The sequence below is a fragment of the Macrotis lagotis genome, chromosome 4 (genome assembly GCF_037893015.1).
Source record: "Macrotis lagotis isolate mMagLag1 chromosome 4, bilby.v1.9.chrom.fasta, whole genome shotgun sequence".
Lineage (NCBI taxonomy): Eukaryota > Metazoa > Chordata > Mammalia > Peramelemorphia > Peramelidae > Macrotis > Macrotis lagotis.
This window is the reverse complement of record NC_133661.1, coordinates 4,819,479-4,963,657: the sequence shown is the minus strand read 5'-3', so window position 1 is coordinate 4,963,657 and position 144,179 is coordinate 4,819,479. Positions and strand designations below refer to the sequence as shown.

General features: G+C 43.0%; 2 protein-coding genes across 2 annotated transcripts; one reads left to right on the top strand and one right to left on the bottom strand.

Moving 5' to 3' along the window:
• Positions 1 to 40,381: 40,381 nt before the first annotated feature.
• C4H10orf143 (chromosome 4 C10orf143 homolog) lies at positions 40,382 to 71,145 on the bottom strand. Its single transcript, XM_074232153.1, has 4 exons — positions 71,065 to 71,145; positions 50,867 to 51,031; positions 50,696 to 50,758; positions 40,382 to 42,035 (listed from the first exon to the last, which is right to left on the bottom strand). Exons 1-4 carry the CDS (start codon positions 71,134 to 71,136, stop codon positions 42,006 to 42,008), a joined length of 330 nt encoding a protein of 109 aa, XP_074088254.1. The 5' UTR covers positions 71,137 to 71,145; the 3' UTR covers positions 40,382 to 42,005.
• Positions 71,146 to 92,380: 21,235 nt separating this feature from the next.
• GLRX3 (glutaredoxin 3) lies at positions 92,381 to 126,114 on the top strand. The gene is made up of 11 exons (XM_074232152.1): positions 92,381 to 92,834; positions 95,752 to 95,860; positions 112,200 to 112,274; positions 112,964 to 113,165; positions 117,419 to 117,591; positions 117,945 to 118,006; positions 119,796 to 119,853; positions 121,010 to 121,062; positions 122,862 to 122,901; positions 122,993 to 123,085; positions 125,820 to 126,114. Exons 1-11 carry the CDS (start codon positions 92,704 to 92,706, stop codon positions 125,868 to 125,870), a joined length of 1,047 nt encoding a protein of 348 aa, XP_074088253.1. The 5' UTR covers positions 92,381 to 92,703; the 3' UTR covers positions 125,871 to 126,114.
• The last annotated feature ends 18,065 nt before the right edge of the window (positions 126,115 to 144,179 follow it).

Here is a 144,179-nt window from a genome sequence, read left to right as displayed (position 1 = left end):
GGCTTGTATTCTAGCAGAAGCTGTCTTGTTACTCATCCAAACAGAAGATATTGGATTTCCATCAACCATTGGACAGGGACTCTTGGTGTTCATATGACAATGTACAAGCTCTCCAATGGGAAGCCCATCTACTGCCCTCTCAAATGGGTAAGAGTCATACACTTAGATTGGGGTGGGATGTATTTTGTGTAACATCCCTTAGGACCACTGCTTGACAGAATCTGCCTGGGGTACAAGAAAGAGGGTACCATTGTAGTGGGGCCTTAGATGGAAGGGAGATGGCATGGGTCTGGATTACATCATAGGTCTGGATTACATAGGATGAGCATTACATCTCAGAATGGAAATGGGAAAAAACAGATGTTTTCCCTTTGTTGGCACAGTGATACAGAGCCCCATTCACCTCATCCTAGTTAGAGCTTCATACAGAATAAGTACCTTTATACAGAATTCTTCATTCAATGGAGATACAGAATGCAAGTGATGGAAGGGGCCTTAGATGTCATCCAATTCAAACTGATCATCATGTAGATGAAGAAACTGTGAGAGGAGGAGACCTTCAAGGTCCCACAGCTAGTTAATGGCAGAATTGGGCTGGAATATATTCCTAGGAAATCCTTCTTCTATATTCCACCACATTGCTTTTCTAGAATTTGTGGATAGCTGGTGCAGTGGAAAGAGCACTGGGCTTTGAATAGGAAGAATTCATCTTCATGAGTTCAAATCCAGCCTCAGATATTTCCTAACTATGTGATCCTGGGAAAGTCATTTAACCTTATTTGCCTCAGTTCTTCCTCCATAAAAAATGAATTGGAAAAGAAAATGGCAAACCACTCCAGTATCTTTGTCAAGAAAACCCCAAAATGGGGTCAGGAAGAGTTGACACAACAGAAATCACTCAGCAACAAGAAGAAAAAGCAGAACACATCTTGGTGGTCCTGGAAAAAAAATCATCATGCAGAACAGTGACATTCTTCTGGGGCTTTCAGGATTCTAAAATTAGTTTGCCTTTAACTGATAGGAAGTCTTGGCTGGTAGCTATGCTGGGAAGCTTCCTGTGGGCTCAAAGTGACTTTGGAGGGCAGAAAGATGAATCTTATGACAAAGTAAGTAATCACTGGGCATTCTGAGAATATCTTCCTATGGCAGGACCAGGAACCTCACTATGATTATCTGGGTGCCACAATTTGGGAAGACTATTGATGGAGGCTGTCCAGAGGAGGGACATCACAAAAGTGAACTTGGAGCTTTATCAGGATCAACTGAGGCAACTGAATGAAGGAGAAAAGACTTAAGGAGACTGGTGAACACAATAGCTCTCTCCAAGTAACGTAAGGGCCTTCTCATGGAAGAGCCTTGTCCTGGTGGACCCCAAAGAGAGTGAATAGAAGATATGAAAAAACAAATTTAGGCTTGAAAGAAAAACTTCCTAATGGATAGAGTTCCTCCAAAGTGAAATGGATTTTCATTGCCATAGAGGGCAGAGTTGGGGACAGACAGTGGGTTCTTTTTAGTGGAGACTTCCAAGCAAAGACTGGCTGATCCCTCACAGAATGCATCACAGGAAGGGGATCCTTGGTCAGGTGTGAATTGGATAAGACATTGACCCACCCTTCAATTTGAAGACTCTGCAGTTCCAGAAGGAGTGATGGAGCCCAATGTTCCACATCATTCCCGCATCATCTACCTCAAAGAAATGTTCCCTTAAAACGGGCAGGACTGCTCTAAGACATTGTGGGGTGTGCTCTACTCACTGCAATATTATAGCAGGATTATTCTCTTTTTCCCAATTCATGCCCCAGGAAACCTCCCTGAAAGGGGGGGGGGGGGGGCTCAACTGCCTTGTGCTGGCAGTGGAAAATGTCATCAGGACCATGACACAAGATGCCAGAAACCCATTGTTGTGTATACATCCCCATCTAACTCTAGTCATGGTCTGAAGGTGCAAATGTATCATTCACTGCTTTGTCTTAAAGATCTGCCTAAAATCTGATTGTGTAATTCGAAGCAACCTTCCTAAGAGGGTTCATTTGGCAGCTCTTGGAAGACCTAGCTTTTTCATTCAGAGGAAGGAGGCTGCCTGGCCTGCTCTTTGAGAGTTAACATTGAAGCATTCCTACCAGGGAAGGGGAGCAGCTTGGATTTGAGACCATCCTATCAGAAATCAAGCTCATTTTCCTGGGTTCTAGATTATTGATCATCCAAATTCCCTCATTTTTAACATAGTTTTCAAAGGGTTTTTCAAATATTATTGACATTTATTTTCATAACAAGTCTGACAGGTGCTGTTATTATCCCCATTTTACAGACATGAAAACTGAGACAGAGATTAAGTGACATTTCTAGGATCACATAGCTGGTAAGTATCTAAGGTCAGACTTGACCTAGGGTCTTCTTGACTCAAATTTTGGAGTCACCTAACTGTCTCTAATTACTAATTTGTAATTGAATGCAGTGAGTGTTCTTACACAGTTACAAGGTCAAAGTTAGAAATGTCCTCAGAAATGGAGGGGCTCTTTCAGGTGTTAATTATATTCTTTGACCTTTATATTGACTCCATCATTAACTGCTGAAATATCAGTAAGTTATAAGATATTTCACTGGGCCTGAAAAACATTCAGAGATAATAAAAGACCCAGGAGCTATCATTTAGAAAACACTAGAAACTCTCTAAAAAGTGAATTACCTTCCATGGAGACATTCTGTGGGGCCTTTAGAGCATGCCCAGATCACTTGGCATGGAGGTGCTCTGTGGACTCTGCCATGTGGCTGAGACCATCCTCCTTTGATGGGCTGTGAATCAAAAATAGTTTTGTCTTTAAAACTGGCCAGATTGAGACAGTCAGCCTCTTTTTCTCTCTATCTCTGTTGATCTCTGTCTCTGTGTCCCTGTCTCTGTCTCCCTCCCTCTCTCTCTCTTTCCCTTCTATTTCACCCAGAGGGTCAAGACCCCAGGCCACTCACAGCATGGGTGCCATGAACTGAGCCAATGAGAGGGGAAGGATTTCCCTTGCTTGCTCTGAGAAATGGGCATGTTTGCTTCTGTCCTGTAGCAAACTCCATTTCAAGTGCCAGCATTGATCCCTGCAGGCCCTGTTAGTTGATGCCTTGGGACCTGGGGGACAGGTTTGCAGGTCTATAGTACAGCTGGGCAGCCCACCAGGAAATCTGGGAGAAGCTAGGTTGCCTGGGATTGGAACCTGAAGAGAGTTTGGGGGCTCTGTTCTATAGAAAGAGAGATAAGCTAGTTACTCCAAATCTCTTTTCCTGCCTAGAACCTGAGGTAGTGCAAAGGAGAAGATGATTAAGCCCCAAACTTGAGGGCCTAAGTTTATCTATTTGTGCTTTTATCTTTGGAAGTGAAGATTTCTCTGGAAAGGCTTAACTCAAAGGTTAAAAGAGACCTGGGATGTAGGGATTCCACTGCCAGCTAGATCCAGTGACCCAGAGGTTATAAAACTCCAAGCTGGGCTGTGGGAGGGTGGGCACAAGGGAGGAGTGAGGTATAACTAGCCTCTCCAGTGAGGTGCCTTCCAGCCTCACTCCAGATATTCCTGGAAATAAGATGAGGAAAGAGATGAGGCTGAGAGCACTTGTCATGATCACAGAGCTCCAGCGGGATTTGAACCCAAGTCAAGCTGACTGCCTTCTCTCAGCAAATGACTTCTGAGCCTCCATCTCTTTTGGACAAATCCAAAGCTGCCCTCCCTTCATCTCTCTATCCTTTTAGATGGTCAGTGACTGAATTATGCTCCACTTAGCACTTTCCTTTACCATCCACATCCAACCAGGGGTGTAGAGGTTTGAATATTGGATAGAGGAAGGAAGACTTGAGTTTGAAGTCAACTTCAGACGCTTACTAGCTGTGCAAACCCGGACAACACATTTCACCTCTTTCAACCTCAGTTTCCTCATCTGTAAAGTAGGAATGATAAAGCACTTACCTCACATCAAAAGAGCAAGATGTAAAGGGCAAAGCTTAGAGCACCACAGAAATGCTGGCAATGAGGATGACAAGGAAACCTTTTTTGATTACATCCCATATGAGTGTACCTGGTATATTTATCATACTCATTTATTTGCCTATTTGTCTATGTAGTTGACTTACTCTGGTCTATGTTTATGTCCTCGGTAGGCTGGAAGCTCGTTGAATATATAATTGTTGCTTGATAAATGCCAGAACTAGAGTGGATTACCTTGTCTCCCCACTCCTATCTATCTCCTGATGCTCATGACATGAACAGAGTCTGCTGTCCATGACTGGTGTCCCACCTTCCTCCATGTTGGATGTGTTGTAAAAAGTGGAGCCTCCCAGTCCAAGAATGCCTCAGAATCTCTCCCCACCAAAATGCATAATGTGTTTGCTGTTTCAACTTGTTCTCTGTGCGGTAATTTCCAGTACAACAGTAAGACCCATAAGTAGAGAACACTTTTCCCCCTTTCTTTGAAATGCAATTAGAAATGATTATGTTTGTAAGGCTACTGGGATTCCAAGTTCTTCCAATTACCAAGGAGTTTTCCCTAATTTGAAATTTGTCCCCCCTTGTGGGCCCCAGAGAATCTTTACAAACTGTCCCAGTGTTTAAATGAGAATTAGAACCCCGGAAATGTCTCCAAGCAGGGAGATGCCAAGCAGGGATTTGAGGTGTAATATTAAGGCAATAAAAACATTTTGGGCCATATCAAAATAAATAAAAGGGAGAAAAGAGCCAGTATCAAACAGCATGCTAAACAGGCTTCTATTGTTGCTACCCAGGGAGAAGAGAGTATCTCTGATGACACCACGAAGGGATTGGGTAGAAATGGATGAAAAGGTATGGAAGGGGCTGCAGTGCTCCAAGTCACGCTACTGGGCTTCAGGCATTTCTCCAGTTTTATTTGTTATCACATTCGGGAATGTTCCCACCAACTCTTCAATGGAAAGCCTTCCGTTATTGTCCATATTCCATGGCTCATTGACCTTCTAACAGTCAGACTGTTGAAGTAGCCATCTATTTATCTGAAAAGCTACCACATGGCCAGAACCTGGGAGAGAGGCAGTTTGGATGTGGGTCTGCTTTGTCGAGCTTCTGGGTGGGACTGGACTGGACCACACACAGCTTTTTGTCATTGCCTATTCCTGGGATGACGAAAGAGAAGAGAGTAACCTAGAAAAAATGAACCATTGCTTTTAGTTTATTAACCATGGTCATTTCCTGATAGCCACTTAACTCTCTTGCAATAAAGTAAATTCAATAAGCAAAATGCCTACATATGACAGCACAGGGAACATGCTTCACCTTCTGGTCTCCAGCTTCTGGCCAAGTAAAGAGAGTTTTGTTTCAATTAATCAGAGTCTGGTTCCCTTTTTTTTAGTACTGTTTTCACTGACACTATTGAAGTCATTTTGTAAATTGTTTTCTTGGTTCTGCTGGCTTCTTTTTATTTGTTCATCTAAATCTTCCCGTTTTCTTTGATATGATCATAGTTACCGTTTATTCAACCATAATCATTTTCCATTATGTTTCCATCTGTAAATGACAATTTTTGACCCTTTGCTTAATAATGGCAGTCTCTCTTTTGGGGGAGGGGGCAAGGGAGGTGGGCTTAGTTATTATAACAAGTGTTGTTCTGAATGGTATATATGAAATTTTCTATTCTCTCTTTGGCTTCTTTAGTGTATATGATTATTCATTTTGTCCCTGCCACTTACAAGCAGAAATAAAAATTTAAAAGCACTGAACAATAAGAAAATGTTGTAAAAGAAATCTCAAGCAGGCTGAAATGTATTTGAAAAGAATATAAATATCAAAGGAGGTGCTTTGATTATCAAAAATTCAACATGCTCAGCAAATCTGAAAAGCAAACACAACCAGGTTCAACCAAATACATCAACACCTAGGGAGCCTGAAATGTTGGCTGCCTCTTTAGCATTTCCAGAAGCCTAGACTGACTGCCAATGGGGACCCCGGGAATACAGGGCTTAAGAGGCTGGGAAAACCCTCAACATCTCACCCTGGAGACCTCCTCGGACTCCCTCTCAGGAACAGCAAAAGGCATAGGCTGATTATGGGGTCATTTTGCAAATTCTATTCCAAGCCTGAGTAGTTCCCTGAATCCCCAGTGTTAATCCAAGAGGGAGAGCATTTTTTCAGGAGATTCTTATGGGACATTTTGTTTTAGACACTAACATATGAAAGAAAGATCATTTTAGCTGAAGGAATCAAGTAGCTTTTCAGCTCCACCCTCGCCTCTCTCATTTAGTTAAATGGAATTATAAGGTAGTCCATATGATTAAATTTGGCCATCATAGGGCATGATGGGAATTAAGAGAATTTATATCCCCAAACTCAAATAGTAGGTGGGCATAGGAAATTGGTTGCTAAGGTGAAAAAGCAACTTGAAAGACAGGTTTTTTTCTTAAGAGCTTCTTGCCATGCTTACTAGATACTACTATTGTAAGTCTGACTCCTAAAAAAAGTTAAACTATCTTTCAGGCCATGGGCTAGCTCACAAAAGGATTATGATGACTATCCGTTTAAGAATAGTCTGATAGCAACTCAACAGATAGTAATGGTGCATTAAAGAACCAGCAAATATCAATATATCTGGGCAGATGACCTCAGCAAATTGTAGTTCTATAGAGAAAGCAGTCCTATATATGAACTGGTAACACTGGGGGAGATCAGCAAACAGCAGCTTCAGAGGCAGGGAGGTGTTCAAGGCTGGGCCGTAGTCTGAGGGGTGTGAATTGTAGAAGCACTGTGTCTGCCATATGCATCTTCTCTCTCACTGGAGGCAAGAGAAGCTGTAAGAAAATGTGTCCCTTATGTATTTGGTTTGAGGTGTGTTATGGATCTTCATTGCTATTCACACTGCTTTTCATTCAGTTAAAATACTTTGTTTTAACTTGATGTATATTGGTTTCTTCTCATCAAAATTTAAAAAAAAAAGATATATCAGTGGGGACTTGTGAGCTATGGTTTTGGAGAACTGTTAACCTGAGAGATATTAACCCAAGAGATGCTGTTTACTTCAGTACTATTTCCACACCTATATAAAATAACTGGTAGGTGATCTTAGATTCCAAGTGTGATGACTTCATTGTATTTCATTTGAAAAGAATGTATTCTTTTCCATCTTTTACTTGTGTTTTTTATCTTTTCCAGATCTTTTCCATCTTTTGTTTGTGTTTTATAGCCCTTCCAGTTTTATTTTTAAGTGCTCTCAGGACAAATATTGAAACACATTATCCACACCTGATAGATAATTAATGAATTCAAGGTACAGAATGAGAGATATATTTTCAAACACAGTCAACAAAAGAATTATTTTTGCTACAAGTTTTTTTTTTTTAACTTGGAAGGAGAGGTGGGCTAGCAGTAAGGTCAAAAAAAAGAAAATTAGAAAATGAAAAGACTCATCAAAGCATTTTTGAGTGTACTTTAAAAAGGGAGGCCAAATGAAACACAGACAAAACTGTTTCAAAGGTGATATGTTGAATTTATGATGTCCTTAAAAGGAAAAATGAATGGAGATGCTGTTTCTTGCACAATTCTCTTTTTCTGTCTTACATTATTTATGGAAATTCTCATTTTATTTGGTGTTTGTTAAGTTCAGAATAAAAATAAAGTACATTTAAACAAGGAAATGCCATTAGGATATCTTTGTTTAATCAGGTCTCTTGCCAAACAGAATTTTCGCATTCACGGCTTCTTATTCTTTTATGAGGCATTGGTGATAATAATCTTCCACCTTCTTTCTCTGCTGTATCTTACCAATGCGTTTTTATTCTAAACTGTTACTTTCCACCATCATATTTTTCGACTTGGATGGTTAGTCAAATATTTGTGGATTAAGCTGTTGGCTAGAGACTTCTGGTCTCTTCATCATGGTGATTGATTTATATCAATTTAACTTCTCCATGTGATTTCCTTTTCAATGTCAGTGTTCATTTTTCCATTCAAAAAGTTTTGGCATTAATAACTTGCTTAAATAGGTCAAGTTAAAAATGGTTTTAATTACCTGGATGCCTTGTTTATTTATGCATTTTTTACCGTTTCTCTAGCTTGGTATTAATTTTGACTTTTGCTTTACAAGTTGATGATCTGACTGTACAAAAACAACTGGTTCATTAATAGCTCCCACCTCGTTAATGAATTGTTTCCTGCCTGTTAATAGCTTATTCATTTCACATCTTGTGATATAATTTGGTTCTTGCCATGTCTTGTGCCTTCCCATTTTTTCCTACATAAAATTTCTATAAGGTATAGGAGTGAGGCTTCTGTGCAGTCCACAAGGTTTTAGTCATTCAAATATCTTTCTCCTGAAGCATATTTTCTAAAAGACCTTTCTCTATTTCCATCTCTTCCCAGCTTTTCATTGAAGTCACCAAATGACATCTGTGGTCTCACTGGGGCTGGAGTCCCCTCCAATGATTATAGCTATCAGAACTCACTCAAGCCTACCCATCCTGTCCATCCATGCAAGTCCCATGTCAAGTCTTCCCAGAAGTCATCTACAGAAGCTCCAATTAAAACACTGTAGGACTTCTTCATTCTTCCCTGACCTTGTGAAGTTTCTAAAATATCTCAAAACATATCAAAGTAGACATTGATTTACTCTATCTGATAAATGGATCTTTGAGATGCATGTACATGATATGTGAGTTGACATGCACCACATCTCTTGGAACCGCCTACCTGTCCTGTCCTCTCCACCTTTAGAGCTTCTTAGTCCAGATTAGAATCTTCTTGTCCTTGTAGAATATCATAATAGTCTCCTAATTGGCTTCCTACCTGTAATCCTACTCTTCTCCAGTTTCTCTTTCCCATAGCTAACTCTTGGTATTCCTAAAATGCAGACCTGACCATGTTAGTAGAGTGATGTCAGAGGCAAATAGAAAGGGGTCATTAAACCCTACCCAGACTTCTGTGGGCAGCATATTGTCTAAAAAACAATCAAATGCTTTTGAAGGACCACTCATGAATTTTATAAAATTAAGATTTGATAGATCTCTGAAAATTACAGAATGGGAAGAGAAGGAAACACATATTTATTACCTTTCATTGCACCTTTATGAAAATTGATCACATATTAAAGCATAAAAACATGACAGAAAAATGAATGGAAGGAAGGAAGGAAGAAAGGAAGGAAGGGAGGGAGGAAGGAAGGGAGGAAGGGAGGGAGGGAGGGAGTGAGGAAGGAAGGAAGGAAGGAAGGAAGGAAGGGAGGGAGGGAGGAAGGAAGGAAGGAAGGAAGGGAGGAAGGAAAGAAGGAAGGAAGGAAGGAAGGAAGGAAGGAAGGAAGGAAGGAAGGAAGGAAGGAAGGGAGGGAGGAAGGAAAGAAGGAAGGAAGGAAGGAAGGGAGGGAGGAGGGAAGGGAGGAGGGAAAGGAGGAAGGAAGGAAGGAAGGAAGGAAGGAAGGAAGGGAGGAAGGGAGGGAGGAAGGGAGGGAGGAAGGGAGGAAGGAGGGGAGGGAGAAAGGAAGGAAGGAAAAAACCACATGTAAGTATTAACTATGTTCTATTGTGTTTTTATTTATTTCGTCAAATACTTCACAATTACATTTTGAACTGAATCAGATTAGCTCTTGGTGTTCTTGAAATCTCTATTGTAGTGATCCTCCATTGCTGCTAGAATAAAATATAAACATCTATCACTGTTCTCCCTCCAGAGTCTGGCTCCAACTACCTTTCTAGTTTCATTTCCTATTACTCCTGCTCCTAATCCTTTGGTCAAATGGATTGCTAGCTATTCCCTGTACCCATCATCTCATCTCCCACTTCTGTGATTTTACAAGTGGTCTCCCATTTCTGAAGGCTCTACTTTATCACATCTGCCTTGAAGAATTTCTAGATCCTTCAGACCATAGCATCTAGGCTCCCTCCTCTTGGTGGTCCTTTTGGGTTGCCCCAGCTATTAGCCCTCCTTGTCTACTGATATTATTTTTAGTATTTTTGTATTTCCTCTGTACTTATTTGGGGGCCAAATTTCATCCCCCAAGAGAATGTAAACTTCATGAGGATAGAGTTTGATTCTTTTGTCTTGGTATTCCCCTTGCCTAGTACTGGGCCTGGGTCATTGTAGTTAACTGCATAAATCTTTATTGAAATGAAATGATTTGACAGAACTGGAGTGAATTGAGGGGGGCGTTATTAATGACAGAGGAATTAAGTAAGACTTCTTGGGGGTGGGGTGAAAAGTTGAACTTTATAGTAGAGATAGGATTCAACAAATAAAAAGTAAGGAGAATATCAGGAGGCTGCCTAGCAGACTAAATATTGAGAGGTACAGAAGAACTTCATTCTTTAATTGTTAAATCAAATAATTTCCCAGGCCTCAATCTTCTTAACCTGCCTAAGCCTAATCCCAGTGTTTTTGATGCTCCAGGAGATTTGGAACATTTTTCTCTCTTGTTCTCCTGTCTCTCTGACCCGCTCATTTAATAATTTCCTTTGTTTACTCATCATCCACATTCTGTCACTTAAACACTGTTGTTCTTCTATTAAGCTAGTTATTAAAGCAATTCACAGAGGTGTGAAACAATACCATTCTTTTCACTAAATAGTTTTAGTTTTGTGAAATAGGTATTTTTCATATATGTAAACATGCATTCTATTTATTATTGTTATTTTCAAATGAATTAATAAATAATTATTATTTTAATTTCATTATTATCAATATTCATTATTTTAATATCCAATATAGTAAATGTTGATAGAAATAACCCATATAATTCAAAGTTTGGGGGATCCTCAATTTTAAGTGTGTAAAAGGAATCTTGAGACCAAGGAATTTGAGAATGATTTTCCCATGATACAAGCAGCTTGCAAAGAGAGACATCAAGAAAATGGATATAGAATCCAGAGAAAAGCAGTTTATTCCTGTCCTTATGGAGCACATGATGCCTACCACCTGGGTGATTTCCAGATCTTTGCTAGAAGATCTCGAGTCCAGGTCTGAGTGTTGATCTCCTCTCTCCTTGTGAAGTTATTCTGCTGTGATGTGTTGATCAGGACTGCTTATGGTCAGGAAAGTGTTGGATAGAAAAACTCAATGGGAAAGTTAAGACTTCTGAAAAGGGTTCATGTCCGTCAGTCACTTAACAAGAACCTGCTATGTTCTAATCCCCAGGCTAAGTGCTGGAAATACAGAGACAAGCAGAAAGACCATCCCTGACTTCAAGGGCAGGCCAATGGGGAAGATGCACTCTGCATCCAGAACTAAGAAAGAGAAGTGTGTATAGAATAATTTTATATAAAAATGTATAGGGGCAGCTAGGTGGCGTAGTGGATAAAGCACCAGCCCTGGAGTCAAGAGTACCTGGGTTCAAATCCATTCTCAAACACTTAATAATTCCCTAGCTGTGTGGCCTTGGGCAAGCCACTTAACCCCATTTGTCTTGCAAAAACCTAAAAAAATAAAAATGTATATAAATACTTGGAGGTATATTTATATATGCATATAGAGATCTAGTTATGTGTATATGCCTAAATAGATTTGTACCTTACCTACATGTCTGTCTATGTATGTATGTAGGGACATATATATATATATATATATATATATATATGTATATATATGCCCCTATTTGTGTCTAATGGTGGCCATAAGGGGAGAAAAAAAGGAGAAAAAAAAGAAATTTACATTATAATTTTGTTGTATATTTGAAAGGAAGAGCAAGTTATAGATAGTAGATTTGCAGTTTTATGTACAATCATCTTTTTATTGTTATATTATGGAAATGCTTGCTTTATTCTATAAATATATATTAATGTAATAAAAACAGGGAGGGAAATAAAAATTTTTTAAAAGATAACCATAAAGGGCAGCCAGGAGTTACAAGTTGCTGGCTTGGATTCATGATGAGGAAAGTCTTGTGGTCATGAGTCAGTGATAAGGAGTAAGGGTAATGTATGCCCACTACATGGGCTTGAGGGAGTTGTGAAAATTAGCCAGATTCTGATATCCTTGTATAGAAGAGCTCAAGTACAGTCATATCACACACACACACACACACACACACACCACTCTCCTGTTAAATGCCTGCATTTTTTTTGGTTTTTGTTTGTTTGGTTTTTTGCAAGGCAATGGGGTTAAGTGACATGCCCAAGGCCACAACAGCTAGGGAATTATTAAGTGTCTGAGACTGGATTTGAACTCAGGTACTCCTTACTCCAAGGACAGTGCTCTATCCACTGTGCAACCTAGCCACCCCCAAATGCCTGCATTTTGGGGAGGGCCTCACCATACCAGGTCTTCCTACGCTGCTGCAATGTGTGGACGTGAGAGATGATAGATACCCAAATAATAGATACCCTAACCCTACTTTCCATACCCACATAACCAGTAGAGGAGACTGTGGCCCTGACCAAGCTCTCCTTCATCTCTTCCACTACCTGTATGGCCACTCAAGGTCCAGAGGTACCCATGAAGGTGCCCATCAGAGTCTGAAACCATCCAAATAGAGTCATGGGAGATGGGTACAATTCAAATACAGAATCCTAGATAGAGTAGGCTGGTTGTGGCCATGTCAACATTTTGAATTACTAAGCCAAGGAGAAACTGAGGCCCCAGAAGCTTCTGGTTGTGGGCATGTGTTTGTCATTTGCTTTTTTTTCCCTCTGCTACCCAAATTTCCAAGATGGGAGGGTATGGTCAGGATAGATGAAAGCGGGGGCTGGAGGTCCCCTCCCCCAAGAGACTGCATGAGCCAAGAGATCCCCTCCAGAGCTACTCTCTTCAAGCTTCCTTGGCTGCAAGGAGCAGGTGAGCACATGCCAAAGCAAGGCTTGGCAAGCTGACAAGCACCTGCTGGGTGCCAGCTCTGTCCCAAATACTGGACCTTGCCCTGAAGGCCCTCAGAGTCTAAGGGGGGAGACAACATAAGGAGAACAACTAGAAGCAAGCTGCAGAAAAGATCAAGTGGTGAGAATCTCAGAGGGAAGGCTCAAGCATTAAGTTACTGGGGAAGGCTTCTTTAAAAGATGGAACATTAGCAGAGATTCAAAGGAAACCAGGGAAACTGGGAAATAGAAGTGAGGAGGGACAGAGATCCGGGCATGAGGGACAACCAGGGAAAAGGCCCGGAGTCTGGAGATGAACAGTCTTGTGAGAGAAACAGCCAGGAGACCAGTGCTGAAGGGAGCAAGATGTAAGAAGGCTGTTCCAGGAGGCAGGGACTAGGTTATGAAGGGCTTTAAAAGCCAAACAGAGGATTTGAGACTTGATCCTGGAGGTAATAGGGAGCCACTGGAGTTTATTGAATGGGGGAGGGGAAGAGCGGCTGGTGCAAGGAGCAGGACCAGCAGCTATTGCCATTGCCGAGAAGGGAGCCAGGATGTTGGCAGTGTCTGAGAAGAGGGGAGCATGGCAGAGTTCTTACAAAGGCAGAATTGACCAGGCAGGCTACAGTCACAAAAATGGAAAAATACAATAAAATGAAACCCAAGACTATGTAATTAGAATATCCCAGCTTGGCCAAGGAGAATAGGTGAGAACATGCATCTCCATCTCTGTAATGCTGGCAATGAGAGACCATGGAGATGGGATGCTGCTTTTATTCTCAAAGATGGCTGTGGAGTTGGCTGGTTTTACTACCTTTTTCTCTTTCCTTTCAAATCTTTGTTACTAGAAAAAGCTCACTAGGTTGGGAGGGGCATTTTATAGATACAAAATCCAACAATTAGCAAACTACTTTTAAAATAAATAAAGTCCTATTTAGGTGGAACAGACATAGTGTCCGTTCTAGAGGGAGGACTGTAGAATAGGGGCCACCATTTTTCCCTGCCCTTTTCAAAGCTGCTAAATTCTTCCTTGAGGCTCATCAGAATTTTAAGGTAACCTGCAAGCCCCTGGCACCAGATACCAGTGTATGGTGGGTATTAAAGGGACTTCACTTGAGCTCGCCTGTCAGAGAAGCCTAGAGGAGTTCCCTAAGAGAGGAGTAAATGAGGTAAAGAACAAAAGAAAACAAACAAAAACAAAAAACAAGAATAACATAATTATGGTCTTGACAATGAAATGGTGTTGATGACCTCTTTGAGGGGTCTTATTGTGTGCTCTTGGCTTTTGCCATAGGAAAGAGCTGAAAAATATATAGACCAGCCCAGGCCGTTTCATAAAAGAGCAGTAATACACCTTTTTAGGAGCAGGTAGATGGCGTAATGCTCGGCTTGGAATCAGGAACACTCATTCTCCTGAGTTCAAATCCAGCCTCAAATACTTAGTTTTGTGTCATTCTGGGCAAGTCACTTAACCCTGTTTGCCCCAATTCCTCAACTGTAAAATGAGCTGAAGAAGAAAATGGCAAACCACTCCAGAATTTTCATCAATAAATGAAGAGTCAGAGTAAAATGAAATGACACCACCACCACAACCCTGCCTTTTAGAGAGAAGACCCACCAGCAGATGGAAACCCTATTCAATCAGCCTCTTGGTATTCCTTACATGTGGGAGCTGATGAACAAGCAATGTCCTTCCCATCTAACCTATACTACTTGAATAATTACTGGAAATGGTTAAGATTAGCAGTTCCTTGGCTTTCCCCAGGTACTTTGCTGTTCCTCCAATCTAGTGGTGGGTTGGAGGCAGCCTCAAACCAGCTTTTGAGGACCATTATTAAATGTTCAATATGAGCATTTATATCTCAGAAATCAGCAAACACTATAAGGCACAGTTTGAATGATGATTTTATTGCTCTTTAGACTAGAGAAAATGTGGATAATGCAGCTTAAACTTCAAAAGGTGTATTGTGTCAATTTTTTGAAGAGGCAGTTATTAAACACGCACCAGAACACTCCTATTCTGAGCACAAAGATCCATGTTGAGGGGGTTCTCAGGAATTTTTCTCTTTGGAATCTAGATGCTTGAACTGCCTCTCGGGAGGATTCTTCTTGAGGGAACCCCCAGGGCTGGTGGGATACAAGAAATCTCCTTTGTCTGCTAGAAAACAGGTCGGACCTGGATAAAAACCCCAGTTTTTTCCTCCCTTCCAGCAAAGGCTGGGGTTCAGGACCATGGTGCACTATATTCTCCCTTACACTGAGTGACCTTCTATAAATGTGTCTACTTCTGTGTTGCCCTGACTCCTCTATCCCTAAGGTCCCATCAAACCTTGGATTTACAGGCAGAGGATCTGGGTTCTAAACTGCTCTGCCATTTAATTTGTGATGCCTCAGCCACATTCTCAGAGCCCTGATTGATGTCTCTAGGAAACAGGGTCCTGGACTAGACTCAATCCAAGAAACATTATTTAGCACCTATGTGATATGTAGCACTATGTTAAGGGGATGTAATTAAAAAATGAGAGTCCCTACCTTTAAGGAGTTACAAAGTAAAAGAGGAGATAGGAATGGGAGTGGGGTGAGCCTACAGGGACCCAGTATGGTGGCATCTTATTCCTTGGAAATGAAATCTGGCAGAAGAACAGATCCAAAGTAGAGGAAGACTTCAGGTTCTGCCCTCTGTAAAGGAAGGCATTGGGAAGAGTTTGTCCCACCTCTAGTCAGAGGTTGCAAAAGGTGGAATCCATTAAGGCTGGAGCATGGTGATGAGATGAGAAGGAATAAGCTTCTGCTGGAAGGGGCATCTTGTCAAAACAAGGAAGATTAAATGACACATGAGATTCTTTCCAGTTGATTCTATGGAAAAGATCCATTGAGTGATTTCCATTGGTTAAACATTTCAACAATTCTGTACTTAGAGATAGGTACTGATTATGAATTATCAGTAATAGAAGTTGGATAATCCTAGATTCAAGAAATCTCATCTTCCTGAGTTCAAATCTGATCTCAGAGACTTACAAGTTGTGTGTCCCTAGGCAAGTCGCCTCATTTTCCTCATCTGTAAAATGAGTTGGAAGAGGAAATGGCAAACCACTCCAGTATCTTTGCCAAGAAAACTCCAAACACAGTCAAGAAAAATAGTGACTGAAAAATGACTTAATGACAATAGAGGTTCACATTTCTATAATAGTTTAAGTTTTCCAAAGTGCCTTATTTAATTGGAACCTAATGATTCAGTAGAGAAGCATTGAAATAGTGGATACAGAGCCAGTCTCAGGTTTAGGAACGTCTAAGGTCAAATCCACTTTTTGACACTTCCTGACTGTGTGACCAGGACAAATTACTTAAACTCTCACTGGTTTGGGCAACTCTTTCAGACAATTAATGGCAGAGTTGTTTTTTATCTGTATTGATGAAGGAGTTTTATCACCTAGAGTTCTCTTGATGAAATGACAGGTACTCTCCAAAACAAACAGAGAATTCAGAAGAATGGAAGAATGGATGCTATTATTAACCCCCAATTTTCAGAGAAGGAAACTGAGGCTTGGACAGTTGAAATGGCCTGCGCAGGCAACTGAGGGTGTGGAATCTCCAGGTCTTCCTGACTGGTTTTCTATCCACTACCCCAGAAGTATCACAGAAACAGCCTACAGGCCATCAGTCCTTCCAAGGGCAGCCTGAACCAGATGAAAATGTCATTCTTATCTGATTTTTAAGGTATTGATGTATAAATGAATTAAAAAAAAGAAAAATTTATAATCATAGATGATTTTCTAAATCAATATGCAGCCCCCTGAGAACTTTATGTGTATTTCAATGGCCCTCATTTCTCCTAGAGTTTGACACCATGTTTCTATATCAGGCTCCCTCTTAAAAAAATTGTAAAGAGAAATGTGATTATCACACTAGAAGCAATTATTGGCATCTGGATTTGAGTCTCTGAAACATGCTCTCTGGGTGACCCTGGATAAGTCCATTTAAAATCTCAGTGCCCAAATATTTCTCTAAGATTATAATGTATAGAACATTTGCTCATCTACACTGATAAGAGTGAGTTTCCTCACTGGAGAGGTCTTTGCCCTAATGAAATCATAGGTTTGGATCAAACAAAAAATGTCCAACGGACTCCCATTTCTTTCCCACTCCCCACTTTCCTATTTCCTGGAGAATTGGCTTCTAGTTCCTCAATCTGTGTCCTTAGAAGAAAGTACCCTTAAATGAAAGTCTTTGTGACCAAATGTCCCATTATGGACACTTCTATACTGAAGATGGATGACAAGAAGATCTGAAGAAGTGGGATTAGAATCTATCTGAAAACTTGGTCTTAGATTTTGTTTTCATGGGATTCAAAATTTTATAGTGATGTTTCCTTGTGTGATAAAGACAAAAAAAAAATTTCCCTGTATTTTGAGAAGGGCCTCACAGTTCTAGGAATTGCAGATGATCTGGTGCTTGCATGATGATAATAAGAACAGGTCATTGTAAATTTTTCAAGAATGAATTGAGAATGGTCACAGTGGAATTTTCACATCTTAAAAAATGTTCTAGGTAGTCCACTTCATTTACTTTATACTGATTTCATCTCTTATCATGAGGAAGAAGTTACTATTTAGAAACCACTCATAGACTAATACATAATGAGGTGAGAAATTAGTCCCAAGAATAAAAATATAAGGATTGCTGATAGGCAGATTTGATCATGTTCTGTCCATGATGGAAAAGGAAAGAGTGCTTGCCTGTAAATGGAAGCACCTCTGGTTTTTCCCTTTGCCCCAAGATCATGCCCTCCCTGTTCTCCATTGACCCTTTGGCTCCCCAAGCCACCGAGGGAGGCGAAATTTGCAACGTGTGGATGCCACTTAAAGACTCAATGGTATACATGCATCGTGTTATTGGAATAATATTAGATCAACACGCAGCCAAGTGCAGTGTCACAACAAGCAGATGTGCAATTACGAGGACAAAAATACCCCAAGGAAATCACCACAAGTCTTATTAATATCCAGCCCTGCTGAAGACAACTGTCAGACAATTGGTCAACAAGCTACCTTGTATCGGCTCGATACGGACTAACCCATTATGATCTTTATGAAGTGTCCTTTTGGGGGGTCTAGATCCTCAAATACGAGTTGGAAGACCCTTTCCTTTTATTAGTTGCTAAGCTCTTTATACTTTTACCATATTGCGGCAGGTTAGAAGTCTAAGCTTTATTGTCTTATGTTATTGAAAATCCAGATTCCTGCAGCCTTCTCCCTCAGGTCAAGATTTGTCTGCGAATACATTCTCATTTTTCCTTGTACAAAGGCTGTCTGGAGAGAGGCAGAAAAAGATTATGACTGTAATATACTTAAATCCAATTTATTTGCCTGACCAGAAACTTCCACACTTCACAATTGCTTCCTACCAAAGATTTTGTATTTAATTCTTCTCTAACAATAAGAAGCAAGAGTTAATCTAGTTAGCCAACAGGTGACATGTATATATATATATATATACACACATATATATAAAATATACATATTCTATATTATATGGATATAATAAATTATATATATGTATATATATATATGTGTGTGTGTATATATATATATATACTGCCATGTGTTTTGTATGTATCCAATTACCTGAGAGCAAAAGGGGTCTTGATAGAAACATCCCTTTTGGAGCTCTTTCTTCACCATTCACTTTTTTCCCCCCCTTTCTAAATGACTAATCTGTTGTTTAGAAATGTGTTCAAGTCCCAGTCTAAATATGAATATTTGTATATCACTAGAGAATATAAAATTGTTTCAGTTGTCATTCTGAGCCAGCTCCCTTCACTTTAGTGTGATTCTGGCTCTGAGTGTCTTTGTCATGGTCCCCATCAGCAGTGACGAGCTTTGGGGGCTGGCTCCCTCCTAGGCTTCAGCTAAGGACTTTATTAGTTTGAGTTAATATTTCCCTCCTGGCTTTAACTCAGTATATAAGATTTCAGCCTGGGAGAGAAATGATTCTGGAGGGGGAAGAATTATTTTCTTAATTAGTGTTTACTCATTTTAAGTGAATAGAATGCAAATAGAAATCCAATAGTCCAGACTGCATCCTTCACCTTTCAGAAGAGGTTGCCCTTTCCAGCTAAAGAAGGCAATTTGTCAGCCCAGTCCAAAAGGGTCCACATTGAACTTCAGCCTCACCCCTTTTGAAGGGGATCCACAATGGCTTCAGCTACTGGCTGTCACTAGGCCTAGGAGTAAATGACTGCCAAAGCTCTTAGTGTGCATTTTTCTTATCCTCAGTACAAATGTTCCCTTATAAAAACAAGATACTGAAACAAATTGTGCTGAAACAATATGCTTAGCCTGGGTATTAGAGTACAGGCGATAAAGAATACTTCCCTCCTCTTGGTAAAGAGTTGGGAGACTGGGGGTGGCTAGGTTGCACAGTGGATAGAGCACCGGCCCTGGAATCAGGAGGAACTGAGTTCAAATCTGACCTCAGACACTTAATAATTACCTAGCTGTGTGGTCTTGGGCAAGCCACTTAACCCCATTGCCTTGCAAAAACTAAAAAAAAAAAAAAAAAAAAAAAAGTTGAGAGGCTGGAGGTGGAGAATGGTGCATGGGCCATGACCACTGGGTCAGTCAGGTTGGATATTTTTTTTTTGTCATAGAATTAGATTCTTTAGAAAAAGGTGGACTGGAGGGATAATATCAGGAATAATCATGATGCCCCCCAAAATCCAATAAATTCTTTTTTAGGAGGCTAGGTTGAAATTTTAGAAAATTTCTTCTTTGTGTCTATTGACCACTTATTATGAAGAAATGGCCACTGTCTTATATATTTATGTTAATTATATATATATATATTTTAGATATCAAATTTTTGTCTATAATATTTGATACTTTTTCCCACAAGTATTCCTTTTCTTATTTTATCTGTATTGACTATGTTTATGCAAAAACTGAAAAAAGTAATTAAAATTTCCTATTTTGTCTCATGATCAACTATATCCCTTTTTTGCTCAAGAATCTGAAGTCTAGAGCAATTTGGAACAATACTCCAATAGTTATAAAACTGTGCATATCCTTGGACCCAGTGATACCACTACAAAGTCTGTATAGCATATTAATTTATTTTACAAAGTAGAAAAGGATCCATGTGTCCAAAATCCTTCCTTGCAGCTCTTTTGGTGGAGGCAAAAACTGGAAATGGAGAGGTTACCTACCAATTGGGGAGTGGTTGAATAAGTTGTAGCATGTGATGCAATTCTATTGTGCTGTAAAAATAATAGACAGGATGCTTTCAGAAAAACCTGGAAAAACTTAAATGAACAGATGCAAAGTGAAGTGAGCAGAATAAAGAGAATATTGTACATGGTAACAGCAATATTGTATGCTGATGAATGGTGAATGACAACTATTCTCAATGTCTTTTTTTTTCCACAGAATATGCTATCCTTCTCCAGAGAAATGATGAATTCTGAATGTAGATTAAAGCATACTATTTTTTAAACTTTATTTTTGCAACTTTTTTGTCTTTTTTTCCACAGAATAACTCATATGGAAATATGTTTTGAATGATTATGACTTCTTGTATTTAGATTCCATATCCATTTGCAACTACTGTGGTATGTGGTGCAAGATACTAATCTCAATCTAACAAACTACTTTCCAGTTTTCCCACAATTCCCATAAAAATGTTGAATTAATTTATGTTCTTGTACTTATCAAATACTAAACTGTAATTTTTGATTATTCTTTAATCTTGCTTTATCTTGTCTGTTCTACTTACTTGCCTTTCTATTTTTTAATGAATATCAAATAGTTCTGATGATTGACAGTTTGAATTATTATAGTATGAAGTCTGGTAACATGATGCCTCCTTCATTTCTCCTTTCCCTTATTATATCCCTTGAGATTCTATAACTTTGTTCCTCCAAATGAATTTTTAAAAATTATTTTGTCTATATCATTTAAACTCCTATTGGTATAGAACAAAGCCATCCATTAATTTAGGTAGTTTCTCCATTTTTAACATATTGACTCAGCCCAACCAAGAGCACAGACCATCTTTCCAATTATTTGTTTTATTTCTACAAAATAAAAATTTTTTTAAGTTTATTTGCATAAATCTTGGATGTGTTCATAGTTAACATTCCCTATTTAATAAATGTCATGGTAATTTTGAATGTAATTTATCTTATTGTTATTCTTTTCTGGGTTTTGTTAGGCCTATATAGAAATTATAATTTTATTATAAATTTATTTTATATTCAACAACTTTATTGAAGTTATTAATTATCTCAATTAACTTCCATGAAAATTTCCTGAAGAGATCATGAAAAGGAAGCCCAGCTCTCAGTGGAAAAACCTAAATAACACTCTTGGAAAGGTGATATTGAAAGAGATAAGAGATGCTTAAGGTAAAATCTTCCATAGGGTTTGGGTTAAGGTCAGAGTCAGAGGGTTAGAGTGACCAAATAGACCACAGTTTGAAGAGTGTTTGACCAGCTGTTTTGCTTGACTTGTCTGGAGGATGGAGAAGGAAAGGGTAACTTTCAGAAATTTTTGTTTTTGTTCTGTCTTTTCAGTCATATCTGACTCTTAGCAATTCCATTTGAGAATTTCTTGGCAAAGATACTGGTTTGCCATTTCCTTTTCCAGATCATTTATATCTGAAAAAGCTGAGGCAAACAGTGTGAAATGACTTGCCCAGAGTCACACAGCTGGTTAAGTCTGAGGTCACATTTGAATTCAGCTCTTCCTGACACAGGTCCAGGACTCTATATCCACTGTACAACTAAAGATATGATAAAGCCTCTTTTGTTTTGTTTTTTAAGTATACTATAAAAATAAGTCATCCTCAAGAATTTATTAATGCTGCAATTGCTGGGAACCCGAGAGGGGCCAGTCCCAGCCTTGCTCTCAAGGAGTTCCCAGTCGAATGGGAAAGGCAACCTGAAAACAACCATGAACAAAACTGACCTGGATGGGAAGGATCGGAGACAACTGGCAGGTTTCTGGCAGAAAGCAGATTGTACTGGGACATGAAGGAAGCCTGAGAAGCCCAGAGCAGAGATTTCCCCTGGTGCAATTATTCCAGCCTGGAAGTTCCTGGGAACTATATCAGCAGGACCTTCACTCTCTGGGAAGATTCTGGCAGCCTTGGGACTTACCCCAGCTCAATACCCTCAGGACCCTCTGTTTCTCTCACTGAAGAGCTACCAGGAGGAGCCTCCACTTAAGAGGCCAGCAGTTCTTTGTTTTCTTTGACACAAGATTCCATTTTGCCCCTTCCCAGGACCTTCCCACCCTGACTCCCCCTTTTCAACTTCTTTTGTGTGGTCTCTTCCCAACAGAGGGCAGGGAACTCCTTAGTTTTTCATATTTACATCTCCAGTGCTTAAGGGACAGTATTTGGCATCCAGTAGGAGCTTCATAGATGTTTATCAGCTGACTGCGAAAGGAGGGTAGGAATCACCAGGTTTGAGGGAGAGTCAGTGGACATGTCCAGAGTTGCCTTGGGAAGGATCCATATTACTGGATCGCAAAGTATATGGGCTAGGGATATGAAAACAGAAAGGAACCATGGGAAGTGATCATTTGAAAAATGAGATTTCTGAACCACCAAAATGCTGTCCTAAGACTCCATATACCTTCTTATTTAGGGGAAGTGTTTCCAGGCTTTCTCTCCCAAAGGATTTCCACAGTAGCCGCACTTGATTCTCTCCAAGCCTGGCTATGGCTTCTCATATTAAAGTAGATTCGATTTTAGTAGTAGATTAATTTTAATAAAAGTAAAAGGGATAGTTGGTTGGGGGGATCAATGGTGAGACAATATGCAAACTATCATCTACAAATGTATGTGTGATTGTGTGTGTGTGTGTGTGTGTGTGAAAGAGAGACAGAGACAGAGAGAGATGACTTTGCAAACACGCATGTTTTGCATGTCACATGTACACCCAAGCATAACACCTATGGTCAGGGCTCTCTGGACTTCCACACCAATATTCAAGCTAAGTCTGATTGAGCTAGATCACACCAACAGTGACCTAGCATAGCCCTCTCCCAGGCTAGGGAAAGGGATTGCTGAGGAAAGATAGGACCCTGCCTTGGAGGCAAAAGAGGAAGTCCCCAGTCTTTTTTTTTTTTTGGCAAGGCAAATGGGGTTAAGTGGCTTGCCCAAGGCCACACAGCTAGGTCATTATTAAGTGTCTGAGACCGGATTTGAACCCAGGTCCTCCTGACTCTAGGGCCCGTGCTTTATCCACTCTGCCACCTAGCAGCCCTGAAAGTCCCCAGTCTTTCATGCTTATTAGCAATGTTGACTCTACAGTCATGGGCTCTTCTCCCTGAAGTAATTATCCTCTGCTTTTGAACTCATGTCTCACTCTATGTAATTTGGTATAGAAATGTATTGATGGGGTTCATTCTGGGGTTGAAAACAAATAAGGCTCCCCAAACCCCTGTGACTCTGGGTCACAAAGGAGTTAAAGTGAAACAAAATGTGAAATGGAAATTCTCCCAAATATGCCCCAAATCTACGTTGTTTAGTGGTTTAAGATAGTTGGGAAGTAGTGTCACGATTTAGATAGATCATTAAAAAATCCCATCTCACATTTGAAATCAATGTGCTACTTAGCAGTGATCTCCTTAATGTATATCCAAGGGTCTGGATCTAAAATTCTGCCCTTTTCTGGTCTTTCCCCTGCAGGGGGTCGAAGGAGCTATCTTTCAGCTGTGGGTGTCCCACTGGAAGGTCAAACAGCATGAAATTCCATGGAGATTCATGACAGAGAAAGGGAAGAGGACTCTAAACAAGGCCTCCAGTCTTTTTTCATTTTATTTAATATCTTCTAAAACATCAAATAGGAGAATTTGAGCCTCAAAAAAAGCCTCCTGAGAAAACAGGCATTACTCTGACCATTTTACAAATGAGGAAACTGAGTCCCAAGGAGTTTAGGGCTTTTGATCCAGAATGTCGTCTACTCTACCACAAGGGCTCACCCACTGAGGAGGCAGCTGGGCACAATGGAGTGAGAGAAGCAGAGTGGAACTCCAGGTTCACACATTTAAAAGTTGTGGAAGCTTGCCAAAAACCGGACTGTCTCCAAGGTCTGGGATGTTCTCCCTCCTCCTCTCTGACTACTGAGCTCTTTGACTTCTTAAAACCTCACCTTCTTACTAACTGGGTGACCCTGGGTAAATCACTCACCCTATTTACTTCAGTTTCCTCATCTGTAAAATTAGCCAGTGAAGAAAATAGCACACATCTCCATTTGTCAAGAAAACTCCAATGACATGAGAGAGTCAGATGTGACTGACTTGAAGAAAACAGCTTCTACAGGAAGCCTTCTTAGCCCCTCTTAATTCCAGTGATTCCCCTCTGTTAATCATTCCCTATTTCACTTGTTTTGTATATATTTGCTTGCAGGTTGTTTCCCTCCTTAGACTGGGAACTCCTTGAGAGCTGGGGCCAACTTTTGCCTCTTTTTGAATCCCTAGCCCTTAGCAGAGTGTCTGGGACAGGGCAGCTGTTTTAATGTTTATTGAGTTGAATTGCTCATTGGAAGTTATTCCACTTGCTGACCTCAGTTTCCTCATCTGCAAAACAAGAGGGCAGAAGTGGGAGGGACTAGATGGCTTTCAATGATTCTTTTAAGTCCTGAGCTCTGTACAATTCTGTGGCTTCTCTTTCTCCCAATGAATGGCTGTATAAGCTTGTATGTGTTCAGCAGCTGAGTGTTGTGCTGACTTCATTGCTTTATGCCTTTGAACCTGGACAATCTAGCAGAGTCATGTCAAAAAACTGAATTGCTTCCATTAAAAAAAATTATTTATTTGATTTTTGCAAGGCAATGGGGTTAAGTGACTTACCCAAGGTAACTCAGGTCCTCCTGACTCCAGGGCCAGTGCACTAACCACTGTACCACCTAGCTGCCTCCATTTTGCTTCCATTTAAATTGCCTATGGAAGATTCTGAAGATCACTGGCAAGAGAAGGTACCAGACACTGGGGTACTTTCTCAAGTTAAACTGCCAAGCATTCCAACCTTACTACACAGAGGGCAACTGCAATAGTTGGGGCACTTGTTAGAATGCCAGATGTACGCTTGCCATTTTATGGAGAACTCATAGGGCAAGGCTCCCGGAGGGTCAGAAGAAGATGTTCTGAAGGTCTCCCTTAAGAACTTTGGGAATGATTGTGCACATGGGAGACCCTGGCACAGGGCCACCCCAGCATGGCATGCCCGCATCAGAGATGGGGCTGTGCTCTGTGATCAAAGAGGATTGGAAACAGCTCAAAGGAAACATGAGATGTGTAAGTTTAGTATATCTACCCCAGGTGTTCACATGGACTGTGCCTGATATTCAGTAGAGCCCTCTGAGCTCAGACTGATCTGATCAGCCATAGTTCAACTTGTCTCTAATATAGTGATATCATTGTGGTTTCTTCAATAACAAAGGATGAGGGGCGGCTAGGTGGCGCAGTGGATAGAGCACCAGCCCTGGAGTCAGGAGTTTGAAGTTGAGTTCAAATCCAACCTCAGACATTTAATAATGACCTAGCTGTGTGGCCTTGGGCAAGCCACTTAACCCCGTTTGCCTTGCAAAAACCTAAAAAAAAAATAAGGAAGGGTGAGAACCAATCAACCAAACAATAGAAGGCACTCTATAGTTATTGTCTCATTTGATTCTCACAACAATCCTTAGATGTAGGAATTATTATTATTCCTTCTTTACAGTTGGAGAAACTGAGGCAGGTGACAATTCAGTGACTTTCCCAGGACCATACAGCTAGAGAATGAAATGAGATTTGAACTCAGGTCTTTTGGCCTCCAAGTCCAGCATCCTCTCTGCTCTTTATACCCCTTGCCCAAGTCAGACAGGTAGAAAAAGGCAGAGTATATGAGAGATGGAAGAGACTTCAGAGATCAGCCTAAATCTAAATTTTATAGGTAAGAAAGCTGAGACCCAGAGAAGTGATGTGACTGGCCCAAAGTCATACAGATAGCAGAATGAAAGCTTTGGAGGTAGGTCTCCTTGCTGCCATTGCTAGAGATGGAAGACTGGGTCTTTTAACTTGATATTTCACTGAGAGGCAAATTCTACATTCCTCAACACATCCTAGGTGAATATAAATAAAGCCAAAAATTTCAGGCGTCTGGCCTTCCCCAAGGAAGGCTGAGAGCAGACATGTTGATAGCAGGTGTCAGAGATATCTGGGTGAGAGCATTGAAGAATGCTCTATGTAGCTCTGACTATGCAGAAAAGTCAAGGGCTGAAGTTGGGGCTGTGGACTCACCCCATGGTCTCATCTAGGTACTGCTGAAAATGAGGAATTGGGTCTGACACAGATCATTTTTATCTCTCTGCACCTCAGTTTCCTTCTTTGTAAAATGAAGTAGTTGAACTTTAAAGCACAACCTCAGATTCCAAAGGATTGAATTGGGTTTCAGCAGGATGCCTGCCTCTGGACAGAGATGAGCTGGGCTCAAGGTACCAAATAAGACATACATTTTTCATTCACAGTCAACATGGAAATTAATTTTGCAGGATTATGTTCATTTGTCACAAGGACTTTTTTTCCCAGTGGTGGATAGTGAGAAGGATTAGAACAGGAGACAGGAAGGAAGGAAGGAAGGAAGGAAGGAAGGAAGGAAGGAAGGAAGGAAGAAGGGGGGAGGGAGGGAGGGAGGGAGGGAGGGAAGGAAGGAAGGAAGGAAGGAAGGAAGGAAGGAAGGAAGGAAGGAAGGAAGGAAGGAAGAAGAAAAGGAAGAAAGACAAAAAAAGAAAGGAAAGAAAGAAAAAAAGATAAACAACCAAGAAAACAGGAAAGAGGGTCATTGAAGCATCTTTTGTAAAAGTTCTGAGAAAAGAAGAGGAAGCAGGCCAGAAGGAAGTCTAGACAGGTAGATCCACATAATTTTCAAGCATTCTTTAAACATTAAAGGTCTGATTTGAAAGATGAGTACCTGGAAGGGGTTAGTCATGGAGTGAGAAAGAGCTACCCAATGGAGAGTCAAAATGCTCTGGCATCATCCATGAGACCCAGCAGGAGTGCCCACATGTTGATCTTAGAGAAGACTTTAAAAAAGGAAGTATGAGAAGAATGGAGCATGGGGGGTGGGGGGGGTGACCTGTCCGATTGGAGGGAGTGCCCACATCAGTGAGATGACAGACCCAAAGAGCTTTCAAAGACAAAAGCTCCACCTTGCCTTTTCTATTTTGGCAGCACTAATTATTTTTTTCTCTCAGTTGGGCTGCTTTCTCTTGGAACCTATTGGCTTGCATTTTTATGTGCTGAAGAGCAGACAGATTTTCCTCTCAATCCATCTCAATCCCAGGCTGGAACCTTGAAATAGGGCATCCCTCCTTAATATAGCTAATTAAATAATGTGAGATGAGCCACAGGACGTGAGTCCATGTTTCAGCTGTGTTACTACTTACCATCTACAAGACCCTGATAAGGCGTTTGGCCTTTCTGTCATTCAGTTTCCTGTTCAGTAAAATTGAAGTGAAATTAAATCATGTCTACATTCCTTTTAGCTCTCTCTCCTATGATCCTATGATTTAATTCCAGTCCTCACCCAACTACAGTTATTCTTCATGGCCAGATAACCAGTATCACCTTTGAAACTAAATGAGAGAAGGAAGGAACAAAAGAATCCAGAAGAGAAACCCCCAAAGTCTACAGTTAATATAGGCATATAATTTGAGCACAAAGATTTGTCATATGTATGTCTACAGTTTAAATATTCAAATGAGTCTGTGGTCTCCTCCACTGGCATGTTGCTTTCAGCAAAGCAGATTGCAGCCTGTCCTATGTGACTTTTGTCCATGTCCTTCCCATAATTTCACTCCCATCCCCTCCCACCCATGAAGAAGGTTCCTAACTTTCTTCTAATATCTCTAGGCTGCCAAGGGAGCACATGGGCAGTTCCATCCATCCATCCACACCTTTTGCTCTTTCCCCATGAATCCGCATCTTACTTCTTTCTCCCAGATCTTTATTAGATCTCATTTTTGCTGTTCCTCCTTCATAACTCTGAATTCGTAATGTCTGATAGTCTACTTGTGCCCATGTGGAAGTATATGATATATCTCACCCATAGTGCACACATAAATCACAGAGAGGAAAAAAATAAACAAATACATAGAGGCAAATGTCAAGACTGAGCAAATCCTTGGAAGACCAAAGAGAGAGAGAAAGAATCATAGTAATAATAATAATAATAATAATAATAATAATAGTGAATCTACAAACTTCTTTCTCATCCATCATTTCATTTGAACCCCAAATTCTCCCTGGGAGGAATGCCATACTGGTCTTATATCCCCCATTATGCAGATATGGAAATGAGAGATGGGCCTATACCCTTCCCCCATGTCCCCTCCCATATATACAACCTTTTTGTGCCTCAAATAAGATGAATTATAATTGATTTTCTCATCCTTCCCCTCCCTAGGAATAGATGATCATTGGATCTTTACTCACCAAAGAACTTTGTTCTTCTCTTAATCTTCCTTCATCTCCCTGGTTGGTCAGTCCAAGGGAAATGAGTGTACTCCTCATTCCCCCAATGACTCACTACCATCCTCTATTGTCTTCTCAACCTAGAAGACACCTCTGCCTTGGTGGCCTCTTTTTTCCTTGGAGGTGACTCTCCATTTTGAGGCAGGGCTTAGATCAACCATCCTCAGGCCACTCCTGGCTATGATTTTGACTCACTGGTGCCTTCCTTCTCATCAATCCTTCCCACTGCCTACTAATACTCAGTTACCTGTTACCTATTGTCTTCCCCAATGGAAGGAAGCTCTTAGAGGGCAGGAACTGTTTTTTCTTTTTACTTGCACTTGTTAACTCCAGTCCTTGGCACATTGCCTTCTTGTCTCCATTTGACTTGGTCATTCTAGATAGTGAATTAAAGTAGGATCTGCATCCCTTGTTCACTGAACCTACTCAGGGTCACTATCTAATTGGGGGGCAAATAACTTCTCTTCCAAGCAAAGCATAAAAGATTTTAAGGGCAAGGCAATTTTAAGCAATTATGGTGGAGATTTGGGTGTCTAGTCCAGAGCCCAGTCATTTTAGAAAGGCCTCTACTTCTCAGGGTCAAATGGACCTGGCACCATTTTGTGGGACATTTAACTGTTCCCCCTCTCCACTTGCACACACAAGTCTGGATGTGTCACCTTTTATTTCCTAGGGTTCACCCTGCAAGAGGGTGAACTGGCTCCCAGCCATACCAGAGTACAAAACATAGGCCTCTGTGGCATGGTAGGACTGGGTTTTATAAAACATCCTGGCTCCTTTTCTTTTCAGATATCCAGCAAGGTGACAACAGGTGTCCTGTCATGAACAAAGGGATAGTGGTCCATGGCTCCTGAAGACATCTGCATCATGAGGCCGACTCTGCATCCATAGCTTTTCTCCCATGAAATACCAATGAGTGCAATTTCATCCAATTCATCTTCTTTTGGATTTGGGGCGGGGGGATGTCTGAGAGTCATCAATATGGAACCTACTTCTTTTAGATAAATCCACAGGGTCCCTTTAAGAGCAACTTCCTGGTCACCACTGATGATGACCTGAATAGACTTTGAATAGCAAATGGTTTGTGCTCCTGAGAGCTAATCCTTAGCATGCCAGAGACCCCAGCATCACAAATCCCACTAATGATGATAATGAAAGGGAGGAAGTCCCCTCTACATCTCAAAGCCATGCTGACAACGTGTCCTTTGGATTTGGGAAAGTAGGAGAGCCAATTGCTCAGGGTTCCTCTTTGATCCTTAGTCCCGGCTAATCTGATCAAACACTCCTTCCCCTATTCTGAGGCAGGCTGATAAAGTAGTTTGATTCAAATAAGGTGCATATTAGATTGTGGAAAGCACATTTCCCTGGGAAATCCAATTTCACCAAAGATTGTTTCTGCCACAATATTAGTCACTTGGTAATGTTACAGACAGTGGACTTAGCCTGTTTGAGCTGGAGGAGGCGGAGGGCTACTTTAATCACAAGATATGTATAATGAGGCCAGGTGGGGAAGGAGCCTTCCTCATCCTCGGAATCTTTGCCACGCCACCACTGGAGTGCAGAGATGACAAAGGTGGCTGACCTGTCTGCAGGCAGCTTCCTGACTCATCTGGGCCTGCTTTTAGATGCGGACACCAGAAGGGTCGGAAATCTGTCTGCCCGAGTAGAGGCTCTCCAATGGCAAGTCATTTTAATTATGTGGGACATAAAAAGACCACCTACAGATGAGACAATACAGCTGGAAGACTCTAAAGGTTACTGTGGGGAATACTTCATAACTGAAGTAGGTTTTCCCCAAGGATTTATACTACCATTTGATTTAATTTTTAATTTTTACATTTTAATCAAAAATAGATCAAATGGTATGGCTGTCTCCTGGGGAACATACTTCAGACACGAAGCAGTCCGTGTTCTTTTTAAATATGGAAAGCTGCCATTTCGGTCTCACTCGCAAGTGATGCCCTGTGTTGCCACAAAGGCCACATGGGGTTTCTAGGACAGTATTGTTTTAATAGTCACACAATAATCGCACCTAGAGAGCTCCCCCCACATACATCTGCACATGTGCTCTTGTCAAGTCCTGGAAAGGGGATGAAGCCTAGAAAACGACAGAGAGCGAGAGAGAGAGAGAGAGAGAGAGAGAGAGAGAGAGAGAGAGAGGAGACTAAGAAAGAGACAGACTGAGAAAAAGAAACTAAGATGGAGAGGAAGAGAGAAAAGGGGGAAGGAGAGAGAACAAACCTATGATTGGGGTCATGCTACATATATAACACATGTAGATGTAACTCACATACAGTGTCCAAGAGCTTGTGATTCGTTTGTAACTAACTAATGGACCCCCAAAGATGGTTTTTACTTTCTTTGTTCTGTAGTCACCCTTACAAGCTTATGGAGGAATTCAATGGCTCCTTGGGTGAGGGTGTCATTTCCATGGAAGCACCAATAGGATACTTACATCAATTAGGAAATAGTTTTCTCTCCATGTGCTGTGCCTCCCAACACTGAAGCACTGTTTTTAAGAAGCTTATTTTTAAAAATACAAATAATCATTTTAAAGTTGTGTGTACTGTGATAGGGACAATTTACCTGGATGCTTAACCCAAATTAAAAAGAAGGAACAAAAAAAAGACACTTCTTTGGTTTCAGTCCCAAATTGCAAAGTTCTGGTTGGGTAAGCATTATCTTCTGGTCAGTTTGCCACTCAGCTCTGCTTTGACTCCTCACTTTGATATGGAACACTGATCTAGATCCAGTTTTACCTGGGTGTTGACATGTCACTAGGCCAGGCGCTGGAACTACAGAGACAAAGAGTCCACTAGTGTTTGGCTGAGAAGAGTTTACATTCTACAGAACGGATACAAGTGACCCATGGCACCTCATCCCCGAGGTATTGCCACCATTCCATCCCTTGGTTCTCATTCACCTGAATCATAGACTGCAGCAGCTCTCACAGTGTTAGAGCTCCAAGAGGTTTCAGAGACCTAGCTCCATCAAACCCTTTAATGGAATGGATATGGACAGACATGGGGCTTTCCCTTTCCTCTTCTCACCTCTAATGGGACTGTTTTCTCACCCTAGCAACATGCCAACCTTCTTCTGAGTAAGGATTGTCATGTAATCCTTGGGAAAATAAACACAGGGGGAGGTTGGTTCTTCATTTCTCTAGAACACCAAACCACTTCCTTTGTGGAATAAGAAATAAAGCTGAGGAGTGGCTAGATGGCACAGTGGATAGAGCACCAGCCCTGGAGTCAGGAACACCTGAGTTCAAATCTGGCCTCAGATACTTAATAATTGCCTAGCTGTGTGACCTTGGGCAAGCCACTTAACCCCATTGCTTTGCCAAAAAAAAAAAAAAAAAGAAAGCTGAGAGTTTGGATGTGAGGTGATTCCATTGCCCAAATTCTAGGGTAGAAATGGACCAGAAAGAAAGCAACTAAATTCTTCAGTCTAAAACCAAGTCTACCATGGCCAGGTTTTAGATTGGATGTCCAGACATCAACCATGCAGAGGGATCATAAATGAAAGAGCGATCTGGCTCAGAAGTAGGTGTGTTTTTCCCATCAGCATCTCACTCTTCTGGGAGTTTTAGCTTTGGAACTTTTCTGTGGCAATAAAGAGAACGTTCACGTCCTTAGAGCCAACAGTTCCAGTGCTTTAGAGTTTCCAAAGTGGTTCATATGAATCACCTAATTTGATCTTTCATAACAACCCTCTAAGGGAGGGACTAAAGATATTATTAAAGCAAAAGAATCTGAAATTCCCTTCCAAGAGATTCAATGACTTGCCCAGGATCATACAGCTATTAAGTTTTTGGAAGGATTTGAATTCAACTCTTCCTGAGACAACTAGTTGGTGAAATGGCCAGGTGTGGAGTTGGGAAGAGTTATCTTTAAATTTAAACCTGAGTTCAAATCCAGACTCAGACACTAACCGTGTGACCCTGGACAAGTCACCTAACCCTGTTTGCCTAAGTTTTCTCCTCTGCAAAATGAGCTGGAGAAGAAATGGCAAACCACTCTAATATTTCTGTTGAGAAAACTTCATATTGAGTCATGTGGAATCAGGCCTGACTGAGCAACAAAAAATTCCCAGATTTTTTTAGACAACTGTCTAAATATGTCTTCACTAGCTCGTGCTTGTGACATTGATTTTTCTAACCTAAGGATAAGATTTCATCTTGATTCAACCCAATGTTCTAGTCCAGTGATGTCAAATTCAAATAGAAACACTGAACTGGACATGAAAATCCTTAGGGATTGCACAATGACTTTGAAAACCACATGTTAATATTATCTATGTTCTATTATATTTATATTTATTTTGTTAAATATTCTCATACATAATATTTTTAATTTTATTTTTCTAATTACATGTAAAGATAGTTTTCAACATTCAGTTTTTGAGAGATTTTGAGTTCTACATTTTTTGGCCTCCTTTCCTTCCCTCCTCCTTCTCCATGACAGTGATTAATTGGATACAGGTTGTACAACCCCTATATCATTTTAAACTGTTTCTAACTGCAATCAGGAATTTGGTGGCCAGGTAGCATGTTTAATACCCTGCTATATGAGCTGTTAAGATCTTTTTGAGTCCTGATGTCATTATCCACTATGTAAGCTCTCCCTCCATGCTTGTATCATCTGCAGATTTAATGAGTCAGTATCTTTATTCAAGTCACTGACAAAAATATTAAAAAGTATAGGTTTATATACATGCACACATACCTATATGTATGTATATATGTCATGGGAGCCCTCCCCTGAAGACTCCCTCTTAAATGAACACTGAAGTATCTACAACTCTTTGAATCCAAGCCATTCCATTAGTTCTGAATCCCATGGACTTAAATTATCTCCTATATCCCTAGCACTAGTGTTTGACTCAGCCCAGCTGCTTAATAAATGTCTATTAATTAATTGATCATCTGATTCATATTTTTGTCATTTCCATGAGCATGAGATACATTATCAGCTGCTTTGCTGAGATGCTGGTAAAACATATTGGCAGCATATACTAGCTTAGTAACCCTGTGAAAACAAGGCAAAAAGGTTAGTTTGGCACAAGCTCATTTTAAGGACCACCTCCACAGCCACTGCTTGGCTTTCTGGTGGTTCACTACCCCTGTCTTTATTAACATGTTCTTGCATTTCCAAAGAATCCAAGTCAAACTCACTGGTCTAAAAATTCTGCCTCTCTTCCTTTAAAAAAAAATCATGACATTTGCCCCTTTTCTGGGGTCCCACAAATTTTCAGATTCTTCTGATGGGGTTCAGTAATGAATTCTGCTGATTCTTTCACTGTTGAAGGATGCAATGCAATGGAGGCAGCGGACTTGAATTCTTTCATCAATTGACAAGTATTTATTAAGTGCTTACTATATACTCAGCACTAACTTAAGAACTGATGTTTCAAGAAAAAAAAGGCAAGAATAGTCTCTATTCATTAGAAACTTTTATTCTAATGGAAGGAAGGAAACAAGCATTTCTTATGAGCCAGGCACCATGCTAAATGTTTTAAAAAAAAATTATCTAATATAAACCTAACATGGAGATGGTTTCTCCTGTTGAACGCACCCTCCTTTATTTCCTTGCAGGTATATACCTTCTCAATGGGCAATCCTATCCCACAATCCCCCTTACCCAGCTCATGCTTTTGAATGAAGTAGATCCATCCAGAGCCATTGTCTAATCATAAAGTTTAAATTTGCCTCTCTGCCTTAGGACCTCAAGTTCCTCTTCTTTGTTGCCTAAACTTTGGGCATTTGTGGGTAGACATTGCTGACCAGGGCCCCTTCCTTTATAATTGGTTCCTCTCTATGTTGTCTTCTAGGAACTTCTCTGGGTGTTCCTATTGCTCTTCTTTCATTGTAGCTGTCTCTGTATAGCTAGATTGACACTCCAAAGCTTGCTTCCCTCCCCCACCCATCTCTTTCCCTTCCTTTTTTCCTTTAAAAAAAAAAAAGATCTTGCCCTGAATTTGAGGACGTGGAAAAGACATGACCCTTTTTCCATAATACTTGGGACCAAGAAAGCCTCATTTACTGGGGAGGGAAATTCTCTGGACCACATGTCCTAAAAAAGATTCTGAATAAATATGCAGTTTGGTGGTGTTATCAACTAAAGACCGGTTGGGTAGTGAGGCTTTCTGTCAGGGAAGTCTGAGAAAGAGTCACAAAAGCAGAGTAAGAGCAATAAGAAATGAGTGGTAGTGAGAGAGACCATACATATTCTCATGTCTAAGGATAGAAATATGTTTGAGATTAGGATTGATAGCCAGCTTTCTGTTTCTCCCAAAGAGGAAGAAATCAAGAAGCAAATCATAGCCCATCACACACTTCAGCTGCTGAGTTCAAAATGATCATGTCTTCTCATTATACTACAATTAGAAGGACTGAAGGGCAGTTAGCCTATAACTCCCCTAGAGGAAGAAGAATTATATTCATTTATTTATGGATGCCAAGTATTCCACTTATTTGTTGTATATCTTCCTTCAAGTTAATTAAGTGTTTTCTCCAATAAGACTTTTATGTCTCTGTTATGCCTGGCAATAGTAATGCACTGGACTGGGAATCAAGCAATGGTCTGAATAATTGCTTTCACCCAAACAGCATGTTAAACACAGGTGTGAATAAGTGGGTTGTTGAACATATATTGCTTTGATATCTTTGATTGCATTTTGCCCACCCCTCTTCTTCATAGGCGACGTGCTTTTTGCATTATTTAAAGGGCTCTCTTAACTCCCAGAGATCTTCCATTCAGCTTTCAATATGATTTCTCTACAGCAAAGGTTAACCATTTCATTGTTCTAGAATTCCAAGTCTAAGGGCTTCCAATCCCCATTAGGATCAAATAGAAAATCTGCTTTGGCATTGAAAGCCTTTCACCACTTGCCCCTCTTCCCTTTCCAGGCTTAGTGATGTTGATAAGCTTCCTCCCCTCCATCCCATGTATACTTTGATCCAATAACCCAGGACTCCTTACTTTTCCTTGCATAAGACCCTTCACTTGTTTGGTACATAGTTGATGACTATGTATCTCTCTTGAAGGCATATTCCCTGGTTGTACCTCATTTCTAAGATGCTTTCTTTCCTCATCTCCATTTCATGGCTTCCTCCTGCCTTCTCTCTACAGGAAGGAAGCCTTTCCTAATGCCCACCTTTTGCCACTGCCTTCCTGCTGGTGCTTAGCTCCATTGTCACCTGTCTAGAGCTTGACTGTAGCTCATCAAAAGTATTTTTTGCATGTTGTCCCCCCATTAGATTGTAAGCTTAAGAGCCCAGACCATCTTTTGTCATTCTACGTATCTCCATTACTTAGCACAGACCCTAACAAATGTTTATCAATTGACTTAAAATTTCAAATATTTTCCAAATTAAAAATTTGTGATAAAAACAGAGCACTGCTGGGAGGAGGGCATTTATTTTACACATTCTTTCTCTATACCTGCTAAGAATCTAGTGAGATATTCAGTTCTTCTAGTCATGAGTGATGTTTTACATCATCAAGATCAAAATATCAAATGAAAGGTCAGAGACTAGATCTCTAGTCCTAGATGCATAGTGGGGGAATGGAAGGGAGTACACATACACACATCCTCACACCCCACACAGGGTACAATGGTCAGCCCTTCAAGGTTACAGAGAGCAAATTAAGACAGAAGTAGATTTGTGTGTGGCAAGACTGTGATGTGAAGTATGGCTATGGTCCCCATGTCTGAATGTGGTCTTGAAGAAATGAGTTTTCTATTGATGCTGGATTAAATTTCTCTGTGTTACTAAGGTGATATTTCTTAATGACACAGATAGTCCTCAGAAGTAATGACCCTATAGACATGGACAAGAGAGGCATGCTGTTTGCAAGCTGGCCCTTTGGGTTTCTGAAGGCCAAAGTGTTTACTGGAGTTTACTGATCTGAAAATGTCCTCCCTTGAATTTGATAATAATCATGACCGGTCTTGATACAGCTTCCAAATTTACAAATATTATCTCATTTGATCCTTACGACTCCCCCTGGTAGACAGGCATTGTTATTCTCATCTCCATTTTATAGATAATATACCTTAAGTAATATAGAGATAATAAACATAATCATAATGAGAACTACCACATATAGAACTTAATAGGTGCCAGACACTCTGCTATAATTATCATGTCCTTGGTTCAACAATTCTGAGGTAGGTGTTTTTTTATTATCCCAATTTTACAGATGAGGAAACTGAAGCCAACAGAAGTTAAATGACTAGTCCAGGTCACTCAGAAGGTATCTCAGATCAGATCTGAACTCAAGTCTTCCTGACTTCAACCCCGGTGTTTTGGCCACTGAGTCACCTCGAGTAAGGATTCAGCACCATATTTTAACTGGTGTAAGGAAATCTCATGAGGAAATGCCCTGCAGATCCGCAGTCTCTAGAATTACATTGCCCAGATCATTGGGAGGTTATGTGATTTAGCATGCCAAAGGGAAGATTTGTAGGTCTTTCTTGATTTGAAGCTGAGTCTCCTCTCCTCTCCTCTCCTCTCCTCTCCTCTCCTCTCCTCTCCTCTCCTCTCCTCTCCTCTCCTCTCCTCTCCTCTCCTCTCCTCTCCTCCTCCCCTCCTCTCCTCCCCTCCCCTCCCCTCTCCTCTCCCCCCTCCCCTCCCCTCCCCTCCCCTCCCCTCCCCTCCCCTCCCCTCCCCTCCCCTCTCCTCTCCTCTGACAAAGAGAGAGAGAAGCCAGAATGAATAAGGAAAACTTGTTTCCCTTCCTGCTGTCTGCCCAGTGTGGATGCCATTGCTTCCTCCAGCCTAAAATTCTAGTTACATTGGAATATATAAATATTCTTCTACCACGTTGTTGCTTCCAAAGCTTCCATGATTCCTTGTTACTTCTAAGATCAGGTCAAAGCCAAATGTTCACAGTCTGGTTCAAACTTTTCTTTCCAGACTGGTTTTCCTTCAGTTCCCTTCCTGCTCCTACAGCTTTGCCAAATTGAACTGCTTGTTGTATGCTCCTGGTAGAACATTCTGGCTCCTGATGCCTTCCCTGGAAATTTATGCTTTCTTTATTCAAAAGGATCAGGAAAGGGAAAAGTTTTTTTAGGGTTACTATAAGGAGAACATTAATATAGGAGGCCCATAAAAGCTTTCCCATAATCAACTCAATGAGCATACAAGCTGGCCAATCTTAATTCAGAATCTTGAAAGCCTTGCCCCCTAGAAACTGTAGCTATGCCCATTGGCACCTTTTCTGAGAATAAAAGCTTTTTCCTCATGAGATCTCTGAAGGATCACAGTGAATGGGCAAAATACCACAAGAGAGCCAAAGGGCAAAGTCTGGTCTGATCATTAAAAAAAAAAAGTAGAAGAATAGTGTTTGCAAACTACATGTCATGGAATGTGACTCTGTCTCAACAAAACTGAAGAATGGAACTGAAGGAATGATTAGTGAACAGTAGAAAAGCAAATTCTGATTATAGAGGGCCCCACAGAGCATCAGCAACAATAGGTTGCACCAGACTCTTCCAGTGTCATTAAATGGACACATCAGGAAAATACTTCGGACATCACCAGATTTAACAGAATGTTTTTAGGAATTTTAGCAAACCATTCTAAATTTTTGTATGTTGGGGTTCTTTTTGAAAAGATGGGGAGGCAACCTATATTGGTGATGTCACCCTCAAATAGATCTGATTTCTGCTTGCATATTGACTTGTAAAATCACTAATTCATTTTTATAGTATTGCATTTTCATTTATATTGTAAAACATTTCCCAGTTACAATTTCATCTGATTTAGATAGTACTAGGGAGTTTTAGGAGTTTTGTGAGTATGTGGCCTCAGGCAGTGAATTTGACACTCCTGGTCCATGTGACAGTGTAGGTAAGTAGGTACAGAACTAAATGGTCAGACCCAAAAGACCAGTCACTCATGAGTGGTGCAATAGAAAGTCAGAGGAGTTCCATTCAGAACTGACTGTGGCTTACCCACTCTGTGACCATGAATAAATCACTTAACCTATTGGGACTTCAGTTTCAAAATAGAAGTGGGAAAGCCAGTTGGGTATAGTACCAACTTGGAATCAGTTTGAGGAGTCAAGTCATTTGACAGGATCCAGGACTCTGAAGTCAATGAATTTCATTTCTGGGTCTTCAACAATCTGTCCAGAGGGAGGAATTGCTTCCAAAGATTATATCTGAAGGCCTATTCACAAGGCTTTTTAGTACAATACCCTGGGGTATCACCATCAGTCTGAGGGGAGATGGTAGTCAAAGTGGTGGCTGTTTGACCTGACACATTGCCCTCCCCATTTCTTCCTCAGGTAGTCCACTGCCCCAACCAGTTAGAACTTACCCTGTGGGAGGCAACTGTTGGGGCTGTTGAACCTGAAGGTGACTTAGCAAGATGCTTCCAGCTTGAGAAGATTAGCTTCCCCCCTTTTTTCTTCTGAGTCCCAGAGACTAGAAATGGGAGCATTTAAGTGTAAATTTCAAGGATTTCTTGGCTTGATGTAAGAAAGAATTTCCTAATCACATCATCCCAAATGGGAATGAATTGCCTTGGGAAGTAATATTTGATCTGAGGAAGGGCTTCAGGCAAAGCTAAGATGACCACTTGTTGGAAAGAAGCTGGAGAAGGAGGACTCTGAGGACCTCATAAAATTCTGGGATTCTCTTTGAGCTGAAGAAATGGCCTAGTTAATTCAGGACAGTATGTTCATTTTGTGTGTAGGTGTGCATATATTAACTATAAGATCTGTAAAGACTTAAGAAGCTGCTTAGAACAAAGGATTACACAAAAAGTTCAGGGAATAACATCACTGGCTCCAAGACAGAATTCCTTCCCTGGCTCAAGCTTTCTCTTTCTCTGACTTGGGTTTGTGTGTGGTATGCAATGTGTGGGTGCTGTGTCAAGGTATGTTTGTGTGTGTATATGGTATGTGGTATGTAGTGTATGGGTGGTATGTGTAGCAGGTGGTATGTGATGTAGGGGGCTGTGTGTGGTATTATGTATATATCTAGTATGTATGTGTGGTGTGATACATAATGTATGGGTGGGGGTGTGTAATATCTCTGTGTGGATAGTGTGTGTGTGTGGGGGGGGGGGTATATGTGAATCTTCATTCCTTCTTGGAAACTAGGAGTTTCAAGGTCAGTACCAGGATGTGTGAACAGGTGGAGCTGTGGAAACAGAACCAGGTTTGGTGGTCATTGGGTTTAGGACTAAGAGGATTCAGGGGTCATTTAATCCAGCTCCATCTTTTGCAGCCCCAGGGACTTGCCCAAGGTCATAGTAAAAAAAACCATGACTACCACCAGAAACCAGGTCTTCTTGGTCCATAGAATTCATCATACTGCCTTGAAAGGGTACAAATTCTATCTTGCCTGTGTCTTGTATGGACTTAAATATCTGCATTTGTGTGACTTGGGGCAAATCACTATATCTCCTTTGGACTGAGGAGGCTGATCCCTAAGATCCTCTTTTTTTAACTTTCTGATCTTATGACCCCAATTTTAAAAAAGATGATCTTCGAGTCACCATTTACCTTTAAACTTTAAAATATCAAACCAGGCAAATTTCATTTAAATGACTGTAAATTGGTGAATGTCAAACGCATTTTGTCATCTGAGAATGTTGCAATTCCTCACTTTTTCAGCCTAGAAATAGAAATGAACACTTGAGTGTATCTGTGGTGTAAATGAAGCCCACCTGCCTTTACTAATGAATACTCTAGGGGTGGCTAGGTGGCACAGTGGATAGAGCACTGGCCTTGGAGTCAGGAGTACCTGAATTCAAATCCAGCCTCAGAAACTTAATAATTACCTAGCCGTGTGGCCTTGGGCAAGCCACTTAACCCCATTGCCTTGCAAAAGTCTAAAAAACAAAATAATGAATACTCTAAAAAGGGAGTCCAGGTGAACTAGGTTTATGGGAGTAGACAGTGAACCTGAGGACCAAGAGCTAAATGTTATACATGGATACTTTGTGGAATATGACAATTGAGTTTCTTGATAAGACAGGAGTTTGGTTATCATGTATCACCAACACAAAATGAAACAACATTGATTGAGACAATGTCATGTGGGCTTTGCTTGTAGTGTGGAAAGAGGCCTGTGGTGGGTTTTTCTCCTCTGCCACCTGCCCATTAATAGATTACAATGAAAAGAGAAGGGAACCTTTGATTTTGTTTGGTTTATTCAAGAGTGGTGGATATGAGGAGCATATCAGAATGACCTAGAACCACATTCCTCCACTTCAATGAATCTGTGACTTTCCGGGGGCGGGGGGGGGGGGGGGGCTGGCTTCCTATTTCATGACTCTCAGTCAACCCACATCTACTCATCTTCTGTGACTCTTTCCATGCCCTCTTCCAGGTGGGATTCCCTGAGGGTATGGGAAGGATTTGATTGGATCACATAAATTGTCCTAGAGTTGGTTATCCCTTCCTCTCCACACAGGGTCTGTTCAGTTTTTTGGTCCTGCTTGTATCATCAAAAGCATTAATAAAACTTTGCTTTAAAATCTCCCAAGGGGTGGCTAGGTGGCACAGTGGATAGAGTACTGGTCCTGGAGTCAGAAGTACCTAAATTCAAATCCATCCTCAGACACTTAATAATTACCTAGCTGTATGGGCTTGGACAAGCCACTTAACCCCATTTGCCTTGCAAAAAAGAAAAAGCAAATAAAATCTCCCAAACCCAGATTCATTTTGTGAGTTAGGGACTCTGATACTAGAAACTTAAGTCTTTTTCCTGATGATTGTAACCTGCTTTGCAATGTTAGAGACTGCTGACCACAAACAGTGGCAGAGTTGCTTCCTTTCATTGGTTTGTCTTCTTTTTCATCCCTTTTCCCAATGTGAAAGGGTCATCAGTGATGACTTCTGAATTGGGCTCTTCATGATGGCCTTGAAGAGAAACCAGACATGGCCCCATGTGAATCTCCTGAGAATTGGTGAGAACAATTATTCCATCCCACTTCTGATTCTAAAATATTCAGGAATTTGAGGCTGATTTAATCAACTCATATTTTCCTTGTAACCTGAGCAGTTATTTGACTGAGGCAGCTCATAAAACTCAACAGAGCCCCCCCACACACAGCCAAGCCCTAAAATGGGACATTTGAAAACCCTGGCACAATGTGGTATTTCCATTTGACTGGAAACATAGTCCTCTGCCTTCAAATAATTACAAAGATGGAGAGATGCTTTCCCATTTGGTAAAAATCAGTTTTATGCTGCAGAATAGAATTTCACATTTATAATATGAAAATAACATTGTCTGTTATTAAAGAATGAACAGAGTGGTCTTGAATATAAACAAGTCAGTGCTCTTGACAACTTATTCTACCAGGAGCTGAGCAGGCTTACTCCAGGGCAAGGACTGTAAACCATCAGATTTCTGGGAGATTCCTCCTCATGGAGGAGTTGTTGTCCTCCTGATAATCTTTGCTTTTTTACAAAAAATAAGAAATTGATCATTCACACTCTTCTAAAAAAAGACATATTTTAAGAGCAGGGAATAATAATGTGGAGGTTATTTTGAAGTGGAGTTGATCTTCAGGCCCCAGAACAGAGAACTGTGGGATTATCTGAATGAGAGAGCAAACAGTTTCCCAGGAAATAACATCCAGGCTGTTCTTTGAACAGGTGGGCCCTTCAATCCAGCTGTAAGATATTTACATTCATCGTCATGTGGAGGATTCAAAACCAAGAGGGGATGTAGCCTTCTTTGCCAACTTGCATCTTCTAACAATTCTTGGTATGGCTAAAATGACCCTAAAATGATATTTAAAAAAGAAAGGAAAACAACCACAATCACCAAAAATGATTTCATACGGAAAATAATTCAAGGAGGGCTGAAGCTAAGCTTACATAGAAAAATGAATGATTCTGCATTAGTAAGGATCTCTCCCCTAAAGCTCCATTTATAATTATATCAGAAAATTTACATCATTCCTCAGTTGGACAGAGAATGAAAGTATGAATTAGATAGACACTCTAACCCCAATTCAGAGAAGTCACTAAAAATAACATTCCCCAGATAACAAATCCAGAATGTCCAAGGATGTAGGGGAGAACTCACTGAAATGGGAATAGAAATCCTGGAAAATTGCCTGGCCCTTGTTCATTGCAGTAGGGCTGGAGCACAGATCCAGAGTAACAGAATCCTGGGAACTGATCTGGGTCCAAAGAACAGGGAGCCAGAGCAAACCAAGGCAGGGACAGCACAGAATCTTTTTGTAGGATAAGAAAAGACAAGTATGAAGACTACAAAAAAATGTGAGAAGGTGAAGGGAAGCAGGAAATCCAAGCTGCCCTAAAAGACAGGATCCTGCCTAACTACAACCTTTACAATTTAAACTAGTGATAGCAATAACTTTTTTAATTATTTTTTTAAGTTGTGAACATTTATCAACAAACATACCAATCCACAAGAAGACAGGATTGGCTGAGAAACAAATTCTGTTTTGTACCAAGTCGACATGGACATCTATGCTATGACACATGCCTACTAGATTGGAGCAGCCACAGAATCTCTCCCTGCCCCAAATGGAACCTATTCTGGCCTTAGCCTCTACCAGTTGCTAAGATCCCTGAGTGCCTGCATGATTAACTTGTGTTTGTCCTGCTGGTGTTGTACGGACCAGTGCATACAAGTGGTATCTTTCCCTCCTGGGAGCAGGGGCTGTTGATTTTTTCTCTCCATATCCTTAACACCTAACACAGTGCTTGGCAGAAAGTACTGGATAAAGGTGGACTGATTTTCCTTTTTGATTGAGGGTAGAAATGGAATCCCTACATTGTTTCTTTTCCAGGTTAAAAATGAGTCACTATGGGGCAGCTAGGTGGTGCAGTGGATAGTGTACCAGCCCTGGAGTGAGGAGTACCTGAGTTCAAATCCGGCCTCAGACACTTAATAAAGCAGCCACTTAACCCCATTTGCCTTGCAAAAACTAATAAAAACAAGTCACTAGAAGAGGCCAGGTCACAATGTTCTAAAAAACTCCTGTTTAAACTAGAGGCAGGCTGCCATGGTGAAGGAAAACTTTGGTCTGAGTCATAAAGACCTTGATTCAAGAAATATCTCTGGTATACAGGATAAGCTCATATAAGTTGCTTTGTGCTTGGAGGTCAGAGGTGTCAACCACCAGTAGCCCATTTCTGCTCTGGGACAACTAAAGTTGTTTATGATGCAAGCATTTGTGGAGAGAATTCCCCCATGCAGGATTTCTGAGTGCTGTAAATTCACAGGTCCACATTTCAATCACCACTTCAGGTCTGCCACCTCAGCAGGCAGAACCATCCATCCTCCATAACTCCTACTTTCTCAATCTCCACAGCCAATCAGGTTTCCTTATTTGTTTTTTAGATTTTTTTTTTGCAAGGCAAATGGGGTTAAGTGGCTTGCCCAAGGCCACACAGCTAGGTAATTATTAAGTGTCTGAGGTTGGATTTGAACTCAGGTACTCCTCACTCCAGGGCTGGTACACTATCCAATGCACCACCTAGCTGTCCCTGCCAATCAGTTTTCAAGGACTAGTTCATTCTTCCAAAAACTCCCATGTCCATCTTGGTTCCCAAATGACCTCTTGTCTCTTCCCCCTATGTGACCTCTTTATTTTCCAACTTTGTACTATCAGTTCTCCATCCCTGGAATCTACTCCCTCCTCCCCAAGACCAATTCAGATCCCCTTATTGCTTGCACCTCCCTGTGTATTTGTATTTACTTAACATTGTACAAGTAATTTCTCCCACTAGAATCTTTGAAGACAGTCTGTTTTTTCCATTGTCTTAAGGAAAAGGCATAAAGGATTACAAAAAGACCTTAAACATAGTAGCTGGTTAAGCTTATTCCAACTCATGGCTCCTCAATGAGCTCATGATTTTAGAAATTCTTCTTTCCAAAAATGCCTCTTTATCTTTCTGCTCCCCAATGATTAGACCCAACCAATGCCCATCTCCTGATATGATGGCCTTCAGAGTCTACCTTTTGGAGTCATCTACAACAGAACCAGCTCCAGCCATCCTAACCAGTCTGAGAAGTGAGGCATTGGCTGCAGGCTGACTTCATGGTTTGCTGAAAAGCTCCCACCTTAATGCATACATAGAGTATCTGCTTGGTTTTGTTTTCTGGACTAGGCCTTTGCCTTTTGTTGTAATGATTACACTTTGTACTAACAGACCTCAGGGATGCCAATATGTATATACTTCCTCCATTGCAGCTGGCCTGCCCGACAACAGACCCACATGGTCAGAAAGCAGAAGTACCTCTCTCTGCAAAGGTCCCCAGAAAAAGCTGAGGTATCACAAGGCATCATGAAAATACCACAACTTTGTAGAAATCATAGATAAGAAGATAAGGCACTGCCCTAGAAGAAACCCGAAGGCAAATGCATCCCCCCATCTCTGAAGAGGGGGAAACTGAAGCTGAGGGAGGGGGAAAAGATCTGCCCAAAGTCACCCAGTTGGCCTAACCCTGGCACATGGCCAACAGAGGCAGGGCCACGGTTTTCTCATCTCAGCTTGAGCTCTTTTGATCTCACACTCATTTTTCTTAGGGCAGCTGGCTTTTTCCTCTACCCTGCTGCTCCAAGGACCTCCAGGTCTTACAGGGGCATTGCCACTGTACTCTGCATAGCCATCCTACCATCTGGTCTCCTGATGAAACTAAGGACCCCTTGGCTTCTGTAGACTCTGCAGCTGAGCTTCCTGAGCTTCCTTCCACATCTCAGCTCTCCCAATTAGAGTGTGAGCTCCTTGCAGGGAGGACCTAGCTAACTGCTTTAATTTTATTCCTCAGGGTCTAGCAGAGAGCCGGCCATATCCTAGGTGCTTCAGAAATGCTTCAACAAAGGGGTAGCTAGGTGGCGTAGTGGATAAAGCACCGGCCTTGGAGTCAGGAGTACCTGGATTCAAATCCAGTCTCAGACACTTAATAAGTACCTAGCTGTGTGGCCTTGGGCAAGCCACTTAACCCTGTTTGCCTTACAAAAACCTAAAATGCTTCAACCATTTCCTCCTTTCCTTTTTTTTCCCTTCTCTCTTGGCAATGAAGTGGTACAATAAACAGAACACTAGATCTGGAGTCTGGAAGACCCAGCTCAAATCATGCCTCTGACACTAATGAGTTACATAACCTTGGGCAAGCTCAATTTGATTACAAATAAAATGAGAATAATAATAATAGTGCCTACCTCCCAGGGTTGAAGTGAGAATCAAATGCAACAGCCTCTGGAAAGGGTCTTGTAAACCAGAGGGAACTATTGCTATTATTATTTATTAATATGATTATTCTTCATTCATCAGCCACCTGCTCCAATCCTTCCTCTCTTCACAAGCCCTATCAGAGTGTGTTCTCTGCCCTGCCCCCAATGGGATGAAGGGGAACTTTAGGGAACTCAATGAGACTTTATTTTTAGATTAAACAGGTGCTGGAGAATGTGGCCTACAGGCTGCAGGAACAGAGAACAAACTCTGACAGCTGGAGACTTGATATGAATAAAGACAGCCCAAAGTTTTCTTGGTTTTTGCTCCATTTTGACAAATGGCTGCTCCTCAGTCGTCCTTTATTCTGTCATAAGAAAGGTAGTCACTGTTAACTCCCTAGGACATCTAGGACATCGTTGACTCCCCCTCCCCCCATGCTGGAAATCTCATGGATTTCTCACACACACACACATCAGAACAGAAAGGAAGATGATCTAATTGAAGATATCACATCCCCTATAATATCGTCATGTATGACAAAGACCTGATTTACTGTTGTCACTTCAATCCTATCTGACTCCATGTGATTCCATGTGCAGTTTTCTTGGCAAAGGTGTCCTGGAGGGATTGATTCTTTCCTTCTCCAGTTCATTTTACAGAGGAGGAAACTGAGATAAACAGGGTGAAGTCAATTCACACAGGATCACAATGGCTAGTGTCTGAGACCAGATTTGAGCTCAAGTCTTCTGGACTTCAGTGCACAGGTCACTATATTAATGACTTATCTTTTGAACATAAAACATATTTTTCTGGGGTCACCCTTTGGGTAGAGGGGACACTCTGGCTGGGATGCCTTATAATCCAGAACTCTTGGAATGTCTGATCAATGTTCTAAACACTAAAGTATATTGGCCTGAGAATTCCCCTAACCTGAAGTTAGAAAGCATAGGTTGACATAAGCTTACTCATGGCCCCACTTCTTCAGAGGAAGGAATCCTCTGGAGCGTGGCATGGTGGGCAGGGTGCCAGACATGGAGGCAGGAGAATCTGACCTCATACTGCTTTTGTCCCAGTCACTTCCCCTTACTGAGCCTCAGTTTCCTTAATTGTAAAATGGAGAAGACAATTTTCTGGGTGCTATGAGATACAGCATGTTTTGCCTCTGCTAAATCCAACCATACTATGTACACATCCATCATTTGTTCTCAGAATACCCTCTGAGCTGTCTGGATAAAATCCAATGGTTACCCCTTCTTTTGGGAGAACACTGCAACATTTCTGTCACCTCCATAAGGATCATGTATCTAACAGTATGCGGATGGAATGATTCTCTTCCTGCCACTCACCCTCTCCCCTCCAAAGTGGGTTTCAGTCAGAAGAGGCCTGTCTTCTTGGACTAGGGCTTTTTTCCTACAAATTCTCTTCTCTTCCTAAAATTTTTGTCTGTTGATTTGGAAACCTTTTCAGCCACAATAGGGCCCACTACTTGGCATCAGCCAGAGCTCCCTCCAGTTAAAGGAGGGTAGTGATCTCTTTGTTACCCTGGCTTCTCAGCTGGCTTCTCACTGATCTCAAGGCTAGGAATCAAATCTGCTTTGATTGCAGTTGCTCAGAAGGCTAAGGCTTTACTTGCTTTTGGCTGTTTTGGTCTACAAGATCCACTGGGAGCCTTCCCAAGGAGATGTGGGATGTTTTTGGGAAGAAAAGTTTACTGGTAAAGGCAATAAGCCAGTTGGTTCGGCTTTGCTCAAAGGCTGTCCACAACTCACTTGGCCTCAATCAGGTCAGGAGACCACCTAGATGTATGTACGGGGGCGGGGGGGGGGGGGTGAATATGGGGGTGAATATGGGCAGAGGATTTTTTTTTTAGGTTTTCTTTTCAAGGCAAATGGGGTTAAGTGGCTTGCCCAAGGCCACACAGCTAGGTAATTATTAAGTGTCTGAGGCCAGATTTGAACTCAGGTACTCCAGACTCCAGGGCCGGTGTTCTATCCACTGCGCCACCTAGCCACACCTAGAGGATGATTTTTAAAAAAATTTTCCTGCAAAATCATCTGCCCAAGAGATGATGCTTCTCCTAAATGCCCTGCCACTGGAAGCAAGTTCAGAATGACCCCAAGAGGTGGGGATTGGGGGTTAAGGGAAGACAGATCGCTTTTGAATGTGAAAAGTCACCTTGATTATTGCTGTTCTTCATAATAGCTAATATGTTTATAGTGTTTTACATAAAGTTTCTTCACCATAACCTTATGACTCAGGGACATCATTATTCCTTTTTGTTAAAAGGAAAGGGGGGGGTTAAAAAAAAAAGGAAAGGGGGCCAATAGAGGCAAAAAGAAAACTTGCCCAAGATCCCAAAGCTAATCCATGACTGAGGAGAGCCTGACTCCAAACCTGTCCTCTCCTCCACTGGACTCCCAAATTATCTTTTCCAGAGCCTCAATACCAAGGAGCCATGGCCTTAGGGGGAAAAGCTATAAAGTGATCTCTTTAGTCCAAATGGCAAAAGGCCTGGCTTGCTAAATCCCCACCTCATTTTTGACAGAAAATTACAAAAAAATAGATGTAACTATTGCAACACATTAACAGTAAAGTTGTGATGAAAATAGCTCCAAATATAAAAAAAAATCATGCAACCCCCCCCCCCCCAGCACATGAGCACACATCCCAATCATCAGTCTTGGAAATGGAAAAGCAAATGGTAAATTAACCACCACAAAAAGGACATCTTTACACACTGAGGCAGGCTTCCTGTTCCTGGATTCATCCCCTCACACTGAACTAGGGAGGAGGTCCTAGGACTGATGAAGGCAGGGGAAGCCCTGGCCACCCTAACACCATGTCTGCAGAAGCCCAGAACACACTTCTGCTTATCATGTATGTGTGTGTTGGGGGGGGGGGGGGTGAGTGCACAAAGAGTAAGTCTCTTCTTTTTGAGAGAAGCATGACCAAAGGTGGAGTGGAGATGGGAAGGTAGACAGGGGCTGTTCCTTCTTTCCTTTGTCTCGTCTATGCCTATCCCAGTAGCTGCTGAAAAAGTGTTTACTGGTTAAATGGAATGAAAGACCTCCAGTCACGAAACCCAAGGAGGGGCCCCAAGATCCTTCATATCCCTTTCCACCACAGGACATCACTGAGGCTGGATAACTCTGAACCCCAGGATATCACAACCTGGTCCTTGGTTCATCCTCCCCCAGTTTCCCCAGCTGGGAAGGTGCTTCTGAGAGAGCTGTCTCCAATGAGGAAGAAACCATTGCTTTTCCCAGATGGGTTCTGCTTGAGCAGGTGCAGAAACTCCCTTCTCAGCTGAAAGAGCCAGAGGTTTAGTTGACTGACAGCTGTGACTAGGTGGTCAGAATCAGACAGATTTCCCTGGCCTTAGATAGAAAACCTTTTTCCTTAGTTCATTCCTTGAACTGACCTGTCCTTTTGAAGAAACAAGAGGAAGCAGAACCTGTTAATTGGTGTGTGTGTATGCAATAAGCTGTCTCATGCCTCTGTGCATGGGAAGTTTGAGGGATAATCTTTCAAAAGACAAACAAAAAAAACCTTGTTTTCTAGGTAAGAGCAGCATTTGAGTCAGAGGACCTGAGTTTCAACTAAGTATACTACTACTATAACTTTAGGCAAATTATTTCTGGGGGTCTCAGTTTCCTCATCTGTATAATGGATCAGCTGGACTGAAGGATCTCTATAGTCCATTCCAGCTCTAGGTCCCTGGAGGGAGACCCTTGACCCTTTGTATGCATGAGGCTGATGCCATTTTACCCCAACAAGAGGGCATCTGCTTTAACAATAAAGGGGGAAAGGGCATAATAAACTCTTGAGGACAGAGACATTTGTTCTTTCTCTTTGTAACTACTGGATTAAGTATACAGCACAGAATTAAGTATACTGCATTGAGCATACAGTAGAAGCTCAATAAAGGACTGTGGAATGGACCATTCCAGACAAGGCAGTGGACCCCTGAGGGCAGGAAGAAAGCTCTGGCTTCCAATCCTGCTCTTTCAGGGATTCAGGAACCAGGATGGTCCAGAAGTCTGGGAGGATCCTGGGGAATTCCGTAGTTAGAGAGAAGGGAGGATGTGGGTCAAGAAAGCTCCTAGTTGGGGTTCCCAATAATAATAAAATCATCTACCAAGTCCTAAATAGACACAAAGTGTGTCTAGACATACATGAATACATGATACACACAGTGAACATCTTACACGCAGGGATACACATGCCTAAATATGCTCTACAAATGTGTGTGTGCACATTTATACATAGCCACATGAACTTGTTCTAATGGTCCATAACAATCAAGGCTTTACCTAAATGGGCGATGGAGCCTCCACCCTTATTTTGAGGTCTGGGGGCAGGGCAGAGTGGGAAGAGAGATGAATTAGGAGTCAAGAGGCCCAGGTCTGAAGTCCTTCTAAAACACATACACAAGCCCCTTCAGCTCCTGAACCCCAGTTCCTTCCTCAGTTGCTTGGAGATCAGATGGCTTGTGCTCCTCACCTCACCAGAAGGCATTATGGAGTCCTCAAAGTGCCCTACAGATGGAAACTATTTAGACTATTCCTCTTTATTGAAGGATGTTGCCAAATGGGGACCTGAGACCTCCACCATAGGGGGCTCAGTGTTCCCGTCCTTGCCAAACCTGGAGTCTAACTGAATTCTTTGGGGAAAGGGGGGACAGGAGAAGAGAAAGGAAAGAAGTTTGAAGAGACAGAAGCAAAGATCTATGATGGCTTCTTTGAACATTTATGCCCAAGCATGCCTCTACCTACATGTCTATGTGGGCATGTGTAACTACATGTGTGTATACACATAAACATCCCTATGTGTACACGTTTATTTTTTATAAGCTGGTATATCTTTATCTATTACATAAATATAATTTTAGGGAAGCCATTTCAAGCCTTTCCTCTGGGACACTGTCTTCAAAACCACATGTTTTTGCCAGCTCTCAAAGCAGTTGGGGCAGGGGCATTTTCTTTCCAAAAATGACTGGCTACTTTCCCAACTCTTGAAGGAGAACTTCAAGATGCTTTTGTGACTTCACTTTCCAAGCCCTAGCCAGACTCACAGCTCCAGAAGGGCTCTATCTATCTTCCTTCTTTTATTTACGTTTCTCATTCCTGGGAAACGTAATTGTAGTTTTTATTAACTTTGCTTTATGGATCTAATATTTAGGAACAAGCCTATCTTTGATGTCACAGCAAGGAGGTGAAAGCACTTACAGACTCGCCGGCGAGGCATCTTAAGCAAGGCTGGGTGGGACGCCTTCCATTGTTGGCAGAAATCTATTTAACAAATTACACAAGGATGAATCAGAACTATACTTGTGGATGTTTTTTTTCTTAAAATATGGAAATAGATGTGACATTACCTTGGAGATAATGGGCACCTACCACTGAACTCTGTCTGCCTTGGCTATGCCCAGGAAGGATCTCCCTGGCAAAGACCCCCTTGGATTCAGAGGTCCAGGCCATCGCAGAGCATGCAGGAGGCAGATCATTTAGCCCCTGGTCAGCATCCTCTCCAGGACAGACTTCGATGCTCCTACAGGCCCGTTTCTGAAACAAACAAGCAAGCCAGCTCATAAACTGGGAGCTTTCTAACTTAATTTGCTTCCTGTAAACTCCAACAACAACCCCAGACCCCTGTGGAGCCTGAAAACTTGGCAATGAATGGGAGGAGTTTGCTTTAAACTTTATCTTTTTCAGAAACAACAACTATCAATTATACTTAATGTTATTATTTCCAGCACTGCCGGGATATTTGGTTTTATAGGACTAAAGTAGGCGCTTCCAAGAAACTTCCACAGCTCTGACAACAAACCACTGTCATTAGATTATTGATATTGAAAATGGGCCAAAGCCATTCATTTTGTTCAAGATGTCCCATGAGCAGCTCCCAAGATTTTACTTAAATGTCAGCTTGAAAAGGATTGGACAATGAGCAAACATGAAGAATCCCTCTCCTTTTCCTCATGCAAAGCAGGGACAAGTGAATTGTCTAAGTTCACAAAATTACCCACATGGTTATACACAGTTAACCTTTGGGAAAACCAGCTTTTGGGGTTTCTTTTCAGAAATCAATTAAAGAAGAAAAATGAGAGGAATTCTCTAACATTCTGTTGGGGGAACTATTAACCTATGGAACATACTGTGTTCACAAATAATCATTATTATTGCCCTGAATAATCACAAAACAACACTAATACCTGCCGCCATGATCTGTAATACTGTATGTAAAGTGCTTAACAGGGAGAGGATCAGAGAATCTTAAATAGATCATAATGACTAAGGAGGAGGGACATACCCCTTGACCCCAATCCTCTTTCTGTGCTCTGCCTCCCCCCATCAGAATCATGGATTTAAAGCTGGATCTTCTTCCCCCAATCTTTTTTTTGGTAGCGATAGGGGGTCTATGTGTATGGGACATTGTTTATTATTATCAGAAATGGCTGGTGTGATTGCTTCTCTAAACTTTTCTCCTCTAAATCTTTGTTACAAGAGATGTCTTGCTGGATAGGGGAATAGTGGAGGAAAACAGATAAGTAGCTAAATAGGTAGCTAGCTAAATAGATAGATGGCTATATAGATAGACAGATGGCTAAATAGATAGGTGGGTATATAGATAAAAAAGAGAGAGAAAATTTAGAAATGAAAGTGATGCAAAAATATATCTAGAAAAATAAGATGTCGATAAAGATTTCACACTGGAAGGCACCTATGTGACACTAATTACTCAGATCACATCACTTCTCGATATATGCCTCAGCTTCCATATATGTCAATTAAGGAAGACTGGCTGAAGTGGTCTCTAAAACTCCCTTCTGCTGGAAATCCCTATAAGCTTCCCTTCCTTTTCTCCAAACTAAAAATAAAATTTTCATTCAGATGACATTTTTAAAGCATATGATTTCACTGTGTATGTGCCATGGCAAGCTGTGAAGATCAAAGATGAAACAAGACCACAGTTGCAGAACCCAAGAATCTTACAATTCTGAAAGGAGAGGGTAGGGAGGAGAGTTAAACAGGCACACCAATAACTATGCCACATGGTTACATATATAGATACATATATTCATAGATATGAAAGAATATGTTTGCCCTGAAGGAGTGGCCCAAAGGGGGGGAGTTGAGAGATTCAAAAAGGGGAGTAAGGAAAGGTGATTATGTAGGACCTAGCAACTGAATTAGGTTGGGAAGATTTCATTGGAAAAAAATGGGGGTTGGAGGAGAAGGATGTTTCCAGACACTGGAAGCAACCAGGACAAAGGCCAAGAGGTGCAAAAGGACGAGACAAGATCTGGAAAGGATGAGCAGCCCAGTATAGGATGACAATTCCAATAATGTCTGGGAAACTAGATGATTCCTAAATCTAGAGCTTTAAGGGACGGGGGAGTCATTTAGTCCATTTATTTATTTTTCAGACAAGAAAGCCAAAGCCCAAAGACATTCAGTGGTTTTATCCAAGTTAGGCACAATCAGGAGCAACAGAACTGGGGTTTGAGCATGGGCCCTCCACTCCAGAGTCAGTGTTCATTCAAGTATTCACTGTTTGTATCTGGTTGAGTTGATCCAGTGTCAGGAAGGATACAACTGTATGTTCACAGTAAGAAGAAAAACTAGAAAGGAGTCACTTCCTGCTTGAGATAAAAGGTCTAATAAGCAATTGAATAGAAAGAAAATGGAAGCAAAGTTAGAGGGTTGTACTTATGATTGCTGGCAAAGGGAACAAACTTCAGGTCAGAAAGAGTCACCCTAATTTGGCAAAGCCAGGATAGATGGGGACCTAGTGATGCCGAGCCTGACTTTATATGTCTAGGGTTCTGATAAAACTTGCAAATATACTTGTCACATTGTTGCTGGTAATCTATGACAGAGCCTGGGAAATGGAGTGTCAGAGCCTGAGGCTTGGCTAGCTCATATACCACTTTCTGAAGGGAAGAAATTATGGATCATGAAAACTAGGATGGAGGGCTTATTGTCAATGCTGGAAAAACTACATGAAGATGAAATTAAGAAGATGGTTCTTGAGTACTTGAGTGAGTAAAAGAAGCCAGCATGGGCTTACCAAGCTATAACTTCATTTCCTTTCCTGATAGTCACTAGTCTGAGTGCTTTGATTTCAGTAAGAAGTGAAAGAATCATGAGACAAGAAGCTTGGGCTAGATAATAGGAGTTATATTTGTAATTGGCTCTGTGACTGTACTCAATATGTGCTAATTAATGAATCAACATCAATGTCCCTGGAGGGAGCTTTCGAGTGGTGTACAGGAGGAACCTGTCCTTGGTTCTGATGTACTTCACATTTTTATTAATAACATCTTAGATGAAGACATAAAAGGCAAACTCATCAAATTTGTCAACAATACAAAGCTGAGAGATGTAACTAATGTTGGATATCAGAATCAGGATCCAAAAAGATTTTGACAGCCTGAGATGATGGAGTAAATTGAAAGAGATGGAATTGAACAGGCTTAAACAAAGAATTCTAGGCTATATTTCAAAAGCAAACATTATTATATGTGAAAAAGACTTGGGGGGTCAGCTAACAGTAAACTCACTTTGAATTGGTAGTGTGAGTTAGCTACTAAAACTCCAAAGCACTCTAAGCCTGTATAGTAAAAGTTTAGAGTGATGAATAAGAGTATAGAAATAGGAGGATTCTACAGGTGCAATCACTCCTGAGACCTTCTATTTTCTATGTTTTCTGTGGATGACTGCAACTTGGAATGTGCTCAGTGAGGGGTTCTCAAGATGATCAGAGAACACTAAGACACCATAATAGAAAGAGCTGAAGGATCTGAGAATGTTTCAACCTGAAGAGACCTGCTAAGGGAGGGAAAGAGGGGCATGGCCTCTGTCTTCTGATTAGCTGAAGAGCTGACAGGAGAAAGAAAGCAGAGGTGAGAATAATGGAGGGACATACAAGGAAATAAGGAAGAATTTTCTAGCAACTAGGGTCCTCCAAAAAGCAGAATGGGCAGCCTGGTGAGGTACCTACATTCCTCATAATGGGAAGAGGTCATACAGACAGAAGCTAGATGATGATATTTCAGGAGGTTTCCAGAAGATTCATCTATTTCTAGCCTGGGTTGTTTTATGGGTTCCATACCTTGATAGGAGGCTGGAGGGAGGATTTTTTTATGGCCTCTGAATGGGACTTCCAATTTACAAATTTTCTATTCTCCAAAAAGCTCCCCACAATAATTTAATAGTTCTTACCAGTTCATACTCAACATCCTTTAGAGATTTTTAGGGACAAAATCCTATTGCCTCAGGGTTCCTGGGCCAAGTATCTGAAGCCCTCTACAAGCCAGTCCAGTCTGCCCCTTAACTTCCCTTCAAGTCCTCAATACTCTAGTGCAGAGATGTCAAGCACTCACCCCAAGGTTCCCCAGGGTGACCAGAACCAGACTAAAATGCTGAACAAAAGAAGTAAAAATCAGATAAAATATAGTTGTTAATGTTAATGTAGTTGAGTGGTCCAGCCCACACCTAGAACCTATTCCCTCTTCACCTCCTTTCCTTCACTTCCACAAACCCTCACTTGGGGCCACTTTTCTAACTGCCCTTTGTATTTTTGTGCAGGCACATGATCACCGCAATCCAACTGAAAGGGTTTTCTTCTCCAAACAGTCTCAGCTAATTTTGCCTCTTTCCCCTTTGATCTCCAACATGCTCTAACTCCTATCACACTTATCCTCATAAATGTTACCTACCCAGTATAATGTAAGCTTCTAGCAGCCAGGAATTCTTTCATGCTTTGTTTCTGTAGTTTTGATACTTTGCACATAATGGGTGTGTGTGGGTATGTTTACTGAATGGATTTAATAACATTTATATAGTGTGCCACACAGTGCTAATAGCTTTACAATTATCTTATTTGATCCTTACAACCTGAGAGGCAGTTACTATTTTTATCTCATTTTACAGATGAGGAACTAGAGATAATCAGAGATAAAGGGTAATGCAGCAGATAAGTATGAAGTCGAATTTGAACTCAAGTTTCCTTGCCTTCAAGCCTTGTGCCCCTGAGCTGCCCAGTGGTCATGTTATGGGTGAATTGTTTAATTTCAAGCTTGCAGCAAAAGTATCCAGGACTTGGACATTAATGGATCCTGCATAAACACTTAACTCAGGGTCTGCCTGTGGTAAATAGATTATTGAGTCCCAATCACTTCTACCAGGGATCTGCCAGTCTTCATAATAGCAGACAAAGATTTACCACAAAACTGAGGAGACACTTGCAGTCTATAAACAAAATGAAAATCCTGCATCTACACAAAGATCCCATTACTTAAAAATAATTGAAGAAGATCAATAGAACAGTGACCTCACAGGAGAACAGCTCAAATAGGGAGCAGAACCAAGGAACAGATGATATTTGATAAGAACAAGACATTAAGATGTAAAATATGAATCATAGTGCCTGAGTGATGGTAACCAAAAAAAGAAAAATGACCCAGTGAAGGTCCAGGGTAAGCCATCCTCCAATGAGAAAAACACAATCAGTCCTTTTGTTAGGTGACATCTTTCCTTTATTGAAAGTGATGCTACATGAATGAGCTTAATGAGTGAAACATGGTTGAGGGAGGGAGTTTAAAAAGTGGCTTAACACTTTATTGGAAATTCAATTCAAAGCACTGGTTTACATTTTAATGAGAGTCAACACTAAAATTCAGAGGGGAGTAATGTCACCAATAGCATGAAGCCAAATCCTATTGAGACTCATGAGAGCATGAGTTCTGGCAGTAGGGTCAAAGTGTTAAGTCCTAATGAGGGCCCTACCACCAATAGGGAAACCCAGACAAGCCAAACACATTTTCTGTATCTTCATGCTCATCTCTCAGTGGACGTCTCCTACCTAATGAATAAGCATAGGGGAAGGCTACAAAATGGGAAAGGTTTTGAACTCACTACAAGGAAGACATGGCATAAATACTATTCGGGCCAATTAAGCATTCCAGACAAGGGAGCTAACTATAATTTAGACCTGCAATTCTCTAAGATTTAAACACAAAATGTACTTAATTACAAACACATGGAAACAGCTAAATCTATATGAATTTGAAGCCACCTTAGGATTTTTCAAGACCTCAAGATTACTATAACAAACATAATTTTTTACTATATATGCAATCCTCTTCTATTGCCTCAATGGGATCTGAAGAGACCAGAGGATCCTAAAGATGATATTAACTGCATGGAAGCTCCAGTGGATCCTCCAAAGTCAAGAAGGCTTCAAGGCTGGCACCAAGATTTGCTTCATGTAGGAGCCTAGTTCAATTCCAAGGGGCTCATCACCAAAAGGTTGGCACCAGGAGAGCAATACATGATACAGACAAAAATACAAAATGGTTCTTAGGTTCATCTGACACTAGAGTGAAGATAATGGAGGAAAAGGGACCAGAAGTGCTTTGAGTTGTGGGGTATTGGGGGGAGATGTCAGGGTAGATCCCTAAGAAAAATTTATAGTAGGGACATGGACAAGAATGAATCATCTCGTTCACAACAAAAAAGTTAAAATCATTGTTAAATTAGGTGCTAAAAGTTTGGTAAATTATATGTACAGCATATCCCTGCCTTGCTTTTTTAGTAATTCTGTCAAAAAAGGAAATGAGATTAATCTGGCATGATCTACATTTAATGAAGTCACACAGCCTCTTTACAATCACTGTTTACCTTTCTAAATTTTCACAAACCAACCTTTTGAAAATATATTCTAAAAAAACAATCCAGGGGAAGAGAAGAGGAAAGAAAAGCCATTGCTCCCAATCCTAGCAGAAGCTGGAATGCTATAGTATGGACCACGGGGCACAATGTTAAACTCGATATGTTGAATGATGTTCCTGTGCCAAATGGACCCCTCCATGGAATTCAAAAATACAGCCAAAGTGATTTATTGATATATATGGTTCTGAAGACAAGAATTTCTACTTACTTCACAAGACAGTTTATTCACAGGGTAATTAAATTTAAGCAATATTGGGTCCCATAGCTCAGCAGACAATCCTTTGTTCGCTTTCCTCCCCCACCTTTCCCTTGTTCCCTATACTGTTCTTCTTTTCCCACTTCTCTCTTTTCTTCTCCCTCTCCCTCCCTTTCTTCCCTTCTTTCCTTCCCTGTACCTGTAATACAAGTCCTAATGAAAATTCCAGATTCTGAGTTTACAGCAAACTCCTATCCCAGTTGAAGCAGTTTCATGAGTATTCCAGATTGTATCTCAAAAAACCCTGCCCTTTTAAAGGATGCCATTTTCTACTGGCTGGGCAGGAACAAAATGAAAATGCCTGCCATTTTCTTGGGTGGATGGACATCTGTCAGTCTCTGCTAATGAGGTGACAGGAGGAAAGATGACAGCCCAGTTCAAACAAGGTTGGAATGACTGACTAACCTTCTCAAAATTCGGTGGTTTCAGGCAGCAGCTAGCTGTTACAAGTTGAAGAAGCGGTAATACTACCAGACACGTGCTTATTTTTAGACACTATCCTATAACTAAAAAATTTCAAATCTGGCTAAAGCAGGAAGAAGGAGTGATGAGATTTGGGAAATTTACTTACCTCATGGTCAGGATTCAAGTTTTCAGAATTATCCCAAAAGGAATTCACCTGAAATTAAAGTTCGTGTGCTATGGGGATGCAGATCAAGTCACTTTATACATCTGTAAAGTGTGGATGTTAAGATTTGCAATTTTCAAAAGTTATTATGGGGGGGTACTTTATAAACTTTGAGGAGCTAGAGAAAAATGAATTATTCAGGAGCTGTTCCCTCACAGATAAATGGTTAAAGCACATCAACAGGCAGTTTTCAAAGAAAGAAATCCAAGCTATGAACAACATAAAAGAAAGCTCTGAATCACTAATGATTTGAGAAATGCCCAATGAAGTAACCTTCTATTCTTCCTTAGCCATCAGATTGACAAAGATGAGAAAATAGAAAAATTACAATTGTTTGAGAGAAGGAGCCTGTGGCTACATGGTAGGGGGAGCTATGAACATGGTCCTGATATTCTGGGAGGTGGTGTGGAATGATGCCTCCAAATATGCTAAGCCATGCATATCCTTCAACTCAGCTATATAATTCCTACACCTAGAAGATCAAGAAGAAGAAAAAGACCTATGGAGAGAAATATTTAGAGCAGTTCTTTTTGTGGTAGCAAACAATTCAAGGAAAGAGGGCATCTTCCTATTGAGGAAGAGTTTCTGAGACCTCTAGGAAGACATATGAATTGATGAAAGAGTAAAATGCACAGATTTATATAAGAACAATATTATAAAGAAACTCAGTGTAGAAAGACTCAAAGTCTCTGACCTTTAACAATTAAAGAGGACTGATGATGAAGCAAGGTTCCTACTTCTCTGCAGAGGAGACACACTCAGGATGTAGAACAAAACATATGATTTTAGGCACAAAAATGTGGGAAAGTATTTTCTTGGTCATGTCTCTTTGTTTTAATTCTTTTTCTTTTCCAGAAGAAGGTGGATGGGTGAAAATGTGAAGGGGGATAAGGAAAGGGAAGCAAGACTAAAAAAAAAAGGAAGAGAAAGTTGCTTTATTGTAGTATCGTTTTTTAGAAATCAGGGAAGAAAACCGAAGGAGGCCCAAAAGAAGTACAGTCAAGCAGGAACGAGTGATTGAAGTAGCTGACAAGGATTCATTAGGTACACAGCATGTAATAGAAAAATTAGACAATGTCTGCCCTCAGAGAGCTCTCAGTCTAATGGGGATAGGGAGGTGGTAATCATACAGGGAAAAATTCAGCTACTGGTCCAATGCTAAGGTCTCCTAATCCTTAGGGAATGGCAGCAAGGCAGATAATGATGTTTCTACTTTCATGTCATTTCTATGATGAAATGATATCAGTTTTTGATGTTAAACCATTGACTTTCAAACCTTTGAAGTCAAGGACTTTGGTGGGAAGGATTTTCTTTCCTGATCTTTAGGAGCTCTGGCTGCAGGAGCTGCAAGAGAAGTCATTCCTCAGGATGATGGCTGAGGGTGCTGGGCTGAAATGTCATGGCTATTCTCAAGACCCTTGGGTTCAGAGCCTGGGTCATCTCCATCAAAGAATCTTTGAAGATAGACTATAGGTTAACCTTACTATATATATTTTTACAAAGAAACAAACTGTCCATAACAGATTCATAGCTTCATGTACCATTCTTTTTTTTAACTCTAATTCTTATTTATTCTTGTTTGTTTGTCCTTTGTTTTTGAAGACCAATAACACCATGGAATTATGTCTCATATGAATTGTATTTAATCATATAAACTGTATTTAAGTTAGGTAGAGTTCCATGAAATTGTCAGCTTCACTATCCCTTAGTGTCACTGAAAGCCAGTGGCAAGGGGCAGCTAGGTGGCATAGTGGGGGGCGGCTAGGTGGCAGAGTGGATAAAGCACCAGCCCTGGAGTCAGGAGTACCTGGGTTCAAATCCAGTCTCAGATACTTAATAATTACCTAGCTGTGTGGCCTTGGGAAAGCCACTTAACCCCATTTGCCTTGCAAAAACCTTAAAAAAAAAAAAGAAAGCCAGTGGCAAGACAAAAGTTGAGACAACTGATGTTAGTCCTGGGATGCAGTGGATGACCTTGGCATCTTCAATGCCTGACCAAGCTCTAAGCACTCCACAGAGCCTGCTTCAACTGCCTGCATGATTATTGGAACAAATTGTTCTTATCTGCTTATTTCATTGAAGGAAGTCTTCAATATGCTTGGGTGTAGATACCCCCAATTCCTGACAGATCTGAGGCTTATTGGTTATCCTCATCATGGTTTAACTGGGGTATGACCACTGCCCATGCTACAGCTTCTTGGAGCCACAAGTGAGAGTTGGGTGAAAGACAAACCAAAGGTGAATGAGCAGCCTTCACTCACATCAGAGGTGTTAGCTCAAAATGATAGAAAAAAGTGAAACTACTTTAAAAAAATGCAAGTAATTACTATAGATCCTCATAGGTATATCTTGCCTATATTAAATGGTCTCAAGAAAATAGCCTCAGGAAAGATTAGTTTATTCTTGTCCTTCATTACTAGAGACCAAAATGATATCACTATGTTAGAGACAAGTTATAGAATGTCTGACTGTGACTGATCAGACTAATATAAGTTCAGAATGCTCTACCAAAGATTATGGTCTGCCAGAACACATGGGGTAGGTTCTCTAACTTATACATTTCATGTTTCCTTTGAGTTGCTTCCATTCTGCCTTGCCCATAGAGCACAGCACCCTCTCTGATGAGGGCATGCAATGCTGGGCAGTCCTGTGCCCAGCTGCAGTTTCCCATACTGCACAATCAATTCCAAAGTTCTTAAAGAGAAACCTTGATAAAAACCAATTAGATGATTTCAATTACATTAAATTAAAAAGCTTTTGCACAGATAAAACCAATGCAATCAAGATCAAAAGAAAAGTAGTAAATTGGGAAACAATCTTTACAACTAATGATTCTGACAAAGGACTCATTTCTAAAATATACAGAGAACTGAGTCATATTTTTAAAACAAAAAGCCATTCCCCAATTGACAAATGGTCAAAGTATATGCAAAGACAATTTAAAGATGAGGAGATCAAAGCAATCCATAGCCATATGAAAAAATGCTCTAAATCATTAATTATTAGAGAAATGCAAATTAAAGCTTCTCTGAGGTACCACCTCACACCTCTCAGATTGGCCAGTATGACCAGGAAGGATAATGATCATTGTTGGAAGGGATGTGGGAAATCTGGGACACTATTACACTGTTGGTGGAGCTGTGAACTCAAGATCCAACCCTTCTGGAGAGCTATTTGTAACTATGCCCAAAGGGCAACAAAAATGTGCATACCCTTTGACCCAGCAATACCACTACTGGGCCTATACCCTGAAGAGATGAGGAAAAAGGGTAAAAACATTACTTGTACAAAAACATTTATAGCAGCCCTGTTTGTGGTGTCAAAGAATTGGAAATCCAGTAAATGTCCTTCAATTGGGGAATGGTTTAGCAAACTGTGGTATATGTATGTCATGGAACACTATTGTTCTATTAGAAACCAGAAGGGACGGGATTTCAGGGAAACCTGGAGGGATTTGCATGAACTGATGCTGAGTGAGATGAGCAGAACCAGAAAAACACTGTACACCCTAACAGCAACATGGGAGTGATGTTCAACCTTGAAGGACTTGCTCATTCCATCAGTGCAACAATTGGGAACAATTTTTGGCTGTCTGCAAAAGAGAGTGCTATCTGTATCCAGATAAGGAGCTGTAGAGTTTGAACAAAGTACAAGGACTTAGGGTTAGGGTTAGGGTTAGGATTAATTTGGAAAAAAAAAAACCCAGATGTCTTATTGTCTGATCTGGTTACCTCTGAGAATTCTGTTCTCTTTAAGGATATGATTTCTCTCTCATCACACCCAATTTGGATCAAGGTACAACATGGAAACAAAGTAAAGACTGACGGAGTGCTATCTGTGGGGTGGGGGTTGGGGGAGGGAAGCAAGATTGGGGGAAAATTGTAAAACTCAAATAATATCTTTAATAAAAATTTAAAAAAAATATTCATCACAAAAAAAAGGGAAACTTTGACAGTGTCCTTGTATCAAAAGTGCTGTGGGAGGACTTGTTCACATGTGAGTTCTAGCTGCTCCTAGATGGTGCAGTGGATAGAGCACTGATCTTGGAGTCATGGGGATAGGGGTTTGAATCTGGTCTCAGACATTTGACTCTTACTAGCTGTATGACCTTGGGCATGTCACTTAACCCTGATTGCATCACATCCAGGACCCCTGGACCCAGATGGCTCTGGAGGACAAAGTGAGTCTGGTAACTTAGCATAGCATTCCCCTCACTCAAATTAAATTCACATGCTTGTCATGGTATCATTTTCCTGATGTCTTGGTTTTCTCTGAAAATAAGGGACAAGGGCAACTAGGTGGTGCAGTACATAGAGCACCAACCCTGGAGTCAGGAGGACCTGAGTTCAAATTCGGCCTCAGACACTTAATAATTACCTAGCTGTGTGATCTTGAGCAAGTCACTTAACCCCACTGCCAGTCCTTTGTTGTTGAGCTCATTGTGGTAACATTTGACTGCTTGGCATTTTAGCTTGAGAAGGGCCTCAGTGTCTGGGACCTTCTCCTGCCAGGTGATCTTCAGAACCTTCCTAAGGTGATTTAAATGGAAAGGATTCAGTTTCCTGTCATAGCGCAGGTAGACTGTCCAGGTTGCAATGCATACAATAAGGTCAGCAGAGTGGTTCTGTAGACCGTTTGTAGTCAATCTAATATCTCTTCTCTCCCACACTTTCCTTTGGAGACTCCTAAACCTTGAGCTAGCTCTGGCAATGCATATGTCAACCTCATTGTCAATGTGTACCTCCCTGCCAAGGTAAGTGAACTTATTCATAGTATTCAAAATGTCTCCATTTGCTGTAACCAATGGTTTTACATATAGATGATGTGGTATTGGCTGATGGAGAATGGCCATGTCTCTAGGACAATGTTGGATAACTGAAGGTCAGTGGAATTTGGTCTAGGACTTACCCAACTGACAAAGATCATTGGTATTTGGAAATTGCATTGGGCTCTCAATGACCCCAAATTTCTCCTAAAGAACTATCTTTGAGGGGCAGCTGCAGTGGAAAGAGCACTGAACCTGGAGTCAGGAGGAGCTGAGTTCAAATCCAGTCTCAAACACTTAATAATTGCCTAGCTGTGTGAGCTTGGGTAAGTCACTTAACCCCCTTGCCTTAAATAAACAAAAATAAAAAAGGGACTACCTTTGACACTAATGAGATTTATAGGGAACATTGTACTGGAGAAATTCAGCCTCAGAATCAAGCAGAGCTTCCTGATGAGACCTATGATTCCTCCCAAAAGACAGACACAACAATGCCCAGGGATCTAGAGGAAGAACCCAGCATGGGGACGGGGGGGGGGGGGGGGGGGGGAACTTCTAGGAAAGATGTTTGGGAAGGCATATCAGTGCTATTCTGGCTGAGAAGTGCTGGATGAGGATGGTACTGCCAGAAGGAGGTGCTGAAATCCATAGAATCACAGACTCAATAAAAGACTAAAAATATTCTCAGTGGACTGTTAGGTTATCTGGTATGGAGAATTACTGTGTACTGGTCCTGGGAGATGAGGAGGAGAGAAGGAAGGGAAAAGAAAAGGAGATCTGTCTTCTTCTGAGGCATCCAAACTTCATAAAAGAGGATTGGACCTCAAGGGGGATAATGGTTACCTCTTAGAATCTAAGTTTCTCCATCCTCACACTGTATTAGTACCTCTTACCAGATCTCCTCATCACAGATCCCTACTCAAAGCCCTCCAATGACTCCCAACTGCCTTCCAAATCTTAGCTCTGCATGCCCCCAATGCAAACCCTCATTACCCTCCTACCTGTTTCTAGCTATAGTCTAGGATTTGTCTGCAGGACTCAAAGACTCCTCTAGACTCTCCTCCAATCAGCCACCAAAGTCTGACAATGTCACTCCCCTACAGAAGAAATTCCAGAGGCTGGCTCCCTATTGCCTCCAGGAGCAATATAAAATGCTCTACTTGGCATTGAAAGTCCTTCATAGACTAGCCTGCTCCTATCTTTCTAGTCTTTTTAATCTGTGATCCAGTAACTGAGCTCCTGGCTGTTCTTTTTACACAGGAGGTAGCTAGCAATAAAGTAGATAGAGCACAAGGCCTAGAATCTGGAGGACCTGAGTTCAAATTCAGTCTCAGTCACTTACTAGTTGTATGACCTTGGGCAAGTGATTTTATCTATTTGCCTCTGTTTCCTTAACAGTGCACAGGGGACAATAAATATATCTACTTCATTCTGCCAGGTTTCAACTTCCTGGAACAAGATGCCCTCAGGCCAGTTACCCCTCCACCAGCTATTCCCCCCAACCCTAGCTTTCCAACCTCTTTTGGGGTATTACCTTCCCAATGAGATTATAAGCACCTAGAGGGCAGGAACCAGCTCTTTTTCCTGAATTTTTTTTCTCATCATGTCTCTTTGGGGATTCCCTGTATTCCTTCAGGTCTCGGATAAAATCTCATCTTTTTCAAGTAGCATTTCCAGGTTCTCCCCAAGTGTCAAGGCCTGCCATCTGGGATCATCTCATTTTAACCTTTCTATACCATGTTTGTAGAAGGTCTCCCCAATTTGGAAGCAGGGCCTGACAGGCTTTTGACTTTCAGCAAGTGTTTAATAAATGCTTAGTTGGAGTGGCTAGGTGGCTCAGTGGCCAGAGCACTGGCCCTGGAGTCAGGAGTACTTGAATTCAAATCTGGCCTCAGACACTTATTAATTGGCCAGCTGTGTGACCTTGGGGAAGTCCCTTAACCCCACTACCTTGCCAAAAAACCCCAGAAAGTATCTTACTATGTGATTTTGCTATCTCTTATGTTTTGTTTCTTCCTTAAGGATCTGATTTCTCTCTCAACACATTCAATTCTGATCAATATGCAGCATGGAAACAAGTAAAGACTAACAGACTGCCTTCTGTGGGGGGGGGGGGAAGAAATTGGGGGGAAATTGTAAAACTCAAAAACAATTAAAAATTCAATAAACAACCAAACAAATAAAACAAATGTTTAGCCTTATCTGAATGCTGTGCACTCCTTCAGTCCCATTCACCAATCTTTTGGGCTGACTTCATACTCTTTGCCTCTCCCCCACCTATGATGGTTCTGCTACATGGTCCCATACTGTTCCTATGTACTCATCTGTCCATGGCCCTGACCCACCTCCTACTTTGGCCAAGACATTGAATAAAATATGTAAAAGCAAAGCACCAAGTGCAGATATATGGGGCATACCACCTTCCATACTAATGACCCTTATTGGCCCAGCCATTCAACTAGTTTTGAAATTCTAAATGACCCAAAATATAAACAACTTCCAATCCTTTCCAGATTAGCAAGAAAAGCCTTGTCAAATATTTTCCTCAAGTCAAGGGAAACTAGAGGGAGTGTAAGGGAATGAGAGTACTGACCTGAGCTCAGATCCCAGCTTGGCCCACTCCAAGGACTCTTCTACACCTCAATGTTCTTAGCAGGGAATTGAGGGGGCAGATCTGAGGACTTCTGTCTCTTCCAGCTCTAAATCTATTTAGATTGGTTGTTTCTCTGCCCACAGCATCTCTCAGATTTGTTGTCCTCTCTCTCCTCTCCCATGGCTACTGTCCTGAGCCCCTTCCCCCTACTTCTCCTAACCTGACCCCTTCTCCAGATCGCAGTTTCCATAAAACCAAGTAGCTCCCATGGCTCCAAGATTGAGTACAAACTTCTGTTGGCACTGAAAGCCCGTCAGGACCTTTTTAGTCTTCTTATATCTTATTCCTTTTTCTGAACTCAATAGTCCAGCCATACTGGTTCACTTTCTTTCTCTTCATAAGAGACCACCCATCTCTTATGCTCACACTTTTGCATTGGCAGTGCCACACTGGAATGCCCTCATTCCTCACGAAAACCTCCAAGTCTTTCTTGGTCCCATTATCTGCCAGTGCCTCCCAAGCTAAGTCCTGTTTAGTTTGAATCATCAATTCCCTACAATGGTTTTCAAATCTGTGTTATTCTAATTTATAGTTATGCAAAATATGATCATTGGTTCCAACTCAATAGAACTATGTTGTGCAAACTGAAATGAGACCACTTCAGATTTCATTATCTGTTACTATTCAGGATCTAGTCATACCCTTCATCTACTCTGCATGTATCTTGTATGTTGACTCTCTCATTAGAAAATGTAAAATAGTATAACATAACAGGACACTGCAGAATTTTTTTTTTAAGTGCAGAATAATTAAAATGGTACCTGGAGAACCAGTTTTCTTTGTATTCCTCCCCCCTGCCCCTCCCCAAACTTAATCCAATAGGAGGCACATGTATTTGATTGGTCCTGGAAATCCTACTAAAAAGATCTCCCTACTCCCATTAGATAACAAGATCCTGGAGGGCAGGACTGCCCTGCCTTCCCGGGATACAGGTTTGGATACTTTCTTTGCAACACCACTCAGGACCTAGTTTAAGACACTTGTAACAAGAAAATAGATACTTTGTAGCTCTTCTACAATAAATACTGTGTTTGATCACTCAAGACTCTTAAGAGCTGTGGCGATCAGAGAATTCCAGTGAGGATGCCACAGTCCCTCTGTCTTGGCAGATGCAATCTAAGTTGCCCGTTTTTCTTTCTTGGTGGCATGATTATTCAGTGACTGTTTTAGACATCCAGTGTAAAAATCGGTACAATTTAAAATATACATAATTTTCAAAACTGTCATTTGTTGACCAATATAGACTCTAATCAACCTTGCCATAGATTAGAATATCTAAAGGTAATTCTTAACAATAGACACATTTTACATTTGATGCCTGCATGGTTCTGAATCTCATATAAGTGTTTCTGCCCTTTGACAATCTGACAATGTCATCTTGTTTGATTTTGTACAGCAGCATTTTTCCAAAAAAATAATTGTTTTCAAAATGTAGCTTTTAGGACTCAAGTTGCAATTTGGTGATTGTGGGGAACAATTTTGCTAAGATAAAGACTGTATTTTAAAATCCTTAAGGTTTTTTAAATTACAAAAGGTTAAAGACATAAAAAATCCTTCAATATAACTAACTTCAAAATTATTTCTAAATGTATTTCCATAAGGTCTTTTATGCTATAATTGGAAGAAGTTAGAATTTGGATATTCTAAAAAAACCCAAAATTTTGTTGCATTTTGTGAGTAATTACTTATGTAGCATTATAAAAGTGATGCAATTTGAGAAAAGTTGAAATTGGCCAGTTACTGGTTTTTCTTTTGCAAGACAATGGGGTTAACTTGCCCAAGGTCACACGGCTAGGTAATTATTAAATATCTGAGGCTGCATTTGAACCCAGGGCTGGTGCTCTATCCACTGTACCACCTAGCTGGTTATGTAAATTCCTCTCTGAGCCTATCTTCATTACCTTCTGAGGAAGGGATCCCCATTTTACAGATGAGCAAAGAGAGGCCTCAGTCGGCAACAAGGTGTCAGACAGATGACTCTATTCACAGAGGGAAAGGCAACAAGTGAAGCCACATGTAGAAAGTGTATCCAATGAGCCTAAGTGCTGTCCAGCCTTCTAGCTGCGCAACCAAGTCTCACAGAGCACTTGCAGAAATATTGTAGTTGCTAGAGTAGCTGTTATTTTTCCTACAACCTGTTAAATTTTGCCAGTATTTACTGCAATTTGAATTATCGTGGGTTGTAGTGTGATTCTAATTTTTTTAAAAAAATGTTCTTTAAGAATTTCAAGCTTTATTTACACTCCAGGCAGGATGTATTTGTGAGTTTTGTGCATCAATACAGACTCTCTCAAAAGATGATTTAGCTGGGTCTCTACTCCCCTCAACATACTTCTACTTTCTTGGGTTCACAAAGTGCTTTCATTCTTGAACATTCTTTTCATTCTTCGACACAGAATTAAGCAGGTACCAGATCCTGTGCTTTTGGTTTCTTTCAAACATCCCCTTCCTTCTACAGTTTAGTTCAGACTCATATGATTTCTTGTCTACACCACTGAGATGAACTCCTAATTCATTTCCCTGCCTCAAATTTCTCTATTCCACTCTATCCTTCTCTTAGCCATCAGTTTTTTCCTAGACTGCAGGTAGTTCCCCCCACCCCACCTCTAATTAATCCAGTCTAGTGGTTCCCTATTATTACCCTCAGGTTCAAATAGAACTGTTCAGCATTCAAAGTCCTTCACAACTTCACCTTCCTACTTTTCCAGCCTTACTGTCCAAAGATTCCTGATTCCCTTTCCAGTCTCTCCCTCTTAACCAACCCCTTGCCCTCCTCCCCCCACTCCAATCCTATCAAACTGATCTGCTTGGACTTTTCACTCCCAGGAAGCCATAACTAAGATAAAAAAACATGAATAAGTCTATCTGGAAAAGTTTCTACCAAGCTGAAATCAGAGACAATTCCATTTGTTCTTGATTTTCCCTTGTATCTATCCATAAAGCAATAGAGTTCCTGGGTTCAAACTGTCCTATTCAAAGACCTCTTACTAGATGTTATATTGCTATTGGACATCTATCAATAAAACAGTAACTTTAAACAAAGGAAGTGGATCTGCTTGAGTAGCTACATAGATCAAATTAACTGAATAATTAATTACTGACAAATAATTTTTGCTTAGTTCCTCCCTATGACTCAGGACATACCCTAGGATTTTTTTTTAAAACAATGAAGTCTATTTGATCAAATTGCTCTAAGAAAGATGATTATTTGTGATAGTTTACTGAAACTTTGAACCAGTAATACATAAAATTTAAAGATTTTAAATATCATTCATTTTACTTTTAGGTCAGCTTTTTAAACATCCATTTTTACATACGTTTTATAATGTACATAACACATCATACAATAGAAAATTCTTGGGGCAGCTAGGTGGCATAGTGAATAAAGCACCGGCCTTGGAGTCAGAAGTACCTGGGTTCAAATTTGGTGTCAGACTATTAATAATTACCTAGCTGTGTGGCCTTGGGCAAGCCACTTAACTCCATTTGCCTTGCAAAAAAACCCCCCTAAAATAGAGCTTTCTTTCTTTAGCAGTCTATTTTATCTGCTGGAGTTGCACAAATTCCTCTGAGACTATCTTCATTATCTTCTGAGAAAGGGATTCCCATTTTACAGATGAGCAGAGAGGCCAGACAGATAACTCTGTCCACAGAAAGGAAAGGCAACAAATGAAGTCACATGTAAAAAGTGTATCTGATGAGCCTAAGTGCTATCCAGCCTTCTAGCTGCTCAACAGAGTCTCACTGAGCACTTGCAGAATCTGTGAAATACCCTTGTTGCTGAAGAAGTTGATGTTATTTTTTCCCACAAGCTGGGAATGAATGAAAACCCATTTATTAAGGCTTCAATGTGAGCTGGGCAAAGTTGTGAGCCACATGCATGTAAAAAGTAAATTAAGTCAGAGAATTAAGTAGACAAAGAAGACAGGTTTGGAGGGGAGCTGGGAAATCACCTGGGTGGAGAGTGGGTCACCTTACTGAGAAACAGGGTAGCTTGGCCAAGTAATCACAAAATGGTCATCAAAAAAATCACCATAGTGGTGTTCTGCCTGGCCTTGCTGAAACCCTGTGGGGCCTCGATGCTATGGGGGGGACCCATATCCTGGAGATCAAGAACTCCCACAGCATCCAAGCCATCACCAGGAGTTCTGTTTCCTACTAGATCAGGCCAGGGAGTGAACATAGCTCTAGAAATATCTTTGCATAACATGTCCCTCACCATAGCCATCATAATGTGCAAGTCAGGTCATCCTCATTCATTTGATGTCCCAGCTTTCTATTTTGGAGGCTCATGAGTGAGAGGAGAGTGAGGCACACTAAACCCATGCAAAGTTTCCTCATTCTCACCCCAACCAGCAGAATGCAACCTCAGAAGGAGGCCCTTAGCCTCCTTTAAAGTCATCCTCTTTTTGGCTTACTTGCACACATTCAGCTTTAGCCCTGCTATTCAACTTCCCCACAGTTTCAGAGTATTTAACTTAACTGCCATCCCTGGGACAAGGCTCATCCAACATGCTATTCTACAAACACAGAGAACTCAATCAAGAGAGCACAAGAAGGGGTGGCTAGGTGGTGCAGTGGATAGAGCACCGGCCTTGGAGTCAGGAGGACCTCAGTTCAAATCCGGCCTCAGACACTTCATAATTACCTAGTCATATGGCCTTGGGCAAGCCACTTAACCCCATTGCCTAGCAAAAACTTTTTTAAAAAAAGAGAGAGAGAGCACAAGAGAGGTGGGAGAAGCAGGTGCCCTTGGGCTGGTGCTCAGTCTGAATGTGTGTTCTTTTACTCAGACAAAAAGAAAAGCCTTGAGATCCAAGCTATTTTTTTTTTTTGCAAGGCAATGGGCTTAAGTGTCTGGCCCAGGGGCACAGAGCTAGGTAATTATGAAGTGTCTGAGGTCGCATTTGAACTCAGGTCCTCCTGACTCCAGGGCCGGTGCTCTATCCACTGCGCCACCTGCTGCCCCTCAGGCCATTTCTTGAAGCAGATAGAACACTGGACTTGAAGCCCTGAAGTCCTTAGTTCAAGTCAGGACTAGACTGGGCCTTGAATGCCCAGTTGAGTTTGGCTCTATAGACAGGAGGGCAGGAGGGCACCCCATGGCAGCAGGAACACGCTCAAAGTGCCCTTTTACCCTGGGCTGGCCCACTCTGCTGCGGGGAGATGATAAGGTCCTGGGGTTGCCACACCCTGGAGTTGGGGTGTCACCTTTGATCCCCTTTGCTGTGCCGCACCCACCCGGAGTTTGTGCAGAAGGGGAAGGACTTCGGGGCTTGGGGTCAGGAGCCTCCCCAGCCCCCTGGCCCTCAGCTGCTGGTGACTCCTTCAGGGGCCGCGGGATGTGTGAGGCAGCAGGTGCGGCGCCTGGTTGGACAAGGGGCACCAGCCACAGGAACCGCCTCGGCCCCGCCAAGGCCTGGTCCATCTGCAGAAGGGCGGCCCTGCCCGGTCCGGCCCCCGCCCCGACTGCAAGGTGGGGAGAGGAAGAAGCGGGGGGCGCCCGGAGCCCCAGGCGTGCCAGCCCTCCCCCGCCCCCGGCCCCGCCGCGCCTCACCGCGTCCCCGGGGCCGCCCCGCTCCTCCTCCGCAGGCCGCCGCCTCGGGCCGGCCCGCGCGCCCCGCTCCATGCGCTCCGCGCCGCGAGCCCGCCGGGCCTCGCCCCGCCCCGCCCCGGGGCCCGCCTCCTCGCCCCGCCCCCGCCCCGGCCCCGCCCCCGAGGTCCCTCCCGCCCAGCGGGGCGCGAGCCGCCTCCAGGCTCCGCCCCCACGGGCCCACCGGCCAGTCAGCGCGGGCCTCCTCCGGGCTCCGCCCCCACGGGCCCAGCTGCCAGTCAGCGCGGGCCGTCTCCAGGCTCCGCCCCCACGGGCCCAGCTGCCAGTCAGCGCGGGCCGCCTCCAGGCTCCGCCCCCACGGGCCCACCGGCCAGTCAGCGCGGGCCTCCTCCGGGCTCCGCCCCCACGGGCCCAGCTGCCAGTCAGCGCGGGCGGGCCTCCTCCGGGCTCCGCCCCCACGGGCCCACCGGCCAGTCAGTGCGGGCGGGCCTCCTCCGGGCTCCGCCCCCACGGGCCCAGCTGTCAATCAGCGCGGGCCTCCTCCCGGCTCGCGGAGGGCGGGGCCTGGCGCGGCTGCCTGCCCTCTCCTCTCGCGAGAGCGACCTCGGGGCGGCGGGGGCCGGCGGGCTCCTCCGGGCCGACCTCCCCGGGGCCGGGAGCCCCGCCCCGCCCCGCCCCGCCCCGCCCCGCCCCGCCCCGCCCCGCCGAGGCCGCGGGCGCCCCTCCTCTCCAGCCCCCTGGTCACTCGGGACCCCTCGCACCAGCCCCCCCAGGACGCCCGCTCGCTCCGCGCCCCGCGGCCGGGAGACCAAGCCGTAGACTGGGGGGCACTAACCACGCCCCGCACTCCGGCCATGACGTCCCCACCCTGCCTCCCCGGCCCCGCAGTCGGGAGGACCTGGGTTCAAATGCCGCCTTACAAAAAAATGGAGGACAAACATTACTGCCCAGCAGCTAATGCTAATTAAATGTTGTATTTATTGGTTTATTGACTTGCAGTCAATTGGACCTAGTGGGAGGATCACTTCCCTGGAGGGTCTTAGGGTCTCAGGACTGAGAAACTCCCCAACATCGTATCCACAAGTAAGAGGATGCCCAGGCAGCCCAGGTAGCTAGGGCTAGGCAGAGACACGGTCCAATCTTCCATCAATCCCAGCCCCGCATGGCACATGGAAACAGCCCCCCAGCTCCACATACCTCCAGCTCCCAGATTCCATGCGGCCTGGAAGACCTGACCTGCTGCTATCTTTCTGCTATTCCTTTCTCCAAAGCAGTCATTCGCTGATTCGTTACCAAGCTTCTCTCCGTAGACTCGAAGGTGTCTTCTGTTACTGGATCATTTTCTTTAAAGGACAGGCTATTGTTTTTAGAGTCAACATGCCTAGAACGCATGATTTTTTCAAACTATATTCTTTCTTTTTAAAGTTGATTTCTTTAGGTATTACACAGCCTACAAGTCTCAGTCACCTTTGTCACAAGAGAAGTCAAGATAGGTGGATATTTTCCCCTAGGTTAATTACAAACTCAGGTAGACAAAGGTTTAGGAGGCTGGTAGACTTGTCCTGCCCTCTAGACACTTTAGTCCAGGAAGAGATTGCAATTCATCTCCCTAGAGATTCATGATTTCCCCTATCCTTTGTTTTTGGATAAATACTCCCTTCTCTATTGGGTTGGGCTGGTCATTACCACAATGACTTACACCTACAGATTTCATGGTAAATCCTAGAGAATAAAATTCCATGTCTAAACTATATTTTCTTTCATTTTACCCCTAAATTTTTAAAGTTTACACCTCTTTTGTCACTTTCAAAGCCACAGCTCCCTAGAATTCCAAAGGACCAGGGCCGGAGATGGGGAGCTGGGCTCTGCATTTCTTTCCCTGGTTCTAAATTCCTGTCCACTTTATAACTCAGATCTGGGACCATCTCCTCCAGAAAGTTTCCTTGATTTATCAGTGTCCTTCTCTCAGTTTTTTGCCTCTTTTTGTACCCGCAGCACAAAGCACAGTCTGAAACTATAGAGTCAGGTCCAGCTTTTTTGTAACTTCATTTGAGATTTCTTGGTTTGTTATTTCATTCTCCAGCCCATTCTGATGCAGGGAAACATGGACAGTAGGAAACACTGCAATTCTCTCTCTCTTTTTTAAAGTTTTTGCCAGGCAAATGGCATTAAGTGACTTGCCCAAGGCCACAGAGCTGAGTAATTATTAAGTACCTGAGGCCAAATTTGAACTCAGGTACTCCTGACTTCAAAGCCAGCTCTCTATCCACTGCACCACTTGCTGTCCTCCTATTTAAAGCTCCTGGATATCAGATTTTACTTGACTTTGCTCAATAATATTATTATTATTCAACAAAAATACATAAAGTCTATAAGCACTTCTAATATTATGTACTAAGCCCTAGACTGGGTCCTAGGGGTACCAAGTCAAAAATAAAATATTCTTTCATGAAGCAGATTCTGCCAGAGAAAACAATATATACACAGAAGAGTTGCTGAAAAGCCCTTTTGGATGGAATGAATGAATGAATGAATGAATGAATGAATGAATGAATGAACAGCCTTTATTGAGCCCTGTGTGCCAGGCACTGGGTCTATGAACAGGAAACCAAGCCAGACTGCTTTGCAGGAGCTCAGGTTCCAATGAGGCAAGGGGAGAAGGTGTGGATGGGACAGGGCTACCACACCAAGGATGTTTCAGCCACAGGGAAGGTCCTGGTGTCTTGAGGGTGCAGCAACTTACCAGGTGATCCGGCCACTTTTTAAAATGTCATTTCCACTGATAAAACCAGATATCCATTTATGATCTGGAACCGTTTGATGGTGGCAAGGCCTTTAGTGGTGAATGTTTCTTTCTGGATTTTCAGCCCTCTGGGTAGCTGAGGAGATGAAAGCTGTAGTACCTATCAAAGCAGCTGTCAGGTCATATTCCTCCAAGTGTTGCTGCCCTGAACCCCAGCTTGAGGGGGTGTAAGAGAGAGAATCCTGCCATTCTCTGTCTCAAGCTTATCTGACCTGTAGCAGCAGCTGAGGGAATGTCAGCCCAGGGTCCTGAGTTGTCTGTTCTGAGGCCTGAGAGGAAGTTTGGGGGTATCAGGGAGGGTTTTGCATTGCAGAATGTCAGTCTTGAAAAGCACCACAGGGCAGGGGTGCCCCACTCAAACCTCAACCTGCAATTCCCTCTGCAACATTCTAGCTATTGAAGACCCTACGTTGGCATCAGTATCATGGTTCTGAAGCTTTCCCTCACATCAGTAGTATCTCTCCAACCTCAATCAGTCTCTTTGTGACTCTCTTGTTCTGGGACCAAGCAGAGGGCATTTTGTCCCACCTTCCTGGGAATATCCTTCAAGTATGTAAAAGAGTTCTCAAATACTCCCAAACTCTCCTCTTCCTAAGGGTAAACCTGCTCAGATTCTTCAGCTAGTCTCCATTATGGCATGAACCACTTCTACATAGCTTTCAGTTTGCAGGTTTCTTCAATGTGGCAGCAGAAGTAAAAACCATAGTCCAGATACTCCAGAGTAGAGCATAGTGGACCAACAGTCTTTCATCCTAAAGGTTTGTACTTTTCAGGATATAATCCAAACATGCATCGATTACCATTGTTATAAACAAATGAAAGAAAAACCTGCTAGAGTGAGAGAAAATTGTAGATTTTATTCATGAATCCTGCAGGATACCTCACCTAGCATGAGGCATGAGGCATGAGGTAGCATTTGAACATCAGGTAACTTATTGTCTTCAGAAACTATTTCTCCCCCCGACTTTCATAGGCTCTCAGTTTGAGTTACAGTCTAAGAGGTCTGCCTATCTCATGACATATCCCTTATATGACCCCCCCATCATAGGATGAATGAGGGGGTGTGTGAGATAGTATTCCATTACCTAATTGTGCAAACCCTGATTATTGCATTAGGTCAAGATCTCTAGGTCACTCTTGACCAGTAGAGGACTAGTTTCTTCTAATCTTGGGTTTTCATCTCTGGAATGGGATTAGGAAAACTCTTCCAGCCTTGTGATTGGCTGGGCCATTCCCCCTTTGTAATGGATTCCCTAGGGACCCCCCTCCACCCAGTGAAGACCAACAAAGCCCTACATTCCTCTCAACCACTATACAGGTTGATATTGAGATGTAAATCTATTAGCATCTTCAGAGCTTCCCACTTTTTCAGATGAATTACTTCTTTAGCTCCTCATCTTGTACTTATTACAGTGATTTTTTTTGAATCCAAGGGTAAGACTTTACTTTTAATCTCATTTCATTTCCTCTTTTTAAATTCACTCTAGTCAAAGAAAGGAGTTGTGGATAGAAGACTGGAAATGTATGATGAGATTGAATTAGAAAAGTTTTGATTGAAGAGGAAGAAAAAAATCAGGGCCTTGGTCCTTCAAGGAAATTCTTCCAGATCTCTCTACAAAATGACTATGATTAAAGATGGGGAAAAGATTTACATAGATAAAGAGGGAGATAAGATAAGAATGATAAGTTAAAGCTTGATTTCAAAATTCCTTTGTCTTTGAATTCCTAGTACCTGAGACAATATATATACATACTCCCAAAATGCTTGTTTTTTGATGGATGGATCCAGGTATCTTTTCCTAGTCCAACAGTCAGCCAATTACAATTTTCATGTCATTGATTTTAAATTTATTTTTGGCTATTGAGTAGTTAAGAGAAAAGATAGCTCAATATTTAGTATAATTTGAATGAGTCAAAAATCACTTCCTGCCAAAAATTATCTACTTCATTGGTCAGTTGTGTTACTCCCATTCCTCAAATTATGACCTCTATTTGGATTAATTACGTCATCTACTGAAGACCTTAAATGTATACATTAACTAGAAAGAAAGGTACTTGCCAATGTCCTTTAGTTTTTCTTTTAAGACTATTATCATAGAACTATTTATCAAATTAATTATCACCTTGGAAGGCCCAGAGAGCTTAGCAATGAGAAGAAGAGATATGGGACTAATACATTTTATAATGAGTGGAAACCATGGGCACAGTAGAGTATGGAGAAGATCAAACTGAATTTGGAACCCTAGAAAGATCTTGGCACAGTTGACCACCCTTCTTCATGGATTCTCTCTTCTCTCTAAATTTTTACAACATAGCTTCTCTTGGTCCTATTCCTAACCATCTGACCACTCATCTGTCCACTCCTTAGGTTCTCTGGTAGATAATCATTCATACCCTACCCCCAACTTCAGGCAAAAATTTGTTCCAAGAACCCTCCTCTTTTCTTTCTACTTTCTTTCATGGCAATCCTATTAGCTTTCAGGAGTTTAATTATAATTATTTCTGTGTCTATGATGTCTTCTTTATCCAGTCTTTTTCTCTCTCTTGAGCTTTAGTCCTACATCACTTTGAGGGACACTTTGTTTTTTGTTTGTTTGTTTTTGTTTTTTAGTTTTTACAATGGGGTTAAGTGGCTTGCCCAAGGCCACACAGTTAGGTAATTATTAAGTGTCTGAGGCTGGATTTGAACCCAGGTACTCCTGACTCCAGGGCCTATGTTTTTTTCACTGCACCACCTAAAGGCCCCATGAAGGACACTTTGAAACAGAATTCACTCCCCCCCCCCCAATACATTGCTCCCTGGAACTCTATAAACAGAATGACAAAACACTTTTCTTACAGATAAAGAGAAATCTGAGCAGTTGGGGAAATAATCATTTCTAAGGAACAGGCTGATATATATATATATATATATATGTATTAAAATTGCAATTCTACATAAATTAATTAATTTACCTATTCAGTGCCAAACTTTATGGTTTGTCCTTTGTTCTAGAAGAAGACCATGACATAAGAAGGGGATGCCATGAAGTTCAAGTAAATTGGATTTAAGTGAGGGAGGGCTGTGCAAAATTACCAGCCTCGCTTTCTCCACCAGAGCCATCAGGGTTCAGTGGCCAGATTATATCAAAACAACTGGATGCAGTGGGAGATCTTGGCATTTTTAAGCTAATTAATTAAATTAATTTTCTTGTTCAGTGCCATACCAACCACACTAGTAAAGAATTATTTTCTAGAACCAAAGGAATTCTAAAACTAAAATTCATCTGGAAATGTAAAAGGTCAAGAATATCAAAGGGAATCAAGGAAAAAAACTGAAGGAAGGTCTAACAACAACAGATCTCAAACTATACTACAACTTGGTGACTACCAAACAATCTAGGATCTTGAGTTCAAATCTGACCTCAGGCACTTACTAACTGTGTGACCTTGGGCTAGTCACTTAAACCTTGTTTATCTCAGTTCCTCATCTGTAAAAATGAGTTGTAGAAGGATTAGGCAAACCAGTCCAGTACCTTTGCCAAGAAAACCCCAAAAAGGGTCAGAGATAGACAGGTCTGAAATAATTCAAGAAATGCATCATTGATGGTTCAACCATTCTGGAGAACAATTTGAAATTAAGCCCCATAAATTATAAAACTGTGCATAGCCTTTGAAGTAATAATACCACTGGTAGGTCTAAATTCCAAAGAGATCAAAGAAAAAAGACAAAGGATCTATTTATTCAAAAATATTTATAGTGGCTTTTTGCAGTGGCAAGGCATTGCACATGGAGAGGCTCCTCATCAATAGTAGAATTGATGAATAAGTTGTGGTATATGATTGTGATGAAATACTACTGTGCTTTAAGAAATGATGAGGGAATTTGCTTCTGCACTTTGGGGCAGCTAGGTGGCATAGAGCACCGGCCCTGGAGTCAGGAGTACCTGAGTTCAAATCTGGCCTCACACACTTAATAATTACCTAGTTGTGTGGCCTTGGGCAAGCCACTTAACCCCATTGCCTTGCAAAAACTAAAAAAAAAAAAAAAAAAAAAAAGAAATGAGGGGGAGACAGCTAGGTGGCACAGTGGATAGATAGAGAATACTGGCCCTGGAGTCAGGAGGACTAGAGTTCAAATCCAACTTCAGACACTTAATTACCTAGTTGTGTGAACTTGGGCAAATCACTTAACCCCATTGCCTTGCAAAAAAAAATGATGAGGGAGATTGTTTCAAAAAAACCTGGGAAGATTTATATAAACTGATTCAAAGTGAAATGAGCAGTATTAGGAAAGCATTGTATATAGTAAAAGGAAGATTATGATGATGATTAACTGTAAAAGACAGCTTCTGTGATCGATACAATGTTCCAAGACAATTCTAAAAGACTCATGATGAAAAATGCTAATCACCTCCAGGGAAGAACTGATAAAGTCAGAGTGCAAATTGAAGCTTATTTCTTTTTTACTTTATTTTTCTTTTTTTTGGCAATATGGCTAATATGAAAAAATGTTTTACATGACTTCACATGTATAATGGATATCATAGTGCTTGCCTTCTCAATAGATGGGGGAAGGACTAGGAGAAAGTTTGGTACTCAAAATTTTTAAAAATAAATTTTAAAAACCCACTGCTTTTCCATACTTTCCAGTGTCTGTAGAAGTCATCAATTCTCCTTTCTATCACTCAGTTTTGCCATCTCAGTACTGTCCTCCAGTCCTCATTTTTGCTCATCTTGCAAAACCAGTCAATGACCCAACCTTATCAATTCTACCTCTACATTTTCCAAAGCGGTTCCAACTTGACCTAACCTTAATCCTCATCTTCTCTTGCTTGAACTATCATGGAAGTTTCCTATATGACCTCTTTACTTCAAGCATCTCCCCTTCCAATCATCCTCCATAAAGATGTCAAAGAGATCTCCTTAAAGAACATGTCTGACCAGATCATTTGCCTGCTCAACAAACTTTAGTAGATTCCTATTAACTTTAGGTCACAACACCATATCAAAATCCATCATAATACAATAGATTTTGGGAACTGGAAGAGGAATCTCTGAGGTTAGTAGTCTTACTGTAACACCTTACTATAACATCTCTGACAAATGACTATGCAGCATGTTCTTGAGGAACTCCAAGGAAGGACAGGTCAGCCCCTTCCAAGGCAATCATGAGGGCAGCTCTTGTTGCTAGAACAACTGGCCTAAATTGGTTCCTTGTCTACTTTCTCCTTATTACTCCTGATTCTGACCTCCTATCATTATGAATAGAGTGATAGGTAACTTTTAGGTGATTTTATCCCAGGAAGATACAGAATGAAAACTGCCACTGGAGATGTTAAACTACAAGTGTGACCAAAAATCTCCATCTTGTTGCAGGACAATTTATTTTTGAAGTGACATAAACTAGTATAGGGTTTCCTGAAGTATGGTACTCACAATGATACAATGATTAAAGCAGATCGTCCCAGCTGGGAGATGCCTTTGCAAATTTTCTAGGCAAGAAGCTTCCTGCTTTTGTCATTTTGAGCTGAGCTTCCTGGGTTCCTCTACTTCTGTGTGTAATGGAGCTTTGCAGGAATTAGACAAGAGATAGAGCTATTGGTTTTTGGCATGTTTCGAGATGCCTACTAGCTGGCTGCACAGAGGATTGTGCAGTCTCCATGCTGAACCAGCCCCTACAATGGTCTAAATTGTTTGCTTCAACTCTTAAATGCTTCATTGCTTAGAAAACACAAGGACTGGGACGGCTAGGTGGCCTAGTGGATAAAGCACCAGCCTTGGAGTCAGGAGTACCTGGGTTCAAATCTGATCTCAAACACTTAATAATTACCTAGCTGTGTGGCCTTGGGCAAGCCACTTAACTCCATTTGCCTTGAAAAACCTCAAAAAAAACCCCCACAAGGACTGTGTAGCAGGCACTCTTTCATTTGTTTCCAAGCCAGTGTGTTCTAAAATGAACTCTCAGTTCTTATTTACATTCTCACAGCCAAATATTAATTGTGCTGATTACCAACCTCTCTTGGCCACTTTGTCCACATCCCTAATGGCCAGTGACTCCAATAACACTCTCCAGCTGAGCAAAAGGTGGTATTTTTAGCATGAGGTTTTTATATCTCACTTAAGCTATTCTTATTTTCAAGAGTCTGAAACTAGCTTGGGTGTGTTATTTTAATTCATTTTTTTGCATGTGTTTTCATATAAATTATAATCAGAATTTTGTGCCTCTCAGCTCTCACCTCATAGTAAGGGGAAAATACCATGTGGAAATATGACTGATGCTGCATTAATGTGGGGGTGGGAAATAAAAAGGATTATAAATGACACACTAGGTATAGAAAATAAGAAGGCTTATTGAGGAGAAGTAAAAAAAGCTCGCTCTCTTTATGCACAGCCTAAAGAAGGCATCATGAAAGATATATTGCTCGTCACCTGGTTTTTATTTCTAAGGTGTTTTTTATTAACCCCTTTTTATCAATCAAAATAAATTGATAGCCAGCAAGTGCGACATTGAAGCTGTCTGAATTATAAAAGAGACATATACACATGCGAACAACTCATGAGCTCTGAGCAGTGTCAGATGAAAGAGAAACTTGAGGGAATAAAGGAAATGTTCAAGGCTAGTGATGTTTTTAATGAAAAAAATTGGTAAAGGGGGAAAAAGTGGTTCAGGGAAAAAAAAAGTTAGAGTTCTGGTTTGACTTCCAGCTTGGGAGCAGCCCGTTTGTTTCCAGGTTAAGTTTGTGCCCAGATAATCCAGGATGGTATCACCAAATGCTCCTATACAGCATCAAGAAACCTTAGTAGGAAGTACTAAGATAGTTATATGCAAGAACGGTTAAGTTCTTGCCAAGAAACTGGAAAGTCCAGGATCACTGGTTCAGGTTAGAGAGAGTCTTCAGAGGCATTTCCCCCCTCATTTTACAAAGGAGGAAACTCAGGCCCACAGAGACTAGGAGAATGATTCAGGTTCAAGTGGGAAATTAGGGCAGAATCAAGTTTGAACCCAGTCCTTGGAATCCAGGATCAGTCTCCACTGTTCTATGAGGCATGGTGTGAAATAGTACAAACCAAGAAAAAAATCAAATTTAAGTTTATAGGAATTCATCTATAGGAAATGAAAGGCTTGATGGGATGGGTAAGTATGTCAGTATCCTTAAGGGCAGGAAAAGAGGAAAGAAATTGGAAGTATCTGTTATCCTCTTTTTTTCTTCAAGGATTGTTGAGTATTCTTCCCTCACCCCCATTGACTCACATTTCACATCTTCATTCCTTAGTCTTCATAGAGGTAAAAAGTCCATCCCTATATGACCTCCCAATGTCAATTTACCACATTTCTTCATGTATAAGATGCACCTTAATTTTGGGACTCGAAATTTGAAAAAAATGTATTAAATAAAGTTATTGCATTCAAGTTTTATTCATCATGAAATTCAAGGACTTTCTGTTCAGGCATCATTTGGGCAAGTCTGGTATGTGGAGGCATGCTTAGTCTGTTCCGTTTCACGAACCTGAAGCACCCATTGTGTTCTCCTTTGAAATCAGTAACTTTTCTTTTCATCAGCAATTCTTCTTGCTTCATATTGAATTCCACTGGCCCTTTGTTCTTCAGTTCATCTCTTCATTTCCCTCTCTAACTCAGTCTCTCATGACTTTCTTCTGCCAGGTGTTTTCAGTTGGATTTCTTCTTTCCAGAGCCAGTCTCAGATTGTTTTCTCAGTTGGAGGAGGACTAAACTGACATTCAGCAGCATGATTTCCATTCACTTTTGCAAACTGGATCACTTTGAACTTGAATTCACCACTGGACGAAAATCTTTTCTGAGTCATTTCTGGCCAGAACATGGCAAAATGTCATCTAATATACCAGTAACAAATGTGAAACAATGGGTGCTAAGACAGGAAGTGGGAAATGCAAGTCAAAAAATATCTACAACCACTATATAAGACACTCCCAGTTTTTAGACCCCAAATTTTTTGACAAAGGGTGCATCTTATACATGGGGAAATATGGTATGAGCCTTAAGTCTCGGAGAGCTTAGCTACATTGCTCCTGCCACACACAATAGATAGGTCACCCCTTGTCCAGCTGGAAGAAGATGGGAACTGACAGGTGTCCAAGGCATCGGAGAAGTTAAGAAAGATGAAGATGGAGAAAAGACCATTAGATTTGATGATTGAGATCACTGGTAACTTTGGAGAGGACAGTTTCAGTGGGTTGATGAGGCCAAAAGCCAGAATGCAGAGAATTTGGAAAGGGGAGGAAAGGAAGTGGTGTCTAGAGTTTATTGCTTTCTCTGTGTGATAAGCCATAAAAGACAGAAGAGATACTGGGTGATAGATTGCAAGGTAAGTAGCATTAGTTCCGTCCTCTTCCTCCAGAGTCCTTTTGGGATTTCTGGGGTTGCTGGATCCCTGCTCTAGCATGGATCCCCATTTGGGACTCAGGCCTGGTAACTCAGGGCTCAGGGATGGTACTGCTCTAGATCAGAGCAGAATCTCAGGCCTCCTTGAGGACAAGGAAGTACTGGGAACTTGAAATCCTCTCTGACTCCCATGGAGTTTGCAAAACATGAAGCTAACATCACTCCACCCCTCTTTTTATTGACCAGTCTCCCATTTCCCAGGATAGAGGGTTGAGACAACAGATTCTGTGGTCCCTTATGTTAGATTAAGTAGACTTTGACCCAGAGAAGCCTTTTCTTTCCTCCAACAACAAAGCTGTAACTGAAGTCAATCTCAGTTACACCCAAAGCTGCCAAAATTGGAAGGGTGCTGGCAATGATTATAGATCTGTAGTAACATACACCTTCCCACCAATGAGCTGATTCAGGGTTAGCTAGTAGCTTTTCATTGGGTCATGGCAGTGTCTCTTTCCCAGATTCCCCATCCCTCCATGCTGTTGTCCCAGGGGCAAAATCAGCTAGTTTCCATGCAGTTTGCCAGAATAATCCAGGCTGGGTATCCTAGGGCTCAGATTCCTATGACTTGTGGAAGGTCATCTGCCTGCAGTCCTTTTGTTTAAGTCTTCATCTAACCAAAGGATCCCCCCCCCCAAGTCCTATTGGTGACATTGATGTCAATCCTCATTGAGAGCTCTGTAGAGGAAATAGACAAATTGCACACCTGAAGAAAGGTGAGGAAAATGCCTAAGCTCAGAGGGCCACCTCACAGCCCACTGTTGACCAGTAGCCCTCTTTTGTCTTCTTTGAGAAGGATAGGGCTCCAGAGATGTGGTTCAGAAAGAATGAGGTGCCCAGGGCCCAGTGTCCTTTAGAGGTTTGTTTGTTTAAGTAGTTTAAGCATTCATCTCAGCCATCCCAATCTGCAGGGGGCAATCCACCTTGGAAAATCTTGGGAAGGGTTGTTCTTTTCAGAGTTTGACTCAAACACAAATCCACTCTCATCACTTCAAAACCTCCCTACACAGTGCCCACAAGCTTCCCTAGGAGCTTCAGGCTGATGCCACTGACTGGTCTAATTGGCTGTCTCCTCTGCAGGTGTGCAGGACTGGCAAACCAGATGAATAGACTACCTTGGAAGGAACCTGCCTTCATAAGAAGCTGCCTATGTAAGCCTCATGGTGGGAGAACCTTTGGACTGTAGACATTCACAGTTAGTAATCAAATGGGTCCTGGAAGAATTCTAGGAAGCCACAAATGCTGAGGTTATTGGATCCATCACAGAAAAGCATTAGATATTGTTTTGTCTTCTTAGGCAAAACAAAGCAACAAAAACTCAGCTTCACTATGGCATGGAAATGAGCCCTCTTTCTCCACATATACAAACAGTCATTTGAAAAATTATTGAAAGGGTTGAACTCTTTGCTATTTATCAGGGTTGCTCTTAAAAGCAAGCCAATGATGACTCGGCCAAATGACTACAGTCTGGTTTCCCCTCCTAAGGGAAACTGCTGTGGTTAGCCCCTGATTGGATCAGACATTGTGTGGGCACTGAGAATACAAAGACAAGGCTAGACCCAGTCTCCATCCTCTAGGAGTCTACATCCTCTGGTGGTTTGGTGTTCCTGGTAGCCTTCTTATCATTAGAGATAGTGTGGCTAACTGAACTGCTCTTGAAGGCGTATTGTGTGTATGGTGGGTGATACCAGTTTCCTCCTTCCCTCTTCCAACATCAATTTTAAAACTATCATTATTATCAACAATAAAAGCAACTGATGTTTAACTAAGGCTTTAAGATTTGCAAGGCACTTTCTTCACATAGACTGCCTCACTGGTCCCTTCCAATAAGCCCTGTTTACAGAGGAGGATAAGCAAAGACTGATTTTTAAATAGGTGTTGATGAATGATGATGGGATTGGAGTCAGGAGAGAACTAGGTGAGACCAGATTCCACTTCTGACATTGACTTTCATGAACTTTTTAAGTCTCTGTCTTTTCATCTGTTGATTGGGTACAATGTTTATACCCACCATCTTCTCTAAGTTCTTGTGAGATTGCATGAGATAATCCATGATTGCTGGGAAGGAGATGGAATAAGTATTTATATAGTACCTATAATAAGTCAGTCTCTATGCAAGAACATTGGATAAATATGATCTCTTTTGATTCTCACAACAATCCTGGGAGGGTGGTGCTATTATCATCCTTATTTTACAATTGAGTAAACTGAGGAAATGACCTTCCCAGAGTCTCACAGCTAGTAAGGGCTTGAGGCTAGTTTTGAAGGCAGGTCTTCAGGCCTAGAGCTCTATCCACAACATCTCTAGCTTCTGTGTTAATGCCAATTGCTCTTATGATTTCCACCTGCAAAGCCCTGGGAACTTGCAAAAATATTTTAGGACACAGACTTTGCTCTTGTGGAGCTTGGGGTCAAGGAGAAGGGGAAGGTACAAGGACAGATAATCATCTTACACATTAGCACAGTCAAAATATTTTCTCCCTTTTGTTTCCTCCCTCCCTCCCTCAGTTTTCAGGGACTACCTACTACCTAGGTGAAAGGTACTATCCTGGTTTCCATTGAGGACAATAACCCCCCCCCCCCCATTTTCCTTCATATCCTCCTGTAGTTTCAAATTGGAAAGTCAAATTGGTAAGATACGATTGACACCTATAGTATCATAGACTGGAGACTAGAACCTTAAATGTCTTGAGTCCAGTCCTGAGTCTTATTTTACAGATGAGGAAACTGAAACTCAATAAGGAAAAATTATGCACCCAGGATCACTTAGATAACAAAGAGCAGGGATTAGAACCAGAGTCTCCTGACTCAAAATCCAGGGTTTTTTTTTTCACTCTAACAACTAACAACAACTTCTGGAAAATCATTTCAATGAGTCAATCATATGTAGATGGTGCAGATGATAAGCTCAGAGGAAGAAGCTCAGTGCCCTTTGAACTGAATGAGAGGGGTCAAGAAAAGTTGTCTCTAAATGGCAGGAAGGTTAAGTTTAAGAAGAAAAATCCAAAAACAGACCAAAAAAAAAAGAAGCCTTTGATACCCTGCTGGTTTGATACCCCATTCTTTTCCCTGAAAATAGCATTAGATTTTTCAACAGGGAAAAAAATCCAAGGTGGAAGTTTTCAGTAGATTAGGAAAGGATTGGGATTCCCTTAATTTGGAATGGCAGCCTCTCTAGATGTAATAGAGGATCCAACAAAGGAGGCTTTCCCCCTCTGCCTGAAGAAGCTGCTGACGCCATCTACAGTCTAGAAACTCTCTCTACAACCCGCACCATTAACCTTGGAGCAGGGGGCTGGATCACAGGAGCAAGGGATACTAGACCCAGAGCTGGAAAACTTAAATACTAAAAATACATACTCTAAAATGATTCTAATGGATGACTTTCACCCCCTAGAGAGTATGGCAATTGAGTTACAAAGTGATAAATCAAAATAGTCTAACACTAGGCTCGCCGTACTGTTCCCTACTCTGCTAGGTAGTCTCTCATTTGCTCTGTCTCATTATGCTCCAGACCATTTTAGAAAGCATCTATCTGCCTTGGTACGTTTCAGGAACAGTGTAACCAGGTCCCCATAAAGCCACTAGATACAGTGTTCTTCTTTTGAAATGGAATCTTTTTCATTGGCAAGAAGGATGCCAAGATGAAGTATGCCCTGAAATCTATTTTCCAAATAAACTTGCACATAAATTTTCCATTCACTGCTTTGAAAATTTTTTCACTTTCTGAGGGGCTGTCAGACATCCCCAATAAACAGTAAGCCTTATTTAGTTTACTGGATATGTAATTCTTCTTTTCTTTGAAAATAATTATTTTTCAGGCAAGTGCAGCAAAAATACTACCAATAAAAATCTCGCTATGACAGCATAAACCACATTTATGGCAAACATATACATACAGGTCTTCTAATAAAAGCAATTCTTTGTCAGAGAACCAACAGAGGAAATTGTAGTCCTTGTGTTTTTTGATCCAAAGTTCAGGACTTATGGATGTTATGGGAAGTCAAACAAAATATCTCTTTGTCTTTGACTTTGAATGCTAAGATATGATCTCAGTAACATGAACTATCAGAGTGTAATGATGGTCAAGAGGAAATTGGAAGCAGTTTCCAATTTGGGGTAGTTATTGCCAAGATGGATTGACTGATTGAGAGAGAGAGATATATTTTCTTAGTTCAGTCCATTCAGCTACTACTTCCCCGCCTTCCAGAGATTCCCATCTCAGAAGGCATTTCTGCACACACCATATTCTCTGCTGCTACATCTATATATCCTTTTATGGGAGCTAGGTGGTGAAGTGAATAGAGCACTGGCCTTGCATTCAGGAGGATGGGAGTTCCAATCTGGCCTTAGACATTTGCCACTTACTAGCTGTGTGACCTTGAGCATGTCACTTAACCTGGATTGCCCCACATCCACAGTAGTCTCCAATCTTCCTGATTCACATCTGGCCACTGAATCCTGATAGCCCTGGAGAAGAAAAGTGAGGCTGGTTATTTAACCCAGCATCCCTTAACTCAAATACAATTCATGTGCTTGCATTGGAATCAGCTCCCTGGTGTCATGGTCTTCTTTGAAATAAAGGACAAACATCTGATATACTCTTTGGTCTTGCCTTCATTTCTCTGTCTGCATTTTTCTCGTATATTTACAAGTTAATGTTTTAAGTATTCTGGTTCTACCTCTCTTTGCTTGGCATTATTACATAAAAGTCTTTCCAGAATCTCTATTTTCTATCTACTTCATGGCACAATAGGATTGCCTTCCACTTTTGGGGCAGAGTTTCACCCAAATGTTCATCAATTGGTGGATTATGTCTGAGAAAACTGACTAAAGAAAGGAAATGGTCAATAAAGGATCTTTTGAATCTGCCACTCTGACCTCTCTGCCTGCCTGGGTAAGCTTTTCTGACCTTTAGGCTTCATCTTTTATTAACTTCTTCGTGGTCATCCCTATCTCTCAGTAATCTTATAGTCTTATTCTTATACTTCCTATTGGAGAGGGATATTGATTTGGAAATATTTTAAACCTCCCCTTCTCTTCCTTCCAAATCCATTGTCTTTACATCCTACCTTCATTACTGGGTTTTTTGGGCAGTTTTGGGAGGCTGAAACTGTTGGATCTCTCTCCATCTGCCCCTGCTACTTAGAGGATGGTGCTCAGGGCTAATAGTGATGGGACATGTCAGGGGTTGGTCCCCAGGTGCTGCCTGTGTTCTCTGGGCCCCGGTGCTAATGGACTCACTGTTGAGTGTGGTGTTAACAAGTTCCTTGTGGAGACACACTTGCTCATTTATGCTTTTTATAGTCGCCGGAGAAGATGTTATCCCAGCTTGAGAACAGAAATTAAAATATGTTTCCTTCAGGTGCAAATCCGTTGCACTTACTGCTGGCCTGCTTCTCTGCAGGGGGCTCTGTTAATCTGGGAAGAGTGAAATTCCGAAGGAAATTAATTCCCTCCAGTAGAGATGATTCTCTACTGGTCTTTGGGGGAGGAATAATTGGAATGGCCAAATCTTGCTTAGAGAAAGGAAAGGGTGACTGTTTGATCTGAATGGCCCTAATTTTCAAGGCCAGTATTTCACTGTTTTTAGACATCCTCTTTGGCTCTCTCCCTCCTTTTTGTCTCTGGAGGTGTTTCTCCATTACTCAGCATGTTTCCCTGTGATGTCACAGTGGAATCAGGTTACTTGGTTCCCTAAAACTTTTCTGAGGTGATTCACACACTTCTTAGGAATTAGGGAGGACCTGAGAGATCATCACACATGTGGGAGACATATGGTTTGATGAAAAGTCTTTTGTCAATACTTTTATCAACATTTGGACTTTTTAAAGAAACTTTTTGTAATGCTTTAGGGGGGAAACTGTTTGCCAATGAAGGAAAATCCAAGAGTAGAAATTACTTTAAGGACCAAATTGTGGAATAATGTAAAATGCCCTGAATTTGGAGACAGAATCCAGAACTTCTCACCTATAGACAAAATGGTACAGTGAATGGAAAGACAATTACTTAGTGAAATTTGGAGTTCAAATTCAGTCTTAGACATCGCTAGCCATGGGACTCTGGGCAAGTCAGTTACCCTTTTTCTGCCTCTGTTTCCTTATCTGTAAAATAGGAATCATAATCATCTTTTTCTTTCAAGGTTGTTGTGAGGATAGTATTCCTAAAGTATTTTGTAAACCTCAAAATACCATAGTAATGCTAGCTATTACTTTAGCTGTGTGACCTTGGACAGGTCATCCAACTGGTCTGCAATTGTTTCCTAATATGAAAAATAAGCTGGAGAAGAAAATGCCTGACTACTCCCACCTCTCTGCCCAGAAAACCTCCAATGGGTCCCAGAGAGTCAGAGACCAAGCAACAACATGAATAGTTACAAGATCCAGGACGTCCTCTTCTACCCTGACCCCAGGCTCCCTAAGCCACACTGTCCTCTAGTTCTCACAGTCCAGGCTGCCTCCTCAGAGAGGCTCCAGGTGTTTGCACTCTCTATCCACTCTAATAGTTCCAATTCTCCTAAGACCTTATTGGTTCATGGACTTGGATCGGTTTTGGAAGTTGATGAGAGTTCCATGCTTAGAGAGATTCACACAAAACCGGGCCCTGTGGAGCAAAGATATTCGAACCTGTCCAGGTAGGCACTTATTCTGGAAGTATCACTTAGTGTCCTAGTGGGAACAGGAGGTTGAGGGAATAAAAACCAGGCAGATAGAAGCTGAAGGAAGCATATCAATGGGGTCAGCCTAATGACAAAAACACAAAGAGTAACTAGCTCCCTTGAACACCAGTAATCTTGCTCCCTAATGTCATGCTTTCAAGGTGTTTTGAGCTACTGAGCACTAATTGGGTGATCAGGGTGAGTTATGAAAGCACCATATAAATGTTAACATCAGTCAAACCTCTTTTATAGTAAGTCTTTTTCTGAAGACTGGGGGTGTGGCAAGAGTGACTGGTATGACCTTCCTGCTCTCCTCCAAACCAAAGAAAGCCCTTTGTCCGATCTGGGGTCCTTCCCTTACACCTGGGCCTCCACTCAAGAGGAATATTTGGCACAGTGCCTAGCCTAGAGGCTAATAAATGCCTGTTATCTGACTATGGCATCCACAAAAGTGACCATCCAGACTTTCTGGAAGACCCCTAGTGAGAGGAGTCTTATAGTAGTTTTCTAAGAGTTATATTGCCTTACTAGTTATACAGGGCCATGAGAACCTGCATTCTTACAGGTACTTTAAGTAAATGCCGGCTGTCTGCTGGTGTCTTTGTCCTCCAGGCCCTGGTACAGGTCATCAATGTAGTGAGCATTAAACAAGAGTTGGTGGAATTGCACTGACTATACATCTATTTATGGAAGGTTAAAATGTATCATAGGAAGAGGACCTGTCAGCCAAGGATTTTGATGTAGAAGACTTGGGTTCAAATCTTGCTTCAAATAATAAAACAAGTCAGCCAAGATTTCCCAAGTTCCAATGTGCCAAGCATGCCAGGGAAGACAAGCAGAAAGCACAGTCTTGGGGTTTTCATGCTAATGGGGGAAGACAACCCACAAAAGGCAGCTGAAGGCAGAGGAGGGGGAACTAAGGGAAATGGCAGGTGGGGTATGGTGGAGCAAGTCCTGCAGAGCATTGCAGTGCAGTCTGGACAGGAATGGGACTTGGTTGGCCCAGGGGCCTGCCTCAAGTGGAAGATCTAGATGGCACCAGCCACTTAAGAGAGAGAGGCCGTAGGGCACAGGGAATTTAGAATGGGTGAATTCCAGGGTTGGACTGAAGAAGTTTCAGGAGGAAAAGGGTTCTTGGGCATGGTGATCTCGGTGCATCAGTTTCTAAATGAGGGACTTTGACTTTATGCACTCTGGGGGACTCCTATAGTTATAAATCTATGATCTTATTTTACTTTACAAAGAGATATTCTTCTGGCTTCTTTATAAATGACTGGCTGACTAAATGTGACTCAAATTAGAAACACTGGGCTTATAGGTAATTTTTAATAACATTTATTGGTAAGCAAAGTCCTATTTATACTCATTTCAGATCCCTCTCCCCTTCTTCCTCTTGTATTTCTCATACATATGAATGACTCTAGATACCTGCTCTCTCTTGTTCTACCTGGATAATTAATCATCAGTACTCTAGTCCTGACTTTTATCATCAGTCTGACTGGCCTTTTTCTGCTGGCATTTTCTCATTCTTGGGAATGTCTCATACATTCATTCTTCTTTTTTTTTCCTTTTTAGGTTGTTGCAAGGCAAATGGGGTTAAGTGGCTTGCCCAAGGCCACGCAGCTAGGTCATTATTAAGTGTCTGAATTCAGATTTGAACCCAGGTACTCCTGACTTCAGGGCTAGTGCTTTATCCACTGAGCCACCTAGCTGCCCCTATGCATTCATTCTTAATTGCTTTCCTAAGCCACAGAAAATAGGCTAGGTGTGGGACACAGAAGGAAGAACAGGATGGACATACTAGGTTGTGTTCAATCTAGAAAACATTGACACAATGACTTGTGCTCTAGATCAGAACTATTCTATTATTGCTTGCCCATTTTATTGGAAGAAGGAATTTAATTTTTTTTCTAGTCAATTTCCCTATCTCTTTCCAGACATCCATACTTATGAAGCAGTGAAAAAAAATTCAGGGCACTTAATTACCTGGAAGGCCATAACCCTTTTCCTTCCTTTGTATACAATTAATGTCCCAGTTGGTATATTCTCTGAATTCTGAATTAAGGTTGAGCCACTCCAAGTTTGATGAAGAGTGTGTCATGGGCATGAGTTGGCTGTGATCCATAACCATGGAAGAACGATGTAGATTGAGCAAAGAGAGCATTGTTGGAGAGTAGTAGGACCGTACCAAAGACCAGAAGGGTGAGTCACGGTAGGCAGTGTGGTGAAGGGAATTATTGGAGGGTATAGAGGCGGCTTATGGACAGCTAGATAGTACAGTAGATAAAGCACCCAGCCTGGTGTCAGGAGTTGCTGGGTTCAAATATGGCCTTAGACACTTATTGGCTGTGTGATATGGGCAAGTCACTTAACCTTGTATGCCTCAAGTTTCCTCATTTGTAAAATGAACTGGAGAAGGAAATGGCAAAGCCATATAGGAAGTCAGACATTACTGAAAAACAACTAAGAACAAAACAAGAAAAATGCTCATGCAACATAAAAAGGCTTGAGGGGGCGGTGTGCTTCATTGCTGGAGGGAAATGCCCCCTTCAGTGCTGGCACTGATCCACTGAACACGCTTGTGATGTAAAGTCCATGGGGGAAAGGCCTTTGCAATGACCTTGGCTGACTGGATGCTCTTTCTGCTGGAGATGTGAGATTCCTCAAACCATGTTTACAAAGAGGAGGCCCCTCGGAGGTCACTGAGTTGAGGTCTTGTTTTAGAGATGAGGAAGCTGAGGCCCAAGGGGTAATGGGCCTTGCCAAGGGTACCCGGGTAGTAACTGGCGCAGCTGGCAGGCGAGCCCAACCTCCTGGCTCCTAATGCTAATGCCATCACCGCCGCTGCCTCTGGCCCACGGAGGCCTCTGCGTGTACGGAGGCCGAGGCCCGGCTCCCGGCCTGCGGCTGGCAGGGGGCAGGAAGGCTGGGCCTCGGCAGGGGGCCGGCGCCGGCCGGGCCGCGGCCTCCCGCCCTCCCTGCTCCCGAGTGCGCGCGGGCCCGGCCGGCCGGACTGCAGTGTCCGGCTCTGCGGGCCCGGCCTGCCGGACACGGGGCCCCGGGGCCCCGGGGCCCTGTCGGCCGACTGCAGTGTCCGGCTCTGCGGGCCGGGGGCGGGCGGCCAGCGAGGGCCGGCACCTCGCGCGGGGAGGCCAGGAGCGCCGGCATGGGGTCACTGCCGGGTCCGCGCCTGGGCCCCCGAGGGCGGCCGCGGCCTCCTGCCTGGCCCCGGACGGGCCCTCCCGGACTCGGAGCCGCGGGCGAGGCGCCTCCTCGGGGCGGCGCCCTGCGCCCGGGCCCTCCGCGCCTGCGCCGGGCAGCCCATCTCCCCGCCCCCTTCCCCTCGCCGCCCGCAGTCTTTGTGACCCGACTCCTCCCACTCTGTCCGGACGACCCAATCCCCGCCTCTTGTGGAGCCTGGAGGCGGGGCGGAGGGGAAGAGGGCGGGGCCATTCTTGACCTCTCCGCCGGACCGCCCTTCCTCCCTCTCGCTCCGCCCTCGGGCGCCCAATCCCAGGGTTTCCTGCCGCTGGGGGAGTGGGCGGGTCTTGGCGGCGGAAGAGGCGGAGCCCCGCCGGCCTTCTGCCTCCAGGCTGTCCAATCGCAGCGTCGGCCGGGGGCGGAGGCGCGGTCTCTGGGCTCTCGCTCTCCGCCTCCTCGCCCGCCCGGCTCGGCGCTTGCGCAGACGCAGCTCGGCGCTCGGCTGGCCTGCCTGGCGGCGGGGCGCGCGGCGCTCGTCTGCTCCGGCCTGACGGCGGCGGCGGCGGGGCGCGGCGGGGCAGCATGGCGTCCGGGGCGGCCGAGGCGGCGGCGGGGGTCGGGCCCGGGCCGGGCTCCGCGGGCGCCGAGCCCCCGGCCCTGCTGGAGGTCACGGCCACCGCGCAGTTCGAAGAGCTGCTGCGGCTCCGCGCCAGGTGCGGGCGGCGGCCCGGGGCCCTGCTGCGGGGGGGCCGGGGGGCCGGGGGGCCGAGGCGGGGGGCCGGGGGGCCGGGGGGCCGGGGGGGGGCCGGGGGGCCGAGGCGGGGGGCATGGGGGGCCGGGGGGGGGCCGAGGCGGGGGGCATGGGGGGCGGGGGGGGGCCGAGGCGGGGCCGGGGGAGCTGGGGGGGGCCGGGGGGCCGGGGGAGCCGAGGCCGCCGGGGGAGCCGAGGCCGTGGGAGGGGGGCCTGCGGCCGCTCGGGCCGGACCGGAGCCCCCACATCGTGGTTTTGGGGTCACTCCTCGGCCCCTCGGTTAGGTGAGGCGGCTCCGGGCCGGGGCCGGGGTGAGAGATCCGGCCCTGGGGGGCTCTTTCTCCCCCAACAACTCGGGAAGCCGTGGAGTTGGGGGGCTGCGGCCCTGGGGTCCCGCCCGTCTTTTTTAGGAAACTGAGGCTGGAGCACGGGGGGGGGGCAGGACCCGAAATTGAGGCCCTGCGGTTTGGAAAATGGGGAGGGGGCCGTAGGCGAGGGTGCAGTGGGGGGCGCCCGGGGCGGGGTGCGGCAGCATTCCGGGGGCTGCTTCCCTCCTCCTCCCGCTCGCCCCTGGGTCACGCTGACCCGACTGGTCTGAGGATTCTGCTCTGGCCTCCTGGGGTGCCCTCTCCAGAGGGGTGCTGCCCACTTCGCCGCCCACGTTGGGGGACTTGGGCGCTAAGGTTCCAGTCACGTCCATCCTCACAAGTCCTCTCACCTCGGTTTGCCGCTGTTCCAAGGAGACTCAGGGCAGCGTCTGCCTACCAGGGCTGGGAGAAGCCACTGACATCTCCCTGTAAAACAGTGCTAGAAGTGTTCTCTGTGTGCGTTTAAGTGTGAGGAAGTTGCTGGGGAGGGTTCCCTTTCCGGGGGAAATGTAAAAGAAGAGATTTTCCGAAGCTATGGGCTAGAGTCTCTTTTCACCTTGTTATAAGGAAATCTGCAAACTGAACTCAACTGAGGCCCAGCCAGGAAACTTGGCCATTCAAGTCCCAAGAAGGGACTGGGGTTGCAGAGGAGTATTGTGTAGGGTGTTCTGACCTCTTCAGGACTGACACTGATGTGCAGGACAGCGGTTCTAAGCACCCCAATTTGGAATGAAATTTATAGTTTGGAAATAGCCTCTGGTTTGTGGGGTGCCAGATGGAACCATCTGCAGAGTTCTTGTTCCTTTTAGAGCCATAGTGATTAAATTGAGCACGTGATATAGGAGATCCTGAGCAGGTGGGGAAAGAGTGAATTTCTTCAGAGAAAAAGTTTTCATATTTTTCATAACAAGTTACAAATGCATTTTTTAAAATCCCTTCATTCCCTCCTCCCTTCTCAATGAACTCTTACATTCATGTGTAAAACCACCCTTTTTCATTGTGGTGTTTGAATCTGGTGCCCACTTCCTGAGATGTTGGGGCAGGGTAGAGTAGTGAACTGTTCTAGTGTCGCCACTTGGAGACACACTCATGTATCCAGGGACTCCTTGGAAATCTCGGGGTTCCCCTGAAATGAATGTTCCAGATATCTGAAGCTTACCCTTTAGGTGTCAAACTTTTATCTAAAATTTTAGTGCCAGCCATTCCAAACAGCATTGCACATAACCCAGTGAATTCACATATGAGAGCAGGAAGGCCTTTAATTGTCATCTTGTTCAAACCTCTTTTGTTAAGATGAAGAAACGAGGCCAGTGATTAGGGGATGCAGCCCTTTGGTTATGTCCATGGACCCTACAGACATTCAACATGGACTCCCTCCCTCCACTTTGCGATTGGGCTCCAGGGATAGACTCCTCCAGCCTGACTTTTCTCCCAAGTGTGTGTTGACGTTAGATGTGGGGAAGGAGGGGACATGGAAGTTCCAGCTTGTTCTCTTGGAGACAGTGTAACAGTAGTGGAGTATGTGTAACAATGTTTCCTCCTCAGCCTTCCCTGGGTGGGCCAGGTGGGTGCCCTCTCCTAGCACTGGCAGCCTCAAGTTCAGGTGCCCATTGGTCTCTCTGGAGGGGCAGGGTGACAGGCAGTGGAGGCTTGACTGGATTGAGGGACTTAACAATTAGGTGCCAAAATGGAATGATGGGCAGAGCTTTGGGCACTTCCTCCTCCCTGCTCACCTGCCCTTCCTTGTCTTCTGCTGCTTAGTTAACTCCTCTTTGTACGGCCAGAATTTTAAAAAACAAAAATAAAACAAAAACAGACCTTCTTTTGCCCTTCTCCCCTAGCTTTTCTAAAAAATATCAGCCTTGGAGGGCAGTGAAGGAGGCTGCAGCCACATTTCAGGAGAAGCAGGTTTAGGCCATTCTGGGATCCAAGATGGTAGCAGGGACCTTGGAGTGAAGAACAGGATTTTGAGGCCAGAAGATAGGGATAATGTTTTCTAATCCTCACCCCCCTGGACTATTAAGAAGTGGAGTCGAGGAAGATCTCAGGCAGACAAATCAGGGAAGGAAGACTTTGAGTTGGTCTCCTTGTCTTCAGTCTCTTCCCCAGGCCAGTCCATCCTTCTTGAAGCTTGGCTGCTTTTAGATCATTCTTAAAGCTTAGTTTTGATTCTGTCACTCCCTTAAAACTGTAGATGCTAAAGGACTCCTCATCTGCTCTTTCCAGCTTCCAATAGCAAATCCTCTATTCACATTCAAAGCCTTCATTCCCCCAGGGCCTTCTCTGATTTCTCCTGGGACAGAGGGTTGGTATGTTGTCTCTCACCATTGGACTTGGAGCTCCTTGGGGTCTGGGGCTGGCTTTTGGCCTTTTTTTGTATTCCCAGAGCTGGAGGAAAACTTCTTAAATTCTGTGAGAGTCAGCTGGAACAGTCCTTGCAATTGGTTAAATAAAACTTTTTAATACATATTTTAATACATTTTTTTTAAGACTCTGTATTTTGACTTTCAGGACCCTTGTTGTGGTGCATTTCTGGGCACCATGGGCTCCCCAGTGCGCCCAGATGAACAATGTCATGGTGGAGTTAGCCAAGGAACATCCACAAGTTGCATTTGTGAAGGTATGGCCCATTTTGCAGATTTCTTTCTTTGGAATGTTAGTTGCCTTTTATGAATGAGATTGCTCTAGTCTTCTATCACTTCTTAGTAGCTGTTTATTTTCCTCTTAATCTCTTGCCTTGAACGACTAGCATTTTGAGAATAGTTTGGGGAATAATAGCGTAGGTAATCAGAAAATGTACTTTTAGTTCTTTTTGTAATTAATTACATATTGATTCTGGCAACAGATTGATTATCGTGACTGGCTTTTGCTTAGATTATGGTGAGTGTGTCTGCCTTGTCCTAGGTAAAGTGTGCAAGACCCGGAGTCCAGAAGACCTGAGGTGCAATCCTGCCTCAGACACCAATTGGCTGTGTGATTCTAGGCTCTGAGTTCCAGGTCTTCAACTGTAAAATGAGTGTGATTAAAAATAGCACCTGCCTTGCAGGGTTTTTGTGAGGATCAGATGAAGATAGAGCTAAAGTACTTTTAGGTCTTTTAAGTGCTGTTGGAATAACCCCCCCCCCCCCCTTAAGTGTTGTCCCCCTGGGCAGTCTGGGGCGAGCAGCAGCTCTGTGGGAATGGGAGTGGATTAAAGACAGTTTTTTTAGCCAGCAGAATATGAATGATAGTGAAAATATTAATAGGGAGTGGATAAAGAGGTAATAGGGAACTGTAGGACAGTTGGATAATTAAGGACTGTCAGAATATTGGGGATCTGATGGAAATGAAAGGTGGCTGTTGTCTGCTGTGATGGGGGAGAGTACTGCTGTGAGGAAGGGAGCCCTGAGGCCCCAGGGTCTGCTGGAGGCAGAAATCCCAGGGTTTCCAGTTTGGACCTGGGATGCTGATTGGGAAGTCCCTGGAAATTGTCACATGTTTATTCTCCCCTAACTCTTCATTCATTTTTCTTCAAAGCTGTGGCTTAGAAAAGAGTGCTAGGATGGAACTTGGGCATACTGCAGGATGCAGGAAATTGTTAGTGGCATCACTCCTTGTCAAGGCACTTGAGGACCTCCTCTTACAACCTCCATTTTAAGAGTCTTGGAAATGAAGTTTGGGCATGTGATCATCCCAGCCTAAGAAGCATCTCTGATTCAGAGATTGAATGAAAAGAATTGAGAAAGCATTCAGTACCTTTCCAAAGAGAACTGAAGGGATTAGTCAGTTTTAGCTATTTTCCCATTTTTTTCCCACATACCCATTTATCTTTCCACTCTGTACTTGGAAACATTTATATTATATTCTATATGTATGTATGTACATGTATTCATGTTTCTGTTTTCTTTAGAACAAACTGAATTCTGAGAAGCTGATTCAAAACTACAATTGACATCACAAGTTTTTAAAAGTTTTGATAGGAAAATGGCAAATGGCATTAAGAGAGATAACATGGCCTTAAGACCATAACCCTCAAGTACCTGATCTCAACACCTGGAGGTGTAACATTATAACGGTGTTTAGCATGTGATTAAAGATAATGATTACAAGTAAGATTAATGATTAATGATTAATTATTTCAATGCTGGGATTAATCAAGATAAAGGTAATTGTTCTAAGTCTGTTTTGATGGGAATCATGTTACTGGTTTAAGTAACTAACTCTAGTCTGGCTACTTGCCCCATGATTTATTTAGAGTGGAGACAGAATTACCTGCCACATAGGTTGTTCACCCTGGCTGTAATATTGGAAATTGTTAAGGTGCTTAAGGGACTTGTGAAGTCTTTAGCTTCATTTCAGTCACCTGAGCTCTAGATAAGGTAGCCAGGGAGTAGTTGGGCCTGACTTGGTCTTCCATGACTGGAGTAAAGACACTTAGAGTAGATGGTTAAATCCTTTTAGGATTTATGATTTTCCTAACATTTTTCTATTTGTCTTAAATTTTCTTTATTCGGAAGTTCTCAGGGGCAGAGTTTGCCTTTGTGGAATTTTCAAGGCAGTTAATTGAAAGTGCTTCAGTTAAGTTTGGTCTGAGGTTTTCTGGGTCAGTGATCAAATAGAAGGCCAGATTTTTGAGGGTGAATCTGCATGTTCTAGCCCGAGGGGTCAGAAGAACAGTTAATACATATTACCTTACGCGGATCAGTTGAAAACAGTTTTCTCTTCTTCCTGGGACTTTTTTAGAGTATTAATGAGTCAAAATTGGATTTATCATTGCCATCAATATCTTGGTCTCATTGTTCTTCTTAGCTTGTGTGATCTTGTGGGAAGGGCAGGGATTTCTTCATTTTCAGTGCTACAAATTCTTATCAATTGTCATAGGACTCTAGTTTAGCCACCTCATTTTCCATAGGGAAATGGACTAGCAAATGTTAAGTGACTTGTCAAAAGCCACATAGCTGATAATGTAATTAAGGTTTGAACCCAGGTATTTAGATGCCCATCAGTGGGGAATGGCTTAACAAATCTCTGATTGTGTGAGAATGCTATTATGCTATAAGAAATGATGAGCAGAATGATCTTAGAAATATTTTAAAATTTTATTCTACAAATTAATTTTTTGGTAGACTGCAAACTAATTTCATTTAGTAGCAAACAAAATAGTATCTTAAATCTAGCATTTTTTTATTTATATGGTTTGATTTAAAACTTTATTTTGTTAAATTTTGTAAATTTTTAATTTTGTAAAATTTTTAACATTCATTTTTAAAAAAATTTAAAGTTCCAATTTCCCTCTGTTCTTCTGGTGCTCTTTTCTCCTTGAGAAGGCAAGGAATTTGATATCAGTTACATGGGTGAGATCACAAAAAGTCTATTTCCATATTAGACATGCAGCAAAATAAGACACATGAAAAAGAGAAATAAAAGATTCAGTTTGTGCTCAGAGTTTATCAGTTCTTTTCTCTGGAGGTGGATAGTATTTTTCCTTTTGGGTTCTTTGAAATCGTCTTGGATCATTGTATTGCTGAGAATAAGCTCAGTCATTCACAATTCTTCATTGTTCAGTATTGTTGATGTCTACAGTGTTCTCCCGGTTCCTTTCACTTCACTTTACAATCAGTTTTTTTGGTTTTGATTTGGTTAAATGACTTGGGTTAAGTGACTTGTCCATGGTCACACAGCTAAGTAATTATTACATGTCTGAGGCTGAATTTGAGCTCAGGTCCTCCTGACTTCAGGCTCAGGGCTTTCTTCACTGCGCCACCTAGCTGCCCCTGTTCGTCATTTCTTATAGCACAATAGCATTCCCTCACAATCATAGAGTTGTTCAGACATTTCCCCAATTGATGAGCATCTAATGTGGTTTGAGTTTTAAAAAGATAACTTTTATTTTAGGTAGCTGCTATCCTTTGCTTATTTGGAGGAGATTCATGGAACATGGATGACGGCCCCTTTCATTCAGATGCAGACATAGCACTTATCTCAGGCATAGACTCATATGCCTCGAGCTGGAAGGGACCTTAGAGACACTCTAGTCTGTCATTTTCAAGATGTGTTAACTAAAGTTCAGGGAGGATGTGTGACACTTGCCCAGTGGCAGAGTCAGGATGAGGAGGTAACAGCTCTCAAACGTGTGCAACCTAATACAGAAAATTTGTACCCTAGAACTTAATTTATACTTCTAAAATGCTCTTAAAATTTTTAAATATTGAAATGATTTTTGCCTCCAACTGGTATTTTTAATTAAAAAAACAAGTTTTTGTTTCAAGTTTAAATGAATGTTCAATTATAATAGGCTGGCATCAAAGGGTTGTGACATTTTCTTCAGTCTTTGTGAGTGGCAACATTGCCTCCAGCTGCAGGGTGGTCAGCTTGGGACCATTCTTGGCTCTGCTCCACAGCTGGGTGATTGTGGATAAGGTTCTGAATTGGAGCCTAAGTTTTCTCATTTGTAAAATGTCAGTCATGTTTCCCCTGGCATTTTCTGAGGGTGATTACAAGGATCAAGTAGGAAAACATGGGTGAGATAGTTTGTGAGGGTGGGGGGAGACTCTTCTGGCCACTGGGAGGGATCTTTTGGCCTTGGATCTTCCTTGAGAGGTCAGTGGATTTTTTTTTTAACTCTGGGCCTCTCTTGCTGTGCCATAAAGCCAATGGTTATTGAATTGGAGAAGGAGAAGAAAGGGAGGGGAGGAGGAAAGAAAAACACATGAGCCAAGAGTGGTGGTATCCGTGATGGCAGCTGGGTAAGAAATGCCTCACCTTTGGAACATGTGGTAGTTCTTTCTGCCAAGAGCAAAGGCACCTTGAGAGAAATGGTGCAAGATGATGGTGCTTTGAGGATGCAAAGAGACATCTGAATGGGTATTAAAAGGATAGAGACGTAAAATGGCTACAAATTGGATTTCTCTCACTAACCTCTCAGAGCAGTTGAGGGCAGTGTCTTGTTTCCTTTAGGGTGTTGGCAGGAGTCTGATAATTAGAGACCAGAAGAATGTGGGAATGTTTAGGAACCCCTGGTAAAATGAGTGGTGACTCAATTGGGATGGTGCCTGTATTCAGAGAGCCTCATTGCAAAGAATCTCAGAGAACTGTATGGTTCAGCAACTTTGGAAGAAAGAAAATGTTTTTGGGACTGCAGAGATTGGATAATGTCCACACTTCTGCCAGATGTAGCCACTCGAGGAGTGGATGCAGAGTCCCCTTACTTCAAGAAAAAAAGCACCCCTCGTGTGACTGGGATATTGTTCCTGAGATGAGTGGTAGAAAGGTTTTTGGGAAAATTGCAGAAGGAAAAAGGTTGGAAAGGAGGCAGAGGAAGATCCAGGCCTGGCTCAGAAGGACAGAAGAATGTGCTACAGCAAGACTCTTGACATTTGTGGGTATGGTTCTGGCCCCTCTGGGGAGGACAATGTCCCAGGGGTCCCAAAGGTCCCTTCTGTTTGGAGGGACTTTAGGAAAGAGAAAGATCACCAGCCACATGCCAACCGAAATCATCCAGGTTTTTACTGCTGGTTCCAGGTGTGTATCTGGGATATGATGACCAGCTCGGGTATCTTGACATGGTATCCATGGTATCTCTGGGAATTAAGAGTCATAGGCAGGAGCAACATTCCAGGACATTGCTGTAACTTGTCATATTGTGGGTAACTGAAGTTGGATGTTTCAGAAGTCAGGAGCTGATTAGAAAGATGGAATCACAGGGGCCAAAACAGTGCTTAAGAGCAGTTGTGATCTGCTGTTCTCCAGGTCCTTCACTGAGACCATGGGCTATGCTAGAGAGACCATGGGCTATTGAAAGAGGGAACCATTTAACCAACCAGACTGACTTGGGGCTGCTCTCTAAGGCTTGATGCTACAGAGCAGAGGCTGATGGAGATTGGAAGCAGATTCTTTTTCCAGTGAAATCCCACATCCTGGATCAGAAAGGTGCAATGTGGGTTGGGTCCCTGAAATGAAGAGTCCAGGATGAACATCAGTATTTGAACTTTGCAGATCTGGTTAGGATTCTAAACCAGAAGGGAAGTAGATTGGAAATTACTGACCTGAGACCACTAGGTTGGATGTGGTCAAAAGGGCAGCAGTGGAGGTTTGGCCAGCTTGTGGCCTGCCTGGGAGCTAAGAAGTGACATAGACTAGGGTGCCGATTCTTAATTAAGACATGGAAAGAGAGATCGTTTGTCTTCATAGCTACCTCAGGCCCTATGGGGACACTATTCAAAACTGAGCAAGATAGAGGAAGGATATGCTTTACTCAGCAGTATGTATACACACCTTTAAGTGCATTTAGGGTTAAGTGACTTGTCCAGAGTCACACAATTAGTGTCTGAGCCAAATTTGAACTCAAAATGTCTTTTATGAGGAGATCTAAAATAGATTTTAAGTGGAGAGACCTGGTGGGGAATGAATTGATGGCCTAGAAACCAAAGGACTTCTGACAGGGGAATAGACTAGAGAGACCCCTTGGCTAGAAGGAGAAAATGGATGGATAGAGTCTTAGGACCAGGGCACAGGGTTGGAATGGAGGCAAGCTCTGGTTGTGATAAGGGGATTTCAACTGTCTTGATAGTCAGCTTGTTCTCTCTGTCTCCTCCCCTGCCCCCCCCTCCACACACTTATGCCTCTGTCTTTTTCTCTTCCCCCCCTCCCCCACTCCAGGTGATGAGAAATGGGGGCAGATTTCTGCTCTGCTGAAGATATAGAGATCCTGGTAGGGGAAGGGGGAGAGGGAAAATAGTGTAAGGTCCCCATTGCAGTAGTTCTGCTTGCACTTGAAATATTCAGTTCTAGTTTAGGTTCTGATTTCATGCAGACTTTGGGATCTTTTTTTCTCTGAATTTCTTTTTCATCACTTTTGGGTAAATTCTTCCAGAGAGAGGGAGGAAAGATTCTTTCTTCTCTCTTCTAGTTTGGGTTCTCCATGACAAGAAGCTGGTTGTTTTTGTTTTTTGTTTTTTGTTTTTTTGCAAGGCAATGGGGTTAAGTGGCTTGCCCAAGGCCACACAGCTAGGTAATGATTAAGTGTCTGAGGTCACATTTGAACTCAGGTCCTCCTGACTCCAGGGCTGGTGCTCTATCCACTGTGCCACCTAGCTGTCCCTGAAGCTGGTTGTTTTTAGGAGAGAAATGATCTTTCTAGAATTTACTAGTAAAGAGAAGTCTTCTGGAGGTTTTAGCCCCCCACCTGACTTAGTGATCTTTGACTTTGACCTCAATTTTGACTGGTGGCAGGAAGCCACCTGGAGGAACAGGAAGTAGCTCTTTGTCTTCTTTTAATTGTCATTTTAATTGTTTTATAATGACAAGTCTAGTTGTTTGAGAATGACATAAGACTAAACATGGAATATTGGGGAAGGGTCTTTGAGTGTAAATGTGACAAAGACACAGATTCACTTATCCTAAGCACAAGGGCCACAGTGGCATTTGGTTTAGATAGAATCTAAGTGATTATTTTTCATCATCTAATTGATTTAGAATTTAATAAGGTTTAGTAGAAAAAGTTTTGTTTGAAATAGTTCTGTGGAGTGCTTACTCTGGCAGTCAGTTCCTCTATTAAAATAGAAATGAAATGAAGATTACATGGGGAAAGGAGATTTAGGTCTGGTCTATTACTGCATCAAGGTGACAGGAAGACCGCTCAGGTTAATCAGGCTTAACACAGAAATCTGTATTTGATCACTAGTAAAGTCTCCTTGTCCCAGGACTGCAAATCTTCCACAGCAAATCACAACCAGCAGTATTTTAGGGGTAGTTCTGGGACTGCCATGGGATTTCTAGAACCTTCTATCTCTTGACCTCTGGAGAGACAGATCTTTAGGGAGAGAAAGCTGGACTCAGCCACAAGCCAGGAACCTCCAGTGTTAGACCATTCTGAGTTCTCATAGGAGTGCCACACCCTCCTGGCTGGTCCAGCCACAGGCATTCCATGGGTCCTCCATGGTATTTTCCCGTCCTTCTCTGGGCAGAGCCCAGTCTGAGAGGCAGAGGAGAATGCCCCCTGGGACTCTGCCCTACCTTACATGGGCTCAACACAAGAAACATTTATAATGTGCCTGGTAGGATCCCTGTACTGGACCTGGAGCTTAGAGAGATCAATATAAAAATGAAGTATCTTCTGACCTCAAAATCATTCTTGGTCAAAGAAATGATGAGATGATAAGAAAAGAAATGAATAGCAGTTTTCAGGTGAAGAAATTAAAGCTCTTTATAGTCATATAAAAATGCTTTAAATCATTATTGATTAGAGAAATGCAAATTAAAATGACTGAGGTACCACCTCACTTTTATCACATTAGCTAATATGCCAGAGGAGGGAAGTGATCAGTGTTGGAGAGGATGTGAGAAAACTGGGACACTAATGCATTGTTGGTGGAGTTGTGAACTGATCTAGTCATTCTGGAGAACAATTTTGGAACAGTGGCTTGAGGACAATAAAATGGCGCATATCCTTGGAACCAGCAATACCACTCCTGGGTCTGTATCCCAAAGAGATCATAAGAAAGAGGAAAAAGGGGCAGCTAGGTGGCATAGTGGATAAAGCACTGGCCCTGGAGTCAGGAGTACCTGCGTTCAAATCTGGTCTCAGACACTTAATAATTACCTATCTGTGTGGCCTTGGACAAGCCACTTAACCCCTTTTGCCTTGCAAAAATCTAAAAAAACCCAAAACCAAAACCCCCAAAACAACAACAAAAAAACAAAAAGGAAAAAGACCCACATGTACAAACCTATTGATAGCTCTTTTTGTAGTGCCAAGGAATTGGAAATGGAGGGGACCCCTATCTTCTGGGGAATGGCTGAACAAATTGTGGCACAGTAGTGTGATGGAGTACTTGTATTCTGTAAGAAACCATGAACATTGGGACTTTAGAGAATCTTGGAAGGATTTGCAGGAATTGATGCTGAGTGAAGAGGGCAGAACCAGGAGAACATTGTGCACAGTAATAGCCTCATTGTGAACTAATCAACTGAGGGACTCAACTCCTCACCAAGGGCAGTTCTAAAAGTCCTGGGATGGACAGTGACATCTACATCTAGAAGAAAACCATGGAGTCTGAATGCAGAACAAAGCAGACTTTGGTTTTGTTTTGTTTTTTTCTCGTGGTTTTTGGTTTTTCCCCTTTTGTTCTGAGTCTTTTTTTTTCTTTTTTAGGTTTTTGCAAGGCAAATGGGGTTAAGTGGCTTGTCCAAGGCCACACAGCTAGGTAATTATTAAGTGTCTGAGACCAGATTTGAACCCAGGTACTCCTGACTCCAGGGCCAGTGCTTTATCCACTGGGCCACCTAGCCGCCCCTGAGTCTTCTTTCACAACAAGACTCATGGTAACATGATTGTACCTGCACAACCTCTGAACAGATTGCTTACTGTCTTGGGAGTGTGGGCGGGGGGAGGATGGAGAGAGGGAGAAAAATCTGCAACTCAAAATCTTTTTTTTCACAGTTGATGTTTTATTTTTCCAGTGAAAGTTTTTCAATATTCATCCACAAGCATACGCATATTTATAAATTACATAACTTTCTTCCACCCTCCCTCCCACAGTGGCGAACAATCAGGTGAATATTGTACATAAAAATTTTTTTAAATGTGTTTACAGATTAGTTGTTTTCTGAATGAGGAATTAGAACTAAGGGAAAAGAAAGAAAAGCATGAGATAGGAAAGAAAAACAGAAGAGAAATTTTTAAAAAGTGGATGTAGTGTTCACTGAGACTCTGTCAGGTTTTTTTGGTTTTGTTTTGGTTTGTTTTTCTTCCTCTGGAGGAGATAGCATTGTCCATAGCTGGTCTCCCAGGGTCATCCTAGCTCCCTGAACTGCTGAGAGTAACTGTGGCCATCATGTTTGATCAACTCTCAATGTTGTTATTAATGTGAACAATGTTCTCTTGGGAACTCAAAATCTTATAAACAATGCAGAAGTGTTGATGTCTAAAAAAAGCCAGTGGAGCTTTAGTGAGAACAAGCCCTACCAGACTAATGTCATTTTTGTTCCTCATGCCTGGGCTGTTAGGGCACCATTTCCCTAGATTTTCACAAAGCATTCAACAAAATCTTTTCTGCCGAGATCATATCAAAAATGGAGAGATGGCCTGGGCACTATGTCCCTTAGGTCTGCTTTAGAGTGGTTTACTTCAGGCCCTCGCTACTGTGACTGAGAATACCAGAGGTAAAGATCTCTCATGTGGCCCCTTCACATGTGATACCAGGAGGCCATAAGAGGCAGTAGGGTAGAAATCAAGCAAGATGAGGAGACCAAGACAGAGGTCAGTCAGTACCAGTTACCATAGACTGAGCCCTGGGCAAGGCTCTGAGGTTACAGAAAAAGGCAAACAACTGTCCCTTGCTCAAAAGGAGGATTTTTTTTTTTTATTTTTCCCTTCTGGCTAGTCAGGAGCCACAGTGGGAAGTTACAGAGGGACCAGTTGAGGCTGGCTATCAGGGGAGATCATTTAATCCTGAGAAATGTCCTGGGTTGCCCTGGGAAGGAGTTTTCTTTGAAACTGAACATATGTCTGGGCAAAAGGATCCTGGTTGAGAACTGGGCTGCACCAGATGTTCTGAATTCCCTTCATCCCTGGACTCCTTTGAAGGGAGAATGGAGTAGACTGCTGAGTTGGAGGCATCCTGAGTCAGAGACAGTGGTCATTGGTGGAGGACGTCTGGAGTTCCAGAGGGGCTGAGCACTGCTAACATCAGAAGAACAGTCTCATATTTGAACTCTATGTCCTCCCGACTCCAGCCCAGTGCCCCAGCCGTGGTACCACCCAGCTGTCCCCAGAAATCTGAGAACAAGGGGTTAAAAATGAGAAAGTAGAGTTAATAAACAGACCCTCCTGTTTCTTGGAGGTTGACTGTGAAACATGAGAGAGAGCTAAAACCCAGGGAGAGGGTGTTATCAATAATAGTTGGTGATGTGTAGTATTTTAATGTTTGTGAAGTCTGTCCCTGCTCTTGGCCTTTCACCAACTCAGGGAGGGAAATGTTGCAGATCCTTTTATCTCCCCTTTTTCTTTGAGAGAATACTGAGACAAAAGCCTTGGGTGAAGTCATCTGGTCATGTTTGAAGTGAAATTTGAACCTAGGGCTTGCCCAGTTCCAAGTCTAGGGCCTTTTTCCACTAGATCAGATTATGTCTCTTGACATGATTCAGTCCATGTTGTTATTTTAAAGATGTGTGTGCTTGTGTGTTCTGTAGGTACCGGAGGAGAAGGAGGAAGGGAGAGATTACAGATGGGTGTGTGATGGCAAGGCCTCGGTCATCAGAGTGGCCAAGACAAGGTCAGGCAGAGGGGACAGGAAGAAGTGGGGAGGTGGAAGGCTAACTTTTCCCCAGGTAGAAAGACAGAGGAGGAGAGGAGAGAGATGAGAGAGCTCTAGGGATTCTCTTGATATTTCCAGTGGTTAAGAGCTGAGATCATCTGCAGTTGAGAGAGGATGGTGCTTGGGTCATAGGGAAGAGTCCTTCTGCCAAGGACCAGGGGCTGGCCTTTGTGATCTAACTGTGACAGGGAGACAGGACTTTTCCACAGCTCAGCAGCTTGGGAAGAGGTGCAGAGAGTGGCACTGTGGGTTGGCCGGGGGCTGAGGGTGGGCAGGGACTGGACTCAAGGCTTTGAAGCTTGTGAAGCACTTTTCACATCTTGAGTTTCACAACTCTGAGAGCTTGGATCTCGCTCCAGAGGTTGAGGATACTGAGGTTGCATGAGGCTCAGCAACTTGTCACTCAGCTAGTGAGGAAGATCTGAACCCTGATGCTTCTGTCTTAAAGTTAAATGCTTCCTCCCCTATCCTGGGTTGTTTTTTTTTTATGATGTCTAAGGCTGTGAACAGAAGAAATGAAGGATGGAGTTGGGATGCTGACTGGGAGAAGAGCTTGTAGAGTGGAGAAGATCAGAGAGAGGATCATAAAAACAGGAATGGGGGGGGTCGATGAGTTCTTCATTGTGACTTGCCAATGGGCCACTGAAGTAGATGGCTGACCAGTGTCTTGGAAGTCGAGGACATTGAACTCTAGTCATTTGGACAGATGGAGAGGAGGACTTGCTTTTTCTGCAGATGCTAATGGAATCTGGGAAGGACTATGGAGGGGAAAACCCGTTTTTTGCCTCTTAGGAATACCTCATTAGCTGCTTCTTCGTTCCCCCTTGTACTCTTTCTGTGACCCCAGTTTCAGAGAGGACCTGATTTGAAGAGCCCTAGGTCCTTTTCTTTAAGTAATAACCCCCTAGCTTTGTAGGATGGCTGCATTGCCTCTCCCACTGTGCTAACACTGAAGGTAAGAAGAGAGCTGGAATGTCAGTGTTCTTTTTTTTAAGGTTTTTTTTTTTGCAAGGCAATGGGGTTAAGTGGCTTGCCCAAGGCCATAGGCGTAGGTAATTATTAAGTGTCTGAGACTGGATTTGAACCCAGGTACTCCTGACTCCAGGGCCGGTGCTTTATTCACTGCACCACCTAGCCTCCCCCAAATGTCAGTGTTCTTAAGAAAAAAAAAATCACCCCAGTTCCTTTTGTGTCTTTGGGATTGTATTTCCACTGTAGTGTGAAATAGAAACCTTTGACTTTCTGTAAAAATATTTTTTCTTTGGAGCGCACAAATCTGGCCTTTACTTGATGGGGTTGTGTTTGTAAATCATCTTGTTTATTTCCAGACATAGTTCCCTGGTCAGGGAGATAGGGGTACCAGGCTCCACCTCAGGGTGGGGTTCTGTGAAATCCAGAAAGCACAAGTACACAACCATTAGATCTCCTAGCTTTATAGCAGACTAGTTTACATCTAGCTTTACTCTTATTTAGTTTCTGGTTTTAGGTTTTCCTTCATAATTATTGGTTACATGACAATAAAATTTTATTTTTTTAACAATTACAGTAAAAGATCCAATTTTTCTTGTTTTAACCTTATTTAACCTTGTTAAATAAGGATATGTTTTAGTAAAAGAAATTCTAGCCCATGTCTAGTTAGTACAGACCATTGTTCATTGGAACAATATTGTTAAGTTTATTTTACTTAGGCAGAAATATTTATAATTGTTGATTAGGGGGGTACCCTTATGTGTTAGTGTTTAATGGGAGCTGTGTGAATTTTGGTAACCTAAGTATTGAAAGTGATATTTCTGTTCTCTAACATCATTTATTTTATTTTTAAATGTTTTTCTTTGGACATATTTGCTGGGTTCTAAGGGGCTGCAGAGAACTTGCAGTAGGATGCCTCCTTGTTATGGTGAAGTGAATTGGGGGCACTTCCTCATTGCTTTGTTTTCTTTTTTCTTTTTATACTTTTTGGGAGGGAGGTAGATTTTTTTTTTGGCTACATGACTATATTTAACAAAACGAAATTCATTTTTAGCATCCATTATTTATAATTTAGGAACAATATAAAGGAAAATAAACCAAGGAAAATGAAAACCAAAAAAGTTTAATTTTTAGAAAGTCAGTGATGAAATCCATAAGACAGTAGAATGATTCCTGAATTGAGGCACTCTTTTGAAAGGGGCTGATTTCAACTATAGAAAATTAGCAAATTGTAATTTGTCCTTAAGTCTCTGTTCTTTATATTTTATTATGTTCTAAAGGATCACCCTTTTCATTAATTAACCTAGTAAACTTTCCAAGAAAGGGACAGAACAAAAGAAAATATAGAAATGAGGTTACACTGGAAATGCAGCAAGTCAATCAATATACAATGTTTGAAGCTCTCTGAAAGAGTCTGCAATTAACAGTCTTTATGGATCCCCAGGAGAAAGTCCTAGAACATGGAGGTCTGAAGTTTGGGGCAGTAGTGTGACAGCTGGGCAGTGTTTCCTTCCTAGCATTTAGCCATCAGATTTTGGACAAATCACTTTGTGTGACCATATTAGAAAATTTTTGACTTGGTTCTCCACTTCTGCCAAAAAAGTGGCCTTTGAAGTTTACTGTGTGGCTTTCTGAAAGGTGAATTTGTATTTGGACATGACCTCCCTTATACCTCGAAATTGCATGTTCCTGGCTTTAGAGCTGGAAGGGACCTTAGAGACCAAGAGAGAGCTGAGCTGGGAGGGGTGAAGGCTCCAGTGCTGGGTCTTGCTCCTTGCCATTAAGTGTCTATGGCTTCATTTGACCCCAGGCTCTTCTGATTCCATCCACAGCTCTGTCCGTCCATCCACCACACCATTTGGATGCCTCAAGGTGACGAGAGGGTTACATTCTGAATTTAGAGAAGATGAAAGAGAGGGACAGAAAAATTATAGATGAGAAAAGCAAAGCTGTTTAGTAAAAATAAAGCATGGAATAAATGAAAGCCTGTTAATTTCCAATTGGTTCTCCTTCCTTTTTAGCTCCCTTCAGTTCTTCTCTGTGCTTCTTCCCTCACTTTTGTCTTCTCTACTTTGTTGCTAAAAAGAGAAAACCATAGTTCTGGTAGTAAATGGGCATTGTCAAGCAAAATGGATTGATGCCTTTGCCATGTCCAAAAATGTCTATTGTCTTTGGCATCTGGAGTCCAGAAAGGAGACTACTGTATTTTCCTATATATATAAAACGCTCCCATGTATAAGACACATCTTAATTTTGGGGCCTAAAGTTTGAAAAAAAAATTATGTAACGTTAATGAACTCATGTACTATTCGTTATGAAATCAAGGACCTTCTTCTAGCTTTCAGGCATCTTTTGGGCAAGCCTGGTGCATGGACACATGTTTAGTTTGTTCTCTTTCATGTACCTGAAGCATCCATTATGTCCTCCTTGGAAATCAATGGCTTCTTTTTCATCAGCAGTTCTTCTGATCTGCTCTTGAATCATCTTTGTGGACACAGGAATCCCAGTGGGCCCCTACTCTTCAATCTATCTCTTCAGTGCTCTCTCGAGCTCAGTCCATTTGACTGCCTTGCCTCTTATGGCTTTCTTCTGCTGGTGCGTTTTTAGTCAGGTTTCTTCCCCGAGCCAGGCTCATATTGACATTCAGCAGCATGATTTCCATTCACTTTTACAAACTGGATCACTTTGAATGTGAATTCAGCACTGTCTGAAAATCTTCTCTGAGCCATTTCTGGGAAGAATGTGACAAATGGAATATTCTGATATTCTGATGGCAAATGTGAAACTGAGGGCCAAGACAAGTGCGATAAAAGTGGGAAATGCAAGTCAAAAAATCTCCAACTACTGTATAAGTCACTTCCAGTTTTGAGATCCCAAATTTTTTGAAAAAAGGTGCATCTTATAAATGGGGAAGAAAATGTAGTCTTGCCATCAGGCCTCTGGACTTGGGTGGTTGGGCTTGCATTGACCATTCTTAGTGTTTCAGAGTTGCTGGGTCAAAAGGTTTCTACATTTTGGCAGATTTGGGTACAGAGTTCCAGGCTTCTTTGCAGACTTAAGGGCACCAGTTCTCATATCCACCAACAGCGAAGCAGTTGTACTGAATGTAATTTTGGATTGAATTGGAGTCCGTCAAACTTCAGAGGAAGAGGCAACCATTCATTGTAAATCCCTTGTAACTTATGACTGAGTGTGAAGGTTGTTCATCCAGGGGTTGAGGTCACCTCTTTGCTGAAGGAGACTGGATGGCATCCCATTATCTATTTAGTTTCCATGAAAGGGATGGAGGAAAAAAATGACTGCATGGCAGATAGAATTCATGCTATGGAAGCCACTCATTGATTTCCTAAAGTGGGGAGGAGCATGCCTGGTCTTCCATGGGGTCAAGTGAGGAGGAAGGCTACCTCATTTTCACAAAGCACTGATTCTCAGCAGTCCTCTTGGCCATTCTTGGAGCTGCTGCAGATTCTTGTCTCCTTTGAGAGCTCCAATAATTAGTCAACTTGAATTAGTGGTGTCTAATTCATAGAGTTTTCATATTAGAACTGCAAAGTTGTACAGAGTAAGGGTTTGCAGATGTTGATTCAAAGGTGTCTCATAAACAGACAAAAATCTACTTAGAGAAGAGTCAGAAAATCCAGGTATGGGTAAGGAGAGAGACAAACAAGATAAATTACTCTTCTTTCTCTATTATATAGTCAAGGTTCATTAAAAGAAATATGATCTGACTGGATAAAGCTTTAGCTAAAAATAGTATTTTCAAGCCCCTGGAAATCTGTCATATTCTTCTTGGAAAAAATGAGTGTATATTTAAAAAACTTTTAACAATATAATTTATCAATAAATTTTATTTCCTCTAGGTATAATGTTAATGCAAGTTTTTATTGGTTTCAAAAAGTTTATATTACATTGACAGTCCTTTGAGGGAAAGCTATAACCGGCTTGAATTTTTCTCAAAACATACCATTGATAAATCTCAATGTAAAGTAGTTTACTGTAGTTGAATTCTAATTTCTAATTTTGAAATTCTAGTACTAAATATGTTTTCACAGCCATATTTCAGATGTTGCAGTATATCACGGTTCAGAGACCTTAATGGAATTATCCAATGTAATGAAGCCATCTTGTTTTTCCTTTGAGTTCCCATTTCAATGTATGAATAGATTCATGGGCAAGTTGCCTCCTCACTCTCCAGCAGCCTTGCAGGAGTTAAAAGTAAAATGTATCAGACATCAATAGTTTATTGGAGAAATACTCCTTTTGCTTCATAATTTGCAGAAGGCCGCAGCTGTCAGTCATGATGTACTGCCTCTCGGAATTAGTCAATAGAGCAAACAGGAAGAATTGCTGTGGGCAGAAAATAAGCACTGTAATCATGACATAACTGGGGTCAGTGATTTATGGATTTCAATATAGTAGGAGCTGCATATGATTGAAAATTTACTAGGTCACTAGTGCACCAAAGCCTCCAGGCGTCTTTGGAAATGTGCAACAAAATAAAACCCTCTGAACCTGTTTTGACACTGTGCATGCGCCCCGCCAGTGAGTCTCATTTAAATGTAAATGTGTCGTAAACTTTTGCACCAAACTCTTTTAAAACATAAAATTCTTCAAAGGACATTACAGGGGAGATTGATTCCTGTTATTGAGATACAAAACCCTCTGATGATCGAGTCTGTTTTTCTTCTTTTTAAGTTGGAAGCAGAAGCTGTTCCCGAAGTGTCTGAGAAATATGAAATTAGTTGTGTTCCCACATTTCTGTTCTTTAAGGTAAGTCTGCAGCCATCCAGGAGATCTCCTTGCTGTCTGCTCAGTAGAGAATTCTTTCCACTCCCCCTTCTCTTAACCTCAAATCTGGAGTCAGAGACCTAACCTCTGTCTTGCTTGACTCGGGATGGGGTAGAGGCTCAGGCCATGGCCATGTGGCTCCTCTGTGATGAAGAGGACAAGAACCCAAGATCTCCCTGCCCATTCAACATGGGGCTCCTTGGGAGCAGGGACCCAGCCTTCTTTGGGTTTGGAGTCAGCTGGCTTCTCATGATGGTTGACTGGAGCTGCTTCTTGAGCTACAGTTGTTGGGAGCCCCCTTTGCATGAAGTTCCCCCTGTATACTGGAATAGGAGAGCCAGGTTTGTCTGCAGACAGATGACATCCTTGTTCTAGCAGGACCCTTGTGACCGGATCACCTCAGGTCCAGGAGTCTGGGGGCTGTGACTCCCAGAATGTCTATGACCGTGGGTTCAGGTCAAAGGCACTGCTGGAGAATTGTATGGCCTCTTTGTTTGCAGTTAGCCTTCATTCTGTTGGGCTTTGATGGACAGGAGACCCTCCGTCATTCCTTGTGGGATTTTTGGGAAGGGGTTGTTTGCCTTTCCCCAGAGTTCTCACCCCCTTTTTTGTTCTTTTGGTACTTCAAACCCAACAGTGAACCTTTGTCAATGCTTCTTCCTTGGTTTTAGAACGCACAGAAAGTGGATCGGTTAGATGGCGCCCATGCTCCTGAGTTGACCAGGAAGGTGGAACGCCACATTTCCAGCAGTGTTCCTCCCCGGGCTACAACTGAGCGCACCAAGGAGGACCTCAACTCACGATTGAAGAAGCTGACGAACGCTGCGCCATGCATGCTCTTTATGAAGGGCTCTCCACAAGAGCCCCGCTGTGGTTAGTACTTCTTGGACCTGGGCCAGAGCAGAAGAGCTGGGTCTTGTGGATCAGAGCAGGGCATTTTGGGTGGGGGGGCTCCACCTCCAAGAGCAGAATTGCTTCTCTGCCTTGGTGTCTACAGTGCCTGATGCAGGATTAACAGATGGAAGTCTAATGAAACTTCTTCCTAGGGCTTTGTCATGGCATTGAGCAGGTTTTTGCCCTCAGACCCCTTGCATCTTCCTTCTTGACTGTCTTAAGGAGTCCTAGAGCTTATGTACCCTTTCTTTTTCTATCCGCTACTCACCCTGGTGGGACCTTGGACCCCCCTCTTTCTCACACTAAGGGGGCCTTGATTCTCTGAGAGGCCCTGGTGCTCTGCTTGGTCACCATCTAGGTGTTTGAATTTCTTGGGTGACTTTCAGTTTGATAGGCTTCAACCTTGAGTTGACCCCCAGCTCAATCCCAAGGAGGCCTGCCTGGGGTACACTGGTTTTGAGGATGTGTTTGAGCGTCATTAGAAGGGCTCTAAAGAAGGTGAGGCAGCCTGACCTTGGAGTTATGAGTCCAATCATTGGGATGTAATCAACATGACACAGCCTACAATTGGCTTGCTTTCTCCAGAGTTGTTAGAAAGTGTTGCCCAAGTTGGCCAAGTCTCAGGCTTCCAGCAGAGCTCAATCCCATTTGGTTCCCTTGGCCTTCCTGAAGTCCCTGGCTTAAAGGTCAAGCCTGCTTTCTATTGGCTGACCTGTCCAGGCCAGTCACGGCGGCAAGGCTGGAGTCAAAGACACGTGAGAAGTGTTCATATGAGGGATAGTGTGTCTTACCTCCCTCCCTCTCCAGGGGACAGGAGAGGGAGTGAAGAATCCTGCTGGCTGGATACCTGTGAGGAGGCCGGGCAGCACTGGGGGCTCTAGTGCACAGGAAGGCAAAGGAGGAAAGCAGTCATCTTCCTAAGGTCTGGGAGAGGAGATGGGAGGTAGAGGGAGATTCCTGGGATTGCAGGAGCCTTGGTTCCAGCCTGACTTCCTATCAGCTTCTCTGCCTTCATTTCCTCCTTACACAAGCAGGGAAGTTAGATTTGAAGGTCCCGGTCCTTGTCAGTGGGGACACCAGGCTGGGAAGGAAGCTTGGCAAGCCCTCTCCCCTCGAAATAAACTCTCTGAAGCTCAGCATTTGTAATGCCCGGCAAGTTTTCCAAGGATTTGGCCACATAAGAGCAGTTTCTGTGTTCACGGGCATGGATGAATGTCTCCACACGTTCCTGGGGCTGGCCTGCGGCCTTCACAGTCTGCTGATAAAGGAGGCCAGGGAGCCCGGGAGGCCTCTCCTCCAGCTCCACCTGTGGCCCCACCTCAGGGACATGAGGTCAGTGACTGATCCTCAGGCCCTAGAATCTGAGCGGGTTTAATGGGAACCTAAGACAGGTGAAACCAAACCAAAAAGCCATTCTGGTTTCCAAAAGTAAAGGCCACATTCCTCCCATTGCTCCCTTTCTTCATGGTTTCTCAAGCCTTCTAGAGACAAAAGTAGAAACAAGTAGCCCAGCTGTGCACGCTTCCTTTCTGGGCTGACAGAGCTTCCTAAAAGGAAAAGAGAAGGCAGGTTTTCGGTGCTGCTGCTAGATGCTGGTGCATCAATAAACCATTCCTTGTAATTTGTTCAATTTCTTATGAACTTTATTCACTTTGTGGAGCTTTTCAGCTTTCAATAGAAAATGGGACTGTTTATTTGTACCCATTTTTCTATCTGTGCTGCTGATGCCAGCTCCTAGAAAGGATGCTGCTCCCTGTTTTGTTTTGGTGAATGCCACGCTTTATTCTGACAGTCATTTCATTGGGGGACACCTTGAATTTATGCTGTTGGATGTTTTGTGGTTGACTGCGAGCTGTCTCCTTGCTGTGGTTTTAGTGATTCAGTGGATGATTCCTTCCTTTGCATTTGACTGACCTAGCAAGTGAAGAGACTGGGATACAGAGGAGTCATTTCTAGAGGGGGCCTGGGCTCAACTTTTCTTGGTGAAGAGGAGCTCTGTGCTCTGCTCTGTCCTGCCACAGCATCCCACAGCCTTGGCCTCTTCCCTGTGATCTGAGACCTCCCCTGTGAAGGGTATCTCCCTTTTCAGTTTGTACTCAGCACACTGCTAGTGACTGCTTTGTTCCTCTCTTGACACTTTGGAGATCTGAATAGGGATTCTGTACCAAGCACCTCCTGTGAAGGAGCTCAAGACACAAAAAGGAAAACAACTTTAGGGGGACAACCAGAAATAACTGGGGGAATTGGAGTTAGGAGGCTGCCCCTGAGCAGACTAAGGAAAGGAGAGACTGGGGAGGAGTGAGGAGGGGTTGAGCCAGGGAGTTTGATGGGAGGAGAGAGGGGATGATTGAGGAAGGAAAAATGGCCTGAAGGTAGGGAGGGGCATGAACTTGGAGTCTGGGAAAAGAGTGAAAAATGTAGAAAAAGGATGTCTTTAGTTACTGCTTCTCTAGACCGTTTTTTTTGTTGTTGAAGTGTTTGAGGTGATCCTTCACCTTGAGGGCCAGACCAGAGAGCTGAGTGCCAGGCAGCCGAGGGCCAGGCCGGGATGTGGGTCTGTTTAACCTGTGCTGGCTCAGAAGCATCAGCTTCCAAAGCTGAGATGCCTGCCTTTGGGTGGCTGCCTTCTGAGCTCTGTTTTTTTTGGGTCTTTGTTAAGGATTAACTTGGGTTTGCTTCGGTTTATTTTGTCATCTCACATAACTTAAATTGCCCAGTGAATCTGTGGGGGTCCAGGCAGAAGTGGGGTTTCCGGCAGTGATTATTCTGATTGGAGGCGAGGACCGTCCTTCTAGAGCCGCCTGAGCCATTTGGTCCAGGAGTAAAGCTGCCTTCCAGTTTTATCCCTAAGCATAATGTTTCCCGTCTGCTACTTTAACCCTTAAAAATGAAACCCTCCTAATCAATCTTCCAGGCTACTTGTAATTGCCTACAGCAAAAAGAAAGCTTTTTCTCAGCCTCTTACGGTGGAAATGAGTTACTGTCCTGGCGGTAGAATAACCGTCAGCAATCTGCCGATAGCTGTTTACTAATGAACTCCCCGATGAATGGGGAGGGTCCGAAGCGGCCGCCTCACTCCAGGCTGTCCCTGAACTTCAGGTTGCAGTTGGAGGAGGCTGTACAGATCAATCTGCAAGCTGCAGATCAGGACAACCAGGGCCGGCCCTGCCAGCGAGGAGGGTGGGCAGCTTGGTGGAGGCCAGTCTTGTGCCAGACATCGAGAGTGCCCCAGATGCCGGATTGAAAGAGATGCCTCCTTTCTTGAGTCAGGAATGAATTTTGAAGTGAAAATGAGGAGGTGTAGCTTACTGTGTGCTGTTCAGATCTTGTTGTAGCCAGAGAGAGGCACACTGCACGGGGATCCTCCTAGGAGTCTCATGGAGAGACAAACAAGACTGATTCTAAACCAGACTAAGGGGCTTATAAAAGATGAGTGTTCACTCTTATTATTGTGTAGAGCTAATGTTATAATAAGGAAGTAATGTCAGAAAAGCATAGAACACAATGTGGCACGGAAGCATAATAAAACCATAGTACGTAATAAAAAATTGTCACCAAAGTACAGTAAAACTCACATTCTGTACTTTGGGGAATGTAAGTAGTTTTAAAAATGAACCCATCAGGTTGTTAGGACATGAAAAGGGAAGAAGTACTGTTGACAACCAGTGCCATCTGGGAGGGAGCTACTAAGGATGGAGTTAGAAATGGAAGTTTCTGGAGGAGTTCTCAGTTAAAAAAAAAAGTGATACCTTTTATCCCTGCCTGCTTGTGCAGTTTGGAGGTGAAGAGTTGGGGTGGGGATTGGTGATTTAGGGCAGGAGGAGGCCTCCCTTCCCAACCATGAGGTGAGAGGACCCAGGGGACATGCTTCCAGGCCGGTCTGAGGAGGGAGGGGTTCCACTGGCGGTAGTGGAAAGAAGCACCAAGACCTCATTCATCTCTGAGATTGTCTGACCCCCCTTTCATTTAGGGAAGCCAGGGCCCTTACTATGGAATGAGATACCTTTCTCTACCTGCCACCTACCTGAGTCTTCTTTGGCCTCTCTAGAGGATTCTCCCTAGTTGGTGTTCAGGCAGGCAGATGGTCTTCCTGCCCCAGACTATTTGGGTCTTCTCCCATTGATCAGATCACACTGATTCTCTCACTGTTAAAAAAAAATGGCAGACAAATGAAATGATTGGGATATTTATAATTTATATCAGGGAAGCTAATTTTTTTTCCCCACATACAGGCTTCAGCAAGCAGATGGTGGAAATTCTTAACAAGCATAATATTCAGTTTAGCAGTTTTGATATCTTTTCGGATGAAGATGTGCGCCAAGGACTCAAAACCTTCTCCAACTGGCCTACTTATCCTCAGTTATATGTGTCTGGAGAGCTGATAGGAGGACTCGATATCGTTAAGGTGGGAACCTGAGAAATCTGCTTCTTGTTCTTAGTGCTGTGGAGACAATTTCTTTTTAAAAAATGTTTTATTGATACCTTTTAAATTCAAGCAACCTTAGACATAGAGGCATCCCTAGATAGAGCTGTGGCCTTGATATTCTGGCATTGACTAGTCTCTTTTAATAAAAGTCATTGATGATAATGGTCATGGTGTGGGCCGGTGTCCATGCTGCAAGGGAAATGGGTCTGTCTCACTGTAGTTACTTATGGGTGGTGTTTGAATTTGGAATGATTAGACAGGTTGAGGGGGGAGAGGGGGGGAGAAAGATTGATAGGATTCCTTCCTGACTGTGTGTGTTCTAATCATTGTAGGAACTGGAAGCATCTAAGGAACTTGACACAATTTGCCCCAAAGCACCCAAACTAGAGGAAAGGTAAGGAGGGTGCTTTTTGGTATATGTGTGTATGTATTTTAAGTTTTAAGTTGTGTCCCATTCCCTGCTGTATTCTTCTTTATGGTCTTCATAGGACTTAGGTTTTATAAGAAAACGACTTTCCTACATCTATAGCGTCTGTACTTACAGTTTTATTATTTGCCTTTGGACTGGTTTTGAAACATTGAAACTCATGAGCCAAGGCATGGAGGATTTTGGAGTCATTTTAGAGGTGGACTAAGGGATTTCCCCTTTAATTCACATAGTTCTCTTTTTGTGTGTGTTAGAAACAGGAGCTGCTCCTCTCAGGTTCATCACACTGGGTCCACATGGCATGTTGTCCCCTGCCACATCACGTGGGTGTTCAGGGGCTTCTGGGAGCCAAGGAGACAGGCAGGAGGAGCCCCTGTACCTCTGATTTTCAACCTTCAGTATTTTGACTTTATTTCCACTTGCCTTTCAAAAACATGAACATTTAAAGTTTATAGAAGGACATGGAATTTACCTTAGGCAGAGAGTTTTTCCTTGCCTTGAATTGATAGTGTTGGGTGACCTGAGACATGGGAAGGAGGAAATTTGAAATCACTGCCCTCCCCACCCAACTTCTTCCTACTTTCATATCATTTAATTTAGAAGCATAATGTGATTTATTTTACAATGCTCCAGTATATCTGGTGCCACAGCCTCCATGACTAGAGTCAGCAGTTGGGCCAGCAAAACATGTTCTGTTTATCTCCTGAAGTGAATTGAAAAATACAGCTCTGCCCACTCATCCTTCAGGTGTTGGGCACCATCAAAGGAGGCAAGATCCTCCAGCTGAATGCCCTGTAAATGGCCTAGACTCCCTTCGGACCCTTAAGTGGATGCTGGCAACCATCTGAGCTGTCGGATCAAGAGCCTACATCCGTGTATGCAGAAGGAGGATGCCTCCCTCTGGCCGCTTGTCCTGCCCACTGGGGCCAGGCCCTGCTTCTGGGCAGCCCCTTCCAGGAATGTTTGTTTTTAATAGTTGAGGCCTGTGGAAACTGGGCAAATAAAGGAGGAGCCGCTGAGCAGGGACAGGTGCAGCATGCTCTGTGGGGAGGCACAAGGCCGCAGGTCCTTTTAGGGGTTTGCTCTATTCTTGGCGGGAACTCCTTTATTCAAAGAACTTAAACTTTCCCCTCAAACATCATTCTGTGGATCCTCACCACTGTGAGAGCTAAAATGGGTAGGAAAGAGGAGGGTGGTGAGAAAGCTGAACGTGGCCCCGGGGGACCCTGGACAGCTCTGCTGGTCTCCCAGAAGGAGTAGGAGTTGGATGGGCCTGGTGTCCTGGACGGACTGAGTGCACGGTCTGGCTCTAGCTCTGGCTCTGGGTTCCGTGCCATCCTGGACAGAGTGCAGGGTCCGACTCTGGGTCCCATGCTGTCCCAGATGGACAGAGTGTGTAGTTGAGTTCTGAGTCCCACGCCGTCCTGGACAGAGCTTGCAGTTGGATTCCGGTCCCACACCATCCTGGACAGAGAGCATGATCAGGCTCTGGTCCCATGCAGAACTGACTTCTCTTTAGCAGGAGGAGCTTGAGGGTCTAAATCAACTCCTGAAGGCACATTGGTGGCTTTCTAAGCAATCTCGTGTTTTATGGTGGCTCAGGGAAGGAGTGAAATAAAAGCATATATAAAGGCATTTACATGTTTAATGAGAGCTCTCATCTGGCTGTTCCTCCGTCGCGCACGGGGCTGGGGAAAGGGAGCCAGAGCTGCTTCCTGATTGCACTGAGCCCTTTATGTCCTTCTTCTCTCCATAGGCTCAAAGTCCTGACAAATAAAGCGTCTGTGATGCTGTTTATGAAAGGAAGCAAACAGGTAAGAACTCTGAAATGGTTTTGGGGGTAATTTCTTTGGATGTTCCGGCAGCAGCCAGGGGACAGTTAGCTGGCGTGGCTCACCGCAGCTAATGAAGCAGGGGGTGGTCAGGAAGCTCTCCTTGCCTTAATTGGTGCTTCTGTCAGTCAGCTCGAGGCCTCTGTGCTGTGCACCACTCAATCAGTGCCAGCTCCAGGGCGGGAGGTGGGGGGACTTCCTGCTGGATGCCAGACTCTACGCTTCAAGTTGGTCACCGGCTGAATGTCAGGCAGCCTCTCTAGGCGCTGTGTCTTCGCTGCTGAGTAGCATTTTAAGATGTTCTCGCTGCTCATGTTTTCAGGAGAGACTTTGGAAGGAGTAGACAGCCCATAGCAGCAAAACCACGGTTTCCAGAGTCTGTCCCTGTGCCTGGTACTCCACTGCCAGGACCCCTTGGGCTCAGCTTGGACCCCCGGGGGAAGGCTCTAGGAGTTGTCACTGGCTCTCCAGTGAGAGGCTTTTACTTTGGAGAAGTAGGAGAGAGCCTGGGCCACTGGCTTGAGGAATGTCTAATTTCCTTTAATGGAAATTAGAATTGGAGGTAGCTCCAGAAACTTCAAAATTAGGATTTTCTGGAGTCCTTTCCTTGAGCCTCATTTATGCTTCAGAGTCGCCCCATGAATAAGACAGGACATGTCATGGCATTGCTAGGGTACGAATCGGGAAACCCTTGTCATGGTCCTCCAAGGCACTTGAGGTTGAAGCCGGGCTCTCTGTCTCTGAAGAAGGCAGGGAGTCCTGGGCTTCCTGCTCTCCTGAGAACACACGTTCTGATGGGAATCCAAAGAAACTCACTCTTTGCTCAACGATTTAAGTCATTTAGGATTAGGAGCCTAGCAGGCAGGCCAGGACTTCTGCTTTACTGAGAATTGGTTTGAATATCACTAAGAAAGATTTTATCTTCTTTGAAGATAGAAATTATAAACCCTGGTAGCATGCATGATGAGGTGGAAGGATGAAATGGAGTGCAGCCACCTCCTACCGCAGAGGCCTCAGGGAATCCGATGGGTCTCGGGAGGAAGCGTGGTGTGAATAAAGGGGATTGGGACTGCTGGGATGAGTGAGAATGAGGACACCTGTCACTTTCCAGGCCTAACCTCACTTCTGTTTTATTTAGATGGCAAAATGTGGATTCAGCAAACAGATCCTAGAAATACTTAACAATACTGGGTAAGCAGATGGCACAGAGAATTCTGGATTGTGCTTTAATGTTTGCCCATTTCCTGCCCGTATTTGGTGACAGTTTCTCCTCCCTCTGGATTAACCTTTGAAAGGACATCTCTCCCTTCACTGTCAGATTAATGGTAGCATCTCAGAGCCTTTGGGCAGCTGTGGAATGGTCACTTGATGATCAGTTGGAGGGACTGATGGCGCAGGTCTAGCTGGGGGAGAAGATGGTTTTGTGAAATGTCCTGTTGTTTCTTGTGTGATTGAAGAAGGAGGAACCTGTGTTTTGATGTTTGCTCCTGGAAGTCCTGAACTGGCAGGGAGGAGGATGCCAGGCCTTGGGGGACACAGCTGGGGTCACTGCATTTTCCAGCATGTGCAACAGGCAGATTTTCCTTGTGAGAATATTGACAAATTGGAGGCAAAGGGAGTTTTCTCTGCTCTTTGAGATTGTTTGGAGGACACTTGACCACTAGCCAAGGGTCAGACTTGGGGCAGAACAGCTCTCTTCCTGTCTGTTTTGGCCATGTATCCATGTCCAAGAGGTCCCAGAGGTTACCTGTCATGCAGGGAAGCACCCTCCTTTCCAGAAGGCACTTTTCTGTAGCAGCCACAGACTTTGGAATGAAGCTAGTTTTACCTTGAGAGACCCTGGAATAAATGATGAAGTACCAGACTAGTGCTCTGGGGTTCTCTCAAGCCTCCAGGGGAGGGAAGCCTTTTCCTTTTTTTTAATCACTTCCCTTCTCATTTCTCCTTGTTCTTTTCCCTGAGGGAAAGATAAACTCTGGACCCCAGGAAAAGGCTCTGATACGGCTCTTGTTGGTTGGTAGGAACTAATTCTGAGCCAAACAGCTGACCCTCATCAATCATAGTTACTAGATTGCTTTTGTAGCATGGGGGGACTCCAGTCTGTCCTAAAATAAGAGAACATAGAAATGTGTGTTTGTGTGCCTCTCTGTATGCATTCTCCTTACAGTTCACATTCACTGGTGTTTTATATAAACCAGGGCTGAGGGAAAAGTGTGGCCCATATTTGGATCGATCCAGGACAAATGAGAGATTTGCCTAACCTTGGGACCTTGGGGCTCTCCCTCCCCTCTGACCCGTGTCTGCCACTGTCCCAACCCTCCTGCAGCCATAGTCATTATGGTACCTCACATTGATGCTCCAGTCCCTTGGCTCCAGTCACTGTGATTTGTCTCCTTTTTTTGAGAGTGAACCCAAGGCCCTCAAGTTAATTGACTTATCCAGTGTCCACATCTCTTAACTCCATGGGACTCTTCTCACCCTTTCCACCCTAGCCATGCTGCCTTTTGAGTATCCCAGAGGATGAGCAGGGTCTCTCACCTACCCTACAGCTGACCCTGGTCTCTTTGAGGCACCTCATAAACTCTCAGGATGCCCTATGCTGGCAGCTTGTCATGTGATGGCTGGCTCGGCTCAGTTCAAGGAGGCTGGCCTCCAGGGAATGGATAGTTCTGGTCACAGTCATTGCCATGGAACTGTCTTCATGAGGTATGGCAGGGTGATGATGTTGACTTGATGGCATCTTAGTTGACCTAAAGTGGATGGCACCCACTTTGTTTCTCTCTTACCTGCTCCTGCCCATGGGGCACCACTGGCCAGCAGGAGGGTTGGGCTGGGGGGGGGTGCTGATAGAACTTGTCTATTTCCATGGCTGCCAGAAAAGACTGGCTCCAGCCATGGGCAAAAGGTACCAAGGAGGTTTTTGGTTTGTGGGAGGTAGTTGCATTTGTGTCAACCAATTTAATTCCGAAAAACTTTCTCATTTCTTGTAGTATTGATTTTGAGACGTTTGATATCTTGGAAGATGAAGAAGTAAGTCCTGCTTCTTGCTTCTTCTGCCTGTTTCTTGGTAGTCTTCCTCATCTAAAGCTCTGCTTTGAAAACCCTTTCTTTGTTTCCTCAGGTGCGGCAAGGACTAAAAGTTTACTCTAACTGGCCAACATACCCTCAGTTGTATGTGAAAGGTGAGCTTGTTGGAGGATTGGATATAGTTAAGGTAAGGGGACCTACCCACCTAGGAAGAAATGCTATTTAACTGTGTTTATAATAATGACTGCTTATGGGATGGACTTAGCTTTTATTTAAGCTCCTTTTGTTCCTCCTCCCCCCTCCCCCATACACGTTCCATTATAACAAAGAGACAAAACCAATTTTGCACTGGTTTGGGGGGCACAGAGAGACTGTGTACAGTCACACAGCTAATTCATATCTGAGACACTCCTTGAATTTGGAGCTTTCTGACTTCCAGGTAGACCCCCATCCACTCCTGCCATCCAGCGTCTCCTCTTGAGTCTGCAGCTAGTCTTAGTATGTCAGTGAATGGAAAGTGATAGTCACTATAGAGAAATGTATCGTGTGACTTTGCTGAAATCTCTCCCTGATCCTACCTGGATTCCAGGGACCAATAGTATAGGACTTCCTCGCACGAGCACTTTTGGAGGTCATCATGAGCTCTATGTCTTTGTTAAACCTTTGACGGCATAGACCGCTCTCCCCGTAGGTTCGTTTTTATAGGTGTCTTTGCTGCTCAGTTTGAGAGTTGACATTGTTCTTCTCAAAGAAGGCAGCGACATTTTTTTTCCTTTGCAAACAGCCTCATTCTTGAAAAGTGGAAGGTTTAATGTAGTGTTTTGAGCAAGCCCCGAAGCCACAGAAATAGATCTGCATTTGTTACCCTGCTTTTTGATTTTTGTCACAGAGAAGCCCAGTCTCCTCCACACCAAATCCTCTGGAGCCTGGTCTTGTCGGAATGTTTGATGGCCTGGGCCTCAGCCAGGGGAACTCCTGGGAAGATCCAATCAATACAGCTCATTTAATTCTAAAAATAAGTTGTACATAGAGTAACTTCTTTCCTTTCACCTCACAGGGATTAGCCATTTTTCCTGGTCACATGCTATTATCTAGATGTGATTTGAAAAGATTTGCAGGATTTTCTGTTAACATTTTCACTTGGTTTGGTGGGGGCTGCAATAATTCATATCCTGACATTTGGGTTCATTTCTGGCAATGAATGCATTTTCCTATTTTCAATAAGCCCAGGGTGATTGATTTTTATTTTAAATTGAGGGGATTGTATTTTAATTTGTCAAAAGGGAACTGGTTGTCCATTTTAAGATGAGCAATGGGTGAAGGCATTCTCCCAGGCCATGAGAATAGCATGCTTAGTATGTTGAGAGAGGCAGTCGGGCCTCCTTCAGGGGAAGAGGGAGCCCGGGTCTGTTGGCCAGCACCCTCCTTGGGGTGATCAGGGGACCTCTTGTTAATCCAGACCATCTGGCAGGGGGTGCTGGCTTAGAGAGACAGACCTTTCTGTTCTCTCTCTCTCTCTCTCTCTCTCCAATGAGTGGGGACATGGAAAGGCATGCAGTAGGCTTTGTAGGCTTCCATGGTGGTCAAAGGAGCACCCCAAGACACAGCTCTGACCTGATGGGGATTCTGACCGTGTAGATCAAGGCGACTTGATTAATCTTGATTTGAGATCGGGCTACATTGTGATGCCTTTTCTCATGTGTTGATATTCTGCTCGTCCATCTGTCTGTCCATCCATCCATCACTGTTTTCCTAGAGCCCTCATTTCAAGATTCTTCTTCTTCCCTAGATAGTTATTCTCTTTAACTAGGGATAAGAGATTAAAACAAGATAGATTTAGCAGCCCAGGCAGCTTTGCATTCAAAGTACCCTCCTAGACCAGGCTGTTCTCAGCACCTCAGCAAGGTTGTGTGGTCAGCCTGGCTCTGCCCTGTAAAGAAGGGGTGTCCTCCCCATTTCTCCTATAGCCACCCTCCAAACTTCAACCCCTCAGCATCTCCTGTCTCCTGCTCTAGGAGTGCCTGCCAGGGCCTTGAGACCCAGTAGCAAGTCAGGGGTTGGCAGGGCAGCCCAGTGGCCCACACAGGCCCCAGGCTTGGCCAATGAAGGAAGGACCTTTCCAGACAGGAGGGAAGGTACAGAGGCCTCCCCGGCAGGATTTGAAAGGGACAGTTGCTGTGACTATTTGTGTCCCCCCCTATCCCCCCAAACACATCTACTCTCTTCTGCATTATTGTTCTACAGTTGTTTTCAGTCATGCCCGACTCTTTTTATCCCCATTCGAGACACTGGAGTGCTTTGCTGTTTCCTTCTCTGGCTCATTTTACCAGATGAGCAAACTGAGGCAAACAAGGTGAAGTGACTTGCCCAGGGTCACCTAGCTAGTAAGGTCAGATTCGAACTCAGATCTTCTGACTCTGAGTCCTAGCTGCCCAGAGGTGTATTGTAATAGAAAGCTGGACAGCCAGAGTCCAGAGTCCACCTCAGACCCTCCCCTCTGTGTGACCTCCCTGAGATGAGCCTCTCCTGGGCTAGTTGAAGAGAGGAGCTCAGTCCCCTGGAGATGCTCTCTGGGTGGGGATCCTCATGGATGTAAGCACCCTATGGACCCCAAGCAGTCCCCCGTTGGGAGTAGTTGGCCATCAGAGAGTTGGAGTGCTGCTCCTGGGACCCAGGGAGGTGGCAGGTCTGAGGATGGATGGCCCCACCCCACCGTCTCCTCCTGCTCGTAGGAGGTCACGGCTCATGTGGGTGGAGTTGGTCATTGTGGTGGAATCATTTCCCCTTGTGGATCTTCCTGGGTGCTGGGGCTCTTGTGTCTGAGGGCTCGGTCTAGCCCTGGGCCGTTTCTTACAGGTCTTTGGTGTGTGGGGAAAGGAAACTCCTGACTGAGAGGTTTCCTTCCATTTCTGTCTTTGCAGGAACTGAAAGAAAATGGCGAATTGTTGCCTGTCCTGAGAGGAGAAAATTAAGGTGCTGCCAGGCTGCCGAGTGCTGCCAAAGCACGTCCTGGGCGAGGAACAAACAATTCCTGAGTTGGTCCCGGGGAGTGGAGGAGGAGCTGTGGGCTTCCTCACCCGTCTGTCACCTGCGCCTGTCCTTCCTGCCCAAGGTCATGCTCCATGTCCACGCTCACATTATCCCCTTCCTCCCTTTCCCCCACCAGAGGATGCTCTCAAATCTCAAAATTCAATTAAAAGTGAATGCATTAAAAAAGTTTCCTCTTTTTCCTTTCAGCTGATGCTCCATGCATAACTCACTGTAATTAAGCCAATTAAGACCCTCTTGTCCTTCTATGTGGATAGCTCATACCAATTAGAAAGTGTAGCACATAATCATTAGTAGATATATAATTAGGTAGGCAATGTAATCCACTCACTGGTAGTCACTCAAACTCCAGGCCAATGGCCCCCTCCCTGGCTGATGGGAAAGCTGTTGAGATGGGACTCTTGGGGCAGCTGGGAGAGCAGAGATTCTGCTTCCAGAGGGGCAGAGCTGCCACCCAGCTTGTAGATGCCAGAAAAAGACCCCCAAGTCTCTGAGTATTTCCGGGTTTGTCTACTTTGCATTTTTTTCAGGAAAAGATCCAACTCTGGTTTCACTGATGGACTGCTAAGATCTAAGTCATGCCAGCTTTGCTAGCCCCCTTTTGATCTGAGATCAGGGTTGAGGTGATGTCAATGAGTGTTCAGATAAGGGTGTCATTTCTTGGAAATGACAGTGGTAGCTGTGACCCCTCCAAGGGTGCCCTATCCTGACTACAGCCCTGAGAAGTGGATGCCCAGGGTCAGAAGGGGAGCTGGCTGTGTGCTGTCCCCACTGGCAAACATTAGAGCCGCACTAGCCAATTCAGACTGGCTCTCCAGGGGCGTCCGAGCTTGAGAGACGCATCGGGTGATGGGGCTTTTCGGCTCTGCATCACTCCCCTCTGCCTCCAGCTTCTCCTCCCTCTTCAAGCCCCTGACTGCTCCCATCTTTGATTATCCTTATGGAGGGGTGAGCTGAAACCTCAGGGTTGGCGTGATTTGTACCTCTCATATTAGTATTTTGGGGCATTATTTTCTACTTTGGTTAATAGTTTTCAGTTCTTTTGCGAACTAGTTGTCCCATTCCTTTGACTTCTTATCTACTGGGCAAGCCATGATCTCTTTAATTCCCAGCTCTAATGGTCCCTTCTTACTCTTGGTCCTTTTGCTCAATTAGCAGCATCTGATACTGTTGGTCACCGCCTCTTGGGTGCTGTTTCCTCTCTGGGTTGTTTTGGACTGTCTCTCCTGGTCCTCTCTGACCTGCCACTTGTTGGCTCATTCTTCATCCAGGTCACTCCCCTAGCTGTCCATGTCCCCTGAGGTTCACTGTGCTCCTTGCTGTCTCCTTTGGGGAATACTTCGGCTCCCACCAGCTGTTGATTCTGATCTTCCCTCTGATCTATGGTGTGCGTATCAGCAAAAATGGCTTTAGAGATCGTAGACTAAACCATCCAAAACACTTTCCCAGCAGCCCTTTCCTTTTCATGTCCTCGGCACCATTAAGGAGACATCTGTTCTTCCAGGCTTTCCAAGTGTCCACTGGTCTTCACTCCCACTTCTGAGGGTGGGCTTGACCTCATCACCTCTGCCCTCCTTGAGCCCCAGGGGCTTCTGGTACCTCCCATCTCTTGCCCATTATTTAGTCTGGAGTAGTAGAATGGATGAGAATGGCAGACCCACCTGTGGCTATTGCAGGAGTCCAGATTGTCCAGGTGTGAAGTGAGGAGGGCCCACATCAGGGTGAAAGCAGGAACAGAGGAGAGAAGGGGCGCTGTTTTGGAGACATAAGAGCAGTGAACTTGGCAGGTTTTGGCTCCAGATTGGGTCTGAGGCATCCCAGGATAACACCTATCATGTGAGCCTGAGGAAATAAGAGCACAGTAGTACCCTCTTCAGTAAAAAGGAAGGTAGGGTGGGGGAATGTTCTGTACTATTATTTGTTCACCCCCCCCCCCCATTTCTTTGGAAAAGCACTGTTGCTAAGAATATGCTGGCTTGTATGGGTATAGGAGTGTGGATTTAGAACTGGGAATGATATAGATGCTTATTAAAACACAGCCTCTTCATTGTACACATGAGGAAACCGAGGCCCACTTGTGTTGTCTTGGCTATCTCGATTTCTTTGGGGGGGCTCCAAGGTTATATGCACTTCACTGACTTTGGGGTTGAAGTTTTGTGTCGCTTCCTGGAATGGCCAGATCAATTCCTGATTCTACCAGCAGGGTGACACGTCCCTGTCTTTTTTTTTTTCTTTTATTAAAGATTTTATTTGAGTTTTACAATTTTCCCCCCAACATTCCTGTCTTTCTCAGATACCTTCCAACTCTTTCCATTTTTGTTGTCTTTGCCATTGTGATTGATGCAAAGTGCAACCGCAGAGTTGTTTAAATCTGCATTTCTTTTAATATCTGGAACATTTTTCTCATGTGATTGTTGACAGGTTGTATTTCTTTTGAGAATGATCTGTATATATTCTTAAGACTGTCTTTTGGAGACTGACTAGTTCTTAAAGATTTGAATCTTTATTTTGGACAGCAGAACTTTATTAGAGAAATCTGATGCAGACACCCCCCCCAGTTAACCATTTCCCTTCAGATTTTTAACTACAGTGAAATTTGTTTATGATGTTCAAAAGCTTTTTGATTTTAATTTAAATTGTACATTTTATCTCCTTCAATCCTCTTGTTTCCCTCTGGAGTTGTGAAAGGAATTTTTTCTCTCCTCTTGTATTTTGAGCTTCTTAGGAGACATGACGTGAGATCCTGATCTAGACCTGATTTCTTCTGCCAGACTCCTTTCCAGGATTCCCCCAGTTTTTTTGACCCTTGAATCCTTACTCCTGTCATTGGAGTCAGCACTTCATCAGTGAAAAACTTTTCTGTTTTGAGCCAAGATAGACTAGTTTAGATATGACCGCAGTTCTTTGGTCAAATTTTTCTTAGATCCAGCCTGAGTGCCCCTTCGGCTCCCACTCGCTGCTCCCAGTTCTGCCCTCTGAGCCCAAGTAGGACAATCAAGACTCTTCCCAGGTCCTTCAGCTGGTCCTCCTAGGGCAGGAGCTTGCCTGTCACCCACCTGGTGGTTCTCTAGATGTTACCCACCACCAATATGTGGCCGTACAGAAGTGACTATTCTGCTCCAACTGGAGCTGGACAGGCCATGTCCAGAGTGACTTTCAACCCTTGATTCCTGGGGACATGTGTGTGCTTTGGAAGCTTTCCTCCATCCTGGCCATCTCCTGGCCACTTGTCACTTCTCCTAACCTCCCTCTATTGCTGTTGGTCTCACCAGAAGTAGCTGCCACAGATGCCCTCAGGGTTGCTGTCCTTAGTATGTGCCTGCATCCTTGACACCTAGTGAAGACTGTCCAGTCATCAAGGGTCTGACCCTCACCTTCAGCCTGCCCAGGAGATGTTGGGGCAGGGGAGTGGTTCCAGTGAACTGACCCTGGTGCTTCATAACTACACATCCAGGACAGATGGTTTTAAACCGAAATTTCTTTTATAAAAACTTTTTAAGGCAATGCGGTTAAGTGACTTGCCCAAGATCCCACAGCTAGGTAATTATTAAGTGTCTGAAGCTGGATTTCTGAGTTCACTGATTGAGTTCACCCAGGTCCTCCTGACTCCAGGTTTGGTGCTCTATCCTCTGCACCAGGATGGTCCTGTGTGCAGGACCCTAACTCTTCTAGCTTCTAGCTCCTAAGAGGCTTTGGAGGGGCTTCTGCTTTGTGGTTTGGCCAGATTTGAAGTGAGATAGGGTCAGGAGTGGATGCTAGAATAAGGAAACTTTGCCTGCCGGGTGGGGGCCAGAGGAGTGACCCTCTCCCTCCTTCCATATTCCTGACCATATTAATTGCCTAAAGTATCTTCATTCTTAATAAGGCCAAGGGGCAGCATAATGGACAACACCAATGCAGAAGTCAGGAGGACCTGTGTTCAAATCAGTCCTCAGATACTTAGGAGCTATATGACCCTGAACAAGTCACTTAAACCTCTTTGCTTTAGTTTCCTCTTCTGTAAAAGTCAACCACTCTAGGGTCTTTGCCAAGAAAACCCCCATTAGGGTCATGGAGAGTTGGGTTCAGCTGGAACAACAATATTCTTATGGGAACAATGAAGCAAGTGGGCTTGATGACAGTGCAGTTAGGTAATGTGCTTGTTGGGTGGACTCCTCAGTTTGGCAGGAGGTCTCCAGGGATATCCTTCAGGGATCTCAGGGACTTAGGGAAGGGCAGGTGTGGCATCTTTACAAATCTGTAGAGCCCGACAGATAAAATCACTGATTACAGATAGGCTGGACTGGGGGGGGTTGGATCTGATAAGACAGGATTCCAGAGAGAGACAGATTAAGTCTCATCCTTGAATTCAAGAAAGACTTGCCAGGTGTAAAGGGAAGCAGTCATTGGTTCAAAAGAGATTTGGGGATTTTAATGATGTAGTTCAATGCAAGTCACCTGGATGATGGCAGTGAAAAAGCACAGTATTTTCATGGAATGTTTTGTTTGCTTTTTGTTTGTTTGGTGGACGATCCTCCCTCAGATTCTTGCTGTCTGAGTGATCCTGGGCAAGTCACAGCATGCCTGTTTGCCGCTTTCCTCAACTTGGAAGTGAAGATAATGGCAGCCCCCTCCCAGCTTGTGGGAGGATGTGATTATCCTGGTGCATTGCCAACCTTCAAAGGTGTTATAAATGTGTGGCCATCCTCATCCTCAGGACAAATCTGCACCTGGGTTCTAATTAGTAAGGAAGAGAACTCCAAACGTTGAGCTCAGCAGCCCATCCATCTGTGGTGGGTTTAATGAGGGATGACTACCTGAGGCCCTGAGAGGGTCAACCCTTCCCTGGCCCCGACTGTCTTAAATGCCCATCAGAGTGTAGCCTGGAAGCTAGGTTGGGTCTTCATCTCTTGGGCAGCCTGGCCATGATAAGAAGAGTCTGGCTTCCAGGAATGAGAAGGGGACAGTCTCTCTGATTGCCGCTCTGCTCTTGTATATTTGACTGTGGGCAAAGCAGGATTAGTGGTGAGCCTCTGCCACAGGAGGATCATTTGGAGGAGCTAGGACTCTAGCTTGGAGAAGAGAAGAGAAGACCAAGCAGGTGTGGAGGGGATAGCTGTTCAAAATTTGAAATACCCTCATGAAGGAGGTCAGATTTTAACTTGGGTCCTCCTGACTTCTGGGCCAGTGTTCTATCTATCCATTGGCACATCTGGCTGCCCCAAGAGAGGGGAATTACAAAGAGGAGTAACCAGGTTTGAAGTCAGGAAAAACTTCCTAGCAATTAGAGCTACCCAGATTTTAAGGATCAGTTTTTCCAGAATATTACAATCTTTTCATTTTCAATTTGTACAACTAAAAACTAAGTCATTTAGACGTTCGGCACTGTAATGAGACTAATATTTACTGTTTTCCTACAGTGTGGGGATCAGTTCCCGCCAAAAGAAGACCAAAGAATCAGACCAAAGAGTCAGTGGGAGCTGATGGACCCCTACTTCCCTGACCCAACTTCCTGGCCTCCCAGAAAAGGTTTCCTTAAAACAACCTGACCTGAACATGGCTTCAGGGCCCCTTTGGCTTGGTGGGTTTCTAAGGGAAATATGGAGCCTTGCTCCAGATAGGAAAAGTGAAACTTCTGTGAGCACCTCACTGAACTGAGACTGGGTTGATGCAAGGCTCACCTCAGCCCCTGAGGGGCTTTCCTCACACTTCACTTTTCCACATGGTTCACATTTTGTCCCAAATGCTTTATTTAACTTAAAGGGTCTTTATAGCTAGGGTGATGGTGTGGGGGCTCCCTTGTATGAAGCAGATGCTGGTGAGCAGTTGTAAGGGTGTTAGATGCGAAGTCTTGGAGTCCATGGTCACTCCTGCTCTGCTTCCATCTTCTAACACAGGTATGCATTCCCCATCAAAGTTCACAACCCTCTGTTAACCCAGTGACATTTTATTATTTTATTTATTTTTCCAATTACATGTAAAGATAGCCTTCAGCCTTCATTTTTTTTTTTAATTTTGCAAGGCAAGGTCACACAGCTAAGTAAATATTAAGTGCTTGAGGCTAAATTTGAACTCAAGTCCTCCTGACTCCAGGGCCTGCACTCTGTCCACTGCTCCACCTGGCTGACCCTTCAGGGTACATTTTTGTTACATTTTCTCCCTCCCATCCTTCCCTCCCTGCTCCTGCTTGCCCATATTTCCATAATAATCATGTTGTGAAATAAGAATCAGAACAAAAGGGAAAAGCCACAAGAAAGAAAAAATAGAAAACAAAAATGAAAATCGTTTGCACTGATCTGCATTCTGTCTCCATGGTTCTTTCTCCAGATGTGATGTGGAGTTTTCATCATGAGTCTTGGAATTGTCTTTGATGACCATATTACTGAGGTTGTTGATTATTGCACAATGTGGCTCTTACTGAAGAGCTGGCCGATGTCAGAAAAGCCTGGAAAGGCTTCCAGGGCCCGATGCTGAGCGAAGTGAGCAGACTCAGGAACACCATTCACATTTGGCCACAGTGTGCAATGGTCAACCACGATGGACTGAACTCTTCTTGGTAGTACAGGTCAGTGTTTAGGGCATGGCTGTTAGATCTCCAAGGTCTCCCCAGCTTTTGAGGTCTCACTAGCTCCTCATACTCAAGAGGCAAAAAGCCTAGCAGAAGGCAGACCCAGTCTGGGTAGCCTTTCCTAGTGGACTGTGCACTCCTGGGCTTCGTGATCAAACAGGGAGGAGAGAGAAGGAGCTCCTCTGTTGGAGCCCTTGGTCTGTATGCTTAGTTCTGGCTTGGCAACCAATTAAAAGACTTTTTAAAATTTCACCAGAGCTCCAGGATGAGAATACACAGTCACGGAATCTGTTCTGGGTATGTTCTGAATTGGGGCAGGGTCCCTCCATCACACATGATCCTACACTTCCAGAAGCTAATGCGGGAAGCCCCAATGTGGGTTGGTAGGAAGCAGAGCCCCCATACTTGGTGCTAGCTCCTAAGCTTAGAAGATCTATGTGAGGAGATAGGACCCAAGGACAAATTACATTTCAACTAAAGCTTTTGGGGATTGGGTCAGCCTTCCAAACTGGTGAAGCCTTTATCTCCTGGCAATATCCAGGTCTAAAGACTTGGCAGGTGATAGTTGGATGACCCGTCCAGTTAGGACCTGAGTCAGCTGGCAGGTCCATGAGCCTCATGGAAGCCTGTGTGGAGTTTCAAGGCCATCTTCTTGAGTGTCTTGATCTTGGCTGTCTGATTCTCTACTCCCAGATCAAACAAGCAGTTTGGGGGCACAGCCACATCCGACACAGGTTTGTCAGAGGAAGAAGAACAAACAGGATTCTTGTGCATGCATCATTCCCCAAAATGGTCATTCATTCTATCAAGTGACATAGCATTAAAGTTGACATAAAATTTTAAAGTATTAGGTGTATTTTAGTCATTAGAAAATCTAGTTTTAATGAGTCTCCTTGTTAAAGTCATGTCTTCACCATGAAAAAAGTTTTAATTAATCTCTACAAGTGAATTACAATCCATTCTAGGCCCTTATCTCTGTTAATCGTTACCTACCTCATTAGAGAAGATTATCCAAAAAGTACTATCCCTATGGTCAAATTAGACTTAAAGCTTAATTAAGTCACCATTTAAATATGAAATCTAATTCCTGTTTAAATTTTTTAATTACAATCAGTTTCCTTAAATTTGATAACTGGTTCTTGTTATCAGAATGCTGCACAAACCATTTGATTTCCAAATAGAAATGACTTGATTCTGCTATGCAGATAGATTGGTTTTCTCCCTACAAATTTCAAATGTTTATTTCTGGGAAAGTATGTGGATTGAAATAGCTTTTTGATGCATCTAGCAAATTGAAGGAATTATTCAATTCAACGGAACATGTCATTTCATAGATAAGTGCTGTGTGTGTGGAGAGTAATTGTTCAACTTTGAAAATATGTATTTCAATATAGATTTTAGAAGGCTTAGGGGATTGCTGGCACCTCTCCCATATTGATGATACTAGACTCCTGGAAGGTGGAACATTTGTTAAGAACATTAAGGAATTAATCCACAGGGAGCCAAAGCATAGAAAGGCAAAACTGGCTGAAGACCCTAGGGGCCTCTGCTCAGATCATGCTTTCTGTGAACCAAGAAGTGAAATCCCCCTTTCCCATCAATATGTGGTGGTGGGTGGGGAAAAGGCACCTCTGCCCTAGAGCCTTGGGCCCCAGCTCCACCAATATTGCTGGGTCCCTTTCAGTAAGTCATTTTATCTTTCCTATGATCATAACATGTAGAGGCAGAAGGGACCTAGAAATCTTTTATTTTATTCTATCATTTTATTTTTGGAAATTTATTTTTAAAAAAATGATAGCAAATATGTTCTTCAGAATGTTTTTGTTTCTTCTCACTACCTTGCCCCCACCTTCCCCAATGCAAAGTCCTCTACACCTCACTGCATTATCAATCAAAGCAAATCCACCAAAGTTGTGTCAGAAAGTTGGCTTTCTTCATTCTAGGAAAGTTGTCTTTCTGCATTCTAAGTTTGGTATCTCTCTGTCCTCTTCCTCTTCATGGCTTTCTTCTGTTGGACTCAGAAAGTTAGGAAGTTCCATCCTTCGCCCTTCTCCAAAGGGAAGAACCGGAGCCAGGATTTGACCCTGGTTCTCTGCCTCTGTCACTAGGCTTCCTCCCATTCCTGCCATCCTCACTCCACTTGGGAGAAACTTGTTCAGTTTCTTGAAAAACCAGGGGAAGTGGACTTAGGGATGCTTTTGGTTCCTTCCTCTACTTATCTAGGGTTGTCCACATCACTGGTGTTCACATTCATTAACAAGCACCTGTGATTGGGAGGTTGGGTAGGTTGGGGCACTGATCAGCGTCCCCTGGCTCATTGGTTCATACTGTTGCCTCAGACTGGCTCCTTTTGAGTGTGGCCAGCCGTCCAACAAATGGTCAGCATTGGGGGGCGTGGCTCAGCCCTGGGCCTTCATAATGGGGGGGAGACATGATTCAAAGGCATTAGTCCTGGGCTGGGCGGTGCATAACTTGGGGTGGGTATTTTTCTTTTTTCTCATGGGAACCATTAGCCTGTGGACTTAAGATGCTACCCAGTGTGTTACTGGAATAATTCCTTTAGGAGTATGGTACCACTTTGCTCAGTTCTGTGCCAGAAAATTAGGGTCTTAGAAGGCAGGGCATACAGGGGAGCCAGCACCAAGGCAGGGCCAGAAGCCATCCACTAACAATTATTCCATCATGTCATCTTTTGGTGGAGGCTGCCTCTGTGTGGTGGAGTACTGCACTGACGCCCCAGGGTGCCCCTCTTATCTTTTCTCCCTTCTCCCTCCTGCCCTCTCTCTTCTCCTCTCCCTTCTCTCTTCTCCCTTCTCTCTTTTCCTCTTTCTTCTGCCTTCTTTTCTCCTCTACCTTCTCTCTTATCTTTCTCTCTCCTTCCCTCTCTCTTCTGTTCTCTTTTCTCCTCTCCTTTCTCCCCTTTGCCTTCAGCCCCTTCCTTTTCTCCCCCCCTCTTCATTTCCATTTTCTTCCCCCTCATTTCTTATATAGGGGTCACAGAATTTATCATGGAAAGGATCTTAGAGATCACTCCCCCCGCCAGCCCCCTCCCCCATTTTACTATCGTGATAACAGAACCGGAGGATCCAAACTTATGGAAATGTCATGCAGATTGTAATGTTGCTGAGCTGAATGCTGACACCAGGTCTCCTGACTTGAAATCTAGGCTTTCCCCTCTGTCCATGTAGCTGCTCCTAAAGAAGAAGAGGCTTTTGCTGAATTTGACTTGGTCACAGTGCCCCCACACCAAGGAGTGCCCTGTATGCCAGAACAGGAAGATCCAGTGACTAGAGGAAGATGAAGAAGGCTCCCCACCTAGAAGCCTCTTCAAGACCTTTCTCCCATGAGGTATAGGGGAGTCTTGATAGCTCTGAAAATCTTTCCTCAAGGCCTGCCACAGGGTCAGCTTTGTCTGGCTTCTACCAAGAGTTCAATTTGAGTTAGCAGGAAGGAAAGCACCAATCATCAAATTATGGAAGAAAATGTTGCCCCTTTCAAGTGTGAAACAAGCCTGTCACTTGTATATCACTCTCCATCAATTGCAGGGGTCCCAGCTGACAGCTCCCCTTTCCATTATGGGGTATAGGATGCCACTTCAGCTGCTACAGTGGGGAGGGCTTACCCGGCTCCTGAGACTTAAAAACTGTTCAAGGTCTTTTGTTTTCCTTAAGACAAGAAGTGGATGGACTCATCTTCCAATGGCCACATTCCTTCCCATGGTACAATGGGAAGAGCATTGGCTTGGCTTCAGACCCTGCCCTCAAAGCTTAATAATGTGACCTTGGGGAAGTCTTCTAGTTTTCCCAGTATGATTAGGGGGTTGAACTAGATGGTCTCTTACATCTCTTCTAGCTCTGGATCCATGTTCTAATGCTCCTTTGTTTTTGAGCCTTAAGATTTTTAGAGCAGAAAAGGACTTGGCTTGTTATATAGCAAAAATAAGATGGAAGTCTTGAGTGTTTAGTTGGTATTTAGAAGTATTAGAGAGCTCCAAGCGAGGTTTCCCAAGCACAGATTAGATTAGCCCACCTCTGAGGTGTTTCCTAATTGTAGATTATGGAATTATTACAAATCCTGGGACAAGAATTACACTGGTTGAGAAGGCCTTCCTTGTTGGTGGAACCCTAATCCTCTTGTCTACAGAATCAAATATAAAATTCTGTTTGGCTTTTAAAGCTTTTTATATCCTGGTCCCTTCCTACCTTTCCAATTTTCTTAATACCTTCTTCATTCCCACATACCTTGGTTATCTAGTTTCTCCTCAGGCTACTATTCATTGGCCCTTGGGCATTGGATGGTTGGTCTCCCTACCAGCTCAAGTTCCTCCTTACAGGAAGCCTTTTCAAACCCTTAATTCCAGTGCCTTCCTTCTCTTGGTTCTCTCCAATTTATCCTGTCAATAGCTCCACTTGGTCCACTTCACTGTGCCCGCCCCCCCCCCCAGCCATATGCCATATGTTGATCACCTGAATTCTTGTCATCAGGCTGATTGTCCCAGTTTTTTTTTTTATTTTAGGTTTTTGTAAGGCAGTGGGGTTAAGTGGCTTGCCCAAGGTCACACAGCTAGGTGATTATTAAGTGTCTGAGGCCGCATCTGAATTCAGGTACTCCTGACTCCAGGGCTGGTGCTCTATCCATTGAGCCACCTAGCTGCCCCCCCCCCCAAGTTTTTGATACTCAATAACTTTGCTTCTGTCTCCTCTCTTCTCTGATTGGAGCATTGGAAGGTGGAGCACAGACTCCTCTCAAACATTCCTTTATTGAGATAGGATCTAGACTTGCCAGCTTACTCTCCTCCTTGCATCAGTTGCTCTGCTTGGTTTTAACTCCCCAGAGAATCATCCCTCTGAGCACCAGATCCTCCCTAGAGCCTCCTCCACCCCTTAACTTTCTTTGGTGTTTGGTCTTCTCTCATTAGATTGTTATCTCCTTGAAGGTAGGGACTGGCTTTTACCTTTCTTTATATCTTGTATGCTTAGTGCGGTTCTGCTTGGAGGATCTGACCTATCATCCATTTAAGGCTTGAGAATTTGAGCAGTGTCTCCTAGGAGGCCATCACACTTGTCAGTGTGGGAGGAGGGCGAGAATTCCACAGCCTGCAGGATCCTTAGATGTCAGAGATGTCTTCTAGGACAACTCCTTTTGACTTTGTCCTTACATTGAGATTCAGAGGGCCAGAATTACCCGAGTTCATCAGAACTAGAGAAAGCTCATCAACTGATCAGACCTTTGGCCTCTGAGAGATGCCCGTATTTGGAGATAATCAGTCATTTGCTTTTATTTTCCTTCAATGTGACATTATGCAACAGGGGACATTTGGATTTTCTTTCTTTTTTTCCCCTTTCTTTCTTTATTCTTATTTCGTACAAATAATGCTTTTTTTAATACATTACTAAAATATCCTTGTTTAAGAGTAAACGTAATACCCCTTACCCCCCCAAAATATAAACCCACATGAGCAATAAAGTAGAGAGAAAAAAATTAAAATTAAAATAAAAAATAATAATAGTAGGTATGGCCAGATGATGCAGTGTATGGAGCACCAGCCCTGGAGCCAGGAGCACCCGAGCCCAAATCTGGCCCCATACACCCAACAATCACCCAGCTGTGTGACCCTGGGCAAGCCACCCCAACCCCATTGCCCTGCAAAAACCAAAAAAAAAAAGACCATTTGTATTTTCTTTAGTGAGGTCAGTGATAAAGTGGGGAAGGTTTCCAGGATGACCCAGAGTCTCATTCAAGGTTTGTTTCCCAGGCAGCTCCCATGACTTAAAATCATGGCTAAGTGGGAGAGGGCCCATGGTCTATACTGGTGAAGTGTGAAGTGCCTATTCCTGAAGTATTTAAGGGAAGATTGGCCACTTGATATATTGCTGATAGCTACTCTAGAGGACTAGCCATCTAACATCTACCGATTTCATGAGAATATGGTGCTTAGGTAAAAGAACATGGCAGGGATCCATCAATACATCTAAATACTGCCTTGTGGAGTTCATGCATGCAATACTAGTACCATAGCCATGATAGGCAGACAACCTTGGGGCTCAGACCATGACAGTGTTGCTAGTTATCTCATCTGGGTCTCAAATAATTGAATGAAGTTGCAATGAAATTTTTCTGTGTTATGGTGGAATTTGGTTATTATGTTCACATTATTGTAAAGTCATCTCATTTGGGACAATATGAAGGATATACCTTGAATATTTATAATGTGTAAAACTACATACTTTGAAAGGAAGATCAAATATATAACAGCTGTTGTTAAAGTTTGCAAAGCACCTATTTAGTTTATTTGATACTTAACCCTATAGGGTTGGTGAATATAAATGTTATCCTTCTTTTACAAATGAAGAAACTGAGGCACTTAACTGAATAGTTAAGTGATGAATCCATGGTCACTCAGTCCCTTTAGCCACTACCCTAACAATATTGCTTCTTACAATAGTGCATGCCCATGATGATGCATACTAGTTTATTCTTTAGTCAAAGGCTTGCTTTCTGGCAATGAATTAGTTGATTCCATCTATTTTTCTCAAAACAGGAAAGAGCTGAGGCCACTTGAGAATGGTTGGGGCCTGTATTCAAATAAGAAAAAGTTGAGCTACCTTATCTTTGATCCCAATTTCTGGTGATCTCTCATTTCCCATAGGATAAGTTTGGGAAGGATCTTTCAGCAATAATAAAGTTCAGATTTCCTTTTGGCTTCAAGGTTTGCAAAATGCTTTTCTTTCAGCAACACTTGAGAGCAATGTATAAAATAATAATATTTGAAGGCTTACAAAGCATTTCACATGCACAGTACCTGCTAAATGTGGGCCCTCAAAGGCAGGGATGGTTTAATTTGTTTTCATATCCTCCATATGGTCTTAGTATGGTCCATTCATTGATGAATGATTATTAATAGATGAACTCATTTGATCCTCATTGCAAACTGTGATATAGGCAATGCCATGTTATTGTCATTTTACCTAGGAAGAAACCGAGACTCAGGGTAAGTGCTTTGCTCAAGGTCACACAGCTAGCAGATATCAGAAATGGCTATCAATTTTTGAATTGTTCTGAACCCCACCTCCCCCACCTACCTTCCCCCCATCAAGCACCATTTTCCCACATTGCAGATGAGAAAAGTGAGGCTTAGAGAGGGGAAGTCAATAACCCATGGTCACCAGTTGGTGTCAGATCTCCCAACTACAGTCTAGGATTCCCTTTTCCTTCTGCTTCCTCAGTGAATAGTTGTGAACAGATCAACTTTATTTTGAGGAAGGGAGAGAAATCCCCAGTAAACTCTCCAAGAATTTGAGGGCACTGTCCAGGTGCTGAAATCACAGAGTCAATGACATGCTAGAAGGGAGCTCCAAAGCCTTCTCCAACCCATATTGTATATAATTGGAAAGCAAATAAAATATTTATATAATTAAAAAAAGGACTATTCTTTGGCAGCAGTATAGACAGGCTTGAGAAAGAAGGTAATGGAGGCAGGGAGACTAATAGGTAGCTGTTACAGTAGACTGAAAAAATGATAAAAAGGGGCTGAACGAGTGTGACTTCAGTTGTGGAGAGAAGTGAGTGGAAGAGAGAATTCCTTTTGGAGATGGAAGAGATAGCATCAGATAGAAGGAGTGGAGTAGAGTCAAGGGTCATTCCCAGGCTAAAACCCTGGCAAGCTGAAAGGAGGAGGGTGCATTTGACAGATACATGAAAATTATGAAGGAGGGGTAGTTGTAGAAGAAAAGATAAGTTCATTATCTGAATAAAAGGTACCTTGGCACTCTAGTGTATCTGCTGGGATTTTTGGATAAGGAGGGAGCTTAAACTTAGGGCACATTGGTGGTGAAAAGGAGGAGGAAGGAAGAAGGAAAGGAGGAGGAATGGAAAGAGAAAAGGGAAGAGGAAAAGGTGTGGAAGGAGGAGGAAGGGAAGTTCACTTGAACTGGACTGGTTTTGAGAGGTGAGGATCTTTAGTCACAAGTTTCTTGTAAACTGGTAAAATTTTGCTAGAGCAGTTGGAGAATGCCAATTTATGGTTTAGAGAATATGAACAAGTATAAGACATGCCCTTGAAGGATTTGAATAATATAAAGCTAGGGAGTTAGGACATCCAAAGATACAGAACAGCAATGCATGTACTTTTGAATTCAGCACATTTCTTGTCAAACAAATTTCTTTTTGTACCTTCCCCCCATGAATAAGTGTATCCCAGAGGCAGATACTTTTCCTCTCCTGCTTCTTTGGTTTCAATTAATTTCTTCATACAAATGATTCCCAGACCACTGGATCCCTATCTGATTGTCTGCTGGATTTCTCAAGTCCCATAGGCATCTTAAACTCAACATATCCAAAATAGAAAAAAAAAAACCAGTAAAAACTGTCTAGCATTTGGTTGAAGTGCTTTGTAATTATTTTCTTATTTGATCCTTACTACAACTCTGTGAGGTAGGTGCTATTAATGTCATTTTACAGATGAGGAAACTGAAGCAAAGAAAGATTAAGTAACTTGCCCAGGATCACCCTGCTAGTGTCCAAAATAGGATTTGAACCCAAGTCTTTCTGACTTCAAATCCTGCTTTCTATCCAATGTACCTCCTTGAATGTGGTATCTTTTCTTCTAAAACTACCCCTCCTTCATAATTTTCATGTATCTGACAAATGCACCCTTCTCCTTTCAGCTTGCCAGGGTTTTAGCCTTGGGGGGGGTGACCCTTGACTCTACTCCATTCCTCCTATATGATGCTATCTCTTCCATCTCCAAAGGGATTCTCTCTTCCACTCACTTCTCTCCCCAACTGGAAGTCACACTTGTTCAGCCCCCTTTTACCATTTTTTTTTAGCCTACTGTAACAGCTACCTATTTGTCTCTCTGCCTCCATTACCCTCTTTCTCAAGCATGTCTTTACTGCTGCCAAACAATATTCCTCTTTTAAATTATATAAATATTTTATTTGCTTTCCAATTATATACAATAGTAGTTTCTACCTATCATTTTTTTGATAAAGTTTTGAATAATTCCTTCCTTCCCCCTCCCTTCCCTCCAACAGAAGGCAGTCTGATAATCTTGACATTGTTTCCATGCTATGCATTGATTGAAATTGAATGTGTTGAGAGGGAAAAAAAACCAGATCCTTGAAGGAGAAATAAAATATTAGAGATAGCAAAATTATGTAGTACATAAGACAAGTTTTTTTTTAAATGGAAAGTAATAGTCCTTGGTCTTTGTTTAAACTCCACAGTTTTCTCTGGATACAGATGGTATTCTCGGTCACAGATACCCTATAATTGTCTCTGATTATTACGTTGATGGAGTGAGCAAGTCCATTGAAGGTGACCAATCTTGCTCAGCATCAGTTCATGCAAGTCTTTCCAGGTTTCTCTGAAATTCCATCCCTTCTAATAGAACAATAGTGTTCCATCACATGCATATGCCACAATTTGTTCCCATTCCCCAATTGATGGCTATCCCCTTGTCACTACAAACAGAACTGCTATGAATATTTTTGTACCAGTGATGTTTTTACCCCTTTTCATGATCTCTTCAGACCCAGTAGTAGCATTGCTGGATCAAAGGGTTTGCACATTTTTATTGCAATTCACCAAACAATATTCCTAATGCAACATTATGATCATGTTGCTTTCCTGTCAGGAACCTCAGTGCCTTGCTCTAGCCTTTAGAAGAGCAGAAAAATAACTTCATTTGATACTTAAAGCCCTTCACCATTTGACTGGGCCCTCTTTTTCCTGACTTTTTTCCTAAGACCTTGCAATCATTAGGCATGGACTACCTGCTGCTTCCTATACATGCTATTTCATCTTGTGGTTCCAAGACTTGGTGGACTTGCCCCAGGTTTGGTGTTCTCTCCTTCCCCTCACCTCTTGGAATTCTTTTTTTTTTAGTTTTTTTTTCAACACAAATGGGGTTAAGTGCTTGCCCAAGGCCACACAGCTAGGTAATTATTATGTGTCTGAGGCCAGATTTGAACTCAGGTACTCTTGACTCCAGGGCCAGTGCTCTATCCACTGTGCCACCTAGCTACCCCTACTCTTTTCTTTTTTCAAGGTTCAATGTTGTATTCTTTCCTCCAGGAGAGATGCCTTTTCTTCCCCTTAAGCTTGTAGGGTCATTCCTGAAATGACATATTTACTGTGCACATACTTTGTATTTGCTAATCTGGGATTATCTTGTATCCTGCCAGAAGCATGTAAGTTCCTTGAGGACAAGGCCTGATTTCATTCTGGTGTTTATATCTTCAGCAATTGTAATGAGCTCATTGTGGGATAGGGATAGGGATTGAACCTGTGATTTTTTTGCTGAGGAACTCCTATCAGTTTCATTCAGCACCTTCCTTACAACTTCCTTGCCTAAATGACTTCCTCAGGATCATACAACCATTCTTGTCAGAGGTAGGACTCAAACCCAGGTCTTGCTAGACCCATCATACAGTTCTCTATCCACTTGACCATTAAATATCTCTGGAAGGTATTTAATAAATTCATTTCAATTCAGATTGATCAGAGCCTCTGTTTCAAGCTCTAGCTTCCATGCTAGGGTTGCCTCTCCCATATTTCCAGGATCTGGAATTTAGTAGTTGTAACATTCCCTCTACTAAAGTAGATTATATCCAGAGATAGTTTTTGTGATAATCGTTGTGACTCTGTGTTCAGTCTCTCTGTTGGGAACCTGGATGACAGATGGCAGTCATTCTGTCAGCAAGCCGACATCTGAATCTTTTGTAACCTGGAGTGCCCTGAGACAAATTAATTTATTTGATTTATTGCTTTATATTAGAAATATAATGTTTTCAATGAATAAATATCTTTTCTCTTATTCCAACTAAGTTTTATGAGGGATGAGGTTTTATAATAAATATATATAGTCAAGGAAAACATATTCCCTCACTGACCATGTCCAAAAAAGGAGGGCCTCATACTACTTATTAGAGAGACTAAGTCATGCCAAAGTTCACAGAGTGCCAGACCTGGACTCAGGAAGACTCATCTTCCTGAATTCAAATCCGACCTGATACTTACTAGCTGTGTGACCCTGGACTAGTCACTTCACCCTGTTTGCCTCAGTTTTTTTCCATCTATAAAATGAGCTGGGGAAGTAAGCAACAAACCACTCCTATGTCTCTGTCAAAAAATCCCAAACCAAGAGTCAGATACCATGGAAAAATGACTGAATAACAACATCCTACCTATTGGTCCATCACCTCTCTGTCAGGTCATGAGCAGCATTCTTTGTTGTCTACCAATGGAATCATGGTCAATCATTGTACTGATCAGACCAACAACCATTAAGTATCTACTATGTGCCAGACCTTCAAGAAAGGTCACCACCACAAGGCAGTAAGTTGTTAGAGTAGGACTGGGACTGCAAAGGTGAAAAATGAAATAGTCTTTTTCATCAGGAGTCTTACAACTCAGTGGAGCTTGGAGCAGAGAAGATCAGGACATACAGATATAGGGTGGGGCAGAGGAGAGAATTTAGACAATGTCTTAGAAGTTGATTTGAGGAGGAAGAGAATTTTTGCCTCTGCGGAGCTCAAGATTTTTAGAGGAACCTAGACTGGACCTTGAAGGAAAAGATGAATTCTAAGGCATGAGAGAGAGGAGTGACTACATTCTGGGTGTGGAGAATGACTTGCAGGAATATCTGGATCTGGGAAACAGCAGTTCAATGATACCAGGAGAA

Coding starts and splice junctions, on each gene's coding strand:
- GLRX3 (XM_074232152.1), top strand. CDS start 92,704: ATGGCGTCCGGGGCGGCCGAGGCGGCGGCGGGGGTCGGGCCCGGGCCG. Junction 113,166..117,418: donor TCCACAAGAGCCCCGCTGTG/GTTAGTACTTCT, acceptor CCCCACATACAG/GCTTCAGCAAGCAGATGGTG. Junction 123,086..125,819: donor GAGGATTGGATATAGTTAAG/GTAAGGGGACCT, acceptor CTGTCTTTGCAG/GAACTGAAAGAAAATGGCGA.
- C4H10orf143 (XM_074232153.1), bottom strand. CDS start 71,136: ATGGAGCGGGGCGCGCGGGCCGGCCCGAGGCGGCGGCCTGCGGAGGAG. Junction 50,759..50,866: donor AAGGCAGACAGAGTTCAGTG/GTAGGTGCCCAT, acceptor TTTGTTAAATAG/ATTTCTGCCAACAATGGAAG. Junction 42,036..50,695: donor GATGCCTCGCCGGCGAGTCT/GTAAGTGCTTTC, acceptor ATATCATTTTAG/GGTCATTTTAGCCATACCAA.